The sequence below is a fragment of the Sorghum bicolor genome, chromosome 1 (genome assembly GCF_000003195.3).
Source record: "Sorghum bicolor cultivar BTx623 chromosome 1, Sorghum_bicolor_NCBIv3, whole genome shotgun sequence".
Taxonomy (NCBI): Eukaryota; Viridiplantae; Streptophyta; class Magnoliopsida; order Poales; family Poaceae; genus Sorghum; species Sorghum bicolor.
In genome coordinates, this window is record NC_012870.2 from 324,921 (window position 1) to 465,343 (window position 140,423).

At 43.4% G+C, this 140,423-nt stretch overlaps 16 protein-coding genes, 2 long non-coding RNA genes and 1 pseudogene across 23 annotated transcripts; 12 read left to right on the plus strand and 7 right to left on the minus strand.

Annotated features, from left to right (window-relative positions):
• On the plus strand, nt 3,209–5,964 carry LOC8059242 (protein DETOXIFICATION 56). Its single transcript, XM_002463427.2, has one exon. It carries the CDS (start codon nt 3,736–3,738, stop codon nt 5,188–5,190), a length of 1,455 nt encoding a protein of 484 aa, XP_002463472.1. The 5' UTR covers nt 3,209–3,735; the 3' UTR covers nt 5,191–5,964.
• Nucleotides 6,117–8,938, minus strand: LOC110430280. Of its 3 annotated transcripts, none has more exons than XR_002447596.1 (4): nt 8,411–8,938; nt 7,746–7,826; nt 6,849–6,977; nt 6,117–6,746 (listed from the first exon to the last, which is right to left on the minus strand). It is a non-coding gene; the product is annotated as an uncharacterized LOC110430280 (long non-coding RNA). The 3 variants fall into 3 exon arrangements; XR_002447593.1 differs by having other exon boundaries at nt 6,117–6,506; nt 8,411–8,926; XR_002447594.1 differs by lacking the exon at nt 8,411–8,938 and adding an exon at nt 7,986–8,404 and having other exon boundaries at nt 6,117–6,506.
• On the plus strand, nt 9,161–13,798 carry LOC8059244. Its single transcript, XM_002463429.2, has 7 exons — nt 9,161–9,344; nt 11,694–11,750; nt 12,272–12,397; nt 12,604–12,679; nt 12,783–12,875; nt 12,992–13,105; nt 13,210–13,798. The coding sequence occupies exons 1-7, from the start codon at nt 9,250–9,252 to the stop codon at nt 13,261–13,263; spliced, it is 615 nt and encodes a 204-aa protein (XP_002463474.2). The 5' UTR covers nt 9,161–9,249; the 3' UTR covers nt 13,264–13,798.
• Nucleotides 9,353–11,573, plus strand: LOC8059243 (pentatricopeptide repeat-containing protein At4g18840). The gene has a single exon (XM_002463428.2). It carries the CDS (start codon nt 9,646–9,648, stop codon nt 11,128–11,130), a length of 1,485 nt encoding a protein of 494 aa, XP_002463473.2. The 5' UTR covers nt 9,353–9,645; the 3' UTR covers nt 11,131–11,573.
• On the plus strand, nt 25,193–27,678 carry LOC8059245. The gene has a single exon (XM_021458453.1). The coding sequence runs from the start codon at nt 25,970–25,972 to the stop codon at nt 27,530–27,532; it is 1,563 nt and encodes a 520-aa protein (XP_021314128.1). The 5' UTR covers nt 25,193–25,969; the 3' UTR covers nt 27,533–27,678.
• Nucleotides 30,736–36,120, minus strand: LOC8059246 (transducin beta-like protein 2). The gene is made up of 10 exons (XM_002466014.2): nt 35,636–36,120; nt 35,298–35,403; nt 34,986–35,046; nt 34,599–34,894; nt 34,285–34,424; nt 33,910–33,984; nt 33,735–33,825; nt 32,924–33,127; nt 31,894–31,938; nt 30,736–31,270 (listed from the first exon to the last, which is right to left on the minus strand). The coding sequence occupies exons 1-10, from the start codon at nt 36,092–36,094 to the stop codon at nt 31,185–31,187; spliced, it is 1,563 nt and encodes a 520-aa protein (XP_002466059.2). The 5' UTR covers nt 36,095–36,120; the 3' UTR covers nt 30,736–31,184.
• Nucleotides 40,429–45,797, minus strand: LOC8061374 (pseudouridine-5'-phosphate glycosidase). Its single transcript, XM_021451889.1, has 12 exons — nt 45,552–45,797; nt 45,287–45,397; nt 45,091–45,173; nt 44,747–44,806; nt 44,559–44,619; nt 44,117–44,223; nt 43,225–43,302; nt 42,534–42,579; nt 41,937–42,057; nt 41,765–41,850; nt 41,414–41,497; nt 40,429–41,000 (listed from the first exon to the last, which is right to left on the minus strand). Exons 1-12 carry the CDS (start codon nt 45,637–45,639, stop codon nt 40,978–40,980), a joined length of 948 nt encoding a protein of 315 aa, XP_021307564.1. The 5' UTR covers nt 45,640–45,797; the 3' UTR covers nt 40,429–40,977.
• On the plus strand, nt 50,397–51,843 carry LOC8059247. Its single transcript, XM_002463432.2, has one exon. It carries the CDS (start codon nt 50,398–50,400, stop codon nt 50,986–50,988), a length of 591 nt encoding a protein of 196 aa, XP_002463477.2. The 5' UTR covers nt 50,397; the 3' UTR covers nt 50,989–51,843.
• Nucleotides 55,406–65,760, plus strand: LOC8059248 (protein EXPORTIN 1A). 2 transcript variants are annotated; one of them, XM_002463433.2, is made up of 32 exons: nt 55,406–55,725; nt 56,160–56,276; nt 57,084–57,176; nt 57,283–57,354; nt 57,512–57,619; nt 57,717–57,799; nt 57,979–58,117; nt 58,214–58,282; nt 58,482–58,559; nt 58,654–58,713; nt 58,835–58,879; nt 59,158–59,265; nt 59,360–59,455; nt 59,684–59,887; nt 60,004–60,063; nt 60,347–60,457; nt 60,595–60,692; nt 60,774–60,882; nt 61,175–61,240; nt 61,589–61,687; nt 61,780–61,860; nt 61,961–62,050; nt 62,601–62,686; nt 63,060–63,140; nt 63,379–63,561; nt 63,798–63,864; nt 63,959–64,069; nt 64,179–64,286; nt 64,365–64,502; nt 64,578–64,709; nt 64,782–64,886; nt 65,181–65,760. In XM_002463433.2, exons 1-32 carry the CDS (start codon nt 55,630–55,632, stop codon nt 65,301–65,303), a joined length of 3,216 nt encoding a protein of 1,071 aa, XP_002463478.1. In that variant the 5' UTR covers nt 55,406–55,629; the 3' UTR covers nt 65,304–65,760. The 2 variants fall into 2 exon arrangements, with proteins under 2 accessions (XP_002463478.1, XP_021304621.1); XM_021448946.1 differs by having other exon boundaries at nt 59,360–59,434; nt 65,181–65,683.
• LOC8059249 (probable cytokinin riboside 5'-monophosphate phosphoribohydrolase LOGL5) lies at nt 66,224–67,364 on the minus strand. The gene has a single exon (XM_002466016.2). It carries the CDS (start codon nt 67,080–67,082, stop codon nt 66,534–66,536), a length of 549 nt encoding a protein of 182 aa, XP_002466061.1. The 5' UTR covers nt 67,083–67,364; the 3' UTR covers nt 66,224–66,533.
• LOC8061376 lies at nt 73,875–78,401 on the plus strand. 2 transcript variants are annotated; one of them, XM_002463434.2, is made up of 3 exons: nt 73,875–74,555; nt 75,107–75,562; nt 76,200–78,401. In XM_002463434.2, exons 1-3 carry the CDS (start codon nt 74,040–74,042, stop codon nt 78,066–78,068), a joined length of 2,841 nt encoding a protein of 946 aa, XP_002463479.1. In that variant the 5' UTR covers nt 73,875–74,039; the 3' UTR covers nt 78,069–78,401. The 2 variants fall into 2 exon arrangements, with proteins under 2 accessions (XP_002463479.1, XP_021304632.1); XM_021448957.1 differs by having other exon boundaries at nt 75,110–75,562.
• Nucleotides 78,503–79,309, plus strand: LOC8059250. Its single transcript, XM_002463435.2, has 2 exons — nt 78,503–78,883; nt 78,953–79,309. Exons 1-2 carry the CDS (start codon nt 78,729–78,731, stop codon nt 79,080–79,082), a joined length of 285 nt encoding a protein of 94 aa, XP_002463480.1. The 5' UTR covers nt 78,503–78,728; the 3' UTR covers nt 79,083–79,309.
• LOC8059251 (probable carbohydrate esterase At4g34215) lies at nt 81,503–82,672 on the minus strand. The gene has a single exon (XM_002466017.2). The coding sequence runs from the start codon at nt 82,505–82,507 to the stop codon at nt 81,671–81,673; it is 837 nt and encodes a 278-aa protein (XP_002466062.1). The 5' UTR covers nt 82,508–82,672; the 3' UTR covers nt 81,503–81,670.
• LOC8061377 lies at nt 83,924–86,202 on the plus strand (annotated as a pseudogene).
• Nucleotides 87,985–90,222, plus strand: LOC8059252 (probable carbohydrate esterase At4g34215). Its single transcript, XM_002463437.2, has 2 exons — nt 87,985–88,815; nt 89,725–90,222. Exons 1-2 carry the CDS (start codon nt 88,210–88,212, stop codon nt 89,926–89,928), a joined length of 810 nt encoding a protein of 269 aa, XP_002463482.1. The 5' UTR covers nt 87,985–88,209; the 3' UTR covers nt 89,929–90,222.
• On the minus strand, nt 91,280–93,944 carry LOC8059253 (synaptotagmin-5). The gene is made up of 9 exons (XM_021463802.1): nt 93,638–93,944; nt 93,372–93,492; nt 93,171–93,289; nt 92,956–93,054; nt 92,777–92,857; nt 92,611–92,693; nt 92,129–92,354; nt 91,827–91,997; nt 91,280–91,706 (listed from the first exon to the last, which is right to left on the minus strand). The coding sequence occupies exons 1-9, from the start codon at nt 93,740–93,742 to the stop codon at nt 91,350–91,352; spliced, it is 1,362 nt and encodes a 453-aa protein (XP_021319477.1). The 5' UTR covers nt 93,743–93,944; the 3' UTR covers nt 91,280–91,349.
• LOC110436541 (PGR5-like protein 1B, chloroplastic) lies at nt 96,418–100,712 on the plus strand. Its single transcript, XM_021463789.1, has 11 exons — nt 96,418–96,858; nt 96,959–97,080; nt 97,197–97,293; nt 97,430–97,530; nt 97,652–97,708; nt 97,826–97,902; nt 98,073–98,121; nt 98,474–98,584; nt 98,676–98,773; nt 98,871–98,946; nt 100,400–100,712. Exons 1-10 carry the CDS (start codon nt 96,420–96,422, stop codon nt 98,938–98,940), a joined length of 1,221 nt encoding a protein of 406 aa, XP_021319464.1. The 5' UTR covers nt 96,418–96,419; the 3' UTR covers nt 98,941–98,946; nt 100,400–100,712.
• Nucleotides 111,244–112,516, minus strand: LOC110431997. 2 transcript variants are annotated; one of them, XR_002449451.1, is made up of 4 exons: nt 112,053–112,516; nt 111,795–111,958; nt 111,650–111,714; nt 111,244–111,493 (listed from the first exon to the last, which is right to left on the minus strand). It is a non-coding gene; the product is annotated as an uncharacterized LOC110431997 (long non-coding RNA). The 2 variants fall into 2 exon arrangements; XR_002449450.1 differs by having other exon boundaries at nt 111,244–111,714.
• LOC8061378 (gibberellin 20 oxidase 1-D) lies at nt 125,701–127,901 on the plus strand. The gene has a single exon (XM_002463438.2). It carries the CDS (start codon nt 126,263–126,265, stop codon nt 127,400–127,402), a length of 1,140 nt encoding a protein of 379 aa, XP_002463483.1. The 5' UTR covers nt 125,701–126,262; the 3' UTR covers nt 127,403–127,901.

Here is a 140,423-nt window from a genome sequence, read left to right on the forward strand (position 1 = left end):
AGCGGAGCTCATGAACTTTCTCCAAACCTCGGCCCCCAACCTGCCAGCATCGCTGCTAGCGGCTTTCGCTCCACCTCAACCTACCCCTGTGAGTATACTCTTGCATTCAATTGAGCTTTGCTTGTGGATTTGTAACCCGTCTTAACACATAGAACGCGCCACCTAAACCTATTCCTTTGTGCAGCCGGCTTCGGCGGGATCGAACCCAATGCCGCCACTTTCACCGGATGTGCAGCAGCAGCAGCCGGGCATGGAGCAGCCGGGCATGGAGCAGCAGCAGCAGCCGCCTCACCTTTGATGATCTAGTCGTGTGGTACTTTTTCATGGCCGTATGTTGCAACTAGACTTGTGGAACTTCTAGTACTTGTGATATATATTTGTGATGGATTGTTCGACCTTTTGGAGTGTTGGAATCTTGTGATGGATAGTTGGACAATGGATTTTATATATATTTGTGAGAAATGTGTCATATGAGTGCAATTCTGTGATGTATGTGATGCTTTGGACCATATATGTGCTGTTTTGGATCATATATGTGATATATGTGTATTGGATCATGTATTAGAATGAAGAAACAGAAATTAAAAAAAAAGAAATGGTCAGTATACCGAGAGCCACGCTCGGTGTATCTGGGGAATGGTCATTTCACCGAGCACCACCCTCGGTATACCTGGGAACATTTTACCTCGTTCCCCAGATACACCGAGGGGCAAAAGGCTCTCGGTGCAACGACCATAGGTCTACCGAGGGCTGAGTACCAAAACCCTCGGTACAATATATGTACCGAGGGTTCCATCTCGCTCTCGGTGTCTTTTAATTTAATAGTTTTCAGGCCAGCGTGCTAATATCTACCGGGGGGGAACAAAGCCCTCGGTACAATGTTGTACCGAGGGTTCTCTCTCTCTCTCGGTGAAATTTATTTAAATAGGTTTCAGATTTTAAAAACCCCGACAGCTGGGACCCATTTATAAACATCTACCGGGGGGCAACTACGCCCTCGGTAGAACATTAGCACCGAGGGTTTACTTCTCTGCTCTCGGTGTAAGTGGAGTCGACGGCAACGCTAACGAAGGGAAAGAAGGTAACGCCGTCATCTGCTAGTTTTGTACCGAGGGGCAGATTTGCCCTCGGTGGACTATTGTACCGAGGGGCTGGTATCCAGCTCTCGGTGGACTTAGTTCATCGACTAAATTTTTACCGAGCAAAACTCACCGAGCGATACGCTCGGTAGACGGTGTACCGAGCGGCTTTGTTAATCCACCGAGCGTTTGTGGCGCTCGGTGGATGTCGGCTGTGCAGTAGTGTAGGAGCGCTGTACTGTTATTCCATTTTAATCTCAATCTGCTGTGGTTGTTTAATTTGTGCTGTACTACTTACGAACCATGAGTCTCTAGTCACTTTCGTTATATGTCCTCGTGTGTTCAATCATCTATCGTCTCTGTCACACTGCACAGGCAGCATATATAATCTGATCGATCCAGGAGCTAGCTAGACTGAATTGAACACGCACATATATATGTCGGCGTTATTTACTTTTGCATCTGATGCTCGATCTGGATAAACTTGAATCGTATCTGTTAGCAACTAGCTAGGAATAAGTAAACAACTTAGGCCTAAGATAATGAGAAAAAGTAACTATATATGGCTCATGATCAGCTCCCAGCTGATTGAGGTATATATGTTGTTAATGTTACTACTACTGGCTAGCTATACCTAGCTACTACATTCTATTCCATGCAAGATAGATCCTCCTTTTGTGATTGTAGGTAGTTAGGTGGTAGTGTCATGAAGCACCGCACTAAGATCTATAGGATCTGAACAAGAGCAACATAATGCAAAAATATAATGGATGAATCAATCAGATGTGTCATCTTGATCATCCTCCACTCTGAACCAGCAATCATCATGCAGGATTGGAATGAATATAACAACCCTTAATTACCTTTAATTATATATGTAGAGTAAATTAAATTATTAGCACACCGGCCAATTAAGCTACGGCAGCTACGATCGAGATTCAGTGCGTGTGTTCATCATTCATTAAGTTGACCCCAAATCTTATCTCTACCGATCACTACGTACGTCTCTTTAAATTTGGTGTGCTGCCATCCACGTCAGAAAAACACCATGCATGTTTCCGCGCGCAGGTGGCTGCATGTACTGCACCTGCACGCAACACACACTGGATGCCTGTTTGGGAGAGGAGAAGGTCAAGCTCCCCAAATAAGATTGCTTCTTTAAGCTGACAAAAGCTCTAAAAACTATACTTTTGTACTAAAAGTAGATATATATATAGCCTCTCCTTCAAGGTGTCAGCAACAGTTTCCTCAAGTCGCTAGCTATCGTGTATGCGAGAGAAGAAATAAAAATAAAAATAAAAATAGAACCGGTCGATGCAAAGAAACAAAAGAGTCGTGTGTATGTGTGTGTGAGAGTTATTAGGGTCTAAGTGAGACTATCTAGTATCCCGTTTCTAACAAGTTATTTTTCTGGTCTCTCTTAATTTCCTCCATGTCCGTAGCAAGGTAGCTACCTTGTTTGGAGAGTTATTGGGATTTAAGCGAGACTATCTAGTATCCCGTTGCAAACGAGTTTTTTTTTTTTTTTGACCCTCTTAGCAAGCTAGCTACCTACCTTGTTCGGAGAGTTATTGGGGGTCTAAGCAAGACTATCTAGTATCCCGATGCTAACAACAAGTTATCTTATACTCTTATAAAGCTAAACTCCACTAGAGAATTCTCTAAACATGCAAGCTATCCACATCAACAATGCACGAGAACTTGCAATTATAGCCAACTAGCACATATAATTATGATAATTATCTGTTCATCCACTAACATGCATTTAGTTGGCCAGCCAAACCATTCACTAAAATTAATTTAAGATAGTTGCATCCATATAACTATAAATATAAATAGTCTAATTTCTTTTTAAATTATCTGGAATCTCCGTAGCAACGCGCGGGGTATTCTCCTAGTATTTTCGGATCTCTCTTTCCTCAATGTCGTCCCTAGCAAGCTAGCTATGTTGTTTGGGACACCTTCAGAGCAGTTTCTCAGCTCCCCCCCCCCCCCCAAAAAAAAAAACTTCTCTTGGGGATGCTTTTTTTTGTGCAGCTCCCCCGACCAACAAAGCCATGATGCCATATGTAAGTTTCTTAATAATTGGATTGAAGCAGCAAAATTGAAAAAAAAAAAGGGTAGAACAATGAAGCAGATTAATGGTGAGCAAATAAATTAAGCGCACCAACAATAAAATATGAAAAGGCCGGGAAATGCAAACAAACTAAAGAGAGAACAAGCTGCATGCGTACGTTGTAGACAGACAGAGTGGCAGCAGGGGTGTGACAATAGGAGTGAGAATCAGCGAGAGAGGCATGCCTGGCCGGCCCCATCCTATGTCTACACAAGGTATGCATGCGACGTACGTACGTGACACTACTACTAGCTAGTAGTGTCAGCGATGGAGCGTGACACTACACAAGGTATGCATGTAGCTGTAATCCATCCATCTCTGGCATGCAGATGGAGATGGTATGTACGTAGTATCTGCGTGCGCCTGCAGCAGATAGCTAGAACCGAACCGAACCGTTGCTGGCCGTTAATTACGATCCATCATCATCGCAGCGCAGGCAGCATGCACCATATGTATACTAGTCGTATTATTGTGTAGGTGCTGTAACCCCAACAAACTCTGCGCTCACGCGCATCTGCTTTGCTTCGTCATCCATCGGCCATGACGACACCACCGCCACCCAAGCATGAGCCGCATGGCCTCGCCGCTGTTGCGGCCGAGGTGCGCGCGCAGCGCGGCATCGCGCTCCCGCTCATCGGCATGAACCTCACCTGGTTCGCCAAGCAGGCCGTCACCACCGCCTTCCTGGGCCGCCTCGGCGACCTCCAGCTGGCCGCCGGCACGCTCGGCTACAGCTTCGCCAACGTCACCGGCTTCGCCGTCCTCACCGGCCTCTGCGGCGCCATGGAGCCCATCTGCGGCCAGGCGCACGGCGCGGGGAACGTCGCCCTCCTGCGCGGGACGCTGCTCAGGGCCACGCTCATGCTCCTCGCCGCCTCCGTCCCCATCGCGCTCCTCTGGACGCGCGTCGACGCCGTCCTGCTGCGCTTCGGCCAGCAGCCCGACATCGCCGACACGGCCAGGACCTACGTGCTCTGCCTCCTCCCGGACCTCGCCGTCACCTCCGTGCTCAACCCGCTCAAGGCCTACCTCAGCGCGCAGGAGGTGACGCTGCCCACGCTGTTCGCCGCCGCGCTGGCGCTGGCGCTCCACATCCCGCTCACCGTCTCGCTCTCCGCCAGGATGGGCGTCAGGGGAGTGGCCGCGGCAGTCTGGCTCAGCGACCTCGCCCTCGCGCTCATGCTCGCCGCCTACGTGCTCGCCCACGAGCTCCGGCGGGGGACGACGACCAAGCCACCAACACCAACACCAACACCTGCCTCCCCGACGTCGTCGCTCCTCCGTCTCGCCGTCCCCTGCTGCCTCAACACCTGCCTCGAGTGGTGGTCCTACGAGATCCTGGTGCTCCTCACGGGCCGCCTCCCCGACGCCCGCCGCATGGTGGCCGTCGTCGCCGTCACCCTCAACTTCGACTACCTGCTGTTCGCCGCCATGCTGTCGCTGTCCGTCAGCGCGTCGGTGCGCGTCTCCAACGAGCTGGGCGCCGGGGACGCCGCCCTGGCGCGCCGCGCCGCAAGGGTGTCCGTCGCGGGCGGCTTGGCGGCGGGCCTCGCCGGCGGCCTGCTCATGCTGGCGGCGCGCCGGCCGTGGCCCCGCATATACACCCGCAGCCCGGAGGTGCGGGACGGCGTGGGCCGGGCCATGAAGGTCATGGCCATGCTGGAGGTGGTCAACTTCCCGCTCAACGTCTGCGGCGGCATCGTGCGGGGCACGGCGCGCCCGCTGCTGGGCATGTACGCCGTCGTCGGTGGCTTCTACGTGGTGGCGCTGCCGGTCGGCGTCGCGCTCGGGTTCAAGGCCCGCCTCGGACTCGAGGGACTGCTGGCCGGCTTCCTGCTGGGCGCCGCCGTCAGCCTGGCGGTGCTCGTCACGGTCATCGTGTGCATGGACTGGGCGGCAGAGGCAGACAAGGCGCGGACCAGGGCAGGGGATGCCGGTGCCGGTCGTGTCGAGCCGTCGGCGACCAAGGCGCCGGTGGAATCGGAGGCTTGCTAGCTCATGGATCGCCACCGTTTATATATACAACAAACAAACATCCTGTGCTGTCTGTCAGCGTTTGTGTAAACATATACTCCTGAACCTGAATTGTGCAGTCGAAGCAACAGAAACCAAATTGTAAGACTATTCATCCCATTCCCAAACTACTAGACTAATTTCAGATCCAGTTTTTGGTAGCCATGCCCATGCATGCATGGTGGAGCTGAGACAGCAGATTAAAGAGAGCAGCAGACATCACTACTGGACTTCCTTTTGCATCTTGCTCCATGAGTCAGATCCCTTCAAATAAAGAAGAATGCTGCCGGACCTGAGAAATTTGCAGCGCATCATCTGCTACTGTCAGTAAGAGGAAAGGACAGAACGTGGTGGTGGACACTGATGTGAGGAGGAGTTTGAGAATAATATTTATTTGTTTGTGTTTTTTTAAAAAAATGACAGGAATTCTTTGGCCTGCTCTGCTGCAGTTAACACTTGGGCACGACCTTCAGTGGTATTGATGATCGATTTGAGCAATGAAACAAACCCTGAGTACCAAGGAGAAAGATAATTAACAGAATTATTGCAAAAAAAAGAAAAAAAAAACAGGCTGATAATCTCCATGCTGCTGACGGCATAACCGTGATTCTCCCTGAGGCTTACTTTGGCAGCACAGGTAAATTAATCACGGGAAAATAGTCACGCGCGTGGAATTTTTTTGACATTTGATTCCCACTACCATCTCTGGGGAGATATACATGCGGGGGGGAGTTTTGCTGTGGCTGTTTGGCATCCCGTTGCAAAGGACTCACGAGGGATTCAGCTGTGCTGTTTGGTTTCTCTAGTGCTGCTTGCCACCATTGAACAATTGAAAACAATATCTCAAAAAATCATAAAAAATCAAGAAAAACAGAAAATATTAAATAATATAAGACATTCACCAGCAGTGTTAGAACCACAAACCAGGAAAAACTCAGGACTAAGTCTCTATACAAATACATAATTCAAGTCTAAAATCATGTCAACCAGGTTATAGTATCAGTAATAGCTAGCATGGATACAGATGGTTTCCATGCTTTACATCCAATACACAGACATAAACTAGGTTATATGAACTGAAAGCTAAAATCTGCACCAATATTTAAATTAGCCCTCCAGCTCACACCAATATATTACATAGACAACAGCAGCATAAAAAATGGACAAATAGTAGGTGCATGTATATAAAAAATGATAGACATGAAGAGCAAAATCTATCTATGATCTTGAACGTTTCTCAGATGCTAATTATGAAGGCCACTTCACTTTTCTCTGATCATGTGTTGCTTCCACTGGTCCTGTATAAGTAACACAAAAGAAATGGTGAGTTCCAAGAATATGCAGCAGAACAACGTGAAGTGTCATGCTTGATACACATTTCATATCATGAACTGGTGAGTTGCATGCATATCTCCCTTATCTTTGTACAAATAAAATGGTCAAAACAAGGGGCTCACTCACCTCTCTATCACAAGATATAGAAGGCTAAGACATACTACACATATATCATTCTGTTCTAGAGAGAGCTATTAGCAAACCTGATTATAGACATTTTAGAGAGAGCTATTAGCAAATGTAGTATATTTATTAATTATAAGCATTAAAACTGAACCAAACTGAACTCTAGTGCAGCAAAATACCTCTATAGGGGCTAGCAAGAGCTGACCGAAATGGTTCAAACTCTGCTGCGGCAAAATACCTCTACAGATGTCAATTGTCAGCTAGATGTCTTCAGCGACAAAGTTGCAGTGAGCAGAATTCCGGTGACCCTATAGCAGAAGGCGATTAAAAAAACAAGTGTTAAAAATACAGCACCCTTTTTGAAGCTGAAAACTAAAACACAAAATGTGCGGTAGTACTGGTCATACTAGTAGTTAGCTAGAACACATAAATTTAGACATAGTTTTGTATCTGCCACACAAACCAATCTAATTCTAGAGTACTGGTCATACTAGAAGTAGCAAGCAGCTAGCAGAACCAGAGCATCTACTAAACTCAAACAACAGCTCCTTTTCATAACTGTCCCTACACAAGATGTAAAGAATTTATTGCTTCCTCTAAAAAAAGAAATTATTGTTGGACAGCCCATCAACATTATTTGGGAGAACGAGGAACAATCACTGAAATTCCAGGGACAATCTACAGACTACAGTAAAATAATAATTAAAGTTGCATTTCCTAAAATGATTAAAACTGCATTTCCTTTTTGAAAAAAGGAAGCTCATCATATACTCCAATGTTTGTTCTCATACTCTGCTACGAGCAATCAGAATCAGTACTCAAATTCCAGGGACAATCTACAGACTACAGTACCTGAACCTGAACCTAATTGTTAATATTGGTCTGTGCAACTAAATAGACTTAAAAAGATAACTGAACCTGAACCTGATTGCTAAATTGAACCTGAACCTTTACCAATTAGAGTGTACTAAGACTACTAAATTGAACTAAACCTGAACTTGATCCTAATTGCTGCAACTAAATTTAACTAAACCTGAACCTGAAACTAAAACTGAAATTTTAACTCAATGTATCACCTGCTCCTTCATCTTCAGCAACGGCATTTGTTGATGCACCTGAAGACACATGCACGCCATCTCCAGCATCAATTACTGGCACTGCATTTGTATGATTCACTTTTAGACTAATCACACTGCTAGAACAGTAGTATGATTCACTTAAAATTAGAAAATTAAAAATATTAACATGTCATCACAGGACCTATGCAAATGCAGTGAAGCACAACAAGCAATCTCCTATATATATATCAAACTCACCATGTTGCACTATCTCATAGCACTGGCTAATTGGGATCCTTCCAGCTTGGGTCTCATGAAGTGTCAACTTCTTGGACTGTTATGTTATGAAGTGCAGTATTTCTATTTCACTGTATATTGGTTACTGAAACTTTTAGCTGATCAAGAAATCTATGTAAAGGTATTTTTTCTTAAATTTACGATAGAACATAAACTAATTGCTCGCTAAATCGTCTAGACACAATAATCACAAATTTTGCAATACCCAACCTGCATACTTATGAGCATGAATAAAATTACCAGGGAAATCTTTCTAATCGGGTAGACATGAATCAAATATTTAGCAAAAATTACCGAACAATATCACAAAAATACAAAGCCATGAGGTACCAGATACCCCACTCCTTTTCACAGCCACCAACAAGAATGATAGAGTGCATGCTCACCACGCTTCGGCTGAGTGAGGTATGGAGATAGGCTCGGTGGCACGACGCTTCTCCATGGATGCTGGAGTATGGAGGAGGATACGGCAGCTCGGTCACCCCAAGATCTACGAGATTTTTCCCTGCTAGGAGGACGGGGCTGAGGTGGAGGTGGAGGTGCTGCTCCGAGATGTGGATCTTGCGGCGGTGGCGGCACGATCGCGATTCGCGAGAGATGCATCGCCGGGAACCAGGAGATGCACACCAGTTGCCGGCCACCGGGAGATGCACGACAAGAGCGATGCGTCGACCATGAGCCGCCGGGGTGATGGCGACGGTGGCGGCGGCGGCCGCCCCCTCGTGAGTCGTCGAGCGAGCGACGGGGTCAGGGAAGAGGAAACGCTCCCGGCCGCATGACTCCTGGATTTCTTCCGCGTGGAAAATGAAGGGAAACGGGCTGCTGTCCCCGCGTGGGTGTGCTTCCAAAGAGCGCGACAGATTGTGGCAGGGAAAATCGTCGCGTGGTTTCTCGGCGCGGGGAAATCACGGGGAACCCTCCGGAATCCCGTGCTGCCAAAGGAGCCCTGAGCAGGATGACAGGGCCGGAGAGGAGAGGGGGCAAGGGGCCAGAGGCGGTGGTGGGCCAAGCCCAAGTGCATGGACACCGTGATCCGACGGAAGCGACATAGGATGGGCCGGCAGCGGCACAACACCATTCGGCTTGATTTGATTTGATTTGGCCCATGAATGAATGAAGATGCGAATCCAATCCAATCCAATCCTCCTCCTCCTCCTCCATATCATCCTCCTCCTCTGCTCTCCTCCTCCTCCCCAGCAAGGCGAAGGCTGAAGAGCTCGGGCAGATGGTGACGCCCCTGCAGGTGTGCTGCTGCCTCCCGCCACCGCCACCGCCACCGCCCGACGCCAAGAGCAGGGGCCACACAAGAGTCGCCCGAAGGTACGGTAACTTGTATGCATGTACTCCTGTACAATCCATTTCCAAATCTTCGCCCTCCACATTTTTTTTATTATTCTATTCTATCTACTACTCACATATACTCCTCCTGGCCACGTCAGTAATACAAGCTTTTATTTTGGCCATCCGATGCGAGATCAACAGCCCACCCGACCGTTTCTCCACCAAAACAAAATAACTATCCCCTCTTTCTTCCCTCGTGCCGGTCGACAGCGCCCGCGTGCGGTGCGGCGGCGCTCCGTCGCCTAAACACACACAACACCGCCCACGCCACGCGAAAACCATGGGGAGAGGGGCCGGGCCTTCCTCCTGGCTCGCCGCCGTGGCCACTGCCGCAACACCAAGCTTCCGCGCCGCCCACGCCCTCCTCCTCACCTCCGGCCACCTCTCCTCCCGCGCCTCCGCCAACTCCCTCCTCCGCGCCGCCCCATCCCCCTCCGCCTGCGCGCTCATCCTACGCCTCCTTCTCCTCCACCGCTTCCGACCCGACCACATCTCCCTCTCCTTCTCCCTCCACTCCTGCGCCCGCGCCGTCACCACCACCCGCAACCCGCTCACCGCCCTCTTCCACTCGCTCGCCCTCAGGCTCGGCCACGCCCGCGACGTCTACGTCGCCAACGCCGCCATCTCTTCCTACTTCGCCGCCTCCGACGTCGCCTCTGCCGACCGCCTCTTCGCCGAGCTCTCCGCTGACGACGTCGCCGACGTCGTCACCTGGACCACCATGGTCACCGGCCATGCCAACGCCACCAATCTCCAGCGGGCGAGGCACTTCTTCGACGCCATGCCCGACCGCAACGTCGTTTCCTGGAACGCCATGCTGGGCGCCTACGCCAGCGCCGGAATGCTGTCCCAGGCGCGGGACCTGTTCGACGCGATGCCTCAAAGGAACGCCGCCACGTGGAGCTCTATGCTCACTGGGCTCGTCCTGTCGGGACGCTGCGGGGAGGCGCTCAGGGTGTTCCATGACATGGTCCGAAGCGGTGCCGTGCCCAATGAGCCCGCACTGGTTAGTGTGGTCTCCGCGTGCGCGCAGCTGCGGTCTCTTGAGTACGGCGCGTGGGTGCACGGATACGCCGAGCAGGAGCTGCAGGGGGCGATGAGTGTCATCCTCGCCTCCGCCATCATCGACATGTACGGGAAATGTGGGGGTATCCACAGTGCCGTCAGGGTATTCGCCGCGATGCCCGTGAGAAACGTCTACTCCTGGAACGCAATGATCGCTGGGCTCGCGATGAATGGTGGCGAGAGACAGGCCCTGTCGCTCTTATGGAAGATGCAGATGGCTGGTGTTCGACCGAATGACATAACTTTCATCGGGTTGCTCAGCGCTTGCTCCCACTCTGGACTTGTGAATGAGGGCCGCCGGTTGTTTGACAGTATGATCGAGGACTTTGGGATACAGCCAGTCCAACATCATTACGGTCTTATGGTTGATTTGATTGGCCGCTCTGGTCGTGTTAAGGAGGCCCTATTTTTCGTCAAGAGCATGCCTGTGGAACCTCACCCTGGCTTATGGGGCGCACTAGCTAGCGCCTGCAAGATGCATGGTGAGGTTGAGCTTGGTGAGGAGGTTGCCAAGAAGCTCATTGAGCTGGAGCCTCGGCATGGCAGCCGATACATCCTCCTGTCAAACTTGTATGGCTCTGCAAATCGATGGGATGACATGGCCTTTGTGCGCAAGATCCTCAAAAGGCGCAAGGTGCCCAAGGGCACTGGCAATGCAGTGGTTGGAATGACATTGACATCCAGTATGTCGAATGATTGAGTGCACTCTCGATAAGGATGTATAAAAATTTAAGGGCATTAGGATTTTTGCACCGGTTGGACCGGCTACCGAGGAGCAACATGAGATCGAGGAGCCTAGATGATGATAGGGCTGAAATAGAAATGTTCAGTTGATATGTCATCCTATGCCTAATTGTTTAAACAGCACTCAGTAATTGCACATACAGGGAGTGGAAGTGCAAAGAACTAGCAAGAAGTGCAGACTGGTGCTTGAATACTGACCAAAGGTGGCTGGAACTCAAAGAACTGAGTGTTGTCTAGTATGATTAGTTCAGAGTTAGGCGATTCAGTTAATGCAAGGATGTTTCAGAATAGTTACTTGACCTCTTTTTTATTGCATATTGAGATCTAGGATGATATCGATCCAACTCACTTTGAATGGTAACTTTATCAAAAGTATCGTTGTATGCTTAATTTCACCAACATTTTCTACCTTCTACCATTACATGTATTTATTCGAATTTGTGACCTCTTTCTAGTTTATAATATGGTGACTGACATGACTGTTTGCCTCTTTGCTTGCTTGGTTCCTTAAAAAAAAAGAGACTTTGTGCTCAGGAGCAGTGAGCTCGCCACGCTCGCCGCCATCTTCCACTTCAGGTACCCTGCTCGTTTCTTTTCCTTCAGTCATGTCATGTTGTCACTTCAGCTGTTATGTTTCTTTTCTATTCTATTCTACCTGTGGTGTGTGTGGTGACCACCCTGCCTATCGATGCATATTAAATTACTCTGCTAACTTTGGTTCCATTCCATTGCATTCCTGAAACCCTAGTCAGACCTTGATCCAGTTAAACTGTTTTGACCCTCTTTGAAACAGACTCCACACCCACCTGGTTCACTTCATTTCATGGTAGAGCCAGGCAGAGCATAAATTTGGAACCCACATCACTAGTCAATGCAATGCACTAGTTCTATGATTTTGGGGACTTAGCCACTGTTATATGCATCTTCATCTCACCTGCCATCATGTCTTTCGCTTAATTGGTCCAAGTGACACCAGTAGCTACCTAGAGACATCAGGAATGCAATGCAAATGCAGATGATGAATATCTGTTGTTTTCCTCTACTCTCCACTTCCCTGACAAGTGCTTATTGTTTCGCTTCACTCCTCTTGGATCCAGTGGCACCAAACCAAGCTACCTTGGCGTTCAGAAGAGTCATCCATCCCTTGCTCTGTGCCCTGCAACCAATAACTGTGTTTCGACATCAGAGGAAATAAGTGATTTGAATCACTATGCTCCCCCGTGGTAAGCCCATTACTATCGTGAGTTCCCTTCTCCAAAAGGAAGGCTTACTTTCGGATGTTCCTTTGAATTTTTGCGGCACCTAATGCATTTACATCGGTTTTCATTAAAAAGGAAAGAAAGAAATGTAACGTGGGTGTTGTAACAACTGTCAGATGTGCAGTCATATTGTGTTGCAGTGTACGTACATTAACATTACTTCTGTCCAGGAACTACAATCCCAAGGATGGCCAGAGGGGTAAACCCATAACCAAAGAGGAGGCCATGAAAGAACTAATTGAAGTCGTAAGTAAATATATGCATGATGGCACACATAAAAGCATTGTACGGGTACTGCCTTCGGATCATATGTTTTCTGCAGCATTATCTTATATTTTGTTGGAACCAGGTGGCGAAGACAAAGCCAGACAGCTTCACTCCTCGCATTGTAGATAAAACAGATGATTACATCCGAGTTGAATACGAGAGCCCTATATTTGGGGTAAGGCGGGTAGCACCTTGTTGGTTTCCCTTTTTGTAAGCTAATACAAGTTGTTACATGTGTGCAAATCGCATGGCTATTTGATAGTTTCTTTTTATCATTTGTCCATGCTGCAGTTTGTAGATGATGTGGAGTTCTGGTTCCCTCCTGGCAACAAACCACTCGTTCAGTATCGTTCGGCGTCTCGATCAGGATTTATCGACTTCAATGCCAATAAGAAGAGAGTAAAGGTATGTGTGCTTCTTCTATCTGGTTGGGTCGAATACATACCGAGCCCCTGCTAGTTGATGAGATGGTGACTCGATGATATATACTCTCTGATTCATGTGATCAGGAGCTGAGATTGGCATTGGAAAAGAAGGGCTGGGCTTCAGAAAGCAACTTTTGAATTGAAGGAAGAAGAAGGATGGAAGAGGTGCAGGTGCATGCTACTCAGACTCAGTGCAGGTGCAGGCGTGCAGCTGCTCGTCTCATCCCATTCAGAATCAGACCAGAGACCATCAGAGTCTTTGGTTGTAGCAGCACACCTGGAAGTGGGTGGGATAGTATCCCCTTTGGGTACTGCCCACGCAAAGGCAAAAGTTTATCTTTATTGTGATGGTCCTCAGCCCTCGTCCTCACTCAGGTCAGCGCTTGGTCCTCGAGCTACCTGCTCTGATTTCCGTCGGGGTCACTGTTGACTTCTTTTTGCTTATTGTTAGTCCACTAGTAGAATGCCTGATTTAGCAGCACAACTGGAACTGGGATAGTGTATGTTTTAGAACGGAGGGAGCGTGTGCTTGTCATCCACATTCGTGCCCTATTTCACGCATTCGTGTCATCAATATCAATATATGTTATTTCTTTGAAATCTTAATTTATGCACCGTTTGAGGTTCAAATCATTGTAATAATCAGCATAAAGTTAGGAGTATATATTACCAAGTTTGTGAACATGGTAGTACTAGGTTAAGGGACCGACGGTGTATTTTGTACCGACCAGTTTGGCAATATATATAGGTGTACAGTAAGTGCTGCTGGGATGGATTGATTCGGTGGGTGGGCATCTCCATCCATTGATATTGCATTCGCAGTGGTGGCCATCATGCATCATGAGGAATTGAGGATCCATCATCACCATCACCCATGGGTGCCGGTGGCGCACTAAGGAAGGAGAAGGAGTACTCTTTATTTTTATAGGAAATGGGTCAAAAGGCTACATGGACAGCAACGACCTGGCTAGTCAAAACCAAGAAATCATATACTACCATGGTATTGCCATGCATTTTGGAATGCATGCTATTGCTGCTACGGTTGACAAATACTCCTACATGCATCGGATCGGATCTATTCTTGTGTTAATAACGATAAGATATAGTATTGGTTCGATATGATAGTTGACCCAGCTGAGTTTGTTATATAGTTTCTGGCATCAGCTGGATGCATGACCCACATACATAAAGTTTGATCATGGATTATATTATAGCACACATATATAAAAGATAACAACAAGAATAAATATACGACGAACCCAGTCGCTAATCGACCCATCTCATCACGGTACAGTTAGGTAACCGTGTACCCCTGATCTGATGGATGTCAATGCCTTGACTGAAAACGACGACAAGAAAAATCCCCGATGGATTCAGGTGCTTTCTATCTATAGTATATTCTATTCTTTTCAGATTGGATTGCAGGCACAGATAGATAGATGACGACAGGTAGGAGTAGTGGGGTGGAGCTGACCATCATCCTCCAGCTCTTCATCATCCATCCATATATGGGATGTGTGGTGTATACCTACGTCTGGCCTTTTCCTTTTGGATTTGGAGGTAGTGCGCAAGCTAGAGCAAATTGAAAAGGGTACATTTAGTTTGTGTGTACATAGACATTTTCCATGGAGGTGTATATATGATAAAATTTTAGATCTAATTACTGTTTTTATAATTTTTTTAGAGTGCATTTGAACCCCTAATTAACATGTGGCTTCGCCACTGGGTGCGCATGCATGCATGTCCATCCATAGGCAGGCAGGCAGGCAGGCGATGGATTGAAGACCGGCCGGTTGAGGTCAAATCCAAAGATGACGATGATGCACAAAGGTCAGTCGCCACCTTCCCTTGTTTACCACCCACGCCAAAATACGAGCGGCTACTCTCACTCTCACTACCTATGAAATGATGCACTACCTCGTCACCGTACCGCACCTAGCTTGCCTTCTCTCTCTCTCTCTCCATTCAAAAAAAAAACCCTTCTCTCTAGTCTCAACTCAACGACCATATCATAATGCAAAAGTTCGAAAACCATTTCTCAAACTACCGCAATAGTTCAACTTTCTACACAATAAACTAAGTAAAAAAAACAGACACTACAAAACAGTTTTGTGCTAGTTTTCATCCCACATGGCGTTTGCATGTAACGGTTTTGACACGTCAGCTAATAGTATCAAAACTGAAGATTGAAGATTGATCCTTTTTGCAGGATGTGGTAGTTGGAAATTGAAATCTAGACTTGTCAAAACCGCCTATTAATCGATGAAATCTAGTTGGCGGTTGAAAACTAAACTTGGTTTAAATATAAATGGACTTACAAATACATTAGAAAAAATAATATTTAGATATAACACAATTCTGTTAAGCTAGTGACTAGATTTCAAACTCAACTATTGTGGAAAGTTTAGTTTTCAACCTCCAATTTTAAAATCAATAGCTCACGTGACAAAATCATCTTACATGAAACAAACATTAGATAAAAACAACACTGCCAACTAATCCTAATATATGGATGATTATCACAAATTCAAAGCTTGGAATATTTAAGGTATACCTTCAACGTGTGCCTAAAATTTCAGAGACAACCACTCAATAGTGAATAGTAGAGGATTAGCAACGAAGCAATCAAGGCTTTACGATTTTGACTAAGAGATGGAGAGGGGTGGAGACTTTGTGCCCGTTGGTTTATAAGGGGACTTTTGGTTTGACGGAACCGCCGGAGTGCCGAGGCATGAGTGGCGGAGAATGTAACACCCTAAATTTTGTTCTTTTAGAAATAGATGAAAAAAATGATTTAATTTTGTATTTCGTGCTCATGAAAACATAGGAAAATAATATTTTTCATTTAATTAAAATTTATCATAGGGTGTAGCAACTTGTTGAGCATTCATATTGGAGCATTTATTCTCTTTGTGCTGTGTGATTTTGGGGAAAGTCAAAATATTTTCAAACTGATCTTTAGAATTGTTTTGAAAAGGCTTTAAAAGAAAAAAAAACAAAAGAAGGAACAAATCCTTTTCCTCTCTCCGGTTTCGGCCTGGAAGGCCCAGCAGCAATGCGCCCCGTCCCCTCTCCCTTCCCCCCCCCCCCGGCCCAAACGCGCAACCGGCCCATTCTTTCCCCCCAGCCCAGCCCCGCGCCTCTCCCTTCTCTTTTTCTCTCTGTCACTGATCAATCGGGCCCGCACGTCAGCGACCCACCGTCCCTTCCTTCTTCTACCTTGAGCCGGCAGCAAACCGGACTCCATCCCGGTTGCCAAATCCCGACCTTCCCGGGATTTACTTGCTCTGGAGCCAAACCGTGCACCCTATAAGACCTGCGCAACCTCCTCTACATATTTCCTTCGCTTGAACGCGTACTCGAGAAGCCCTAGTGACCTCTATCACCAATTTTCGGATCTCGCCGAAGCCCTCTCTTGCCGCCGCCGTGAAGCTTCTTGACCGCCGCAGTGTTGACAAATTCAAGCCCTTGTCGAGCTTCGCGTCGGGGTAACGAAGTTTCGGAGCCGCTTATCTTCTTTTTCTTCTGCTTGGGGTGCTCGCTAACTCGGCCATGGCTTGCAGGAACACCGCCGCCCGCCACCCTGCGTGGTCTCATCTCTCCGGACTGTCCCCGCCCTCTATCTTGGTCTTGGTGAGTTCGCAACGCTCTTCTCTTGCTCCCAGCGTTTTTCCCATTGAAAACCGTGGCTCCTAGCGCTTTCTCACCCGACTCCGGCGATGTTCCGGCCGAAATCCGGCCATGGCGCCACCGGCCAGAGCTCTGTAGCCGGCCAGCATCTCCTCTTCCCTCCGTGGATTGATCCTGAGCCGTTCGATCTAAAACCAAGGCACCAGATTAGAACATACCCCTTCGCGGCTATTTTGCTAAAGAGTCCCTGGACTTTTCCAGGAATCAACCCGCGGTCCATGACGTAATCTCAGCTTTACGCTTTTCAGTTTGGAAAACATATTTTCGTCGATTTGAATCAAATTACGCCTTCCTGTATTTACAAGTTTGCCACTGAAACAGTTTTAGCCATAAAATCTTTGTTTTAAATCCGTTTTGACCCATTCAAATCGCGTTAGGTTCATATTAATGAGCTCTATGTGTTAGGAAAATTATATACTCAGTTTGAAACCTTTTAGTTTCGTAACCCTAATTAATTAATTAATTATTTCTCTATATAAAATCTTAGAAAATTCATATCTTCTCCGTTTCAACCCCGATTTTCGCGATCTTTACGTCCATGAAATCGTAGCGATGCGTAGAATCTTTTTATAAACTTTTCATACTGTTTTTTATATGTTTGGTGTACTGTTCTAATTGTAGCTTTGTTTGCTCGTGTATGTTTTCTCCGATTGTTTGTGTGATCGATGATCGAGTTTAGACGGGGAGCCGTTTCGGTGATCAAGATCAAAGCTTTGGCAACAAGTGAGACCAGCAGAACCAAAAGGATTAGCAAGATCATTGGATCGAGGCAAGTATAGCATTTGGATTCTATTTCTGTGACCATGATCCTGTGGCTAGATTAATGATAAAGTAATAAACGATGAAAAAATGACTTATTAGCAACTTGATGATTTATCTGTACGTGATCACCCGGGACAACAGTGCAACCATGAGGGCTATAATGGCTCTGGCTTTAGTTAAGTATGAGTAACTTTTCTAGCTCGTTAGCGGTTACCCGTAGTGGCGCAATTGGGGAATAGCAGACCGTGGATTCCTGCGGGTGAATCACACGGACTGACTAATGAAACCAAGCGGCCCTAACTTGTTAGACGAACCTTTGAAAGACTTCATAGTGATCCCTGCCGACCTCCCTAGGAAGGGGGTTAAGAGACTAGCTACCTCGGGCGAAAGGGTAAATCATGACTCATGGGTAAAGATGTGCAACCTCTGCAGAGGGTTAAAAACTAGTATACTAGCCGAGCTCACGGTCAGGAGCGGCCTTGGGGACATCTACATTAAGGGTGATGATTCTTGTGTGTTAAATATGCTCATTGTTTATTGTTTAATTCTTTACATTATTTATGTCACATTGATCATGAGATTGTGGGAGCTATACAATCTAGTTGCTATACTTGTGGAGTTCGACATGGACTCACTCTTGCTATTTCCCCCAAACCTCAGGAGAAGTTTAGGCTTGTGATCAACCAGTCAGTTGGATCCTGTAGAGTGGAGTTAATACCCGAAGTTGGAGTTATCTATCCGCTGTTTGCTTTTAAAGGTTATCTCTTTTATACTAAGTACGTTATATATTTATGCATTGTCTTTTGATATTACCCCTTATTTGTAGCTATATGTGAGATTTGACTTCTAAGACTCACATATGGTGCATATCTGGTTTTGTCCTTAAAATCGGGTATTACAAAGTGGTATCAAAGCAATGCTGACTGTAGGACGCAAGCCTAGTTAGAACTGGACGTTTTGGCATGCTTCTATCTTTGCTTACTTCTTGCTTTTCGCCTTGACCTTGATAGTTGCTAAAAGTTATGCTTACCTCTTGCCTAGTTCTTTTATAAAATCTTGTCTCTATTCTAAATCCTCTCTCTTTGTCTCTTTAGATGGATCATAACGAGGAGACCTTTGACAAGAAGGAACGAAAGCACCTAGATTTTCCAACCGTAAAAGCATTCGACATGGAGAAGCTTCTAGCCATGCAAACACAAGTAGTGGAAGGAATAACTCAGAATAAGAACTCTCAACAACGTATCTCAGGACCCGTGAGGAGACAAGTAGCAGAAGCTTGGAAAAATATGAGAAATCATGGAAGCGTTGGGAGTAATACATCAGGATATCAGGATCAATGCCACTGTTGTGAGCATTATGGTCTTCCTTGTCTTCGGAATATGTCATCTAAGAAGGAAGTTAAGACAAAACCAACCTGTGTGACTAATGAGGATAAGAAGAGGAAGGCAAAAGCACTAGAGCCGAGATTGGGAAGTGATCAACACCCAAATCCCAAGATGTCACATGTAGCTTCAAATTCTCGTCAGGAAAACTCAAACCTTGGAGATGAACAAATTCCCCAAGCTAATCCCACTGCTCATGAGGTATGCATAGATGGGTGGACAATTACTTATAGAGAGTTTCAACCTCGGAGGATCAAGCAATGTAGAAAGAAATCTAACCAGGCAAAGATAAACCATCAGAGTATGCAAGTTGATAACACACCGAACAACACTTCAGTGGAAAATAACATCACAGAGGAACCAGCAAAGAGAAGGTGTTATCACTGCCAACAAGAAGGACATTATATAAGCTCTTGTCCACAAAAGAAGCAACAGATGCATCGTGAAGATAACCACACTAAGTCTAAGATATAGGTGTCCGTGTCCCCTGGTGTAATAAAAACGCTAGTAGCGAAAGTTGAGTTTGTGTGCCTTGTGAACCTTTAATGCTTAATTGCTTGTTATTATGTTTATGTTTGATTTGGATCTTTGTAATGAGTGTAATGATTTTGTGAAGTTCTTCACAATTTCATTTAGTTTATAGAACTAAGGCATAAGGAGTAATGACATAAGTAGTTGGGTTTGGTTATATCCTGTTTCTATCCCTTGCTGTTTTCTAGAGCAGTCTGCAATAATTCTGGTGTATCTAAAGGTCCGATCGTGCAAAGTTTCTCAAATTTTTCTGGGAACAAATAGACTCCAAGATCTTTCTCTGACCACAAGAATCACCCTCATAGCTATTATGGTTTAGAAGTTACAAAAATCACAAGATGATACAACTGTGCTGCCAAGAATCTGGATCAGTTTTGGTTGCTTACTGTTTGAGACAAACATGGCTATAGAATTTGGAACAGTGTTCTATAGAAAAGTTTTAGACAATTTTCTAAGATTTCCAACAGTATAAGCTGGAACTTATTTGGATAAGTAGAACCCGAGATATAATATTTACAATTGGATGTTTCTGTTCTGTTTCGAAATCTGGACAGATCTGGTATTTCCTATTTTCAGCCACGTTAAAGACAGAATCTGGGAAAACATGTTATACGAAAGTTGTAGAGGATTTCATAAGCTTTCCAACAATATAAGGATCATCTCCAGATGTGTTAAGTAGCTCGAGATATAATTTCTGGAAGTTACTGCACCTTTGGTGAGATATTATCAGGAAGGATATTATGTTTGGTTGTTTTACCTAAGCTTAAAGACAGAATCTAAGGAGGTCTTCTACATGAAAGTGGTAGAGAATTTCATAAGTTTTCTAACGGTATAAGCTATAACTCGGTTGGATTAACAGAATAAGAGTTATGTCCATTTTACTACGCTGGTGTTTTTCATATCGCGAGGAAATTTCAGGATATCATCCCATTCAGGGAATATTAAAGGAGATATATGTTATTGCTGATACTCATGGATTGAGGGTTATGGTTATGAGGATCAGATGACACCAAAGATTACGAAGTTATATGTACAGTATGAGAGTGAAACAACTTAACCATGACTAAGGTACCGATAATTGGAACTTAGTGATGAAACTAACCTTGGATCAAGAGACTCAGTACAGCGAATTTAAAAGACTATATGATGTGTAGCATTTAAAAAGGTTATGAGGACTAGTCCCTAATGTCTCCCCAATCAATCTAATTTTAAGGGGGGTAGTACCTTGATATCACGGGTGATGCATTTTAAGACTAGCTTGGAGTGATAATTGTCTTTTAAGATATTCTATGGTTATGATCATCTATCCTTGCCGTGTTACTGACGTTGGTCACTTGATGACAGGGAGTGTAGTGTCCCATGAATTCGAAGCACAATATGATACCTCTTATGGATAGGTGGGAAGAATATGATCATTTTGCCTTTGAAGAAAGATGCTATGAGTATGACAAAGCTGAGTGTTATCAAAATAATAATATTGAGGAGCAAGTTGACAATGAATCAAATCAAAATCCACAACGACGGAAGCGTAAAAGGAAAGCTCGTAAGAAGCCCGCCCCTGGAAATAAAGTACAACAAAATTATATCAATGGAAGACTGAACAATGTGGATAGGCATAACATTCAAGGAGCCACCAAAGTGGTGGGAGGCTATATTCAAGTGGACTCAGTGCTAGTTTTTGCTCTGTTTGACCGAAGTGCTTCGCATTCTTTTATTTCCGCTGACTTGGTAAAGACAATCGAACGGGTGAAGTGTCCGACGAGAAAGCCTTTGTTAGTTCAAACCCCAATGGGAGAAATACAGGCAGATCAGGTTTGCTCAAATATCAATCTTGTCATAAAGAAGGAAAACTTCACTGTAAACCTCATTGTGCTAGAGTCACTCAATATTCCTTTGGTTCTTGGCAATGGATGGTTATGTGCACACAAGGCAGTGATCTATGCTACCCAGTGGAAAATATTCTTAACTGCACCATCAGGGAAAAGAATTGAGTATCAAGGTGGTCCACTCCTACCTGAGGAGGCATATCCATGCCGAGATATCATGTCTTTGAGTTGTATAAGTTGAAAAGTTGGTAGTCAAGATGGACAGTGAGCAATTACGAATAATAGACATCTTATGGAAGTTTTGTTTACAAGTTGTAATCCCGAAACATAAGTGCTTGCATTTGGAATACAAGTTGTCAAGTTGAAATAATGATCAAGATCTTTTTCCTGTTTCTCTTTTGGAATCCGTGTCTCTTCCGAATCTCGAGAACGAGATTCATTTTAAGGGGGGTAGATTTGTAACACCCTAAATTTTGTTCTTTTAGAAATAGATGAAAAAAATGATTTAATTTTGTATTTCGTGCTCATGAAAACATAGGAAAATAATATTTTTCATTTAATTAAAATTTATCATAGGGTGTAGCAACTTGTTGAGCATTCATATTGGAGCATTTATTCTCTTTGTGCTGTGTGATTTTGGGGAAAGTCAAAATATTTTCAAACTGATCTTTAGAATTGTTTTGAAAAGGCTTTAAAAGAAAAAAAAACAAAAGAAGGAACAAATCCTTTTCCTCTCTCCGGTTTCGGCCTGGAAGGCCCAGCAGCAATGCGCCCCGTCCCCTCTCCCTTCCCCCCCCCCCCCCCGGCCCAAACGCGCAACCGGCCCATTCTTTCCCCCCAGCCCAGCCCCGCGCCTCTCCCTTCTCTTTTTCTCTCTGTCACTGATCAATCGGGCCCGCACGTCAGCGACCCACCGTCCCTTCCTTCTTCTACCTTGAGCCGGCAGCAAACCGGACTCCATCCCGGTTGCCAAATCCCGACCTTCCCGGGATTTACTTGCTCTGGAGCCAAACCGTGCACCCTATAAGACCTGCGCAACCTCCTCTACATATTTCCTTCGCTTGAACGCGTACTCGAGAAGCCCTAGTGACCTCTATCACCAATTTTCGGATCTCGCCGAAGCCCTCTCTTGCCGCCGCCGTGAAGCTTCTTGACCGCCGCAGTGTTGACAAATTCAAGCCCTTGTCGAGCTTCGCGTCGGGGTAACGAAGTTTCGGAGCCGCTTATCTTCTTTTTCTTCTGCTTGGGGTGCTCGCTAACTCGGCCATGGCTTGCAGGAACACCGCCGCCCGCCACCCTGCGTGGTCTCATCTCTCCGGACTGTCCCCGCCCTCTATCTTGGTCTTGGTGAGTTCGCAACGCTCTTCTCTTGCTCCCAGCGTTTTTCCCATTGAAAACCGTGGCTCCTAGCGCTTTCTCACCCGACTCCGGCGATGTTCCGGCCGAAATCCGGCCATGGCGCCACCGGCCAGAGCTCTGTAGCCGGCCAGCATCTCCTCTTCCCTCCGTGGATTGATCCTGAGCCGTTCGATCTAAAACCAAGGCACCAGATTAGAACATACCCCTTCGCGGCTATTTTGCTAAAGAGTCCCTGGACTTTTCCAGGAATCAACCCGCGGTCCATGACGTAATCTCAGCTTTACGCTTTTCAGTTTGGAAAACATATTTTCGTCGATTTGAATCAAATTACGCCTTCCTGTATTTACAAGTTTGCCACTGAAACAGTTTTAGCCATAAAATCTTTGTTTTAAATCCGTTTTGACCCATTCAAATCGCGTTAGGTTCATATTAATGAGCTCTATGTGTTAGGAAAATTATATACTCAGTTTGAAACCTTTTAGTTTCGTAACCCTAATTAATTAATTAATTATTTCTCTATATAAAATCTTAGAAAATTCATATCTTCTCCGTTTCAACCCCGATTTTCGCGATCTTTACGTCCATGAAATCGTAGCGATGCGTAGAATCTTTTTATAAACTTTTCATACTGTTTTTTATATGTTTGGTGTACTGTTCTAATTGTAGCTTTGTTTGCTCGTGTATGTTTTCTCCGATTGTTTGTGTGATCGATGATCGAGTTTAGACGGGGAGCCGTTTCGGTGATCAAGATCAAAGCTTTGGCAACAAGTGAGACCAGCAGAACCAAAAGGATTAGCAAGATCATTGGATCGAGGCAAGTATAGCATTTGGATTCTATTTCTGTGACCATGATCCTGTGGCTAGATTAATGATAAAGTAATAAACGATGAAAAAATGACTTATTAGCAACTTGATGATTTATCTGTACGTGATCACCCGGGACAACAGTGCAACCATGAGGGCTATAATGGCTCTGGCTTTAGTTAAGTATGAGTAACTTTTCTAGCTCGTTAGCGGTTACCCGTAGTGGCGCAATTGGGGAATAGCAGACCGTGGATTCCTGCGGGTGAATCACACGGACTGACTAATGAAACCAAGCGGCCCTAACTTGTTAGACGAACCTTTGAAAGACTTCATAGTGATCCCTGCCGACCTCCCTAGGAAGGGGGTTAAGAGACTAGCTACCTCGGGCGAAAGGGTAAATCATGACTCATGGGTAAAGATGTGCAACCTCTGCAGAGGGTTAAAAACTAGTATACTAGCCGAGCTCACGGTCAGGAGCGGCCTTGGGGACATCTACATTAAGGGTGATGATTCTTGTGTGTTAAATATGCTCATTGTTTATTGTTTAATTCTTTACATTATTTATGTCACATTGATCATGAGATTGTGGGAGCTATACAATCTAGTTGCTATACTTGTGGAGTTCGACATGGACTCACTCTTGCTATTTCCCCCAAACCTCAGGAGAAGTTTAGGCTTGTGATCAACCAGTCAGTTGGATCCTGTAGAGTGGAGTTAATACCCGAAGTTGGAGTTATCTATCCGCTGTTTGCTTTTAAAGGTTATCTCTTTTATACTAAGTACGTTATATATTTATGCATTGTCTTTTGATATTACCCCTTATTTGTAGCTATATGTGAGATTTGACTTCTAAGACTCACATATGGTGCATATCTGGTTTTGTCCTTAAAATCGGGTATTACAGAGAACTATGGTGAAAGTTTTTTATCTAAACTCTTATAAAATCCTCGCCTCAATCGCTAGATATGAGCATGCATTCTAAGCTTATTATCGATCTTTCTCTCCTAGCACTTGGTTTTTCTCTCTCTTAGTGTCTGGTTATCCTAACCTGGCACTCGGTTTTCGGTTTTTAGTAAGCAATTATTGAGAAAATATTAGAGAGAGACAAAAATAGTGCTCCTACTCTATTTCTTCACTTTGAATAATTAACGATTTACCAAGTGATTGTGTATTAGCTCTTGGTGGGCAGGTGAGTCAAGGTGTCATTCTCGGTGAATAGTTTCATAGTGTTGTCTGAATGAATGTAGAATGCAACGAAACATGGATGAAATAATCATGATAAATGTATAGTTTCATTCTTTTTGTTTCATAGATATATTCTATGACTCATTTAGAGTTGGAATTCTCTCCCTTCTTAGAAGCATTGTCATGTTATAAAAAATGCTTTTGTAATTAAACTCTCATTGAAATTCATTTAAAGTTGGAAACCGAGAGGTTCATCTGCATGAAACTCACATCTTCTCTCCTTTCTTAGAAGCGTTGTCATGTCATAAAAAAATGCTTTTGCAATGAGAGTCTGATTAAAATTTGCCAACTCTCATAGGCACAAGGAACAAGCAGAAGGGAGTATTGCCCGATGGGGGTTGCTTATAAACTTGATTCCAGTTATTGATTGAAGTAAAGATTGATTTGCAAATTAGCAAATGTTTAGTTTTTTGGGACAGTCTAACTAAAGTGGAGTTTATTCCTCGATCATTAGTAACCGACACTCGGCTTTAAGAAAAAGATTAAGAAGATATTTGCTTGTTTTTTCTTGATTGAGAGAAGGTGTCGACCCTGGACAGCAAAAGGAGCTAGGACGACGGTCCCATTCTCCACTTCACCCTCTAGCTAGCCGGTGGTAGCCGCTGCTGCATCCATCTATCACTGTCGCCACCTTCTGTCCTTCGTCCTTATTGTACATACAAGTCTACAACTACAACTTTCTTCTTCCTTTTTTGAACTAAAACTACATCTTTTTTTCACGGTCATATAATAAGAACAGTTTTGCTATATCTTTTTTCAAAGACCGTACCCTATAGCTAGCTGAACCTTCATCTATCTTCATCTCACCACACCACCAGCAGTCCAGTAGGCAACAGCCATGAGAGAACTCATATGTATTCCCCTTATTTTTTTTTTAGGAGACCAAACAATCTTAATTTATCTGCAGCTAAATTGGTGTTTCACACTTGCATTACATATGGGTATATATGTGATATGTCTCTCATTTCTATAGATGGACAATTATTATTTATCTCGAACACTCTCCAGGCATTCCAAGTGTTTAGTAGTAGTACTGTCTTAGTAGCTCTTGCTAGCTAGCTCAGAGCTTAATTAGTTAATTAGCAGTTGTGCACTGGACACTGGAGTAATATAAAATCGTTGCAACTAGTTGCCCCTTGCTTTCTTCTCCTTCTTCTTCCCCTTCCTCTTCCTGTCCCTCGTGGGGGCGGTGCTGCTGCTGCTGCTGCTTGCTTCCATCCATACTAGCAGCACACGGAGTCGAAGATGCACATGGCTCCCCTAGAGTCATGGCTCACCAAGGTCCGTTCGGCCATGTCCTCTGCCAGGTCGTCGTCCTCTGGAGGTTCGGGGGCGCCACCGGCCGGGCCCAGGACGAAGCAGACCACCGTCGGCATCCTCGCCTTCGAGGTCGCCAGCCTCATGTCCAAGCTCCTCCACCTGTGGCGGGCCGTCGGTGACGCCGCCGTCGCACGCCTCCGCCACGAGACCATCCACCTCCACGGCGTCCGCAAGGTGGTCTCCGACGACGATGAGTACCTGCTCGGCCTCGCCTGCGCCGAGCTCGTGGACACGCTCAGGGCCGCCTCCGACTCCGTGGCCGCGCTCGCCGCCCGCTGCGCAGACCCCAGCCTCCGCGACTTCAGGGACGCCTTCCTAGAGCTGGCCGACTCCGGCCGCGACCGCTACCGGTGGGCAGCGCCCAGCTGGAAGGAGATGAACGCGAGGGCGAGCAAAATGGACAAGCAGGTGGCCAGCACCGCCGCGCTCCGGAGGGCCATGGAGGAGCTGGCCGAGGCCGAGCACGGCCTCCGGAAGCTCCTCGTCCTCCAGTGCAACGGCAACGGCAACGGGGGCGGCCATCGGCGCAGCCTGTCGGCGAGCAAGATCTCGGTGGCGGCGGAGCAGCAGCAGCTGGTGTTCTCCAAGAAGCAGGAGGTGAAGCACCTGAAGCAGACGTCCCTCTGGGGCTGCACCTTCGACGCCGCCGTCGCGTCGCTGGCCCGGGCGGTCTTCACCACCCTGACGCGCATCAAGGCCGTCTTCGGCGCCGGTCAGGAGCAGCGCCACCCGCCGCTGTACCGCAGCCTGACGCTCTCCTCGGCGGTGCACCCGTCAGCCGACGCACGGTCGGAATCAGATACGCCGCCGGTGTCGCGCAAGTCCATGTCAATGGAGGAGCTGCTGCTGTTCGACCTGGACCAGCCATCGTCGTTCGCTTCGAAACCGAAGCGGCAGTGCGGAGGGTTCCTGGAGGACAGCTCGGCGGCGCTGACGCCCCCGGCGGGGACTCTAGGCGCGGCGGCACTGGCGCCGCGGTACGCGGGGCTGGTGATCTCGATCGAGCGGATGGCGCGATCACCGCGGCTGGTGGGCCCCGAGGAGCGGGACGAGCTGTACGGGATGCTGACGGCGAGCGTGCGCGCGCAGCTCCGGGCGCGGCTGCGCGGCGCGGTGCCCGCGGCGGACCCGGTGCTGGCGGGGCAGTGGCGTGCGGCGCTGGCTGGGATCCTCGAGTGGCTGGCGCCGATGGCGCACGCGACGGTGCGGTGGCAGGCGGAGCGCAGCCTGGAGCAGAGGGGCCCGGCGGTGGCGGCGCGGGGTGGGAACGGCAGCGTTGTGCTGCTGCAGACGCTGCAGTTTGCGGAGCGCGATAGGGTGGACGCGGCGGTGGTGGAGCTCCTGGTTGGGCTCAACTACGTGTGGCGGTTCGAGAAGGAGATGAGCTGCCGCGCTCTGTTCGCCGTCCACCACCGGCAGCAGGCGATGATGGAGGGCGGCGGCGTGGAGGACACCGGCAATGGAACAGTAGTAAGCTCCTGCGCGTAGGCCGTCCGATCGGAAGTTTTTGCATCCATGGATTTTGGTGTATAAGAAGACGTATACTACATTACAAATTACATAGTACTAGTAAGGAAATGAAACAAGGCAAGAAGAATCAAATCCATGGAATTTGTTGTTGCTTGCTTTTCAAATTGCAACTGCGATTGGGAGTGTATGGGTGTGGTGTGGCAGCCGAAAGCAATTTGCACTCTCTGCATTGTGGTCGTAGAGCTCTTTCTTCAGTTTCTCTGCTGGCGAGTGGCGACCTGGCGTCTGAGTTGAAAGTAGCCCTGGCCATGGATGATAGATTGCTTTGCTTGTACCGACGGCAACTAACCGGAGTGGTTTTGCATGGGCAGGGATCAGCTGCAGCCTGCAGGTGGTGGTGGTGGTGGTGGTGACACGAATGATGCAGCAGGCACACCATCTGCATTCCCCAAAACATGTGCGGGGCCGGCCGGGGTAGAAAGTAGAAACCAGCTAGTGGTATATGAAAGATGAGATGCATGCATCATATCTGTCCACTCCACAGGAGGCACCTAGCTACGTACCTGCACCGGCTGTAAACTGCTGCTCATGCACTCAACCATTCATTCATTCTTCACCCTTTTAGCTTACTGCTGTATTCTGCAATCTCACCGGCTTGCAACTCAGCAACTGGCTGCTGCTGCTACCTAGTAATTCAATCCATCTGTGTCTGTGTTGTGCATATATATGTGTAAATAAGAAAGAATTGGCGACGAGTGATGGATCTGTACATTGAGGAATAAGCTAAGGCAGTAGCTAGCTAGGGACACATGGGAAGGAGGCTTGGTAGTTGACTCAATCATCATCATCATCTCAACGATTCCATCATCACATGCATTCCATCAGATGATGCATGCGGCCCTCAGATCCGATCCTCCTGCGAGTGCATTGCCTGCCTGCTTCTTGCTCAGCTACCTGCCTACCTCTGCAACGCATGATTTCGATGAAATATGATTCCTGGCCGTGTTCACACAGATTAATTGAGATCAATAGTCTTAATAAGACACTGTCTTACTGTTCAATCTTCAGTACCAGCCAAACTTGCAGCTAGCTGGCTCTTTCAACAACTACATGCATACCATTCATCATCTCAATCATCTATCTCGTCGGAATTCCCAACTTTATTGTTTGCCCATCAGAATCTTTCTATTACACCAACTGCATACGTACTATCGAACTGCACTGCAGGTACGGTAATCCCATCTCTCTCTATCTCCCCTCTCTGAAACAACTCTGAATATTCTGAATTGCACATGTGTGGCGGCATCGTATCTATTCAGACCTCAACAGTCAACAGGAACCTTTCCCTCTTAACGCCATGTCGTCACTGAAAACGCTACCTTATCTTACTAAAAGTGCATCATTATATCCAGGCACACGCATACATATATACATATACATATGAGAGAGAGAGAGAGAGAGAGAGAGAGAAAGCTCACCTCTTTCAAAAAGCAAAGTAGAAGAAGAAAAAAAAAACTTTGTTATGCAGAAAATGAAAAGAAAACGATCGATGCATGCCATGCTGCTTTAATCATATTCATGATAAGGAGCAAACAATGCAAGCATGGCATCGGTGGTTACCCTTACCCCCTCAACATCACTAATAAGACTCGCTAACCCGTACACTAGCTCTGTATAAATGGAACACGACCAAAATACAGGTGGTTAGCTAATATATACTAGCAGGTCCCAACAGTATATATAGAGGACATGAAACTTGAGCCGGGGTATAAAGAATAATTGTTTCTTATATCATTTCGCATTATCACAACTGTTCAGCACCAAATTAACTGTCCCTCTCTATACCAGATTGCGCAAATGTGATTCGATCTATATTGTACTAGTTAATAATGAAGGAAAGCTAGCTCTGCAACAAGTAGCAATAGATCAAAACAAACAAAATGCAAACGATCATTATTGGTCAGAGGAACCTTTGACTTGAAAACACTCAACACATCATGAGCTCCAACGCATAATATATATAGCACAGCATAGGAGGGACCTCCAAAAAGAGAATTCCAAAAGCAAGCTAGTCTACTTCTTTCTCAAAAGAGAAGCATATATAGAGTAGATTTGATTTTTTTTTTTTGGGCAAAAGATTTGAATCCGCTTGGAGTGTTTTTAAAAATTTATCTTTTGTGAAAAAAGGAAACATCTGAGACATAACAGAGTCTAGGAAGATACGTTATTATTCTACTTAGACCTACTACTAGGCCATACCTGAATATGTAAAGAACTAAAGAGACTCCTGATAAAATAAGTAAACTTTCACCCCCAAAAAAATCATGTAACCAAATTAAGCTAGTAGCCGGGTGCATATATGAATAATCAATTAATATATAGCTCAGCCTCAATTCATGGATGTACTGATGGAGCACCGAGCAACGTTATTTTCAAGCAGCTAGCAGGGTTAGCTGCTAGAATAGCTAGCTAATATGAAAGGTTGGCAGCATCAGATGTGGAGGGGGCAGATGACTGTGCATGACAATAACATGACCACAAGCATGTTGGTTCCAAATGTTCCTATACATCCAGCACCAGCAGCTGGTAAATCTAAATCAGTGTCTGCCAAGTACGGATTGGTCGTCTCTATACTAGGTCGATTGCATGATTTATCAGAACTTTCCCCCCGCCGCTATGTTAATTAATTTAATTACTATAAACAAAAAGAAAGAAAGAAACAACTTGTGCTGTGAGCTTCGTCTTAATTAATCTGTCAAGGACAAGTGAACGCATATCAGAGAGGACACTATCAGTATCAGCTGCTACTTATTTCGTAGATACGCTAGATAAAGAAAGAATGGTGGCCTCATCGCGTACGTGCACACTTCTTGCTTTGGCACTTCATACTAAAAAAAATTATAGTGAAGCATACGGCGTTCACTTTATTCGACACTCTCAAAACATTCCATGTATCTACAAGAACATTGTGCCATCTTTTACAATACAATGTGGGGCTAAACTAAATCTGTGTGCCACATACCCATACGATGATGCATATATAGGATAATCAATTAATCAAACTTCGCATACTTTAATTCCTGCTCAAGAGATAATTCTCAAAAAAAAAAATCAAACAATGCGCAAAGTAGCACATTTGCTGCCGGGGTCTTGTCCACTCGACCCCAGCAGAAATGGTCATCACATCATAGGACAAACATTACAAAACCATTGGATCGGGGTAGAGTAGATAAACAAAAACACGGCGTGTATTCGAAGCAGCAGCAGCACAAATTATTTGGATCACACAGCCAGATCATTCCCAGTAGAAGGAACGAAAGAAAAATGCAGACAACATTCAGTTTATTTTATAAAGAGTTGGCAGGCTATATGCCTATATAGCACAACTACAACCCCAAGGATGGTGCCTTCCTGTTGCATTGGGGCGTGCTCGCCATGTTTCACACTCATCAGTAATAAGCCTCCCTCGGTACTATCCCTCAAACTCAATGGAACAAAAATATGCCTCAGTTCAGTGCGATATCAACAGAGGAGCACCAAGCAAGGCCTTCCCTGTTCTGGGCTAGTTAGCTTGCATCCTTCTTTTGTTTCCTCTTTCTTCCATTATGTGCCCTTGGCAAAGCTGTCTTATGCAGTTAGGGGATGGCCCCAGGATTCAGTCCTTATCCGCTCATGTTGAACCAACCTCTGGCGCTGACCAAAGTTTCACCTTTTTGTCCACACCAGCAGTCCCCAAAATAAACACAGGCACGCCACCTAAAGAAAACAACAGCAGCATGATTAAGACATCATAAAACGCATGATCCCTCAGAAGAATGGTATTATTCCAAATAAGGGATACATGATATTAAAGTTCCATCGACTCCAAATAGAAAATTCATTAGCTACTTATCTGGCCTTGTTTACTTCCACCCAAAAACCCAAAATTTTTCAAGATTCCCTGTCACATCGAATCTTTAGACGCATGCATGGAGTATTAAATTTAGACGAAAATAAAAACTAATTGTACAGTTTGGTCGGAATTTATGAGACGAATCTTTTGAGCCTAGTTAGTCCATGGTTGGACAATAATTACCACAAACAAACGAAAGTGCTACGGTGTCGCACAATTTTTCCCACAAGGAACTAAACACGGCCTCGGTACAACAGAACCACCATGAGTACGATTAGCATGGCATACTCTGCAGTCAAGTCATCCCGGATAAACCAAACATCTTTTTTTAAAAAAATCAAATGCTAGCCTAAATAAATGTGTTTGCAAAATGGTGCGTTAATAGTAAATGTAGGCTGCAAAGATTCAGATCATTGGTAGTTTCTAACAAGGACTGTAAGTCTGTAATAGACATTTTGTGTGACAGGATTTGCAGAGATCTCCTTACCATTGGGAATTTTTCGTGGAGCCCAAGCAATGCCAGTTATATCACCTGAGTACATGTCAACAGCATGTCATTCAAAGCTAGAAATCAGTATGCCCATGCAATCTGTCATACACTATCAACATCAAACACCAGGGTCAATCGAAAAGCAGGCCAAAACACTTCAGAGCCAGGAAGGGTGCTAGTAGGAGGGTCTGACAGGGGCCATGGCCCCCTCGTGCTCCAAATCTGTTTCTATTGGAGCCCTTTAAGATTAAGAAGAAATTTAGTACATATACTATACTAGTATTTGGTCGTTGATATTACAGAAGTCTAAACCGTACCTCCGTCATTGTGCAGACGAAATAAGATGGATATAGTCTAGACATGTATAGTAGCAAGTTTTGGTTGCAATCTCAATGTCTCATAGCCATGTTCCATAGGAGATAGGACTACGTCTAGGCTGCAGGGCTCAGAAAATATACTTTGACTTGTACAGTTGGGTGTATTGGCAATAGCCACAGGAAAAGGGGACGAAGGGGACGAAGCCACATTCCTCGTCCCCAGAACGTGGGAACATTCTCACCCCCAACTTGTAAAAAACTTTCCTGGGTAGCATACCATGTTCCTCAACCCCCATTGACCTGGGAACTCACAGGTTAGTGCCCAACAATAAGTACTAATACAAGTCTTTGGTAACTCGCTACTCAAACACAAAAGATTCCACAATTTCAAAGATTCTAAGAACTAATTCAAGTTCTTCAAGCACCTAACACGTAAAGCTCACAATCTGCCTAAACTATCACCTGCCTCCCACTTTGCTGATAATTTATTTAGCACAACGAAAATATTGCCTAAAGTCAACCAATAGGTGCTTGCGCTTCTCAATATTTAGAACAAGCAATGCATCATGGATTAGGAAATGAGGCTCCGAGTATATCAATTGAAAAGACTAATCATGAAAGGTATACACACTTCCCACACAGGTTTGGAGGCACCATTACTTCCAAAATAATATGGATGATTCACCCAAGCAGTTAGGGACATTACAAACCTTCATGTGCTTTCTCAGCTGTATCCAAAACTGTACCAGTTTCCACACATAACCATTGCAACGTTGATCCACTTGTTACAGCCAGAATTTTACCATCAGGAGAGACGTTCATATGGTCATATTGGCAAACAGAACCTTTTGAGTCATGAAGTGGAATTGGCATAACTCTCAAGGTCTTTGGGTCCTCATCGAGGTGGTACCTTACTGAAAACAGTAAGAAGCATGTGTATCAGATCACAAAAACCACAAAAAAAGAAGGAAAAAAAACAGCAAAGCACTATGCTTGAAAGGACTACAAGATGGGCAGAACTACTTCCACAATAGCAACATCAACAGAACATGTGTTATTGTTACAGACAATTATATACAGGAAATTTGCATCTGAAGTGTCAACTAATGCAACTAACATGAAAACAAAAAAAGGTTGAAGAGACCAAAATTTAGATAAGGCTGATAAAAAACAGGGAAGTGACAACTCTGGTCGCTACTATAATCCACCTACACACTGGATGTTTCTATTGGGAGATTCGACTAATAGATAAGTGAATAGAAGGCTTGTATTGAAAGAAAGGAATGATCTTCCAAAGTGGCAAGTTTGTGAAGAAAAGCACAAAAAAAAGACCATGTGTTCATGATCCTTTCATGCAAATATAGAATTCAGCACATTGAAGAGAGGATATATATAAGGTGTCAGGTGTATATTAGAAAAAGTATAGAATGGTGACTTCCAGTGAACATGCCAAGTTTAATTTGCTAGATGCTATGAACTCAAGAAGCAACGAAGATGTGTTGTTAACTGGATATAGCATACCATTAATGTTCCATACTCGAATGGAACCATCTTTGGATGCAGTAATCACTTCCTCAGAATTTGGAGCGAAGCACAAGCAAGTAACAGCACTCTGAATTAGAAGAATTCATCAGTTTCTCACAAGATTAGGTCCAATCAAATGGAACTCGTCGCAAAGAAGGTTGGGGGTCATTACCTTATGACCCTTGAGTTGCATAACTTTATTAACCTCCTTCGCTGAACCATCCTTCGAGTAAACTATCTCCCACACCTAAAGCATCAGTAAATATTACAATAATTAGGGAACCCATAAACACTGCAACTATGAAGCAGTAACTGTGGCACAGAAGTGTCTGGCAATTTATTTATTTATTTTAATTTTCAATAAACTCTGCAACTAATGTCACAATCCAAAGACAGCCTTTCAGTGGAGACCAATTCCAGTGCATTGACAACTCATATACAGCAGAAAAGTTAACCAAAGAAAATAGCCATCTAATGGTCTTTGATACTGTAAAAAATTATTCCAGAAAAAAAAAGGAAGGAGAAGAAGGCTAGCGACACAACTAACCTTGACATCGGCAGTAAAAGCGGCAGCAGCTATGAAGCGACCATTTGGGGATATGTCAGCCATATTATTTTTTAATTGATTGGTGTCAACTGTACCCAACTCCTTTCCACTCTTCCCGTGCCAAACTTTGATATCAGTTGCTGCAAATAGCTTAGGATAACTAGCCTTAGCAAGAAATAAGAAAGTTTGTCTTTACTATTTACAGAAAAACATCTAAATTTGAATTCAAATAGAATAAAACATCTACCAATTACAATCTTGAATCCACTAGCATAACTATTAAGCATTGTGAATAGCAATAGGATAGGTCACACCTTCTGAGCATGAGATAATTATAGTGCTCCCATCACCGGACCCATGAGTTGCACGGGCTGCTGCAACATTGAGCACAGACTCCTTGCCATGGATCTTGGGGTGACTCCACTTGATCTCAGGTGGAGAAAGCTTTCCCTGCTGTTTGTTTTCCGCGGTTGGAGGAGCGCTAACATCTGCATACATATAGAGAGATGACCCCAGAAGCGCCTGTGCTGCCACAACAACAGATGATGACCCCTCTGAGAAAGCAACAGCGGTAGGGTGTGCTCCAGCAGGCAAGTTTATCCTCAGAATTCTGCAAACATCCCCACACCATTATAGTTCCATGGTGCTACACATGCTTCTTCGGATAGAATTATTAATTTTTGTTGAATGTGACATCTTACTTAAAGCTCTTGCTAGAGGTATCATCGATCCTGAATACCCTGATGGCTCCATCGGCGCATACTGCAACAGTAATCAGGAAAGATTCAGTGTCCAATGGATCGTGGGGGGAAACTGTTACACTTGATTGGCGATGCATGTAAGATTTCGTAAAATGAAGTGGATTTGCAATGCCATGGCAAAAATAGCCAACAACTAGAAGTGGAATGGGAGCAGCAGGGAATACAAAGATATCCACATTCCACAAAAGAAGTAGCATGAAACTACACTAGAAAACACATCACATGAAACAATGAGAAGGGCAATAGGCTGACCTGTTGCTAGGTTGCCAGCGTCATTGGAGAAGGCAAGTGCAGTGACGGAGTCAGTATGCCCCCTCAAGGTGTTGACATCGAGATGGTGGTGCTTCTTGGCCGCGTCCTAGAAGAAAGGATTATGGAGATCAGTGATGTGCTCATGCCATCTGTCATATCCATGGTGCTAGGAACGATTCGGATGGATGAAGATACAGAAACGCTCTGCATCTCAAGGGTGTTTAGCAAGCAGAAAGAATAATTGTTCGGAAAATGAATCCCCGTGGGGCGGATTTGTTTTCCCTGGCAGGGCGGAAGTAGTGTGTATTGCACCGAGAGACGTGGGAGATTGAGATCACCTTGTCGGCCGCGTGGTGATGCGCGCGGAGGTGGCCCTTCTTGTTCTGGGCCTGGTTGGAGGGGCGGACATGCTTAGGCTGGTCCGGGGCGGCGGCGGTCGCCGTGGGAGGGATGTGAGCGATGGCGGCGCGCTTGCGGCTGAGGTAGCCGGCGAGGAAGACGAGGGCGATGGCGGCACCGAGGACGGCGGAGACGAGGGGCACAGTGAGCGAGGACACGAGTGAGGCCGCCATCTGGCCTTGGCTTGGCTTCCTGCGGCGGGCGGTGGCGGATCGAGGTCGGGTCGACGACGGGAGGGGGGCGGGGGGAGGCGAGGGATTCTCGTGCTGTGCTGCCGCTTCCTTCCCTTTCCAGTCCTCAGGGGTCGTCGTCGTCTCTACTCCTTGTTTGGGCTTTATTTCGCGGTGGAGGCCCAATAAACCCAGATGCCGGCCCAGCCTGTCGCACGTTTTTTCCATTAGGCTAGTATAAGTTTCATTCACGGCATTGTTTTCGAAATAAAATATGGATGAAACATCTATTTTTAATAGAGTTTCATTTTATGATTTTATAGGTATTTAATTTTCATAACTCAGAGAGATAGTAATCATGTGATGAGGACATGACATATATGGATACGCCCATGAAAGTTAAAGACAAAGTTAGCTCATTCTTATGTTTGCATAATGATAAAACTAAGAATTGATTGTTATCTAATAGTCATATTAACACTCTTAAGAATAATAGTGATGGTGATAGAGATTAGATATGCCATGAACAAGGCTGAGCTCAAAGTGCAAGTCCATCAAAGTTGAACATTCAGTTTGCCGACACCACGACACTACCTCATTAGGAAGGCCATAACTTCTTCACCCAAAGTCAGTTTGAGATCTATGATCACTTGATGGAAAGCTTGTATTTTATAAGTTGTCAAATGAATCTAATTTGACCTCAAGTTCAAGTTGGCAAGGCCTCCAAACCATCCTAACAAGTTATCACTGTTTTTCTTGACAGCTGCATTATTGTCGTGGGCTTGGTATTCCCCTTGGGACTCTGGCCCAAGTTGATGTATGTCTTAAGAAGATGGAGACTACCTCAAAGATACCCAACGATGTCCTCCTCCTTGGCCACCTTCTTAGAAGGCAAGCAAGGGCGTCTAAGCCAAGTTGCAGACCTAATCCATATAAGAGTCATAAAATGGATGTTGAGGTCACATACGGATTCTATTTTTGATTATCCATATTGTTTGGAAAGATAATTTGATGAGGTAACCAATGGAAGTGGTCCCGCATCAAGTTTTTTCAGAATTAATGGAAATCATCAAAACAAGTTGACATCAAGAAACTGTCATGGCACTACGTCGTTATCTTTTGGGTTGTTTCGGCCTTGTAACATGTCAGGACTCCTTAGGGACACCAATAGGGTCCTTGGATGCCCCTTAGGATATATATAATTAGTAGTTGTCCATCTATGTTAGGGTTTAGGTTTTGTTTTAGATCAATCTGCCTTTGAACAGTTACTGTAATTGGTTTGTGAAATCCTACATTTGAGACTTAATCATATATCTACAATTTTCACTATACTTAAGTTGTATGCTATCATGTTCTTGGTTGTCTTCTTCGATTCTCAGTAGGGATTATCCTTCTTGGTGAGGTCAATTGAATTATGACATGATTGATAACTAGAGGAGACATGATGCTAAGGTTGCAGGGTTCAGGCTTTTGTGATCTAAAGCTAGATTGTTGTGTCGCTAGCCGTCCACCAAAAGAGTGTCAAAAGAGTTTTATCCCTATAAAAGTCAGTTCTTCTCTTGTTTTTTAAATGTTGTCATATCATAAAATTGCTTATGTTGCAGCTGATTAAATGCAGATGAAGCTCTAACAAAACTCCATTGGCTGTTTTGGGACTTAATAGGTTGCTTTGCATGTACAAACACACAACACATATCAAACTAGTAAAGTTTGTCTCCATATCTTATTATTAATGTATTGAATTCACCAACTAAACCTAACACCAATAGGCATACCTAGTATAATCAGCTTGAATTTCCAAAGTACACAATTAATAAGCAAACCACTCCATGGTATGAAAGAGAATCTATCATCAGCCCACAACAATGTTTTTTATTTACAACATCAAAGTTGAAACCATATTATGTCCTTTGTGTAGCAATTATAATAGCCAAAACATCTTATTATCCTATTAAAAAAATTTAGAGCATTCTCCTTCGAGAAAGATCAAAGATATTGATATAAAATCATCAATGAACCTGATTAATAAACTTTTAGGTGTTGAAATGTCCTTTTCTGAATCAAACTTACTATCATCTTCATTTTTACTATGTCTTTATAATTTGTTTCATTGCAATATGTACGATCGTATAGTTATTTGCCTTACTAAAAAGTTGGCATGTCATCTAAACTTTATACACAGGATTGACGATCGTGAAAGATAGAATATGTCACACTAAATTGTAGGTTTTCTTAAATATCTAATTCTTAGAAAAATCATTGCAATCCAATACAAATATGAAAGAGCATGTTGGTTGTTGTAGCACCAGATATTAGTTCTCAATTGTTATCTTTCTTAATAAATCAAAGCAAATTGTTCAACTTAGTGTGCAGTATTCTACATTGAGTTGTTATAGTATTTAACATATGCATATATGTTAGTCAAAGTGATAATAAACATGTATAATGACAAACTAAATGATTGAAGTAATATTTTTAACAATGTGTAGTTGATGTTGCCAAAAATCATAATAGTAAGACACAAATTTTAATTTGAGAAAACTACTGTAATCAATCTTATGTTCAGTTGGAGGCTTACAACACACATCAACAAGTAGTTTCCTTCATTTGGGGTAAACTCTTGTAGCGAGATATCTTTAAGGATACACATTTGGAAGTTTATAAAGTTGTGTAGGTTTAAAATATTTTGCTTAAACGATTGTATTATTGAGCTGAAAGTATTATATTATTCTTCGATATCAAATATTGAATTATCTTATTGCTTTTCTCTACTCAATAGAGAAAGAAATTTGTTTATCAAATGGACATGAGGAGAAACTTCAAATGTTTTACATTGTTGGATTAGTTGAATGTTTTCTGGTATTGTGACACTATTAGATATACTTTTATGTTACAAAAAAAGAATCAAGGCGATATGAATTTTTTTAGTATTTTGAAGAAACTTAACTACTATTGCTTCCCTAAATAGACAAAACTTTAAGATTATGCGTAGTAGATATAGGAAAGAAGTAAGGCAGTCATGTTGTTCTTCGATGGTTAGTGTTCTAGATGTCTATGCAGCATGATACATATTATGCGAGTATTACTCCAGCGTTTAGAGTTTCTTTTACTATGGTGTATTACTACGCTGTTAGCACACTTAGTAGAATGATGCTAAGATGACTCTACCTATAAGTTGACTATATAGTGATCCTATGACACCTTTCATGTTATGATTATGTCTTTGTTTGAAAATTTGTTCACTAAAAATAATTTGAGATGTATAATCAATTGTCAATTAGCAAATAACATTTTCTCTATCAAAAATTAGGAAAATTTTGGAAAGATATAGAAGAAAGAGATTTCATGTTTCCTTTCAAAGCAAGTGAAGTGCAATGTTTTGAAGATTGGGTAAAACTTCTACTCACAACTAGCAAGTTATCTCCCAAACTTTGTTCCATGTACTTTAATTTGGTCACCTTAAAAATTATGGTGTTGTAAACAAGTATTGGCACGAGAAATAATAAATTGAGTATTGAGGGTGATGGATTACATATTTATAGGCAAGGAAGACCTAGAATTTGGCTTATGGAAACAAAAACTATCGATAGTAATCTTGGCCTAAAATATCTCAGTGATATCTATCCTAATCATGTGTGAGCGCAGAGCGAAATGAAGGCTGGGAAGAGTAGCCCAACAGGCCTACACACCCTACTATCTAACAAGTGCTTCTTATATAAAATGAAAAGAATTTTCACTCAAACAAACATAAATGAAAACATTTCAATATGTTCATCTGTTCATATGTATCTTGAAATTGACAGAACAATGCTTCAGAAGTAGTTTCTATAGAATTTCTAATGAGCTTATTCATAAGTTTAGGTAGCGAAAGGCACATGACAACAAAAACCTTAGAAATTTACATTAATAAAGTCAATAAGAAAAAACATTAGAGAGAAAGAGTGTTGAGTAAACATGGATGTGTCGCTACATATGATCCTTAATTGAGAGAGAAAAGGGTGAGTAAACATGGATGTATAGCCTATAAACACCAGCAGCTTCTAGGGTTCTAGTAGAAGCTTTCTAGTAGGTACGTCAACATGCATTACTAGCAGAAACCCTGCGTGTTGCTGTGAGCACGACGGAGTAGGCTGCAAGAAGGCAAGTTATGGCGCAATTTGAAATGAGAACACTTATGAACTAATCAATGACAAATTGATCTAAATCTAAATAAAACATAGTAACATGAGTCACAAATGTTCTTCTAGCTACCTCTTATTAATAATTTCATTTAGCAAAAGGTAGCATGGACAAATAAGTTTTAGATTCATACAATTAGGAGACATGTAATAATTTGGATTGGGTAAAAGGCATTAAGATATGAAACTATTCAAGGAATGACTCTATATCATCAGGTTGATGTTTCCTAAGTGAATCAAGACCATGCATGGAAGATCTGTATTTATATTAGAAAATTAGATGTTTCTATACCATTCGGTGGATGTTTCTAAAGCGAACCAAGATCATGCATGGAAGATCATAAGAAAACCACACAAAAAATTAATACTGTTGTACACAGCTAATTCCCTTAAATTACGGAAGCTAGATGAGTCTGTTATTGTATTGTAGCTACATATATGACAGACATGTAACAAGTCTGTTTTAATAAAGCGGGAAAGCAATATCTATCTTGGGATAGGAATATTACTCGACACATCAAACATTTGAGGGCATTCTAAACATTCACACACACATCCTATGTTTGAGGGCATTCTAAACATTCACACACACATCCTATGCTAAAGCAGAGTTAATTTTAGGTTGGAGAAAGGATTTGGTCCAATCGTTGATGACCAAAAGAGAAAAATGACCAAAAGAGTTAAAATGGTCCTGAACCCTTTACAACGTCGCAGGTGTCTTGCATTGTGCCGTTGTTGGAGATAAGTATAGTACTATTGTACATGGATAGTGTACAGCTTATTACAGTGCCAAAGTGGCAGGCATCCTATTCTTGTCAGACACGTCGCGGTCACATCTAGTTTCCATCCTGCAGGTAGCTTCCATCCTCGGAAATGGTTTGCCACTTTGCCATTGCTTATTTGGCTGTAATACTTCCATCCTTGAGCGTGGCTCTACAATGCGGATCTTCCCATTCCTGTTATTCAAACACTCACATTTCATCAAGCCATAACCACACAAACCAAGATTGATTTGCATTATTGGAGACAAAAGACTAGCTTAACGCCACATCTAATACTCGATGTTTTGGCTTTTCTAGATACATTGCTTTCACTAGGCATCTAAAAATAGTGTATATATAAGTGCGTAGCAAAAGTCATGAATCTAGAAAAGCCAAAAAGTCCTATAATTTGGAACGGATTGAGTACAAGTTACTAAGTTACTAGTACAAACCATACCTCTTTTTAATTTATTTTCTTTGTATAAACAAGAGAAAGAAAGAGATGTTAGAGAAATACTAGTAAATTAAGAAGCACGGTGCATGTGTGATATCATAAGCACTACATATGGCAAAATGTAAACTTAGTGATAAAAGTGGTAGCAACTTACTATTTATTTTTCTCTGCTGAAGATTAGAAAGGGCAACAGCAATGTTCGCACCAATAAGAGCATTGTTCTTAACAAGTGCAATATCTGAACATTACTAAGGAGAACTGCCTTTGGATAAATGGAACTAAAAGGGCACACAACCAGGGTTTTTTATGGTAATTATACCCAGTAAACCTTTGTTTCCCACAAAATCCAATATGGTATTGCGTGATAAGAATTTGGAAATGCATTGGATTTCATATCTGTGGAATACAGCAACTAGGCTTAAAATTCTTGGTGCACGTTATGCAACCTCCTAATAATATGCCGTCAAATGGAACTGTTATACAGATAAATAATGTTATAGGATACTAGCTTCCAAGGAAGATCCTCCAGTTAGTTCTTTTACTCTTTCAAGCATGAAGGGAGTGATCGCATTTCCTATTATCCTTTTATCCCTGAGAAAAAAGAGAGAAAGAGAGAGGGCAAAGTTCATCAGCTATCATTTTTATATCATTACCAGAAGTGGAGATGTCGACTGTACTCTGCCTCCTTTAGAGCTGTCTGTATTGCAGACTCTATAATTTTCCCTGAAGCTGCATGATGCTTGGGGATAGGTACTGCAATAAGAATCCCAGAACCAAGATGCAGGTTCTTGTTTGCATCTGCGTGAAATGAGAAATCTTACAAACAAAAAACTCTAGAACCACTGACAAGTCACAGCCAAGATTCGAATCAGCGCAGAAGCTAGCAAGCACAAAGAGATACTACACAACATCAAAATTTTAAACAACTCGATATGTGGGTTGCCAATTAGACTTTGTAATGTGATTGAGTTTTGCACATTAGAAGAATCCAAGCATTCTACGTGATGCCTTTTGATTTTGGATTTATAGCGCATAAATTTGGAGCTACCTTATTAATCCAGCAGTCTAGCTGTAGATTTTAAAACTGGGTACTATGTATCGAAACAATTCTATCTACATACCAGTTAATATCTCTGTAAAATCAAGAAATAAGATAAATCAGGGATTAGAAGGTCATCGGTGGATCAGGTCACTACCAGAACTTCATGTGAGATTAATAGTCTAATGAAAAATGCGAGTAAGGATAAGCAAAAATGTTGTAATTTACTACTTACATATTATTTTGGCACACTCTTCTGGAGAGTCAACACGACATGGCACCTGTGTTGGGTTAAAAAGTATATGTCAATATATATCCAGACAGCAGTTACTTACTAGAGTCTGCTTGGATGCAAAAGAAATTGCAGGAATATTGCAAGGAATGTTTCAACTCCAAAGTCCATAAGAATCGAGAAAAGCACCGCTTGCAACAGGGCCTTAGACAGTGCCAAATTACTGCAAGACCAGCACTATGCACTCTACTAGGTTGTTTGCAAAAGGTCATATTGCATAGTTGTCAAACACTGAGATGAGGAAAATATCTATTAGACTCGCATAGGCACAAAAGTGGTACAAAATCCTGTTAAGCTAAAATCAAATACAAAATATCCATAATTGCCTAGTTGCCTTAACACTTAGCTGATAGACAGTGGCACGTGAAGTTGGAGGAGAAAAAACAGATATGACAAAGAATATGTCTTGAAATCTTCAAGCTAGCTGTTTTCAATGATTCTGCTCTAGCAAACTGTTTGACATATAAAGCAGGTTACCAAACCTTCTCTTTGGAACCTCACTACACTCCATGTCCAATTGAATCATGCTAAGTCATCGTTGGTTCAGATGAAAGCATTTGGCTCTTTCAACACTATGGCAATTCCATTCCAAGTATCAACAAGACAAATATCTTACAGAAGAAAAGGTATTTACCTGGCATCCACTAATTTCTGTGAAGAACGCAGGAAATTCATTGGTTCTGTAAGCAGCAACAGTTACCCCTTGAGTTTCCTGTCATGCAATAGACTAATAAGATCGCATGACTAAACATGAGCAAAACATTGTACCTTGCACAGTATCTTGCTGAAACATAAACAAAATTCTACAATATTTCTCTCATACTAAGCACCACATATTGACTCGATTGTCAAGCAACACAAGAGCTTTTGTGTGAGCTTCTATTGAAAGGATGATCCCAGGTCATTCAGGATAAATATGAACAAAAGGGTCCCTTTAAAATAGCAGACACCAATAAGTTGACGTTTTGGTTCCCTTTCAATTGAGTTAAGCACTAATCAAAGAAAAGTGAGTTCCAAAGCAATGATGCTTCATTTTTTTAGTGGTGACAAAATTAGATTAATTCATATTCATTCGATACCAATATCTTACAACAAAAGGCCTTTCTGTACTGGTGACAGAAGTTGCATATGAATGGATTAATCTAATTTTGCATCAACTTATTTCCAACCGACATTTTCCTACTTTCATATCTAGTATGCAAAGAGAAGTGACAAGACATTTAGGCAACACCTTCATTTCACTATTCAATAACTCTTTTTTTTAGCATCACTATTCAATAACTCTTGCGCAGACAGACATGCGCAGGTGTGCCTTCTTGACCCATATATGCGCACATAACCATAACAAAACCTGAACATATTCCTCAAGTACAGCCTATCATATTGCACATAACCATAACAAAACCTGAACATATTCCTCAAGTGCAGCTTATCATATTTTACATCTCGACAGCTAAAGATGAAAAGAATCTATAATTCTACATAAAGTTCATTCTAATAAAGATAGCAAATAGGAAGTATACTACCAAGTATTCAAGTGTTCGTGGTATGTCCAAAATAGACTTCACACCTGCCGATACAACAGCTACAGGAGTCTTTCCAAGTTCAGTTAAATCTGAGGAGACATCCATAGCTGCATCGAAATGGTGATTTCATCAATCATTGTACAACTGTTTGTTGCTTGACCACGCTCAAATGCTAGTTTAGTTAAACTGTGTGCTCTGAATGTTGTGCTTCAGAAATCAGAAAAGGAGAACAAATTTTATTCATGAACTTTCAGCTTCAGATTTTAAATCCATCAATCGACAGTTGACAGGAGATCATCAATATAATAAATTAACAAGAGGGTCACAAAGAGCTGTGTGAGACACGAGATTGAAATAGCTAAATCATAAGCAGCCAAGATACAATGACTTCCTGCCAGTGTCAACACATAGCAAAATAAGTGCGCAACAAGAAGATGCTTACTATGTTCACCATGTCTATGCACACCTCCTATGCCCCCTGTAACAAAAATTGGTATGCCAACCTGAATTTGGAAAGAGCTTAGTTTATTTATAATGGTTGGTACTGACACGGAATGCTATCAGATCAAGCCAAGATAAACAAGACAGGTATGTATAATGATTTTAGAAAAAAAAAAGATATTTCGGCACCTTGTAAGCAAAGAACATAGTGGCTGAAACTGTTGTTGCACCATTGCCACCAGATGCGACCTGTCAAACAAATAGAGAGGAAAAAAAAAGGAAAGATATAAAAAGACATTTAAACACAAAGGGAGTACAAATGTATGCATGCATGAGTCGCCAGATTTGGTTACAATTATTCAGATGTCTCGCACTAACAGTCACCATTGCTGCCGTGTCAACAAGGAGGCAGAATGTTGAGGCGCAAATCATGTCAAGTGTCCTTTTCTTCTTGCGTTAATAACAGGAGAACAGCAGATATCGTGGAACCTGAGAATGAATAGTTTCTACTTTCTAGTGTGCAGGTCACTCACGACATGGGCAATATCCCTTCTAGCCGTCTTCTGAAATTGCCTTCCACTTATAGCCAATCTCTTCAATTGTTCGCTGTTAAGGCCTATTATTATCAGAGAAGAATAGTGTCAACGGTAGAATCTAACATTGACAGTTGAAATTTGGATTGTCACTGCGAATATGGTTTAGCAGCACGTGGAGAAGCAGAGAACTGACCGACATGGGGGACTCCGTCTAGGATGGCTACGGTGGCAGGGATAGCCCCGTTGTCCCTGACGATGGCTTCCACCTCCATGGCGGTCTGGAGATTCTTCGGGTACGGCATACCTACACGGGACCCGTGAAGCATGTTGCGAGCCAAGGGACATCCATCAAATGGTGCACGCCATGGAATCGAATCGAATCGAGCTTTGATGCGCCAGAAGAGGGCGGCACGGCGAATGAAAAGGGAAGCGGAAGGAAAAGGCAGGAGCAAGCTGACCGTGGCAGATGATGGTGGACTCGAGGGCGACGACCGCGCCGCAGCTCGCGAGAGCGGCCGCGACCTCCGGCGCCACCACGACGGACATCTTCGGCGGCTGCGCCGGTTCTCTCTGCAACCGTACGCCGGCGGCGGCGGCGGAGGTAAGATCAGTAGAGTAGTAGACAGCAATTAGCGACCGGGCCGGCCCAAAGAAGCCTGAAAACTTTTCAGATCAGATCAGATGGTTGTGCGGCGGTTCCTTCCGCCGAGGGCGATTGTACATAAAAAATTTTTTAGATGTATATGTCGGAAGAATGTCGTTTTTAGAAACTAATAAAAAAACAAATTACATAACTCGTCAGGAAACTGCAAGACAAATCTATTAAACATAATTAATATGTCATTAGCACATGTGGGTTACTGTAGCACTTAAGGCTAATCATGAAGTGATTAGGTTTAAAAGATTCGTCTCGCAATTTTCAACTAAACTGTGTAATTAGTTTATTTTTTTATCTACATTTAATGTTCCATGCATATGTCCAAAGATTCGATGGGATGGATAAAAATTTTTTGGACGGGGAACTAAACAGGGCCTAAGGTGTGTTTTGGTAAAACCTACCAGATAAATTCTGCAAAGTGTCGACATTATTTCTCACTAAGAGCATCCCCAACCATTTTGCAAATAAGCTTTGCATTCATGTATTTATAAAAAAGTCTTAAAAACACTTATCCAACGGTTTGGCATTTAGACTTTGCAATTTTGTTAACTTGGCAAAAAGAGAGGAAAGATTGGTATATATGCCAAACCTGTTCACACTTGGCATTGGAAAATTGGCGCGAAGTGATTAATGCCAAACCATTGGAGATTGCCTCTTTTCACCTTTACCATAATTTTTTGAGACTTGGCAGACTCTCTCATTTGCCAAACCAATTATGCAAAACGGTTGGGGATGCTCTAAGAGCATCTCCAAGGGCTTTGCAAACAAACTTTGCATTGCCCTATTTACAAAAAAAGAGTATAAATTACCCCTCCAATGGTTTTGCAAATAAGGTTTGCAATTTGGTTAACTTTGCAAATAGAGGTTGAGGCTTTGTATATATGCAAACCTTCCCACCACTTTGCATCTACAATTTCGGCCTTCTACGTCGGACTCCGTCCCCCCGGCTCCCCACCCCGCGCGATTTCTCTACGTCCGTCCGCCCTCCCTGCCGCGCGCGCCCACCCTCCCTACCGCGCGCGCCCACGGAGACTCGCACGCGTCCACGAACGACGACGTACGCGGCCACGTCTGGAGGACATACGCGGCCACGGCGTGGGAACGGAAGTGGACCTTCCCTCGAAGGAGGACGGAGGTGGACGGAGCCGAACTGACGCGAACGACGACGGCGACAAACGACGAACGCGGCCTGGGCTGGGCGGCGACTAGCGCGAAGACCTGGGCTGGGCGGCAACTGGCGGCGACCTGGCCTGGCCGGTGACTGGCACGCACGACGTACGTCAAAATGGCGCGAAGGGAAAAAACGCGGGGGTGCGATCGGTGAAAAAAAATTCGAGGGTGGGGTCCACACTTTGGGTTTGCCAAGTCTAAACGCAAAGTCTCTTAGAGTAGGACTATTTTTAGACTTTGCAAATGAGTTTGTGACTTTGCAAACAACGCCAAATGCAAAATTCATTTGCAAAGTCCCTTCGAGATGCTCTAAGAGTATCTCCAAGAGCCTTTCTAAATCTTGCTCTCTAAGAGCATCTCCAAGAGCTTTTCTAAATCTCACTCTCTAAATCGTTATTTGAAGAGTCATTTGCATAAAAATCGCTTTCTATATTTTTTTACTTTCTAACAGTTTTGCTAAATCTCATGCGCACTCTAGAGAGTCATTTTTGTCTTCTATATTTGGCTAGCGAAAAACCCGAAATAGACAACGGCTATATTTGGATGACCATTTAGAGAAGCTGTTGGAGGGTAGTTTTTCACCAAAATTAATATTCCTAGCATTTAGGAAGAATATACAAAGTCTCTTGGAGATGCTCTAAATTATCATTTGGAGAGTCATTTGTATAAAAATCGCTTTCTATATTTTTTACTTTCCAACAGTTTTGCTTAATCTTATGAGCACTCTAGAGAGTCATTCTCGTCTTCTATATTTGACTAGCGAAAAACTCAGAACAGACAATATCTATATTTGGATGACCATTTAGAGAAGCTGTTGGAGGTTAGTTTTTCACCAAAATTACTATTCCTAGCATTTAGGAAGAATATACAAAGTCTCTTGGAGATGCTCTAAGTGAACCACTAAATATTCTATCTCTTCATGCAAGGTCGTCGGGGTCGGAGACGCTGAGGCAGAGGCCGCGACCAGGGAAGACGGTGACCTGCACGGCGTCATGGACGGAGAGCTCGAGCAAGGACGGAGGACGAGCAAGAGGATGAGGCGAAGGCCGAAGAGGAGAAGGATGAGTAAGAGGAGGCAGAGACCCATACCAGAACGAAACGTTCGCAACCAATGCTCGAAAGAAAACCCATCAATGGCGGCTCAGATCCTGCGTCGCCTGACCATGCCCTCAACCAGAACCCGATGTGAACCCCACCCCCACGGTCCCCAACCCCAGCCCCCGCTGTAGCAACACTGTCGCCCGCACAAGCGTCTGCAATCCGACGCGGCGCGGCGCGGTGGGGCGGGGAGAGGGGTGGCCCTAAGGAGGCGCGGATCTGAGGACGGCCGCCGCTCGGGAGCCGGTCCGACGCCAACTGCGGCGCCCTTCCTCATCGTCGTCGTCTTTGTTCCTATGGTTGTGGGTTTCAGTGGTGTGGTCACCGGCACCGACACAGAGCTCGAGCGAGGACGGAGGCAGTAGATGCGAGCAGAGGTGAGGGGAGGGATGTCGTACGGGGCCGTCGGGGCCGTTGTTGGAGGCGGCGAGGGCGCCTGGTCAAGTGCGAGTCGGGAAGTGGAGGTGAGGGAAGCGAGGTGCGCGAGGCATCCAGAGGTGAGGGGAGCGGGGTACGACACGAGACGGAGCCAGGCTTGCAGAGAATGGCCAATTCGGCCATTTCGAGGAAGCCACCCAAACCGCTTGATTTGGGCTTGCTGAAAGCCTAGCTAACAGGTCATCCAGTCATCCAACACAGGCCCAAGTTGCATTCCATAAGCCTAGCTACTAGCTAGGCACTGATACAGGCAACCAAACATACTCTAAATAAAAATACTAGAAAGAAGGACAAGGCGGCAGACCGACGGCACAACGAAAACATAATGACCTTTGCATGGAGGCCTGAGCAATAGTAGAATGGGCCATGTCCGTCCGTACCAAGGCATCATGATCTTTATATGGGACCAAATAATCCACACGCTTATAATATTCTTTTCCAGTTTTTTTTTCATGAAAATGCAATGACACCATTTTTAGTAGGTGAATAGTAGCGATATTTTCCGAGAAACGTGAAATTTATAATGATACGGTTCTAGTTAACTCAATATTCCATCGTTCATGAGGGAGAGGGACGAGATCTTAGCAGCCGGGTACGAGAACGTCAAACGTCACTCATGTTTCTGTTCTAGGAACTTTATTCCAATTTGCGGAATAGGGACATTGGCGAGACACATGTCCCAGCGAAAGGTGGAGCGAACACACCTCAGGTTCCGGTCATGTCGGCTTGAGGTCATGGGCTGCTCTCGGCGGCTGCTCAGATCTCTGAATGTTAGCTTTCGGACGCCAACTGGCGACGGCAAACCCCGCTATCCCACCCACTATGCAGTGCAGCGCTGCAACTTCTCAACACATAGGAAGCGCCCGAGGCCACCGGAAGCCATAAGCCGCCGCATCGATTCGATGTCGTTCTCGCGTGGTGCGTGTGCGTGGGCGGGCGACAAAAACTGAAGATGGCGATTGGTTCATCGTCTTGGAGTCCTTTAGGGTTCGAGTTGAACGGCTCAATAAAAACAAAAAGAAAAAGGCAAAGTTCATGTACCACGTTAAAAAAAAACATTGAACCTCTAGATGCTAAGGGTGAGATTTAAGAGGCAATAAGGGTGGGAAGGAGGCAATAGCGAGTGTGGGATAGGCGTTTGGGAGACATATGCGGTGGGGCAACGTCATGGATATTGTCTGAGTCCACTCGTCCTAAAGGGGTGTTTGGTTTTCTTCGGTAAACTTTACTGTCCGTCACATTGAATATTTGAACACATGCATAGAGTACTAAATATAGACTATTTACGAAACTAAAAACACGACTAGAGAGTAATTTGCGAGATGAATCTTTTAAGCCTAATTAGTCTATGATTGGACAATAAATTTCAAATAAGACGAAAATGCTACAGTACATGTTAAACTTTACCAACCCTACCAAACATCCCTAGTAGGTGTCATCACAATATGTTAACAGGTGACCGGTGTCTGTTTGTTTGGGTGGCTAGCACAAATAGACCTACACAAAAATAAATGACCAAGGCATGGAATCTATATTTATTTTTGTAGTATGTTTTGTTAATTATATAATTTTTTTTAAAAAAAATATATGGTCGAGCTAGAATAGAAATATTTGATTTAAGACAAAACCAAATATGACCTGTAAAAAAAAAAGAAGGAAGTAGTATTGACCGGTGATCTGGCAGTGGCAGGCTGGAGAGCAGTGGCTGTGTGTGAGTGCGAGTGCGATGCATGGATTCTCCTCTCAGTCTCAGAGGCCGGCCGGTGCCGCGGAGCCCGCCCGCCGTGCGAAGAATACCTAGCAAAGCAAAGCAAGCATATATTCCTCCTGGTCTTATTTGCAAGCATCTCGCTTTCGATCGCTTCCATCCATCCTAATTAATTCGATTCGATGCACACCATCACCATTCACCAATATATATATATAATTAAAAGGGAACGATGCTTCATTATATTCCACTACCACCGAGATCGATTCTCTTTCTTCTTCTCTCCGCGCGCGTTAAGTATGGAACCGCGCGCGCGCCGGATCGGATGCTCGCTCGATCACTCACACTCCAGCTAGCTAGCATCATGTCGTCGTGGCTGCACTCCTCCGACCAGCGGCGATCCTGGAAGCGCAGCTGGGCGGCGCGCGCCCTGTCGTCGTGCTCGCTGCCGCCGCTCGGCCTGCTAGCCTTCTTCGCCATCGTCGTCTTCTTCCTCGCCGTCTCCGGGTACGTGGACTACAAGGCCATCGAGCGCCGCGCCGAGATCGGCGCCCGCGTCTTCGCCGTGCCGCTCGCCCTCGCCGCCGCCTTCCTCCTCTTCGCCGGGCTCAGCTGGCGCCGCAGGTACTGGACCACCAGGAGGATGAGGCAAAGGGCGGCGAACCAATACACATGGTCGTCGCACGACGCGTCGTCCTCGTCGGCGGCGCCGTGGGGCGTGGCGGTGGCGGTGGCCATACTGCTGCTCATGATGACGTTCCAGGAGTCCGTTCACTCCATGTGGTTCAGGCCGCTCTGGGACTCCGACTACTACGACCCCTAATTAAGCTCTACGAATTGAATCCACCACAAATCCAGTACTCCTCCTCTAGTCTAGTTATTAATTACCTTCCTCTTCTTCCACTCAGTTGCATGCGCGTGTATGTATGTTAATTTGATGTATTGCCTGACTGCAACGTACGTATAATACATACTACAGTAGTATATATGCATATATACGTACTACCATATGTTTATATATAACTCTTGTGTTTCTGTATAATAATCATGCTTTTTTTTTACCTTGATCATGTGCGTAGCCAAAGTCATAAGTCATCAGAGAGCTTAATAATACTTCTGCTTTTGTTCCTGAAGAACGGCCACAAGTGACCGGTTCACAAATCAAGCACATGCCAATCAACATTAATTTGTGCCTGCTTAGCAAGCAGACTCCTTTTAGACATCTCATTGAGCACCTCAAGGGACACGTAATGGCAAGGACAGAGGAAACAACAGAAGGTGAAAGCAGGGAAGAGACGATCACAAAGCAGGCCGTCGGAGGTCAAGAGGAAAACCAACCCACCAACACTCACGGAGCCACCGGAGACAAGAGGAAGATCAACCCACAAACATGCATGACAGGTGGCGGTGCCGATCAACGCACCCGAGATAGGACGCCGGTAACAAAGCACATGAATGGACAGGGCGGCAGTGGATATACATAGGCGATGGGCGGATGGCAGTGTGGATAGCTATGGGCGTGTGAGTAGGCGGTGTAACACAGGAACGATGGCGGCGCACTCTCAAGCATGAAGGAGAACATGAGATTTTTAGGCCATACACAACTTTCTTTAATGAATTGACTCTGCTTCTTTGGAAGTAACCACGAGCAATGACAGGATGCATGATTTTTCTATCACATGGCACATTGTAGATCCAAGAGTTATAGATGAGTGGTGGCGTGGCTGCACGAGGGAGTGAGTTTGGTATACTACATAAACAAAGATTCAAAGAATGGACCTTGTTCAAAGCCAAAGCAGAGATGGCAGCAACCCAGTTAACTTTGTTAAACAAAATTGTGATGGAACATTCTACCACTTGAAATCGGTTGGGTGGGGGACAGGGATTGGTGATGCTTTGGTTGAGACGAAGTTGGCTCTACGACCAATTCTAGATGCGACCACTTGGAGAAAGTGTTGGAGGCGTTTCATGCTAAGGCAACCTTTCTCCCACTCCTCGTCCCTCGTCTCGGGGTTGTCTTTCTCCCATCCTCGTCCCCAATTGGAGTTGCGGGGCCCTGACGAGTGTCACGCACCCAGTAAGTCCATGGCAGCTCCAACTTGCTCCCGTCTAGCCTCACTCATCCCACATGGACATGAAAACGATAGCAAGGAATGGGACAATGGAGGTGACCAAGGCTCTTAGGGAAGAGAGCGAATCGAGCAGAGCAGACCTTGGTCACTCTTACGGAAGAGTAGCAAAGGCGGGGAAGCAGAATTGTCAAGCGGTAGAGGAAGCAGTCAACGCTCGAGGGGGTTGTGGTCTCACCGAAGAGGAACAAAGGCGAGGCAAGGTTGCATGACTATAGACGAGGACGACTGAGCGTCGGAGTGAGGGATTGGTAGAAACCTAGGTTAAAAATTACTTTATATGAGTGCATTGGGCTTGGGCAATTCAGGTGTATTGGGCCTTCTTGCATAACGGGCCTCGATGGGTGATGGGGGTAGGGAGGCAGGGAACGTTTCCTCCCTCGTTAACCTCAACGAGAATGGCATTTAGCTCGTGAAGTCCCCATGGGGATAAAATAACATCCCATTTTTGTCTCCTAGTGGATGAAATCCCCTGTTGGGGATCGAGGCCGTTGCCATCTTGAAAGGCTATAACATGTCTGCTAGACCTACAATAACAAGTGACTAGCTAACTCAAGATCGTGAAGGTCAATGTGGGGACATAAGTCGTGATGACCAAATAAGCAAAAAAACATCATCAACCTTCGATCGGAGCTCGACAAGTGGGCTAATATGGAAGCTAAAGGAGTTGTTAGCAAACATTTTTCAAAATGCTTTGGTTGTTCATGTTCCTTGAGTATGAATGTCGTAGCCCATGAATTAATTGTCTGGGAATCTCATATGTGCTAGTGTACTATTATGGTCTTACCGTCTTAGACAATATTTCATATTGTATTTTGAGTCCTTTGTAGCCAAAGACTTGACATGAGTCCATGAGTAGCGGATGTCTTCCATGTTAGAAAAATGTGTGCTACTATGCAAAGCAACAACCTTGCATGTGGCAAAGCTGTTATCATTGTGTTCTCATCACACAAATATGCATAGAAACTTATATTACCAAATTAGTCAGCTAGTCTAGCATAATTTTTGTTGTCACGTTATCATGGTAAGATAGTTGCAAGCGAGTAGAAGGAATGACATGAACACCAGTTACTTTTTATTATTGCCCTCTAATTTGCTAACGCACCTCTAAACACATGTTGGGCCTTAAGATAGGTTGCTACCTTTCCTTCAATTATAATATCATTATAACATATAGTGAGCATAATATTTTTCATATGTGTGCCTTCTATAGAAATTTTAATCTTTTTAGTTATAGTATCATTACAAGTAGTGAGAAACAGGACATCACATACATGGCCTTTATATCTAACATAGTAACTAAACATATCATCACTATTGTAGAAAAGTGGAGCCATGTAATGCATTGTTAACAAGCCCATTACAAGGGTCAAGTAGCCATCATTTTTTTTTCTGAACTAAGCTCACGTGCTGACACAAAATCCAATTTCATATGATAGCCCCTTTTCTAAATATATTAGACCGCAGAGTGTCTTTCCACCTACCAATTAATTGAGATTTTGTTTGGGTTGCATATGTTTTTTATGATATTTATCATAGCATTAGCTAACATGCATGCTACCGTAACGAAGTGTAACCCTTGTTGCACGGTTACATCAATGACTTGTGTTCAAAGATCTACATAATAGCCACATCATTTGTTTCTACATATATTGAAAGTGGACTCTGTACAAATAGTTGCACAATTCTGACTCAAATGACCACGAGTTAAATACGAATCAAGAGAGATGTAAGACACTTTGGAAAGTAAAATAACGGACGAAAGATTCTCTTTGCCTTTTTTAATACTTTTATTATGTATATAGATTAGTCTACCACAAGTTTAGCATACATTTATTGGAGTTAACACTATGATTAGTCTCAGATGATATATACTTTTTGTCACCTGTCATCGTATTTCTTATATCGAGAGAAGAACGAGAGTTTTATTCAACTGTTATAAACTTTTTCCTTAGAAAGTGTCACCGACCTTGGCACTGTCTTCCTGCAGTGTAGGGGTTAGAACCTCCACCGGTTGCTTCCCATCCTTGGAAGCTTGTCACTAGCTAGGCCACCGACCCGTCCTCAACTGTTATAAACTCAACAAGTTTTTTTCAAAGCAATGCTGCTCTTAATCGAATCGATCATGTTACACCATGGGCATGGAGCCTTGCTGTCAAAGGAACAATTTAATATTGTATCCAATTTAAACCATGTTAGATGAAATAGAATCTACTTGATCGTATATAGAAGAGAAATGAGCGAGGGCGAGAGTTTCAATTATTCTTCTTCTCTAGAGTTTATATGTGCTCCTGCTAAAACGTCCTATATGTCTATGCCAAATTGATTGTCGTTTTCTATTCACGCAAACACTCTGGTTGATGACTCTTATAAGCATGCACAATATGGTTCTTTCCGTGGCACAACATAATGGTAATCAAAGTCAATGCTGTTTATTTTGTTCAAATTTTCAAGATAGGTGTTGATATTGCACCCACCATGATTTTTGTTTTCATTTTCCTGGTTTAAAGGATACCTTAACCACAAGCTTTTTTATTGGAGTGTGTGTCTCTCTCTATATAATATAGTTTATTAAAGATGAGAGTAACTACACGTACGTGTAGAGAGAAATTTCCGTGTATGGCCTTGTTTAGTTCTCAAAAAATTTTGCAAAATTTTTCAGATTCCCCGTCACATCGAATCTTTAATTGCATGCATGGAGTATTAAATATAGACGAAAATAAAAACTAATTGCATAGTTTGGTCGGAATTGATGAGATGAATCTTTTGAACCTAGTTAGTCCATGATTGGACAATATTTGTCACAAACAAACGAAAGTGCTACAGTACCTGTTTTGCAAAATTTTTTGGAACTAAACAAGGCCTATATATATCAGCTATAAGCCCCTAAGCAGAAGTCCAGATCCGCAGAAGCTGAAGCCAGAGTTAGAAGCTGAAGCAGGGGCCTAGACGTAATTTATACAAGCGACGGTGGAGCTGCGTGCATTTGGCGCTGAACCATACATACCATACCATACCATACCATACCAGTATTATACCTTGGCTTGGCGTAGCGTAGTTTGGCAGCAACTCCCCGCGTCCCAGCTCTCTTAAACCCCCAAAAACCAAAAATAAAAAATCCCCCTTTCTTCTCCCCCCGACTCCCTCTTCCTTCTCTCTCGCCCGATAAGAACCCCTCCCCCCAGCCGCCGCCGCCGCAGCCGCCGCCAGCGTCGCCGCGGTCGCTGCTTCTAGGGTTGCGCCTTCTCGCGCCGCCTCCGGAGCCTTCCCTGCTCCCCACGATCCCCGCTGCCTCCCCAAGCTTCCTTCACCTTCTCACTCCAACCGCTGCCGCTATGGCGGAGAAGCTCAGGGATCTGAGCCAGCCGATAGACGTGACGCTCCTCGACGCCACGGTCGCCGCCTTCTACGGCACCGGATCTAAGGAGGAGGTAATCTCTTCCGCCCGCCTACCCGCCCGCCACCTCGCGGATTACTTGCCCCGGAACGACTTTAGGGTTTACTTCGGTTGCTCTAGCTTCGACTCTATCTCAGCTCCACTTACTAAATGCTAATGCTACCTGTTTTGCTAAACTAGGATACTTTAGTGTTTAGGTTTTTTCTTCTGCTGGCGATAAGGTTTACCGTGCCATATGTTGTCCGTCTCTGAGATAAGTCTTCTCCGTTCACACTTACGCTGTCTAGGCCTTCAGAATGACTACATGTTAGTGCAAACGTGAACAGTTGGGGTTTCCCCACTTTGAGCTGACTGGTCTTTTCTCATCACCAGAGGCCTAGCATTGTTAGTTTTCTGTATTTGTTTCTAGGCTTTGTGGCTTTGGCATTGTTGAACACTGATAACTGTATCTGCTACCTTTCGTTTCAGAGGAGCGCCGCTGATCAGATACTACGTGATCTACAAAATAACCCAGACATGTGGCTACAAGTTGTGCACATTCTGCAGAATTCCCAGAATCTCAACACCAAGTTCTTTGCACTGCAAGTAAGTTCGTCCACTCTGCTGGCTGTTGTTGTACATGGGGGTAGATTGTGTCTCAAGGGGAGGATGGATGCTATGTTTATGCCCTGTTCGATTGGTTTAAAGTAATACATGCAATTCAGATTTTCAGTTTAGCCTTCAACTTAAAAGGTTTGCTTGCATAGTCATATCTACAAACTCATGTAACATCACCTTAGAATGCATGACTGACCAAAAACGACGCAAGGTTCAAAAGTATCCATGTCTGACATATTTTGGAGCATATAGTAAGGTTGACATTATTTAGGTGGAAAAGTCTTAAGATCATACATACCATTGTGTGCCCTGTACATATGAAACTGCCTTTTTACCATAACGGTCAGCCCCTCTTTTCGTTACTTCCATAATATGATTGCAACTATGTCAAGCTGCATATGGAAATGCCTAATCAAGGTTATATATATCAAGATAAGTGCAGTTTTCTATATCTTCAGGATTAGTTATAACTGTATTCCAAGAAACGGATTAGTTATAACTGTATTCCAAGAAACGACAAAGTCCTACTTTCAGTTATGGCTTGATTTTTTTTTGCATCTTTTTTGTCTGTGGTCATAAGTAACGTCTGGCAATAATTTGGCACGTGAGGCATGCAACGAGGCTAAACAATCATAGCATACAGAGCCTTTTAAGTATAGGAATACAGGCGAGAATTATAGAGTATCAATGATGTAAATGGAAGCCAGTTTGTGAGTGGGCTAATCGCTAATGACTGCATGTGCAGTCCAAGTGTTTAATCTTTAGCACGTGATTTTGTTATCAACATTCATGTAGGTACTTGAAAGTGTTATCAAGTACAGGTGGAATGCATTGCCTGTTGAACAACGTGATGGCATAAAGAATTACATATCCGATGTTATTGTGCAGGCAAGGACTGCATTTTTTTATTAAAGTTTGATTACACTTTTTAATTAATAAATATGACCCATTTAATCTTTTTTTGCACTACTGCCCTTTTTTGTACTATTGACAGCTTTCCAGCAATGAAGTTACCTTTCGTCAGGAGAGGCTTTACGTCAATAAACTCAATATTATTTTGGTGCAGGTAAGCACATTTAGCTCTTCTTTTTCTTCACCTTGGCAGCCAGTAAACCAGGTCAACTAAACCATGTACTGAAATTTGATGTTCTTGTTCCCAGCATTGATATGAGCTTTGTGTTTTGATATATTTGTTCTCATGGTGCTTCCTTGCAATGTAATAGGTCCTGAAACATGAGTGGCCTTCTAGATGGTCATCCTTCATACCTGATCTTGTTGCAGCTGCAAAGAGTAGTGAAACTATATGTGAAAATTGCATGGCTATATTGAAGGCAAGTTATTTTCTCAGTTTTTTCAATTTTGACATTTTCCTCGATTCTTTAATTTACATATTGGATTGGTTATGCTTATCCTATTTTTAACATGCAGCTTCTAAGCGAAGAAATTTTTGACTTCTCAAGAGGTGAAATGACACAACAAAAGATCAAAGAACTGAAGTCTTCACTTAATAGGTTGGGCTTGTTGTCAATTTCTATATTTTCTTGGCTACCTTGGAGGTTCCGTTTGATAGTTTATTCATGAATCTCTTTTTTAACAAAAAAAATGTTACTTCCCGTTTTGTATGCTTTAGGCAGGAATACTTCTGTTTTAAGTTTTAACTTATATCTTATATCTTATTTTCTTTGTTCAGTGAATTCCGGCTCATTCATGAGCTATGTTTGTATGTCCTATCTGCAACGCAAAGGCCAGAGCTCATCCGTGCTACATTGGCGACACTCCATGCTTTCTTATCATGGATCCCCGTTGGATTCATCTTCGAGTCACCATTGGTATGTTGACGACTGATTTTTTTGAGTGACTGAATGCCAACTGTGCCTACAAAAATGCTGGGCCTTACCTTTTCTTTTCTTATTTTTTTTATTTAGCTGGAGACATTACTGAAGTTCTTCCCTATGGCTGCTTATCGGAATCTTACACTTCAATGCCTGACAGAGGTAAGGGGCACCTAGGTTCTCTGTGTCTAATTTAGCCAGAGTTCGTAATTTCAACAGACAAATGGGAAAATAATTTCTTGTATACAGTGTTTGGGAGCTCCGTGTGATATGTTACACTAGCCTGATGCTTCTGTTTGGGACCAATTGGAGAAATTATTGTTTTTGAATTATCTCTCTGATATATCTAGCTACCTTGCAGGTCGCAGCTCTTCAATTTGGTGATTTTTATAATGTGCAGTATGTGAAGATGTATACATTTTTCATGATTCAGTTGCAGGTAATATCAAAGACATTTACTATTTTTCTTCTGTGCAAATAATTCATTTCTCCACAGATTTAATTTATTGAAGTTTTTGTTCCTTTTGCAATAGGCTATTCTCCCTCCTGAAAAAATCCCAGACGCATATGCTAATGGTTCCACTGAAGAGCAGGTACACCTGAAACCATATTATCTGGTGTAGTGGTATATTCTAGGAGTCAATGATTCATGCTCCCCCTAATTTTGTATCACTCTATGTTATATTAATAAACACACTTTGTTCATTTGTGCAGGCGTTTATACAAAATCTCGCACTCTTCTTCACATCCTTCTTTAAGGTAAGGTCCTTCTCCTCTGAATACTAGTACTTGTCTAGTATAAGATCAACTTATAGTAATAGACAATTGTTCGAATGGATTTGTAGATTGTTCTATAAGTTCTGTGACTAATATGCAATATTCCATACTTCATATTGTACTTTATCAGCTTTTGTTGCTTGTCATTTTAAGCACTAGGAAAAGAACAAATAGAGAAATGATGATGTATACGAAGATACTCCATAAAAACAAGTGAGTTTCCAATTGGTCTAATCCCTTCCCTTTCGTGCTAAATGCAGAATCACATGCGTATACTGGAAATAACTCAAGAAAATGCTGCTGCTTTGCTTATGGGTCTCGAGTACCTTATTGGAATTTCATATGTTGATGATACAGAGGTTTTTAAGGTAGGAAAGCTGAAATATATTTGTCACAGAAATGTGGTGTGAGACCACCTTACAACACTGGATAATTTACAGGCCTCCTTATAAAACTTTACAGGTCTGCTTGGATTACTGGAATGTGTTTGTCTTAGAGTTATTTGAAGCACACAACCAAATGGAACCTGCAGCAACTGTAAGCATGATGGGGCTTCAGGTGCTTTTATTTGACTTTTTGTTTATCTTTTGGAACATTACCTGAAATAAAATGAATAATGACTTTCTACTTTTTTTTATATCATACACTGTTGTGACATTTCTTTAGCGTCCTTTTCCCTCTTTGTTCCTTTATTAGTTGCTCCTATAGACTTACTTTCTTGGGATCTTTTTTCTTTCTTATATTGTTTTGTTCTGAATTCTGAATCTCATTAAAACTACACTATAGGCACAGATGGTTCCTGGAATGGTAGATGGGACCGGCACTGCTGTTCAACAGAGGAGACAGCTTTACTCTGGTCCACTCTCAAAACTACGGATGCTGATGATTTGTCGAATGGCAAAGCCTGAGGAAGTACTTATTGTTGAAGACGAAAATGGCAATATTGTACGTGAGACAATGAAGGACAACGATGTTCTTGTTCAGTACAAGGTTAGTAAAAGGATTGCCTAATATCCTACCACCCTGCCATTCATATGTTCTGTGCTTTATAAGCTTTGTGACCTTCTGGCTGACGTGGAAATTACCATTATTTTGAATATTATCAGATCATGAGGGAAACATTGATCTATTTATCTCATCTTGATCATGAGGATACAGAGCAACAGGTATGCTCAAAGATACTTATATTTAAAAACAGTAATTATACTACACTATGCTTACCTTGCTCAGAAAATAATACTACATGAATGAAGTTTGTAACAGTTAGTTAATTTCAAAAGTGGCTTGTGGTGCTTACAATTGTAGTTAGTACTTTCATGGTTAGAACTTAGAAGTCTTGATTCACTGTAGCTGTGATGAAGGCCATGGTGAATAACAGTTCTTGTTCTATTCTTGCTGTTTGTGAATTTAGTCCAGCACTTAGGGTAATTTATTATTCTGGAATTTCAGATGTTGAAGAAACTAAGCAAGCAATTAAATGGAGAAGACTGGAGTTGGAATAATCTTAATACTCTCTGTTGGGCCATTGGATCAATATCAGGCTCTATGGTAGAGGAGCAGGTTTGTATGTTGTTCTGTCCCTTTCCTTGCATCTAAGTTTTCTTGCTTCTAAGGAACACTTTTGGAAGTATCAATCCTTAACTAATGTTAGATGTGGTGTGATGGAATTCTAAAGTTTTCTCACGTGTCTGTTGCAGGAGAATAGATTTCTGGTTATGGTTATCCGTGATTTGCTAAACCTCTGTGAAATCACAAAGGGAAAAGACAATAAAGCTGTGATTGCAAGTAACATCATGTAATAAAGCCTTTCTCTGCCATTTATCACATGTATATGATTAGTAGCTATTGTTTGGCTGATTTATGATGTAATTGTTAGGTATGTTGTTGGTCAGTATCCAAGATTTCTCAGAGCTCATTGGAAGTTTTTGAAAACCGTGGTCAACAAATTGTTTGAGTTCATGCATGAGATGCATCCTGGAGTTCAGGTCAGTGTTACCTTTGCCTTCTTTGAGTTGGCAAAGGGGCATCTTTTCATTGTGGATGTAGTTTGGTCATGTTTCTATTTTTCTTGAATGCATGGTCATCATTTCTTGTTTGAGTAACAATTCATTATTTCATTTATCATCCTTCCGTTTGTATCTTGAGCTTATTTGGTAGTTGATGCCTCTCCTGTCTTTTTGTATTTGGGCCTCCATTTGCATATGCACTTAAGTTGTATTTTTGGTAATGTCTTCAATGAATACCATGTGTGATATGTGCTGCTGTGGCTTGTGGCAGGATATGGCATGTGATACCTTCTTGAAAATTGTTCAAAAATGCAAGCGCAAATTTGTGACGCAACAGGTATGTTCAAGAATTTTCCCAAAGTATGCTTGTACTTGATGTTTCTTCTTTTATTATTATTGTCTTAAAAGTGAACCCTTGTGGCTTGTGAGGTTGGTTCAATCTACACAGCATGACCTACAAATGCTATTCATTCTATTTTCATGTTGTTTCACTATCACTAATCTTAAATTCATGCATATGAGAATATCAATATCATCCATAGATCTTTGCCAGGTGCTGATTTTCACATTTGCACATTTTTCATTCAATTTTCATGTTGTTTCACTAGTCTTAAATTCATGCATATCAATATCATCCGTAGATCTTCGCCAGGTGCTGATTTTCACATTTGCACATTTTCTCCAGGTGGGCGAGAATGAACCATTTGTTTCTGAACTTCTGTCCAACCTTGCTACAACAATTGCTGATCTTGAGCCACATCAGATTCACACGTTTTACGAATCAGTATGTTGAACACAAACGAGAAAAATTTGGTCCAATAAAATAATCCATCATTACTTACTTTTTAAAAAACATTTTCTGTGCTTACTGCTCAGGTTGGCCATATGATTCAAGCTGAATCTGACAACACTAAGAGGGATGAATACCTCAAGAGATTGATGAGCCTTCCTAATCAGGTTTCTTGTTTTGTATTCTATCATGCACTTTGGTTTTAGCTATTGTGTTTGTTCTTGAATATGATTTTAACTTGGTTACTTTGGTTTTATGATTTTACAGAAGTGGGCAGAAATAATTGGACAGGCAAGCCAAAGCATTGATATCCTGAAGAACCAAGATGTTATCAGATCAGTTCTCAACATCCTACAGGTAACAAAATGGAGTCTGAAAAAAAAACTTATTTTACTCCTTTTGCCTTATTTCTGTAATTTTCATCATTGCTGGTTAGAGATTGTTTTAAGTTGCACATGATGTCCTACAAGTGTCAGGCATCTGAACTGCCCATGAAGTGTTTATTGTAGTCTAATACAGAGATTGGTGTTATTTGTGGGTGCAGCTAGGCCAGAAAATGCATTTGCTCTTGCTAAGTTTTTTTTGTCTTGTTAAGCCCCAACTTTTGACTGCTAATGGCTAATTTGATTGCCTCACCATGTTTTGATTGATTTTTTTTTTGATGCATTGGTGTGGCAGCTGATCTTTGCTGCAAAGTTGTGTTGTGGCTATTTAAAAAGTGTTTAAATAGCGGTTTAACGACATTTTCACCAAACACTAGTTAGACTGTCAACAACTTTCCAATGTTTGTTGCATTCTCTCTTTAATTTGTGCTAACTGGAAACATTGGCCTTTGGTTCTTTGGTTTCCTTTTACCCTTTGCATCTCTACTGGGGTACTGACATTATACTGTTATATGTGCTTGCAGACAAACACAAGTGTTGCGAGTTCCCTTGGGCCACACTTCTTCCCACAGATTTCGCTAATTTTCTTGGACATGCTTACAGTCTACAGGTATCTGTGCTGCATCCTTTGTTATTAGTGTTTTAGCTTGCATATCCTAAGGTTAGATAACCAGGTCCGAAGAGCACTTGTATGTACCCTTTACCTAGAACAGTTGTGTGGCTAAAATCACATCGTGTAGTTATGTGATTGCTCTGCTCTGGGCAAGGCCCCGATAGTTATAGTGCTGGCGGCTAGCTTTATTGATTACATTCTACTAGGCTTAGTTTGCTGAAAGATCATAGTTCCCCATACATCTTACTCGCTGCACCTCCCTTTTTGTTGTGATAGCACTGGTGCCGTTGTCTCCTTATTTCTTCAAAGCTAACAGTTTTCACTAGCTAATGGTCCCTCTCCTTTCTGCCATGCATTTTCTTCATATCAGAATGTACAGCGAGCTTGTATCAAGCACGATTGCTGAAGGAGGACCCTTTGCCTCAAGGACATCATTTGTAAAACTCTTGAGGTATGAACTATTGATTTTTGTACTTGGTCTGCTGTGATTACATTGGTTACCTTTCCTATATAGAATGACATAAGGAAGTTAGAGATATGTGAATTAGTAACCCATTTTTTCAATGCATCAGTAGTATTAGAAATAACCTTTTTGCTGTCACTTTGTTTTTTAATTTTACATAGATGTACCTGAAATGAAAACATGATTCAAATATCTCATTGACTAAGTTAATTTGTATTTGTGACAGATCTGTCAAGAGGGAAACCCTAAAGTTGATCGAGACTTTTGTGGATAAGGCAGAAGATTTACCACATATAGGAAAGCAGTTTGTTCCACCAATGATGGATCCCGTACTTGGTGATTATGCTAGAAATGTACCTGATGCAAGGGAGTCTGAAGTTCTGTCGTTGTTTGCAACAATCATTAACAAGTATGCCTGCTCTTTGTTCATTCTGTGTCATGGTCACATTTTTTTTTAACTAATGTCATGGTCACATGTCATATTTTTTATTCAAACTAAGCTGTACCTGACTGTTAAAATTGATTCCTCTAAAAAGTTATGTTGCATGTCTAGAGCCACAATCTAATTCATGTATTTCTATTCTTGGCTATACCATCTTTGCATTAATTCTAAGATTTATTCCCCCCCCCCCCCCCCCCCTGCAGGTACAAAGGGGAAATGCTTGAGGATGTACCTCGTATATTTGAGGCTGTTTTCCAGTGCACTCTTGAGGTAGGAATACTATTACTAAGTTGCTTTTGTTAATGCTTTTGTTTTCAAGTACATCTTTACGTAGCATTTAGTTGTTTATTCTCTCTCTTACCAGATGATTACTAAGAACTTTGAAGATTATCCTGAGCACCGCCTCAAATTTTTTTCTTTGCTTCGCGCAATTGGTACTCATTGCTTCCAAGCATTAATCCAGCTTTCAAGTCCGGTTAGTAGTAACCCCTTTTGTTTTGAGGTCTTGATGTGAATTTATGATGTGAGATATTGTCAACTTAAACTCATGTTATTTCTGGTTATCATTTGACTTTCTGTTTCAGCAATTGAAGCTCGTGATTGATTCGATTAATTGGGCATTCAGACATACAGAGAGAAATATTGCAGAGACTGGCCTTAGTCTATTGTTGGAAATTTTGAAAAATTTTCAGGTGGGAAAACATATTCCATCCAATGCTGTCATCATATAGCTATATGGAAGCTAACTATCCCATGTGATCTGTTCGCAGGCTTCAGGATTCCAAAATCAATTCTACAAAACTTACTTTTTAACAATTGAGCAAGAGATTTTTGCAGTTCTCACAGACACATTCCACAAACCTGGTTTCAAGCTCCATGTTTTGGTGCTGCAACACTTATTTTGTGTGGTATGCTTATATTCATCCTCCCTGTAACTAATCATTTTATTTGTTCATCTAATTATTGGATTTGCTAATATGTAGGTTGATGGTCTAACGGAGCCTCTATGGGATGCTTCTTCAGTACCATATCAATATACAGACAATGCCATGTTTGTTCGAGATTACACCATAAAACTCTTAGGAACATCATTCCCTAACATGACAGTAACCGAGGTACGATTGCAGCCACAATGTGCTTGGGTTGTGCCATGAGTCGCCACAAACCTAACGAGATTCCTTGGACAGGTGACCAAGTTTGTAGATGGCCTTCTTAGTTCAAAACATGATCTTCCAAGTTTCAAAAACCATATTAGAGACTTCCTGGTGCAGTCGAAGGAGTTCTCAGCTCAGGTAACCTCCTCAGTTTCTTTTGCCGTAACCTTTATCCTGATTATATGCATTTGAGGCAAACCAAAAGAGATAAATAGGGACGTGACAGACTACCACAACTAGGTTCTAGGAATAAGGATGCATCTCTTGCTTACCATAAACTATGGTTTGTATGTGCTTGTGGAGTGGATGGGCCCTTAGTGCCACCAGCAGATTAGCGATGAATTTTGTTCCTGCCGCCTTTTGTTTACAAGTGATTTTGCGCAAATTGTCTTGTGATATGGACATTTGGGGTGGCTTGTCTTGTGGTTTCAGGATAACAAGGATCTATACGCGGAAGAGGCTGCTGCCCAAAGAGAAAGGGAGCGCCAACGAATGCTTGCCATTCCAGGGCTCATTGCCCCTAGCGAATTGCAAGACGAGATGGTAGATTCATAGTGTTTCTTGTCGATTCAGCTTTCGCTAATGTAGCTTCCTGTTTGTTGGTCTGGCCTCGGAATGCCTCTGGAGCCCTCGACTTCCAAGTGCCCGAGTTTTCTTACAGGGTGGTGAAAGAAGGTGCCTGCTGTAATTTTATTTTTGGTTACCTCCACATGACGCTGATTCCAAGATTTGTGGTAGTAGACTTGGGAACGGACTAGTCAGTTTTGCCGCAGGAGGTGTCTGGGACTGTTGCTGGGTCTCAGCAGCTGTGCTTGACTGGATGTGTTAGCAGCGGCTCTTGTGCTCAGTGTATTTGGCTAACATTGGTGCGTGTGCTTTGCCCATGATATATCGTGGTACAGCATTGTATGCTTCTTTAGTTGAAGTTTATAGATGGATGGAGATTTCTGTATCCGGACACTATCCAAAGCTGATAGGAACCTTGTTATATCTGTAGTTTACTATTCTGTGAGATGTCTCATACACATTCCCCACACCTCTTCCCTATTTTTTGGGTGCATTTGAATGTGTAGATTTTCTGTATCTTAAAGCTTGGGTGGATCGTGTATGTGTGCCTCAGCCAGTTGTCTGAAGCACATCTGAAAAAGGTATTACTGAAGGAATGTATGCTTTTTTTTTTTTGAGGAGTGAATAGATAGCTACTGTTTCTTGTTTTGTTAGCACCCTGGTGCGGTTATTATGGTGATCTTGTTTGTGATAACATAGTCCTTGTTTAGATCCATTTGTTTTTGGATTTGGACACTAGCACATTCGTTTGTATTTGGTAATTATTGCTCAACCATGAACTGATTTGTTTCGTAAATTATAAGCAAATTGTGTAATTAATTATTTTTTTATCTATATTTAATGCTCTATGTTTGTGCCGTAAGATTCAATCTGATGGAGAATTTTGAAAAGTTATTGGATTTTGGAGGTGAAGTAAACAAGACCATAATAATATACATGTAATCGATCATGTATACGAGGAATCAGCAGTTGTAGTTGATGGGGTCCTGTCCTTGCACTTGCTGTCATAATTCCAATGCTGGGGTTGGAGAGCAAAAAAGCAATGGGTTGGGGGACTCGCAACGACTGGTGCTGCTGGAGCGATGAAGTAGCCAATATTAAGCAAGCAATAACTAAACGTGTGTATGCTGCTGGTACACATAGTTTTTTGGGTGTATACACGTGAGTATGTATGAGGATGTTGGAGTTGTTGGGTTGGTGATGGATGGATGAATATAGCTAGGCGTCGGCGTCGGCGTCGGCGTTGATGTTGGTCGTGGAGCTGGAGCTGGAGCTTGTCGAGGAGTTGGTGTTGGCGTGGACGATGATTGTGCGTTCGAGGGGGGTGACGAATCCTTCTTGGACGGCCTTGTCGACGAAGGCGAGCAGCGGGTCGTAGTAGCCGTCGACGTTGAGGAGGCCCACGGGCTTGGTGTGGATGCCGTAACCACCTGGGAGCGCGTCGGCCTTGCGCTGGTGCATCCCGGCCACCGGCTTGAGCTCCCCTGGCGTCTCCCCGATGAGCTCCAGCGGCAGCACCGCCTTGGGCACCACGCCGAGCACGTGCCCTCCGCCGTCGTGGACGGCGCGGGACACCAGACCCATCAGAGCTGCACAGCCGCCGCCGTACACTAGGTCCATGCCCCGCTCCACCCCGGGGCTGCTCCCGCAGAACACGCACACCTTATTATTCCTCTTCGCCGTCTTCTTATTGTCTTTCTCCACCGCTGCTTCCGCCGCCACCGGCACCGGCACCGGCTGCTGCTGCTCGTGCTCCTCATCCATCATCTTCGATTCGATTCGATTCGATTCAGTTCTTACGTACTGATGCTGCTTCGATCTTCCCCTCACTGCACGCAAGGGCAAGCGACGACGCCTATATATACAGAGTCAGAGACACACACGTGCGACACACTCGCTATATACTCCTCCTGCTGCTTCCTTTCCTTCGTTCTTGGAGCTAGCTAGCTAGCTACTGACTGGCATGGCAAGCAGCGAAAGGATTGCATTGATAAGGAATTCAGGATAAGGGGATAGAGAGGATGGGATGGGACCAACTTATGAACGCTCAGGACCGGACGTCCATTTCCCCATTCTATTCCATTGCATCAATCATCCATCCACGGCATGGCACTGGTACTCGCAATCCCGCCATGTGGGACCATCCCCCGTCCCTGTGCCTGTTGTCCCTGTACGCCCCGTCATTTCTTTTTTGTCTGTCTTCCAACCTCTACGCAACGCGGAAATTTGTTTATTTATCATGTTTTCTTTACTTACATAATACGATGCAAACATTCAAAACGCAAAACTTTATGAACGCACATCTACCAGCATCTTCCAACATCTCTAGATTAATGAAGTCATCATAAACACCTTATTGTCACCGTCAATGGTAACGTCGTCTGCATCTTCCAAGACTAGGCCAAAAATTTTTCGAGGTTGACAAACTCATCATAGACGACTCGTTGTTGAAGAGAACGCCATCTACATCTTTCGAAGAATGAGATGGCAATCTATAAACATATCTAAGGAGACTGAGATGCAAATATTGATTGACAAAGTCACCACATACATCTTGCTATTGAGGGGCACAAGCACTCGCGTTAAGTCAACGATCACAAATTCCTTAGTATCAAGGGGTACTCGTCTATCACCTTACAAAAAACGCTGCTAAATTCTAAGAAAAATACAAAGCATCCATGTTAAATTGAATCACCGTGCATGTCCTTGTGTGTGTGTGTACTCGGATCCTACTCCATATATTAATTTGGACCACAAGGGATGATGGAGAGCCTAGGGGGTCAACAAACACCAAATGGCACAGCGCTTATCGTACCTACGTAAGGGATGACCTCAGTCCTCAGCTAGCACCAGAGCAATAATATATCCTAGCTATATGTACTGCCTCTTCTTCCTACAAAGGATGCTATGCCTTACTAGAGTGTTCATAATTTCCACAACGAATTAATCAAAACAAAGTACGTACTACTTGTTTGGAACTCCTAATAATTGAGAAAAATAAGAATAAGATATAGAAATATAATAATACGATCGAAACACCTAGCTAGATTCTAGAATGAGACGGTAGAATCCAACTGTATATCTGGAGATTATTACCACTCTACAAAGACAATAATCTAATATCCAGACACTCGTATTTTTTTTAAAAAAAACGTTAGAAACCAAATTCCACATCACTATAGCCTGCCTGTCTGCCTGCTTCTTGCATTGTTTGAGATATATATAGATCGCAACAAGTTGCTCCAAGGCGAGCAGGCAGGCTAAGGCACTACTGGAAACGGGGTCTATGCCGAGAGTTGGGTGCTTTGCCGACGGCTCTTTGCCGAGAGCTACTCTCGGCAAAGGCTTGCTGACGGTTTAGCCAGCTTTGCCGAGAGGTCGGGACCGTCGGCAAAGAACCCGGATCCAGTAGTGAGGCGGGACTCACATTGATTGTCACATAAACACAAGGCCCTTTTCTTGTTGTTTTTGGTTCTACTACTCTGGCTTAATTATTTAACAGTACAAAAATACTATTCAAAAATACTATATATATTCATCTTGGAAAGATGCAATTTTAAGTTTGATTAGAGTCAAACTAACTTTAGTTTGACTGAGTTTGTAAAAAAATGATATCAACATTTAAGATAAGCACTATTTTAGAATTGCTTTTCTTTTGGGAATGACATATTAAACTTTATATAGTCTCCTCTCTGCTTATTAAAGAGAACGTTTTAATTACTACGTTGCACCTGCACCACGCCGATGGACAACTACTTGTAGACCTTCAAACAGGCCTTAGCTGCACGGTAATTGGTTGGTAGGGTGTAAATCACCCCGAATATTGTACGTACTAGCATAAGAACAGATAATAACCATAGGGTGATACACTTGCGGCCACAATTTTACAAGCAATGAATATTAGTGACTGTCACTTCTTATCGGATTGCCAGCAACTTGTTTACTTTCTCAACAGGGAAGACATCACCAACCCACCTGACTGGCGCATCAAACCTTTCACACAGATCTTTGCTAACTGTGTGACTAATAGGCAGTCATATTTACACAAGATCCACAGAAGTTTAAATAGCACAGCTGACTCTCTAGCTAGGCAGGCTTATTCTTCGGATACCTTGCAGTTTGAAAGCCATTGCTCTTCTGTGCATTGTGGTACAATCTGCTCTGTTTTGCAAGCTCTATTTAATGTAGACTTGCCTCATGTAAACATTATCGTAGTTTCCTGGTGCTAATTAATATAGCCTTGTTTCTTGTAAAAAAAACCACGTACTATGTAGGAATATATAGAGGGAGCCCGCCCGCCCTTACCAGCTTGTGCGCCGTACCCGGCCCGTAGTAGAGCAGAGCAGAGAGGTAGAGGATCCAAGCAGAAGCAGAAGCAGCCGCTGGCCACGCGGGATGAAAAACCTGAACGACGGACCACCGCGAAGAAGCACCTTCGCCGGTGGGCCAAGAGAGTTCCTACACGAGCACAGCCCACCAAGGCAACGAAACACGCGCCTAGCTGCAGCCAACCTGCGCTGCGTGCTCCATCTCGTATTTCCAGATGCTGACTAATTTCAGGTTTAAATATAGTCAGTTATAAAAAGATAGTACTAACATTTCTATATCTAAATAGACTTATTATAAAAATATATATGGTGTGACGAGAAATGCACTTATTTTAGAACGAAAGAATTATACTTACCATGTGCATAATGATTCCTAGCAGGAAGCGAGGGCCACTTTGGCTAAACTCCTCTTAGCTTCAGCTTCGTGCTATAATAGCCAAGTAGCTAGAGTTAGAGGAGTAGAAAAAAAAACTAACTTCTTCATTTATTAAACAACTGGGAGAAAGAAGATGAAAGAAACTAGAGAAGTTGAAACCCTCGAGAGCTCTTTGAATCGGGCCTAAGAGCAATTCTAGTATAAACCTTCAAATCAAAGTCTCTACTTTAAATTTAAGGGCTCATTTTTCCATATATTTTAGCTGCAGCCGTCCAATTCGTTATAACATGTGAATCCACTCGTCATTCTCATCATTCCAAACAACTCAGCTATGAACTACCCACGGGCAGGAGGTCATCGAAAATGAGTCGACCGACGTCAGGATCGTCCTAGATCTCAATGAACCTCCCGAGAGATCCTGGGTTCGGGGACAAGGATGACAACTAGAACGGTTCAGGTCGGCCCCCCCTTGGGTTTCAACCCTAGCAGGGGCGGGGTGGATGTAGATTTTGCCCTGCGGGTTTGTGGGTTCGGGGACCTGAATTAGGTTGGGTTCGATGCGGGTTTTAACTGAATTAGTGTTACATGTTTCTCTTATCTAGTTGGGTTTCAGGGGACTTGTCTAGTTTTGGGTCCCCGACGGGTTCAGGTTCACGTGTTGTCAGTGGCATAGGGTGATGGGATGGAAGAGGGGTGTCGAGGCTTGGGGCGCAGTAGGGAGGGCATCCTCGTCGAGGGCATGACAAGGAATGAAGAAAAAAAGCAGGTTGAACTGGGACTCTTTAGGAAGAGAAGAATAGACATTAAAGTAAAAAAGAATAAAAAAGCAGCCAGCCACTCGATATAGACGGGCGGGAAAAAAATATGATTTGAGAACTCCTCTAGTTTAAGGGCTTGAACATGGACATATTAACTGAAACTTTGAGGTTAGTCTCAATGGTAGTTTTATAGAAGTTCCATTGTCAGTAAATAATAATATGCCATATAGACAAAAAAAATGATGATGTGGCACTCTATTTACGAACAAAGAGAAGAAATTCATGAGCGCGACTTGGTTACCAACGTCTTGAAAACAGAATGACACCAAATCATGATTTGTTATAGATCTTTGCATTTTAGGTACGGAATAACATCCGAGATCACGAATTTGATTAGCACAGGGGAAAGAAAAAAGAGAAACAGATTCATGGAATAGGGAGCACTGCTATCGACTTTGTATATGTTTGGGGCTTTTATAATAATAATGCATCGGTGTGATAAATCAATCTTATACTCATCACATTTCTTGGAACAGTGGCAGAGATGTTAGTTAAATTTAGTCGTCATCAGTTTATTCTGTCGTTCTGAGCATTACTGTTTGTGTTCATTGTTTTTTTATGAAAGTCTGATTGTGTTCATTGTGATCGAGTTCAGAGTTTTTTTTTTTTTTTTGACAAGGGTCGAGTTCAGAGTTGAACCCAATAAGTGAGGATACCAGCCTACCAGGCGGTGTTTGATCTACGTAATTTCTCTGTAAGACCTTGTTCAGTTCGTAAAATTTTTTAGATTTTGACACTGTAGCACTTTATTTTTATAATAAATATTGTCCAATTATAAAGTAACTAGGCTTAAAAGATTCTCGCCATTTACAGATAAACTGTGCAATTAGTTTTTGTTTTCATTTATATTTAATGCACCATGTAAGTGCCGTAAGATTCAATGTGATGAAAAATCTTAAAATTTTTTGGGAACTAAACAATATCTAAAAAAACAGAGGTGCGGCGTTTTGAAGGTTGTCAGACTTCCAACAGTAAGGTCAGGTCTCAATACATAGTTTCGTGGCACAGTTACTAAGACTATAAACTAGGTAACCGAGCCACATGAGTTTCATGTCCTCTCTCATATGATGAAACTCCTTCATTTAATGACTCTGCTAAGTCAGCAATTTTGTTTATGTGGCACCCTATTTAATGTGCATGACACTCTCATGAAACATGCATTGAGACTGGCCTTCTGTGCTCACGGATCAAGCGCTAGTTTCAATACATGTTTCATGAGAGTGTCATGCATATTAAATAGGGTGACACATAAGTAAAATTACTGATTTAACAGAGTTATTAAATAAAAAGAAGTTTTATAAGATAAGAGAGGAATTTCATTCCCATAAAACTTATATGGCTCGGTTATCTAATTTATAGTTTTAATAACTGTACCATAAAACTATATATTGAGGCTGAGCTAAGTGGCTACTGGGTACATCTTATCGTCACAATACTTTAATGCTATAGTAAGTCTATGAAACTGCGTTGTTTAGTTCACTAAAAATCTAAAAACTTTTCAAGATTTTCTGTTATATCGAATCTTATGACATATGTATAGAGCATTAAATATAGATAAAAAATATTCTCTCCATTTTAGTATATAAGGTATAATTACATTTGGTTCAAAGATCAAAAATACATTTAATTCTTTCTCACAGCATCTATACTAATATATTATATTTGTGAGAGAGTACATCTTATTATATAATAAGACATGAATAAAAAATAGTTACGCGTTATATAGATAGGGCCTTGTTTAGTTCACCCCGAAATCCAAAAAGTTTTCAAGATTCCCCGTCACATCGAATCTTACGGCACATGCATGAAGCATTAAATATAGACGAAAACAACAACTAATTACACAGTTTGTCTGTAAATCACGAGACGAATCTTTTGATCCTAGTTAGTTCATGATTAGACAATATTTGTCAAATAAAAACGAAAATGCTACAGTAGCGAAATCCGAAATTTTTTCGGAACTAAACAAGGCCCAGGACAAGCAGCTCTCAAAACCCACGCTGCTGGTACTCGATTAGAGGGTGTTTTTTTTTTCGACTAAGGCCTTGTTTAGTTGTAAAAAATTTGATAAAATGAATACAATAGCACTTTCATTTGTATTTAATAAATATCGTCTAACTATATATTAACTAGTCTCAAACGATTTGTCTTACAAATTACAGTTAAACTATATAATTAGTTATTTTCTTTTATATATATTTAATATTTTATACATGTACCGCAAGATTTGATGTGATAGGAAATCTAAAAATTTTGACACAACATTTTGGGAACTAAACAAGGCCTAATGCAGAGACACATTTTCGGGCCTTGTTTAGTTCCCAAAAAATTTTACAAAATTTTTCAGATTCTCCGTCACATCAAATCTTTAGACGTATGCATAGAGTATTAAATATAGACGAAAATAAAAACTAATTGCACAGTTTGGTCGAAGTTGACGAGACGAATCTTTTGAGCCTAATTAGTTCATGATTGGATAATATTTGTCAAATACAAACGAAACTACTGCTATTCCTATTTTGCAAAATTTTTTGGAACTAAACCAGTCCGTCTTCTGTTGCCTATCTAGAGATAGTCTTGGGCCTTTTCTTGCCGAATTTTTTTCGGAATACCGTAGCAGTTTCGTTTGTTTGCGGTAATTATTGTCCAATTATAGACTAACTAGGTTCAAAAAAATTCGTCTCGTAAATTTCGACCAAACTGTGTAATTAGTTTTATTTATATTTAATACTTTATACATGTGTCTAAAGATTCGATGTGACGGAGTTTTTGGGTGGAAGTAAACGAGGAGGCCTTGATGATTGCTCGGATGCATTAATGCTTCTGGCTGGTTGTCCCCGTGTGTTGCCCAAGCGTGGTTTCTTCTTCCCCGTTTCCCGATGTGCCCTGTCCAGCGGTGACTGGCAGTGGCACTGGCTGGCGAGAAGGAACCGTCGTGGCACCCTGCATCCAGTCCACGTCACATCGCCACCCACCCCGCTCAGGACGGGTATCCCGCGACGCGATCAGCATCAGGGTCTCGCCGCGTGCCCCCATCCGGGCCGTCCGCTCCGGCCACCGCCTCGGGAGCCGCGCCGGCCCCCTTCCCTGTTCTGTTGCCACCACCACCACCGCACCAGCAAAGGCAAAACCAAAACCCCCAGCCCGAGACGGACCTCCTCCTCCATCGTTGCCTCCGCCGTCTCCCCCTTCTCAACATTCAATGGGGCGCGGCCGGCCCAGGAAAAAGCGACTGCGGTCCCGCGGGGCCGACGACGACCCCGCCCTCTTCCCCGTTGGCGCCGAGGTGGAGGTGCGCAGCGACGACCCCGGCTTCGTCGCCTCCTACTACGAGGCCACCGTCGAGGGCTACCAGCACAGCGACCTCAGCTACGTCGTCGCCTACTCCACGCTCAACCGCAGGGACGGCGGGGACTCGCCGCTGCGGGAGGTCGCGGCCGCCACCAACGTGCGCCCGCGCCCGCCACACAGGCCGCCGCCGCGCCGGGGGTTCGCCATGCACGACATGGTCGACGCGTTCCACAACGGCGGCTGGTGGGCCGGCGTCGTCGTCTGTGCCGTGCCGCCACCGGAGGACGACACCGCGCACCGCCCATGTAGGGTGTACAGGGTCTGCTTCCCGACGTCGCGGGAGCTGCTGGACTTGGAGGAGACGGCGCTGCGGCCGAGCCGCGTCTTCCTGGACGACTGCTGGCTCCCTGCCGCTGCTGCAAAGGCGGTAATAACTAATAAGCGATCTGCCTATTCCATCCCTGCATGTTTCCATTGGATTGGAGGGCTACCTACATATATAGTAATTATTTTTTTTAATAATACTATAATCTCTCTCTCTTTTTCCCCCCTAACGACAACGACTATAAATGCCCAAACTTTTACGCAAATATTATATTTTTAATGTTATTTTATACTTAAATAAAGTGGTTAAAATTTGGGGTCCTGGAACTGGACATGTGTTTTCTCAGCATTTTTGTATATGAACTGGGGTTGTATTTTTTTTATATATAATAAGTGCTGCTAGATGTGAATTTCAGAATGCACTCCAGAGAATAAAATGAAATGGACTTGTTTACAATATATATGAAATGTTATACACATACTGAACCACTTGTTTACAATATATATGAAATGGACTTGTTAATTGAATGCTTGATGAAATGGATGTATCAAAGAGATGAATTGAAGTTAATGGATGCTGGGTTGTAATCATTGAGTGGAAGCTGAAGTAACTAAATGCCCAACTGTGCATTCTAATGATCTTGCTTTGTGCAGAAGAATGGAACGCTATTCAGAGAGGGAAGCCAAGTTGAAGTGAGTCGCTCCACGAAAACGTTCGGCAAATACTGGAGTCCAGCTACTGTTCTCAAAGTAATTGGCTCGTCGAGTTTCTTGGTACAATACCGAGATGTCAAAGAGGATGGTGAACTTGTTACTGAGATTCTAGATTCTCAGTATATCCGGCCAACAAGAGACATGGTTCACATGGACTCAAAGTATAGATTTGCCCCATCTTCTCACGCGGAAGTGCTCCGTGAAGGTAGCTGGTGGCCTGGTGTTATTTTGGAGGTTCTGGATATTGAATCAACCAAGAAGTATGTTGTGAAAATCAAGAGCCACGAGGCAGACAATGATGATGCTCAATGTACTGATTTGTTGACTGTTGACCATACACAGCTGAGGCCACGGTATGACTGGTACCACGGAAAGTGGGTGCCCTGCTTGTTAGAGGTATACACAATTTATATTTTCTGTTTTTCGAGTGTTTGTAAGCTCTGGTTTAAATTCTTCTGCACATGTATGGCGTCCTTTCTGTATGTAACTACTGGAATGTTTGTAACCACATTATTTCGCTTTTAACAACACTCTCTTTTACAAAAAAGGGTCTGTTGTTGAATGTGGTTAGGAATTAGGATTTGCCAAAGCCCATACTTTCATTATGTGACTATCTCAATATTAGATTCATTGGAACATTATTTGTTTTCTCAAAATTTGTTCATCTTCGTGCACTGTTTTTGAAATGATCGATGCCATATTGATTATTCTCATTAATCTGTTCAGTTTAGCAATGAGCATGCTATTAGTATTCCAGGTCTTCATGGTTACAAGAATAAAAAAAGATCTCTTTAACGCAATTGTTAGAATAATTTATTCTTTTAGTCATGGTTATTTTACTTTATTATTTTCTTCATTCATTTATAAAGACCACATAAATTCGTTATAGTCAAACAAACATATATAAATTATGGACGTTCAGATTCTTAAAGCTATTCTGTACTGGTGTTTTTGTAATCTTTTGGCTGGTATCGACATTTTGATCAAGATTATAATTTATCGCCGTAGTGATGTGTTGTCTTTCGCATTTCAGAAACCAGTTAGTAAGGGGCTTCAATCAACATCTCAAAAAAGGCGAGCTTCTGTTGTCTTGGCAATGGCATCATGTAACGATAGTGTTGATATTGCTAGCTTGGCACCATGTATTGACAATGACAGCATCAGCTATGAATCTGGCTCACATCTTATGGAAAAGGTAAATAAAGATGTAGTATCGGAACCGTTTTGGCCTGACTTGGTGTCCAATGAAAATGATCCTAACAAGCATAAGGCAAGCACTTGTCCTGAAAAAGTGGTGAAGCAACAAGGTACATTATTGTCATTTAAGCCCCACTTGCCTACCAAGCGTAAGAAAAGCAGTTATCCTGAAAAAGTGGTGAAGCAGCAAGGTACAGTGTTGTCATTCGAGTCGCACTTGACACTTCCTTCACGACCATCAGTGACTGGGTTTGGCAATTTAAACTATGGTCCTAAACTTTATCTGAGTGATCAACTTGAACGATCCTCTTCTCAGATGGTGGCCAAGCCCTCTGCACCACAGACTGGACAGCTGCAAGCTTCCTTGTTTGGATCATTCGGGACATTAAGGCCTCTTCCTCACCCACATACCCCGTCTTTTATACTACCATCACATACCATAGAAATTGGCAGCATTGTAGGATCAAACATAGCATTAGCTTATCAGGAAAAGCAATCAACTGATGGATGTTGTGATGGTATGGCTAGCGTTAACCAGAACACCAATTTTGGGTTATTTACTGCATTCAAGAAATTTTCAGCTCATGAGGAACATGGAATGTCGAAACAGGATCATACATCAGTCACGGCAAGGGATGCAGCTGAAGGTATCCAATCCATCAAGAATTCAGAAATAGTACAACTGTCTTCTATTGGTACAAGCAACTCTACTGAAGCACGACCTGATGATACATTGATTGCACCAGAAGGTGCCATGGTGAGGTATGCAGCTGAAGGTAGCAAATCCATCGAGAATTCAGAAATAATACAGTTTTCTGCTGGTACGAGTAACTCTACTGAAGCACGACCTGATGATACATTGGTTGCACTTGCACCAAAAGGTGCCATGGTGAGGTATGCACCTGAAGGTAGCCAGTCCATCGAGAATTCAGAAATAACACAGCTGTCTTCTATTGGTACAAGCAACTCTACTGAAGCACGACCTGGTGATACATTGATTGCACCAAAAGGTTCTGAGGTTACTCCAACGTCCAAGTTTGTTCCAAGCAGAACACACTGCTCTGGCGACTCCTTGCTGCAGAGATCTCGTAATGTCCAGGAGAGCATCATGGCTGAACAGCCTTCAGGATCCTCGGACATTGAGGAAATTCCATTCGTGAAGACCTCCCCGTTGTGGGCACATATTGAGGCGATGGAAGTGTTCCGTAAAGTGTCGCAACGACCAAACTTTCACAAGTGTCAGCAGCAGGTTCCAGAGCTCCGTGAAGGGATGGCATTGGGTCTGATGCTCTGTTTCGCCAACCTGGCCGAGAGCGTAAAGAGGCTATGCATTGAGGATGATGATGCAGTGTTCGAAGAGAAGATGAAGGGCGTTTCTTTGCTGGAAGCTGATGGGTTCGACGTGGAGCACCTGCGATCACGCCTGGAAACATTGCTGCGCATAAAGAAGGGGCGTGCCAAACTGCAGGGCACAATTAAAGATATGGAACAGAAGTTTTCTCACGAAGAGACTGAGAGGCGCACCCAGATGGGTGTGCTAAATATGACTGTCCGTCAGCTTGAACTGCAGGCTTGTCTCTTCCGCTGCATGATGCATTCTGCTATTTCACAGGAGCTAAGTGATGCCTCGGAGATCTCGAGGCTGAAAGCAGAAGTTAGCAAGCTGGAGCACCGCTTCAGCAGCACCACCGCATCACCGTGGTGAGGCGCACCACCTGCAGACTGCAGTGTGGTGAACCAGTTGGCCGCGCACAGCACATGGTTAGTGCTAACTAGGGCTGCCTTCTGGTGTATTTTGCCGAAACTGGCGAACCTTATGCTGGTTATGATTCTGGGTGTTTACTGCACCTGCGTGGCTGCTGCTATGTTTCTGGGATATCACTGAACCTGTGCTTTATTTATGTGAAGTATCATATCATCATGTATGTTATTCTAGGTTCGTCTTGTTTTGCTTGTTTGGCGCCTGAACAATGTGGGAAGGTTGCAGGGCTCGTGCTGTTAACTGAATGATCTTCAATGACATGTGCTGTTAACTGAATGATCTTGAGTGATCCTTGTGGTGTTGCTTTAAGCTTGATGACTCCATCTCCACCTTCTAGTACAAGGTTTATATATGCATACAGTATAACAAGTAGTGTCGTAAAACGATTCGTGCATCATCATTGCGATTCCCAGTCGCGTTTTATTTTAGAGACACAAGAAAAGACGACAGCAGCCCACAGGCACAGTCAGGGAGACAAAGCTGCGGCTTGCGGTAACAAGTTGAGGCAAGTTTCAACGGCCCGACCCGGCCCACCAGCAGAGGAAAGACTCGATTCCTCCTCCCATCTCCGCCGAGCCCGAATTCGCACTCACGGCCGCGGCCATGGATTCCGGCGTGCCTGCCCCTGCCCTTTCCGCTGCCAAAGTCAAGCTGTGCCGGCGGTGCAAGGCGAGCTACGACCCCTCGGCCAACACGCGCCTCTCCTGCAGGTTCCACCCTTCCTTCTTCGTCTGCCGCCGACACGACGACCAGAAGAGGTGCCTCTCCTACCCTACCCTACCCTACCCTACACCCTGCTTATCTGATTCATCTAGTTAGTAGTACAGGTACTACGAGCTCCGCGACGGCGACCCTCCGTACGCCGCCAAGTTCTACGACTGCTGCGGCGCCGAGGACCCCGACGCTCCCGGATGCACCACAGACCTGCACCGTTCCTACGACGACGCCCAGGACTAGCAAGCAACCCTCCCTCCCTCTTCCACTTCCACACCCACCACAGGCCTCATCTTAATCTCCCTCTTTAGTCTCATCTACCGTTTGCTTTTGCCTCCCCTCCCATCCTATCCTCTCTAGTCTGTAGAGGAGGAGATAAGGAGAGCAGCTGTCCTGCTGCAGCCATCAAATTAAACCATCTATGTACAATAAATAAAGTTGCAAAATAACCCGTGCTTGCTTTGAATTCATCCATATAATCTAATCTAATCTAATCTAATCTAATCTAATTAACCATAAATTCCATTGAATCGAATCCATCTGTTTGATTTGGGACTTGCCCACTTCGTGGTATCTGGCGCCATCACCATCAGCTCTTGTGTGCAGTGCACATATATATGCCATGCCTTAAGTAAGAAACCTGGTTAGTTGCATTCAGAGCATATATATAGGAGAATACATATAGCATGCCATTTCTGAATCCTGAATTCCTGCATCATAACATGCCATTGTTTGCCCACAACAAATTTGGGCACTTGTATACTGCATACTTACTCTGGATCAAGAGGAAGCATCCAATTTTCATGAGTACATGAACCTCTAGATGCCCCAAATCTGTTCAGCTTGCATGAGCAGACCTAATTTTATAAACCCTCTTATCTTACAAATGTTTGCAGAGTGCTAGTGCCTTGTAAAAAGGGTTGCAAATTTCTTCTCTTCATGGTCATGAGGTCAGATTGTAGTAAAATATGTTCAAGCTTAGCGTGCCACTAAGCCCTAGCAATGAAATGATGCATAATGAGCTCATCAAGCACGCTCCGTAGCAATTAAATGATGCATAATTAGCTCATCAGGCACGCTCCATAGCAATGACATGATGCATAATGAGCTTATCAGGCACGCTCCATTTGTGCCTCCATAGCTGGGCGACGAAAATATGATTGTGGTATGCACAAACATCATGCCCTTGCTGTCTGATATCATTGAACCCCCTGTTTCCTTATCACTTGTAAATTAGCTTTAGCAGTGAACATTACTAGCCAGGGAACGGTTCAGCTAAGCCATGTATGACTGTATCTCATGTGGTGTTTGCAAAGGGAAAATTTTTTCCTCTTTTAGTTAGTGGATTGGTACTTATATATTTTTTAGATAAAAATAATGGAAAAATTCCGACTTGAGCCTTCTAAGATCCAAACTTATCACAACAAAACACCCAGGATTGGTGTTATTGCCAGCATTGACAATAGGGCAACATGTGATTTTGTATTTTGTTTTTGGAACTTGGGCTATTTTCAGATGCTTGGCATGGACAGACTTTGCAGGTAGCATTGGTTTTAAGGAAAGCTGTTCCCTTGATCCACGATGTGATTTTCCAGCTTGGGCTGACTTCCCTAGACGGATAGTATATACAGTATGTAGGTAGAGAATATGGTAGCACAGATGTGGCCCCCTGAAACTCTATTATCTAGGAGTAACTCATTAGAAATGTCAGTTTCAGAAGTCCAACAAAGTTGAATGGTGCTAGTTTACTGGAAGTGAAAGCTGGCAAGGAGACATAGCACACAAGAGAATCATTACTACAGTACTACATATTGACAGCAACCAGAACAGTCCACCTCGGGTATGAAAAGAAGTCATCAGTTGCCTGAAAGTTGCAGCCCATCTTCTTTTGAGGCAAGGCAACCGCCATATGGTAGCGCATGTTGTGAGCAATCTCCCAGACATTCTGATGGCGCACAAGGTGTTGCCGTCTCAGGTACATCACAGGCTAGAGATAATACTGGGTACTATGTTCAGTTGAGAGCTTTCTCATCTCTAGTCACCATCTGTTGCATCTCTTCAGGAGGGCCTTATTTAGTTCTAAAATATTTTGCAAAATCGACACTGTAGCTCTTTCGTTTGTATTTGACAAATATTGTCCAATCATGGACTAGCTAGACTCAAAAGATTCGTCTCGTCAATTTCGACCAAACTGTGCAATTAGTTTTTATTTTTGTCTATATTTAATACTTCATGCATGTGTCTAAAGATTTGATGTGATAGGAAATCTAAAAAATTTTGCAAAATTTTTTGGGAACTAAACAAGGCCCTCGGTGAACCTTCTTTCGTAGAGCTCTCTCTTTGGACCTAAAGCAAGAATACATGCTGTGAAAACTGAATTGCCGACTTGGCTGAAAACTGAATTGCTGACTTCGCTGAAATTGAGCATATACTGAAGAAGAAAACATTGTTTCTTCGTTGAAAAGTAGTGCTAAATTATTGCTGCCATTAGTGGGCAGTTACTTAGGCGCTGAACAGCATGACGTCTGACATGTTCCGTACAAGTTTAACTTGTTGTTAGCATGGTTGTAGACTTAGCTTGTTCGCTTGAGTTTATCAATCAAATCATTCAACAGTAACCAACGGGGAGGAGCATATAAAAGTGCGAATAGTAGCAGCAGTAAAACATGAACGAAGAGCATCGATTGGGCAGAAATGAACAGTTAATACTGGGTTGATTAATAATCCCGTACGTACACAGTACAACGCGGTTAATGGGTACTGCGCTGTAACAAAAACATTTGTGTTACGGAATCGCAATTGTAGAATGAGAATGAAGAAGCAGAAGTGAGTCAGAGCGTGGGTGCCAGGTAGGAGGCGGCGAGCATCTTGCCGAGCTGCACCTGTGCCGGCGTGGTAAGGTGCGTGTAGTCGCTGGCGACGGGCAGGCCCTTGGCGTCCACGTATTTGACGTTGTGGAGGCTGACCCTCCTCTGCGCTTCCCTGACGATGTCGACGAACTTGCCCTGGCCCGTGGCGAGGCCGACCTGGATGACGAGCAGGTCGGGCATGCCGAGGTCCCGGCGGACGTCGCGGACGAAGGCCTCCATGCGGGACGTGTAGACGTCGGCGTCCTGGCGCCTGATGGTGTCGGCCTCGCCCTGGTACCACAGAAGCGCGGCGAGCCTGGAAGATCCAGCATTGTTGTTGTTGTTGTTGTTGTTGTTGTTGTTGTTGGCGAGGGCGGCCCTTGCGCGCTTGAGCATGCGGTCGTACAGCGGCGTGCCGCGGGACCAGCTGGCGATGGGCGTGGCGCCCTGCGCGCAGGGGACGAGCCCCACGACGGCGTGCGGCGGGACGCGGCCGTGGCGGCGCAGGAGCGCGTGCGCGAAGGGCATCCCGGGTCCGACCCCGAGGACGTTGTGCAGGTCGATGCCGGCGTGCAGCGGCTCCCGGGCCTCCTCCCAGCGCAGAGACGGGGAGAGGCGGAGGATGCGCGGGGACGGGGCGCAGTCGGGCGGCACGACGCCGTCCCAGGTGCCGTTGGTGGCGCCGCCGCGGCCGCCCATGTTGGACTGCCCCGCCAGGAGGAACACCAGCGTGGGGCTGCTGGAGGCCGTGGCGGCTGGTGCGGAGGCCAGGAGGATGAGGAGGAAGAGGGAGATGAATTCAGGCACCAGTTGCGCCATATTGGCGCTAGCTAGCTAGCTGTCACTCTGCACTCTCCACTCACGTGAAGGGAGATGTACCAGTCGGTCGGTGCGGTATGCTCTGGATCGAGTGAAGTGCGCTTTAAGTAGAGAAGCGGGAAGGACAGACAGGAAGGGCAGCTACTACCCGCTGTAACTACTCCTACGGTGGTGGTGGTGGTGGTGGCGGTGGCGGTGGTGGTAGCGAAGGGAAGGGAGGCGCGGAGCGGAGCGGCAGTGGGGCAGCACCGGCAACGCGCGTGGCGTGGGTCACGGATTTCCTTTGTCTGCCATGTATGGATGGATCCCCACCACCCCTGTCGCATCGGCGGCCGCCGCATCCATCCATCCATCCATCGTGGCATAAAAGCTGGCCTGCTGTGCCCTTTTCCGTTTGTCTGCCTCTGCTCCATTGCGTACGTATACGATCCTACCTCTATCCATCTAGCAGGCTGTCACGTACAGTAGGTCGGCCACACACAACACAACACAAAATGGGGAGACGACACAAATCCCGGCATCGTCACCCGCAACGCGTTTTGTATACTTCTTCTTCTTCTCGTTGTCTTCCATCTCCTTGACTCGTTCTCTTATAGGGACGATTAACTAGACTGTAGATTCGTTAGAGGGCTTTTCTGTAAAATAGGCAAACCGAGAATCCACCAATGCTCCAAATGTTGTGGTTCAAACGGATCCAAGTGGATTTTAATGGACTCCAATGTCTACATCATGCCACACAAATTCACTAATTCGCAATTCTCATAGCAAAGCACGAGCTATGTTTTTAGTTATGTAAAAAAGACAAACAAACAAACAACTTATCAAACTAAAATAAATAGATGAATCGCTACTACGGATTCCGGTTTGTTAGTTATCACTTTCTAATGTTAATCGTAATTAACCAACATTCTAACAACCCTCTAGCTAGGTCGATGAGTTGCAAAATGTTTCGATCATACCCTAGACAAGGACATAAGATTAGGAAAAAATGGTGGATATCGTATCTATCCAGACTTTGTGTATACCATGGCTCATTGGTTGACACATGTGCATTCAGACTCCATGTGTCCTCCATCGAGCGACGGTATGCATGGAGTCTAGATGGATACTGTATTCACCGTTTTTTATTAAGATTAGGCTACTCTCTTCTCAAAGCACCCTCTAGCCAAGTTCGTGGCCGTTTCTTCCAAGCTCAAGTTCTGACATAAGTCAACACGGGCGCCGCATATCACTGGAAAATAGTTATTTTTAAATGGTAGAATAAATATATAAAAAAAATAAGCACCCATGTTAAACTGAGATATTAAATCTGAGTGGGTCTAGTTAAAGTCTTAAAAATGCGAGTATCTACGTCGAATAAAAAACTTCATATATAAACATTTTGTCAGGTGCCGGAACTAAAGTTCTTTTTTTAGGATGGATCTTAGAGCATCAGTTTATGCTGAAAATAGGTGGACAGGTAATGTTGCCCATGGCTAAAAATGTCAACGACATGCGATGTGGCGATGTTGTCCTAGTGCGGCCACAGCACGCGGTGCCAGCTATCCGTATCCAATCCAGGGCAGTCTCACTGTGTGTGTGGGCCATGCTCTTTCCAGATCACATCCACGACCACGATCCTTCCATCTGTAGATCATCGGAATCGGACCACAGGAGTAATTGCGAAGCTGATGTAACAAAGGGCGAAAAAAAGAGAGAGAAAAAAAAGGAACAAAGAGAACAGAGGCGGGCCAATTCTATAAAGCCCATCTAAGGAATACACTTTGTTGTATGCCAGCCCCGTAAATGGGCCGGTCTAGAGAACCAATACGGGCCCGATAAAATGATTTCATATTCTTTTGAAAAATAAAGATCTCTTTTACCAATGGAACATCTTACCCTCTTAGAGCAACTCCAGCCCAGCATGCAAATTGGGCTTCTATTTTTTCTATTTGCATGCTGGTCTGCAAAAAACAGGGATCCAAAATCAATTACAACTCCAGCCCAACACCCAAAATCAACTTAACAGCTCCTCTCCTGCCACGCAAATCCACAGCCACGGCAAGCCGCCGGCCACAGGAATCCACAACGGCAAGCCGAAGCTTTGAAGCCGGAGCCTCCAAAGCGGCGCAGATTTCAATGCACGACGACCTCAGCGCTGGATCCCTCCGATTTGATCGGTGAGCTACCATTTCAGGGACGTACGGAGCACTCGAGCTCCATCCTGCGCTCCGGCCGTCCACACAGGCACCCACGGCGCCCCCGACGAGGCGGCCGCGTCAGCTGCCGGCCACACGAACGCGTCGCCCACCACGCAGCTCACCCCTGGCGTCGCCCGCCGCGACGCGGGCCGGCCTTCACCCCGCCGGCCTCCGCGGCCGCCATGAACTGTCGCAGCCGCCGACGCAAACGCAGGCAGGCCGGCGGGCGTCCCTGGCCGGAGGACCAGCAGCAGGCGAGCTCGGCGCGCTGGAGAAGGTGGCGAAGACGGTGGACGACGTGGCGGCGGAGATGGCGACGGAGGAGTCGCTGGCTATCTCCAAGTTCGTGGGCGTGGCGGGCGCGGTGCCCAAGGACGCGCGGGCGTCGCACGACTGCCTGTACCGCCGTGGACATCTACCTGAAGACGCACCCGGGGCTGGACGAGATCGAGAGGGAGAAGGTGTGCAGCGTCATGGACCCGCTCAGGCTGTCGTACCAGGCGCGCCTGCACGCACCGCAGAACAAGCGGCTGCCGCTGCAGGCCTTGCTCGACGCGCTCTACTACGACCAACTCAAGCTCCGCAGCGCCGACGGCGGCGACGGTGCGGAGGGAGGAGGGTGGGAGTCGCAGTCGGCTGCCGGGAAGGCTCGCGCGCAGGCGCGGGCGGACGCGTCACTGGCGAGGGAGAACGAGGCGCTGAGGTCAGAGCTGGCAAGGATGCGGGCGTACGTGTCGGGGATGCAGCAGCACAGCAATGGGAGCGGGTCGAGGTCGTCGTTGGCGTCGGCGTCGCTGGTGCCGGCGTCGGCGGCGGGGAAGAAGGCGAGCTTCTTGGGGTCGGTGTCCCAGACGTTGAGCCAGTTGAACCCGTTCAAGGGCGGGTGGGCCAAGGACATGGCCAGCATCGCCGACGGACGTGACAGGAGCGCCATGCATGTGGTCAAGCCCAAGAGGAGAAGGTTCTCCATAGGCTAATCTGCCGTGGCACCGACACGGTTTTCCCAGCCGACGCGGGCGCCCCGTCGGGGACCTTGACGAAGCGCAGGTTCATTGGGAGCCCGTTCCCGGCGGCGCCGCGCTGGCCTTACGGAGCTGCGCGAGGGAGGACGCAGTGGACAGGAACGAGAGCGTGGCCCCAAACGGCGCCGCGGCAGCGGCCAGGGCGCGCGCGAAGGAGAGAATCACCGACGCGTGGGAGCTGAAGGGGAAGGCAACCACTGCCACGTGCGGCGGCGGGGATGACGCGGCGGGGGGCCATCGTCTTTCGTTCGGCGAGGCTTGGCGTGGCGTCGGCTGCACGCGCAATGCGATGCGATGCCGCCGGCGATAGGGGGCGCGTGCGGACGGGAGAGAGAGAGAGAGAGAGGGGGATAGGGGGCTGCTGGATCTGAGGACTTGAAATTATAATTTGAGAGGGCATGGAAAATGGGGGCCTAAATAGGAGGTGGACTGGAGTTGATTTTTTTAATCAAGTCTCTAGATTTGGAATAGGAGCTTGTTTAGGAGGTGGTCTGGAGTTGCTCCTAGCTCTCTCAAAATCATTTGAATTATCTATCTTAACTTATATTGAAAAATATGATAAATACCTAATAAGGGTTTGAGGCCAATAAAAATCATAGAGATGGAATGAGACATAAAGATCCCAAATAAAGTTTTTTATAGGCCATGAAAATATATCTAAAAATTCATAAAATTAGATTTGCCTCTAGGATGTTCATATGTGTTTGGAAAACAATCTACAACAAAAATATAACATGCAACCAGCAAGAACACAACATAAGTTTAAGACTATGCTGGTCCATTAGGGTACTCACAATGCAGACTCTATCATAGAGTCTAAAGTTATTTATTATCTAGAACAATATGGACTTAGAGTCTAAATAAGACTTGGAGTCTTATTTTTTCTACCTCTTTCTTCAATAAATATGTTGCCACATCAGCAAAATACCATAAATAATATATGATTAATTGTCTTAAACTCTGTGATAGAGACTTGCATTGTGAGTGCCCTTATTTGTTACAAAGAAGTTTTCGAAACGTATCTAGACATTGAGTGGATTGTTTTGGGGATTTTTTTAATTTTTTTTTCATTTTCATAGCGCTAAATATAATTCTTGAAAGCTTTCAAAGACAGTTCCATGATCTCTGTATTTCAACTTTTTTTAATTTTACAATTTACTCGTATTTTGTTTTGTATAGGTTTGATCAAACGTAAAATTTGTTGTAAATCGAGAATTTCATTTTGTTTTAAGCCCTGTTTAGTTTCCCGCCCAAAAACTTTCATCCATCCCATTGAATCTTTGGACACATACATGGAACATTAAATATAGATTAAAAAATAAACTAATTACACAGTTTGATTGAAAGATCGTGAGAAAAATCTTTTAAGCCTAGCTAGTCCATAATTACCCTTAAGTGCTACAGTAATCCACACGTGCTAATGACAGATTAATTATGCTTAATAGATTTGTCTTGCAGTTTCCAGATGAGCAATGTAATTTGTTTTTTTTATTAGTTTCTAATACTCTTCCCAACATCCTTCCGATATATTCGATGTGACTCCAAAAAAAATTTTATGTCCAATCTAAACAGACCTTAATGGCTTAATATAGAGCGAGTAGATGAGGCGCCTGGCGATTAGGGCTGAATATCGAGCCAGCTCGGCTCGTTATAGCTCGTTATACTAACGAGCTAGAAGGCTGGCTCGGCTCGGCTCGTTAGTGAGCTCGAGCAGCTCGTTTGGCTCGCGAGCCAAATCATAAAAACATAGTACAAAGAGACTATAAATTTGTAAAAGTAATTGAGCAACAAATACATTACATGCATACTTAAAATGAACTAAATAAAGTACTTATAGCTTTAACAATTCAATAAACAAACTAGAGTTTTGTCCAGCCAACGCACTACGACCACGACTGTGACTACATGATAGTCATACTCATACAGTTTAAGCATCATCTATTGACGGATAAAATTAGGGATTCATGAATGTGCTAGGTCGAGCTACTAAGAAATATTTGGGTATATAGCTGAGTCAATTTTAGGTGCTAGCATAATAATTGACTGGCTCATTATGGCTCGCGAGCAGCTCACGAGCTGGCTCGTTATAAAACGAGCTAGCTCATTGTAAAACGAGCTGACTCATTATAAAACGAGTAGAGCCGGAGCCGAGCTATTAACGAGCGATTCGAGCGAGCTACGAATTTTTTATCAAGCCCTTACTGGCGATTGTGACTATAAAGTAATGGAAGGAAGGACGTGTTCACATGAAGGATCTTTGTTAAAGTCTGAACTGGCGGAAGGAGCACGTGAGTGTAGATCGGCGGACAGGGGCGTCCATCCCTCTGAGAATGTCAGTGAGTGGCCGTGGGACCCGCCTCGCCGGGTGCTGCTTTGTTTGACCTCGGTCGCTCGGCCGCTTGCCTTCCTTGCAAACCAAAGTGCTCCGAATTCAAAATCTCTGTCGGCCAGCCAGACCCTCTGACCCAGAAGATCACCAGACGAGGGGGTTACCAAAACAATGGTGCTCCTCCTCCTCCTGCTCCTCGTCGCCGTCGCCTCCTCCTCCCTATCCCATGATGGCGTCGTCGTCGCCGACGTGCCGCCGTCCAACAAGCTGATCTTCATCCTGGCGGGGCAATCCAACATGGCCGGCCGCGGCGGGGTGGTGGCGAACCGCTGGGACGGCGTGGTGCCGGGCGACTGCGCGCCGTCCCCCGCGGTGCTCCGCCTCTCGCCCGACCTGCGCTGGGAGGAGGCGCGGGAGCCGCTGCACGCGGGAATCGACGCCGACCACCACGCCGTCGGGGTCGGGCCCGGGATGGCGTTCGCCAACGCGCTGCTGCGGTCGGGCCACGCGGGGAGCCCCGTGGTGGGGCTCGTCCCCTGCGCCGTCGGGGGCACGCGGATGGCCCAGTGGGGCAAGGGCACCGACCTCTACGCCGAGATGCTGCGCCGCGCCAGGGTCGCCGTCGAGACCGGGGGACGCATCGGGGCGCTGCTGTGGTACCAAGGGGAGAGCGACACCGTCAGGTGGTCTGACGCCACCGAGTACGGCCGACGGATGGCCATGCTCGTCCGCGATCTCCGCGCTGATCTCGGCATCCCGCACCTCCTCGTCATCCAGGTAATTAAGGATGCTTCTTTTTGTTTTTGTTTGTTTTTGCCTCGGTTGGTAGGAGTAACTAGCAAGGAACGACCTAGCTAGCTTGCTTGCTTGCTGCTGCTGCTACCTATTACTACCTGCTCTGGTATCCTACTAGTCCGTTACTATCATTTGGTTATGGTTGGTGACGATTGCATTGCAACAAAACAATTCCATTCGTCTCACAAAGGCAACCCTCTTCTGTTCGTGCCTGCCTTGCCCGCAGAGTACTCTATCTCATTCCCGTTCTCACAAGCAAGCAAATTATTCTCAGTACTCGCCGGAGCCAGCGACTTTCCATTCCATCACCGGACCACCGACCACACACCACCTCAACCACATTCCGCTCCAAGCGTACATCACTGGACCAGTTTGCTTTGTCAACCCACAGTAATTGCTGTACCTGGTTCATGATCCATGCATTTATTACTGTGGCCCTTGCTCATTGCGTTCCTGCCTTGCAAAGTACACCACGAAGCCTACAAAAAGGTTGTTAGCCTACAAATGCAGCATTCCGACATCTTTCATCATTAGCCTCAAGTATTGTTGAGAGTTCATCATTTGGGGGTCGGTGTGCCATTTCTGTACAGACAAGCACACGCTCTCGTTTCTGTACTGAATTAAACATCATATGCTGAGAAAGATACCATAATCGAAGTAAAGATGGTGGGGGGCTGGGGGCTATCGTACTGAATTAAACATCATATGCGATATTGACCATTTTGCTCCATTCCATGAACCAACGATATACCTTCTTCTGATGCTTGCACTTGAACTGAATGGTCTACGGACCAACAGTAGTTTTCAATTCGTGGACCCAATGACTAATAATGAACACTAACCGCATGCCTAATGCCTTTTTTCCCCCCTCTGTCTTTCCACATGTTTCAGGTAGGGTTAGCATCAGGCCTAGGACAGTATACTCAAGTCGTAAGGGATGCTCAGAAAGGGATCAAACTTCGCAACGTCAGATTCGTTGATGCAATGGGATTGCCATTGCAAGACGGCCATCTGCATCTAAGCACCCAAGCTCAAGTCCAGCTTGGACATATGCTGGCTCAGTCCTATTTGAATTATGGTACATCCCAGCTCTAGTTCTCTATCTACTTCTTTCTTCGCAAAATAAGATAGAAGCTCTGAAACTTTTGCTCCCACCTCTAATCAATTAATTCCTATTTGGACGATTCATTGAGTACCCATTCTTATAATATTATTGTATCAAATCAAATTGTTATAGACTTACAGAGCTAGCTCAGTGCAATATCTTCATCATCACAACTCAGAACCATCATTGTCTTACACTTTTAGTTCTTGGTAATGATACCATGATAATCATTACGCTCTGGAAAACCTGGAGGTATGCAATGGAAAATAATCTAGTTCATGGAACTGAATTGGGATCTGTATATTAGGATTATTGTACAAGTACAGTGTATACAATACGCTAGCTATAAATAGAAAATACACTAGCTGTATTAATAATCCTAGTGTATTTTCTCTTTATAGCTAGCGACTAGCGTATTGTATACACTGGCTGTACAATAATCCTAATAGTATCATTGAAGTTTTTTTGACCGAATTGTATCATTGAAGTTGAGTGCTGGATTAGATAAGGGTGGTATTACTTCTAGAGTGATATTAGCTGAGGGAGGGTACTGGAATGGCCTGGTAAAACGGTGTAAAACAAGACTACAAAGCCAATCAAATGGTTATAATTGGAATAGTTGAGAAATTATGCCTTGAGCTTTAATTTGAATATGAGGAACGAGTACTCTGTCCTCAGTGTACCGGAAACACCTTTTGATATGTGGCGACAAAGCTGTAGGAAGTTTCGGACCATTGTAGCTTGCCTTTCTGAATTTGCTGCGAGAATGGGGGTCCTTTGCCTTGTCTCTGATGTACTGCTATCGAGAACACTGCCATGTTCTAGTTAAAGTATCTTTTAGAGAAGGCCACGGACATTATGTCTGTTAAGCTTTATTCTATGGTCAATCAAATTTAGCATCATATTTATTTGCCCTTTTTCCTTTTTTTCTTGTGGGGTGATAGGACATGCGAATTCTCGAACCCCTAAACCATGGTGGCTGCAAATCGTTTTGGTAATTTGCTTCATTTTTATTTGAACGGAGCACGCACATCGGCGCATGTACCCTGTTCGTGCAAGAAGGTGAGATGAAGAAGAAACCCAAAGGCTTTTGTGCACATAACATAGTTTTATGTCAAACACACAGGCATGTGAATTGTGATGCCGCGACAAGACTTATGCTCAGTATCAGGCAGGTGGTTTATACATACAAGAAACGGTATACATACAAGATTTTTTTTTTTATAAAAAAATCCAATTGTCTGACTAGTTATTAGTATACTGTAAAGGAACAGAGAGAGAGAGAGAGAGAGAGAGAGAGAGAGAGAGAGAGAGAGAGAGAGAGAGAGCAGTCGACAGTCTTGATAAACTTATTAAATTTGGCGGACTGCCTAACGTTGGAGTTGGTTGGGTCTGTCGATTAGCTTCAGCTTCAGGTTATTATCTGTGAATGTGAGCGTGACGTGACCTGCTGCAAGCGGTCGCGCTTCCGTGGCATGCTGAAACTGCCAGTGACGGTTCGGCCCATGAAGTGTCCCGCTTTGCCAAGCCCACTTCCCACGGCGCCGATTCCGGAGCCCACCAGGCCCACTCCGGCGCCGATTCCGGAGCCGACGAGGCCGACGCCGCCAACGACGCCGGAGCCCACCAGCGAGGCGGCGCCGCCCAGCGCGTCCATGGTGCTGCCGATTAGCCCGGCCTCCTTGAGCCGCTTCTTCTCCTCCATGGCTTTCTTCTCCAGCTCCATGGCCTCCATTTGCTCCTCCCTCGTCAATGGGTGGTACAGGACCTGATGAAGTGATGAGCACAGCAGGTCTGGATCAGAATCAGATGCAGCTTGCGGCTTGAGCTTGTTATTATGTCAGGAATCAGGAGAACACCAACAACAGAGAGCTGAGAGAGAGCTGACCTTGAGGTGCAGTGTCCCTCTACCCTTGTTGTCCTTCACTTTCAGTGAATCTAGTGACTGCAGCACATTCAGGGTGATGTCCGTTGGGCTCTCAGCAGGTTCAAGGCTGTTCACTGCCAGTTTAGCCACACCCATCTTCTTGTCTTGCTGAAGAGTGTCCTCATCGTAAATCTGAAAAAAAAGCTCACCACCGGCGTCAGGGGGGCATTCTTTTGTTTCTGTTTTGTTTTGTTGCTAAACAAATACTACTACAAAGCTGCAAACTCTTGAATGAAGTTGAAGCAAAAGAAGAAGATGAAGACCTCAAATATAACTTCCTGTGTTTCCTTGTCTTCCACAATCAGATGAAATGTCTCGTTCCATTCAGGATTAAGGTTATGATCGACGACCTTCGTTTTCACCTTCAGCATGGGACGGATGTACAATACCACGTAAGGATCTGATTTTCCAATCATCTCCATATTAACCAAACAAGTTGCTTTCACTACTGTCACTGCAAGTCTGCCCTGAGGTTTCAGCTCCATCTCACTGAAGAAAATGCAAACAAATACTCCACTGAGATCAGAATCCATCAGTATTGACATCTAAGAATAAATTCTTCATTGCTACTTTTATGTTATCAAATCCTGAATTCAGTAAACCCTCAGGGTGTGGCCTGTTTGGATGAAGGGCAATGTTCTAGGAGTTTATAGGACTCAGTTCACATTTCTACTAATAATAAATCCTAAGGATTTACTTCCTAAAATCCCATTTTCCAAACAGGAGCTTAGGGTTACAAACTAACCTTGTATCAACATTGACTCCAAGTGGAACCACGATCCTATGTGGCCACTGAAGCATGTCAGTAACAATTGAATTCACAGTATCCTGCATTTGGAGATACAAAATCTATGGTCAATTCACAACACCAACCAATAAAATCTTTAAATCTTATAGCCCATTTTTTTTACATCAATCATATCAGAAAGCCCTGGAATAGCAGTAAGGCTTCCTCCCACAGCCTTGAGGGTGTACTGTATCTTCGGCTTTGGCTGAAGCAATATAAAGGCCACAAAATAAATACATCAGAGACCACAATATGATGATTCCATAGGGTAAAAATGCCAGGAATCCATAAGAGATTACATGCCTCTGCAAGGAGAGCCACCACAACGGTGGAGATGCAGGGGACCTCTTCAGAAAGCTGAAATATAGTACGTACGACCGTGAATACCTGGAGATCCTTGAGCTGAAAATATGTAGGTTCATCTAAAAGTTAACATTACTCAATAGTACGTACATCCGAACGGTCATGTTGCTCCTAACAATGTATGTATGGCTGAACAAATTAATATCATCTGAAACCTGAATGGGCAATGAAGCAAAAATGGAATCAACAGCTAGGATTATGCTTGGATCTCCACCCCACCGAAAATCAATGTCCATGATGATCTGGCCTGGCTGGAGGTTTTGGATACGAATACCTTCATAATTAAAAGATAAAAGTAAATTTAAACTCCTCCAATTCTATACTGCCTCATATGTTTAGGTTAGATAGAGAGCAACCTTCTATCTTTGGTGGCACATTTCCAAGGAAAAATCTGCTAAACTTCAGCGATTTTATTCCTGGAGGGCGGTAATCATCGAGTAGTGGTTCAACAGATTCCTTGACAACCAACGTTGCAGCCTAATACAAAGTAGAAAAGAGAAATTGCCATAAAGATAGATTCAACAGTCCCAAGTGCAAAATGAATTGGAAATTTGGCTGTTGGTGAATCGATGTAAGTAAAATAAATGAAATTATTTTGTATCGAGTTCCTTTTTTTTTATACCTGTGCTATAAAAGGCCAGAGTTTGCTTAGGTGTTTGTTCAGCCACTTTACCTGTAGAGCAACAAATTTCATGTCCAATAAGTTATGAAACATAGTAGCACGCATTATATTTCAGGCTCTGACCTTTGTGCATATGAACAGTAGGTTTATAATTGCAGTTATAGCAAAAGACAAGATTTTTAAAACTGTTTTAATTCAAAGAGAATTGCATTGCCCCCCAAAAATTTTTGTCCATACTCCACAGACAAAACCTCTTTGATGAGTCAACATGAAAATAGCAACAAATTAGTCAAACAGTTTGAATGGAGGGACCGATGACAGATAGACAGAGATCATCCAAATAGAGGCGTATTTTTAAAATAAAGTAGCCATGAAGGATGCAAAGGATTGAAACAAACTCTTCTCTTTCAGAACATAAGGTTTAAATATTATTTTTCATAAGAAAGAACATATATAGGTGCAGTTGCTTCGTTCACCTGCTCAAACTGTTGAAACGACACCCATTCAGGAAAATTGTCACCACATAGTTTTTTTAGATCGTCTCTTGAGAGTGAGCCAAGGATGTTGATGTCAGCTGCCTGTTGAGGAGAAATATGAACATATACCGGGCTATATACATCCGCTAAATTTTCAAAGCATAAAATTAGCGCTACATAAAAAAAGTTTGGTTTGACGACCAAGGGGTATTATTCATTCATCAGGCACCTAAACCTAAAGAGCAAATAAATAACCGGCATTTTATTTGAAGCATGTGTACTACAGATATATAGACTAGTGGGTTGGGTACGGTATGAAATTAATCAAATGAATGAATACTTATATACTGCTTCAATTCCTAGATAGATAGATAGATAGATAGATAGATTGCCAACAAATATATAGTAATAAACAACCAACCGGCGTGCAGTGCCAGTAGCCAGTAGGTTACCTTGGCGACGCGCTTGGCGGTGCGGCGGCGCATCATCCTGCTCCAGGCGGCCATGAGCGCCACGCCCAGAAGCAGCCCCGCCACCATCCCGGAGACGAGCCCCATCGTCGTCGTCTCCGCGCGGGCTGCCTGCTGCAGGTGCAGAGAGAGGGTGCCGGCCGGCACCGATCAAGCGAGAGAGGTGAAGCAAGGGCGGAGGGTGCAATGCGTCTCGACAGCGAGAGTAGTATAGTAGTCGTGGAGGTGAGGCGATCGAGGGAATTGAAGGAGACGATTCATGAGGTGAAGTAGTTGTCGTCTTCGAAACCACAAGATATTGCAATCGCGCGCATTATTATATTGCTTTAATTACTTATATTAGTACAGTATAAGCTAGTATTGCTTGCTAGCGTTAGTATATATCCCGCATATATATATATATATGTCTCGTAACCTCCTAATAATATATGCGTAACTGCTTTGCCGCATGGTGAACTACTCCAGTATAAGTACAGTGCACTTGATCGAATTTCTTTCAAAACAAATTTGCTGTTGCCCCGGCCTCTGGTTGCTACGATCGAGTCCCTACGACGTCCAAAATCTAATGTTAATCAACTGCGCTCCATTTCTGTCTTTTTTGCCTCTTTACTGACGATATGATCCTCATCTAATGGAGATCCCCATGCAGAGACCCTAGACTAGTCGACTATTATGCAGCCCAGACCCCAGAGGCTGTATTCAAGAAGGTCAGTGACATTTGTTTCTTTCCCTTTCCTGACCGCAAATGACATGTACGTACTTCCCTGGGTGTTTTTGACATATCAAGGCATCAGGAAGAATACATAGGATATGAAGGCTACTTCCATCCTTTTGGCTCGCTCAAGCATGCCTGACATGAATTTGTAAGCACACATGGACCTCAAGGAGTTTTGAGGCGTACGTGTGATATACTTGTTGGGTTAATTTCACATTCCGTGAGCTATATATAGCTCATGAATTTCTAGCAATTTTGGGAGTACTGATAACCACTAGCTAGGTAACTCAGATAGATGTACCATTCAGTACTCAAATCCTAGATATCTAGTGCCTAACTGAATGTTTCTTTGAGCTAGCTAGTTTCGAGATCCAGATGATGCATTGCTTTGGTGTTATAGACGATGGATTGGTCACTTTGCATGTTTGAGTCCATGGTGTGAAGTTTAAGTCACTAGAGGAATGTGTTTGTAGCACCATGGTGGTCGCGAGTGATATGTGCTCAGGTGTTTTTATTTTGGTACTAGGGCACGCATCAGGAGGCAAACTAATGATCAAAAAGGTACGATTGTATGCTTACACCTTTTGGTTATTCCAACATGTTTGGTATGACTTTCAAGATATTCTGAGGCCTTTGGACTTCGGGGTCTAGAGGCTGGTTTTCATGTTTTTGGTACATTTCGTGAACAGAGCACCAAACGACTGAAACTACACTAAAGCCATGCTAATTAAATGCTTCAGAACAAACAATAAAAAAAACATAAAAATAGCCACAAGAAGCACCAGGATATTAATTCGAGAGGCCCGAGAGGGACAGAGAGAATCCAAATAACCCGTCATATCATTGGTGACTAAAACTTGGAAGAGAAATATTACGTCAGCTACACACACTACATATATGTTGGCAGCTAGCTAGCCGCAACCGGTCTAAACTACACTACACTACACGAACACACGAGGAGGCGCGCTGGCACTCCAAATATTATCGCTCTCAATTGGTGCCAAATTTCTGAAAAAGGAAAAAAAATCCATAGGATCAGCAGTGAGCTCCCACCACACGACAAGCGATCGAGCGTCGAGAAATCTCATGACGAAGCAGCAGCAGCAGCAGCAGCAGCGGGGATGGATCTTCTTCTTGTTCCCTCCTCCTCCTCCTCCACACATCCCATTCGCAGTCGCAGTCGCAGGAGTGAGCTCCTTCCCACCAATCATACTCTCTCATTATCCCGCCGTTCCGCCCATCCACACACCACACCTCACCTCACCTCACCTCACCTCACCTCACCACACACACATTCTCTCTCCCCTCCAGCTAGCTCGCTCGCCTGCTCATCACTGTCGCTTGCTTGCCTCGATCGCAACGCGCTTGGCATGGCGTCCGAGGTGTGGCTATCGCCGGCGTCTCGCCTCCCATCTCTCTCCACCAACGCACCACCTCGCTTCCGCTCCAACCCACCTGCCACCACAACCGCCTCTTTCTTCTCTCCCCGCCCCCGCCCTGCTCGCGGCGCCCTGCCTCTGCTGCGCGTCCGCCGCCGTCTTCGCGCCACCGACCAGCAAGGTATCCTTCAACGGGTGCACTCCACATGTTCGACTTAATCACGCACTCCATCTCATGATAACTGCTTTGCTTGCTGTGGCTGTGGCTTTGCTTCGGCCAGGCCAGGTTCAGGAACAAGACGACGAGGTGGTGGACAGCAACATCCTCCCCTACTGCAACATCGACAGGAAGCAGAAGAAGACGCTCGGAGAGATGGAGCAGGAGTTCCTGCAAGCCTGTCAGGTTTCATTTATTACTCTGTCCATACCTACTGTCAACAAGGACATACATACATACATACAGGATTTTCACCTTAACTCTTTGTGATCATTGAGCGTCCGTTCCCTCCAACGAAACAGGCCTTTTACTTTGACCAGAAGGCCATCATGTCCAGCGAGGAGTTTGACAACCTCAAGGAGGAGCTCATGTGGGAGGGGAGCAGCGTCGTCATGCTAAGTAACCATCTTTATTTTATTTGCTCCACTACTAATATATAGCCTGTGTGCTCAAGTCTTTAATTTGCAACAAAAGTTAATGCTAACCAAGGTGTGGCGTCGATACAAATTACTACTTTCCTGTGTGCTGTTTCCAGGCGAAGATGAGCAAAAGCTTCTGGAAGCTTCCATGGCCTATGCCGCTGGCAGCCCCATCATGTCTGATGCTGAATTCGACCAACTCAAACTCAAATTAAAGGTTGGGCCTCTCCTTCCATCCTGTGTATGTACTTGCAAGGATGATGTATATATATACACACACTTCATATCCATGTTCGCTGATCAAGTTCTCTGCTATGCTGTTCCATCACCTTCGTTAGACAGACGGCAGTGTCATTGTGATGGAGGGTCCCAGGTGCAGTCTAAGGAGTCATAAGGTAAATAATTGGTTTATATCTATTACAACAGAATCGGAGTTATGGATGTATTCCAATGGCAGGCTGATTACCTTTTACTCTGTGCAAGTATTCTAATACGCGTCCTATATGGTACAGGTGTACAGCGACTTGAATGTTGACTACCTAAAGATGTTCCTGCTAAATGTTCCAGCCACCACTGTAGCTCTGGGACTGTGAGTTCATCCTCATTCTTGGATCCTTCATCCTTATACTTAAATCTTCTTTTATTATATATCTATGACTGTTCCACTTATTCTTTTACTTACTTAAGCTAGTAGGCTTTAATTTGTTGTGTTTGTTCACCATCTTGATGAATATCTAACATTACTTTCCTTGCATTTAGGTTCTTTTTCATTGATGAATTGACTGGTTTTGAGATCAATGTGTTCCAGGTCAGTGTCCACCTGATTCAAGTACCTTATTTCTTATCCAATCTCTTACTAATCTATGACCAAATATGAGATACATCCTGACCATTGCCCCTCTGACACACCCCCTCTCTAAAGCTCCACTACTTAGTCCAAGAAATGTTGAAAGAATAAATATTTCTTGGTATTTATATTTTTCTGGATAATAAAGCTGTACATATCAAATTATAGTTTTGAAGAATGACCACAATTTGCTTATTAATATGCATTCTTTGCTCTCTGCCGGTTGGAGGATAAAAATTTATCCATGCTTAAGTCATTGGTCAACGTCCAAATCCTTCTTTTGTTAACTCTGTATTCTTCTTGAATAATGCAGCTGCCAGAGCCTTTCGGATTCATTTTCACATGGTTTGCTGCTTTGCCCCTAATATTGTTCCTAGCACAGTTATTGACTAAGGCTATAGTCCAGGACTTTATAATCCTCAAGGTATTTGTCCATCGCGCTATCCATTGTTCTTTATGGCAGAGTATATATATTGAAGTACTAAACTGATGATTTTTTTTTTCTCGGGATCTAGGGGCCATGTCCAAATTGTGGTACTGAGAACCTTTCTTTCTTTGGGACTATACTGTCAGTCTCTAGTGGCGGTACAACAAACAAAGTGAAATGTGCAAAGTATGTCCCTTTATCATAGATTATGTTATCTAGATTCATGTCTACACTCTTGATGTGCTTATTTCTAAGAAGCATCGTTGCAATGTTCTAATTCCAGTTGCAGTACTGAGCTGGAATATGACTCAAAGTCTCGGGTGATCACACTTCCAGAAGCATCAAGTGCATAAACAAAGGTACGGGTCTACACTCTGCAGCATATTTTGCAGATAAATAAGTGAAACATTTTTGTACTGCCTGCCTTGCAAATTTGTATGAACACCCCTCAAAAGGATTTGGCCCACACTTTCTGTGAGACAACTCTGGCCTCTGTTCGCAGCCGGGTATTGAAAAAAATGCAGCTGTTGCTTTGTAGTCAATCCAGTAAGGGGGCCTGTAGAGGAGCTAGAGCCGTTTTGAAGAAGCCACAATTTGTGGCTTCACAAAACGGCTCCAGCTCCTCTGTTTTTAACTTAAAAACGGATTCTAAAAAAAAAAACGTTTTGCAGGGCTTGTCAGGTGTCATAACCCGGGGTACCCAAAGTAAAGGGCTAAGAACCTCATTCTATTCTTTTAAAATAATAAACCAGAAAGGCTTAACAATCATCCCCTGTCTCGTCCGAGACCCAAATAGACCTACCAATTCTGCCTCGCCCGAGCCCTAACCCTTGGGTCTCGGACGAGACCAAAACCATCTCCGACTCGTCCAAGGCCCGACACCGCAGCCTCGGAGGATGCCAAGTGATTTCCACCTCGCTCGACCCCGGGGCTCGGGCGCCCTTTCCCCCATTGGAGCGCTTGAGACCTCCTATGACGTCACCTACTGCAGGACTGTGGTATGACAGGATGGGACACGAGTCACGTCCCCACGCTTGCACCCACACCGCGTAGAGCAGGGCATGACAGGCACTGTGCAATCCACTCCCGTCGATGTGTGTACGGCCAAACCTAGAGACAACGCCTGGATGTCAGGCCAGGCTCCTATAGCCACGTATCCATCAGAACTCCAGAGCATGGACCATGGGGAAGAGGCCTCGGGAGTCAACGCAGAACAGTAAACAATGTCCGTACTTGTAGCAGCTGTGCTCATGGGAGAGCGAGAGCACACTGCCACCCGTGTTCACTTTCTACTCACGGTGTCGAGACCTGGGGCTCATTCCCTCTCTCACACCCAGCTTGTAACCTCTACTATAAGCACCTCGATACAGGATAATACAAGATCTCCACCTCTCACTGAACGTAGTGCATTCTCGGTTTGAACCAATATAAATTTTCTGTGTTCTTCCTACATCACCATCCGATTTTAGGACACACAGACACAAATTCACTAGTTAGTGTCAGGACCACAGGTCCAAACACCGACCGGAGGAGTCAGAGCCGGAGCCAGAGAGGAGTCTGTTTATTTGTTGTTCCTAAAATGTATGATACATAGACTGCATTTTAATGGGGACATATAACATCAAAGTAATTACCATGAAGTGCCTGTCATATATGGTGCTTAAGAGCTCACCTATGTTGAAACAAACGAATTTCTGATCTAATGATATAAAATCAAAATGTGGTCAAGCGCATGCAAGATATACTGTGTGCAGCCTCAAAAGTGACAGTTCCGACGATGTAAAATCTGGCATTTTAATTTCTTTTTTTCAGGAACAGGGAGCTACAGAGCTTGTGAATCCTATAGAATAAAGGTGGCTGTCCGGACAGCATAGCAAACTGCGAAGCCTGCAACTACTAGAATTGGTTTGTAGCAGTCTCAGCTGGGAATCTGTTGCAGAGTACTGTGTGTGTATAGGAAGGAAAAGCTTAGGTACAGCTGCCGCCTGCCGATTGTACAATCACTATTAACAGTCCAGTACGTTGGTATCACGTATGCGATCATCTCAAGTCTGGGCTTTGATTTCAAGCACTGATTTTGACAATGAATGAACAAGCTATATATACGATTTGCACTGCTTTTGCACAGGTATGTTTGCAAGGCCCAGGTCTATTGACAGGCTATTCCCAGGCTGACTGATGAGCCCAACCAAGCCCAGCACACGGCCCACGTTCCGAACTCCCAACTCAGTGCACATACAGTGAGAGAATTCCCAAATGTACGAATGTGCCTTTTTTTCCCCTCAACCAAACGTTATTTCGAAACAATATGATGATGTTTAAAAGTAAGGCAACAAAGGGAGATCCAATATATAAATAGATATTTCTAGAAAGAGTTTCAATAATATAGTACGAAGTTTGTTTAAATAGTCCAACTAACTAAGGATGCCAACAGGGCGGGTTCAGATCGCCTGGAGTGTCTGGGCACCCAAAACTGAAACCCAAACCTAAAATCCGAATCCGCCCCGGAACACCAATTCAGGTGAAAACCCGACGGATTATCTGAAATCCGAGAATATTGCAATAAATCAGAAAGAACAACAATACAAAACATGATAAATTATTAGCAAGGTAGATTGCTGATGAATATAGTATATAGATAGATAAAATTATTCGAATTAAAGATGTATACAGAACATGCAATGGATTCCCCCGTGTGCTCGCCTCCCCAGTCCCCACAGGCTGCATGAGCGTTGTGCCTGCCATTAGAGAGAGGGACCGCCGAGAGTTGCCTCGTCGTGGATCCGCCGTAGAAAGTCACGGAGACTGCATGGTGCGGCGGAGGCCGAGGCCGTCAGGGTCAGGGAGGAGATGAGAGAGTGGAGGGATTTCTGCGTTAGTATATAGCTAGAGTTATTAGTTGGGCCACTAGTGGGCTGCATCCTTCGGGGGGCCCAAAACCATGGTATTTTGGGTATCTGGACCCACAAAACCGTGGACGAAAAACAGGCACCAAAACCGAAATCCAAGGATGCAAAACCCACAAATATCCGCTCTGAACTTGATCCGCTACAATCTTTAATAAATAAATTAACATATGTAATGCATTGTTTAAGAAAATCTTGCAAAAAAAGTAATGGACTAGTCTTTAGACTTCATAAAATGTCGAATGAATAAAGCATCTAACAATGTTAATTAAGTGCATATGGAGAAATGATTGAACGACTTATACTTTTTTGGAAAGTTAAAATGTTAAAATGAATTATTATTGAAGTTTTTTTAGTACATAAAGCAAAAAAAAAAAACGAAAAAAAAAACGGTCTGCATCTTCCTTCTCTAGCTTGCTATATACTCGGCCTCTTTCATGTTTGATGAATAACTTTAATTTGTTCCTCAAGCAAGCTGCAATCAGAGAATTAATACCATTCCGGATGGATGAACAGAGTTACCAAGCATGCATGCATATTTTGCATTGCTCCACCAAACAAAAATTCGGTCGCCTAAATATGTTCCTTGTTTAGTTCCAAAATATTTTGGGCAAAATGCAAATTTTTTTTTGCTATTTTACATTTTTTTTTGCAAATGGACACTGTAGCACATATCATCCAATAATGAAATAATTAGGCTTAAAAGATTCGTCTTGCAAATTACATATATATAAACTATGTAATTAGTTATTTTTTTTATCTATATTTAATGCTCTATACATGTGCCGCAAGATTCGATGTGATAGAGAATATGAAAATTTTTGCAATTTTTTTGGGAAGTAAACACCGAAACCAAAAAAAATTTAGTATTAGAATCAAGATTTTGTGTTTTTGGGTTTTTGCAAAATACTTGAGGAACTAAATAAGGCCTTAGTTACGTAGGTTATATACATGAGGATGAGGTGCATGCACACAGCTTTTGCTAACTTTTGCATCCCTGCAGCAGCATGTGCTTCAAACAAAACAGCCTAACTTTTGCATCCATATATGCCGCCGCGCGCATGCATGTGCTTCAAACAAAACGTACAGGTACGTTGAACTTTTGCATTTGTAATCCGGAAAATAGGGAGCCGTCATATCACTGCCAATGACGATAAGCTAGAGGCAAGTAAACCTCGATCTACTCCGTAGTTAGCTGCAGGTGTCTTCAACTTTTAGGCTCTGTTTGGAGTGGAGATGAAAATTTTTTGAGTGTCATATCGGATGTGTTGGAAGGATATCGGGAGGAGTTTTTAGAAACTAATAAAAAAACAAATTACATAGCTCATCAGGAAACCGCAAGACAAAATCTATTAAGCATAATTAATCCGTCATTAGCACATATGGGTTACTATAACACTTAAGGCTAATCATGGAGTAACTAGGCTTAAAAGATTCGTCTCGCGATTTTCAACCAAACTGTGTAATTAGTTTATTTTTTTATCTACATTTAATGTTCCATGCATGTGTCTAAAGATTCGATAGGATGGATGAAAAATTTTTAGGTGGGGAACTAAACAGGGCCTTAAGCAAAACACACATGAGGGCACTCACAATGCAGACTCTATCATAGAGTCTAAAGTTATTTATTACCTCGAACAATGTAGACTTAGAGTCTAAATAAGACTTGGAGTCTTATTTTTTCTATCTCTTTCTTCAATAAATATGCTGCCACATCAGCAAAATACCATAAATAATATGTAATTAATTGTCTTTGACTTTGAAATAGAGTCTGCATTGTGAGTGCCCTGATGCGTGCAGATATAAACCAGTCGCCGACCTGCTGCATGCGTTTGTTTCCCCTTTTAATTTCTCTGCACGCATGCCATGTGTGGCTATTTTGATATATATATTCTGCCATTTTTTTTCATCACAACACCAATCCCCCTACAAAAAAATAGTCGACATCGAGATATTTATCGTAACTTTATCAATTTTGAGATTTTCTGGTCTGCCTGAGTTCTTATGTGCTTATAGGGGTAGGATGTGTATGCCTGTGTTCGCAGGGTGAGTGTCCTGTATGTGCAAGAACATGTGACCAGTGGCGAAGCTAGGTAGTATTTAGGGGGTGCAAATGCACCCCTCGAATTTTGTGAAAACAGTGGATTTCTTTAGATTTTCACCATATATGCACCCCTAATAACACAAGTCAATGCATCCATGAACCAAATGCACCCCCTTAATTTTGCTCTAGCTTCGCCACTGCATGTGACTCCCTATCCCCACGTATGCTTCCTTATGGCTGACTGCAGGTAGAGCCCATTTGACCGTGTGTCAACTTGTGATTGGCGCCAGTGAGCTAGCTAGGGAAAGCTGATCAATGGACCCATTGCTCTCGTGTGCATAATTTTCTCTCCCCGTGGAGGGGGTCGCTCTGCCGCCGGCCGGCATGGCACCTCGACGTAGACAACACCTGAGACATGGCGGTGTGAGCAACACTTGACATGGCGCTCCTCCCTAACCTTTTTGTTTTGAAAAACTAGCTATTACCACCGCCGCTGGTGATAATTAACACCCGCCGAGGAACGAAACTGGCAATGAAAATGTTTATGTAGTAGTGAATCCGCACACCACTTCAATAACATATACTCGAGAAAATAAATATTCTGAGTCAGCGCGTGCGTATATAGAGTGCAAGCATAAACAATGAAATGATCATGCTATATATGGATTTAGGCCGGTCGTTTCTAACATATATTTATATTAGCAAATATGTATGTGAGTTGTAATAGAAATATATAACTTATTGTGCGGTCACTTGGATGATCTGTTGATCAAAGATTTATTCAACGATCGTCATAGGTTTCAGTACGTTTTGGAGTTGAACTTCAATGAGAGAATCAGACTTTCATACCATTACTGGTCGATCGTGAATTGTTCTGACTTAGACATGAGTCTAGGTCACGTGAGAGAGAGAGAGAGAGATGTGTTTAGCTAGGGCATCAATAATGTGGAAAGTTTTTTAAAAAAAAAAGACAGAGGAATTATTCTCCTTTATTGTACTCCTTGTGTGTTTTCTGCAGGCTAGGCTAGGTCGTTATTATGTAGCACAGTGTACGTATGTTGCACCGTACAGCCGGGACCTTTTGCAATTTGCAGGTGGTTGAGGTATGCAGATCTTAGGTAGGTAGAGCTAGCTGCTGGGTGCATATATATACCACGTGAGCCCCAGTGCCATTTTATTTGGCTGGTACCATCCTGGAAACCTGCAAGATATTATGCATGCTTGCATTTACCGCATGAATGCCGTTCTGTTTTCTGATCCTGACGAAAATTTTCCTTTGCTTACCACAGTTGATTCGACCGGTTGTTTTTGATGCCGTAACGTAACTAGTACTAGATGATTCTTCCATGGATGGATATATATAATATATATAGTAGACGTACGGTTGTTGCCTGCCGACAACCAGGTGTCTACCGTACCGGTCTTGCATTGGCTATTTGGCTTCCGCGGGCCGGCCAATCGTCACAAATTGTAAGCAAGGAATAAGCATATTATATATGAGCCATAGCTTGATGATGACACGTCCAAGATTGTGGTTGCACGTCACATTTTGTCATCGTGTCTTGTTTATTTGATTCGCTGGTAACTCTAAATTAACTCATATATATGTTGCTTATTGGTAACTCATGCATGCATCCACCACACACGCATCATATACATATATATATTCGCAGTAGTTTGCGGCGCAAAGAAACAAAAAAACTCATCAAATATCGAGATCACGACTACTACCTACCCAATCTCAATGCAAGGGCCGGGTGAGGAGGCAACACATGCATGCAAGAGGGGAGAAGGCCGGGGTGCCTCTCTCCAACAATCCAAGTCCCCATCAAGTTATTAGTTGTTTTTATTTATTTTAAAGGGAGAGGGAAGACGAGAGAGCCGCCGGAGGAGAGGGATCGGAGGCTAGCTAGCTAGGTATATATATATATATATATATATATATATATATATATATATGCAGGATGCATGCCAGGTACGTAGGCACATGGATGGCCAAGCAAACAAAAATGTCCTATATATATATATGCATGCCTGCCCTACGTACGCGTCATGTGCTCCTAACATAAGATGGATGCATCTCATGCATCCCGGCCAATGCATCTGTTTGTTTGTCCCATCCTTCCTCTCCTTGCAATTATTAGCAGGGGAAGAAGATCCAACAGAGTCCAGTATGTAGAAGATGAGATAATGGAACTCTATATGCATCAAAACAAAAAGTCCATTATATTGCTGCAGGAATAATAACACACACACACACACACATATATATATATATATATATATATATATATATATATATATATATATATATATATATAGGCCTCATATGCTTGCTAAGCTAAACAACTGGTACTGGATCCTTCGAGTATCCCTTGTCTTATTCGTTGTTGTCTTGCATGCATGGCTATACATCACTACCTAGGGATCGGAGTGTGTGTGTGTGTAGAGAAAGATAGTAAAGAAGATCAAATAAAGGGTCTCTCCCATCAAGAGATCGAAGAGCCACACCCACGCATATACAAATATATGCATGCACATATATGGACAAATCCTGGTATATAGCAGCAAGTAGCTGGTGTGTATTACTGGCTAGCTTAGTTTGCATCATCAAGTGGAGGCCAGTGTGGAACATGCATGCATAAGATGTGACCAGGTGCCTTGCATGCATGCATATGTAGTACTGATCAGTAGTATTAATGTACATAGCTATATATATGGACAGCGCCTGCTGCTTAGGATCGTAACAATGCAAATTAAACTCAAAGTTGTTCAGATTTAAGCAAATCGGCCAGTTTGCTTGGTTTGCTAATTGGGGTATATATATATATGTATTGCCTGCTAGGCGAGTACCTACTAAATGTGGTAACCTTGGTCCTTGGGGCGCCGCCGCCTCTTATTTCAAATTGCATGCTGTGATCTGTCGGAAGCTAATAAGCCAGCCAGCCTCCAATTGGGTCTTAAACTAGCTAGGTTAGCTACCTCATCTGCTGGTCCATCATCGTCAGTGCCTTTGAATTAATATATATGTGTATACATACATATATAGGACAAACTATAATGGTGAGCTGATACATGCGGTCTCCCCCCTCCTAGAGATTGTTCATTTGATTGATCAACAACTCTGCTTAACAATGAACAAAAGACTGCAGCTAGCTAGCTAGCTACACCTAGCTATGTACAACCCACCCAAGTACTCCTTTTCATATATATACAACCCACACTTTTAAACTCGATCCTAGCTACTAGCTTCTAGTGTTAAAAGGAATCCAAAGAACAACAACGCAAATTAGTGCTTCTAGTGTGTAAAAACTATATATGCATCTGAGAATTATTCTTGATGATGATTATTGTTAACTCAATTAGCTTCTTGATGATTACCAGCACAAAACACCACAGAGAGAGCTAAGCTAGAAGCAGCTCCGATCCATTCATGTTGATCTGTCATGCACAGAGAACTTGTTTTAGCAACATCTGTCGTGTCATGCATAACTCATCATGGCGTTAGTTTAATTTGTCATCTACTTCAACCTTTAATTTAATACGATATCGTCAGAAGAACTACACATTACGCAGAGCACCCAAATAAAAAAAAAAGAAACTCGATCACAACAGCTAGCTAGCCCAACAGATATATATACGCTCTTTGACGTTATGTGGCTCTCAATAGCATGCATCGAGAAAGGACGGGTTATGCTAGGGTTTTTGTAATCACGCGCGCAAGCTAAGAATGCTTGTCGCGTGACAGCAAATGATTTGGATTTTAATGCTGTCGAATGTTAGGTCAGAATCTAGCAAGAACGAACAAATGATGCAAGCGACGAATTGTTTTATTTGTTGCCTCTCATCGATCAGTGTAATTAAGCCACACTTTTCTCTTTCCTCTTTGGCTTGTTAATGATCATATCACAAGTTCGTTCACAACTCTGTTAAGATTAAACCAACAAGAGGTCATAGAGAAGTATATTTGTTCCATGGTCAAATCTATACCAGTGTACCACTCTAGTTTTTTTTAATAAAAAGTACCACTCAGTTGAGCAATTCACAGGGTAATGCATGCATAGAAGTAGTAGTCCACTACAGAATTATGTATCTGCATTTAAAATTACCAATGTACAGAATTCTATATTGCTTATCTATACATTGCCTCGATCCACTGCCCGTATGACCACCACAAAAAAAAAGAACAAAGTTAGTTATTGAATGTTAAGGATTTTATAATGATATTTTCGCAATACCAATTTTTTCTTCCGTTTGTTTGAAAAATATGCAAGGTAGGTGTATATTTGATTCTAGGAAAAAAGGATTCAAAATTTGTGTTTTGATTAATCATTAGTCATAGTGTATCGATCATTGCTCTTGCATGGTAATTAAAGGTCATGCCAAAATAGAACATGCCTTGTGTTCTTTAACGGAGGCAGTATTCTTTTTACTTCTCGTCGCGGATCTCAAAAATCTAAACCAAACCATGCATGGTTCAGTTGCATTGGTCTGTTGAAGGGGAGCAATATATATACTAGTAGATGGATAAACAACGCAAGGCGTGCTTCGCGTGTCAACAACCGTATATATTTTGGTCAGTAGGGCAATCTTTATATGAGCCTTTAGCGTCAGCGCGCTAACACGTATCATGCATGCATGTTCATCGTCCTTAAGAAAATGTACAGCAAATCCTACTATATATATATATATATATATATATATATATATATATATATATATATATATATATATATGTTATCGTCTAGCTACCTAGCATCGATGATCAATCCAAATTAATTAATCATCGTATATACTACTGTAGCATGTCTGTATATTTAAGTTTGAGCACGGCTTAATTGATTAGTTGTGGCAAAACACGTTGTTGCTAATTTTATTTTTCAGAGAACAATCTTTAATTTTCATCTTTATTAGAGAACGATAATATAGGAGCGTGAGTATTGCACGCATATCTTGGCTGAGCCCTACGGATCATCTTGATCCGAATAAAGCCGGCCGGGGGCTCATCAGCTTGCCGTGGTGGCAGCTAATTAAGCTAGTAGGATCCTGCATACCCACAAGATCTATATAATCCAACTCCATCGAGTACGTACATGCATGCGGAACGTGTATACTGACCGGCCGCATGATCGATGATGATCAAGCCTGTTGTCGTATTTTTGTTGTTCCCATCTTTTGCGTACATACATTATATACACATATACCTATAAAAGCAAGAAGAACAGATCAATAAATTCATGTAGTATACCTAGCTATTTTTTGGAACAGTCGACAAAAGCTTTACCGAAAATATATTAATTAATAGAGGAGAGACAAGAGCTAAAGTACAAGAAAAAACAAAAGGCCTAATTGAGAATTTTAATTAGGCCCTCGAAGCAAAAGAGGCAAGCCATCTAACCGTAGGCAAATTTCTCTTAGTCGTTTAGCTCCCGCACTACACTATAGTGTAGCATCGGTCTTTCCTTGATCTTTGCAATCAGTATCGTTAGAGAAATATAAAGGCTAGTAATAAATCAACTGAGCATGCGATTTATTAGGTGGTACTAGCTGCTAGTGGTTGATATGCACTGCTGGTTGGTAGCTATCAATTGCAATGGTTTCTTGTCGTGTTCCTTGTGCTCTAGTGTACAAACCGACCGAATGTTATCCGTACGTGCTGCCTCTTTTCTTTATTTCATACATATAAATTACTACAAGAGTGATTGTTGCTGCTAGTATTGTAGATTTAGACGTTTGTGACAGAGGATGATCAGGTAGTTAATTTTCTTTAATTTATATGGAGAAGATGAGATAGCAACTGGAGATGAGGCAGGTGCGTGCTTTGCTTGCGCGGAAGACCAAAATCTACTCTCTATGTTTTTTAAATTATAAGTCATTCTGTCTTTTTAGATACGTAACCGGGTCCATCTTATCCGTCGAGTACACATGTACACGTTGTCGGACAAGAAGGAAGGAACACATCGTCGCAATCGCTTTGCTGTATTATTAGACTATTCTATATATTAATTAACAAAAATAACGCAACAGCAGCAGTAATATATGTGTGCCGTCACAAGTAGTGACAGCTGACATGCATTGGAACTCCAGTCCAATATATATGGCTAGCTAGCTATATATATATATATATATATATGGCCTTATTTAGTTCATTTTTTTTTGCAAAATGAAAACTGTAGCTTTTTTGTTTGTATTTAATAAATATTATCCAACCATAGACTACTTAGGCTCAAAAGATTCGTCTCGCGAATTATCGGTAAATTGTATAATTAGTTATTATTTTTATCTATATTTAATACTTCATACATGTGTTGCAAGATTGGATGTGTGACGAGAAATATAAAAATTTTTGGATTTTTTTTTGAAAATAAACAAGACCCATTTAGATCGATCATGTGCATGGCGCCATCGATGGCATCTCCATGCATCGATCCCCCCTGTCTCCTATAGGCTCGACACTTTCTGCACGTACAGACGTGTTTGCGTGTAACCCAAGGACGACGAACGACCCAGGGGAAGGGCGGCGCCGCCGGCGATCGAATCAAATTAAAATTTAACATGCATATATATATGAAACGGAAAATCATTGACATATATATATATTGGTCTTGCTATTCTCATTATCATGTGCAGCAGTACACAGTGCAAAATCTTTGGGCAAAGAGATCAGAAGATTTTGCATTTGGTCGCTTCTGCTGTAGCGATATTAAACTAAGTAATCACGTATGCAATGCAGAATGCACCACGCACATGGATCCATTTTGATCCTGGGCTTACCCCTGCCGTGCATATGCATCTGGGAGCACTAATATTCGTCCCGTCCATGCATCATGGCAGCTGCAGTGTATATATATATATATATATATATATATATATATATATATATATATATATATATATATATAGCATTTTTTTTACTCGTGCGAGTAGTTACTCGCATCTGCGAGTATAGGCACGCGAGGGAAGCCAGTCCGGAGCTATGTTAACGGGCCGTTGCTGAAGCTAAACGGGTTTGGGAAGAGTGTGGATCCTCTATGTATATACTGAAATAAAAAAAATGAGGCGTTCACGTGATTCTTTCTCGGCTGTACTTCCTCTTTTTAATATGTATACGTATGTGTATATACCTAGCTTTTTAAAGTATTTATGGATACTTCTTGCGGTGATTGATATGTATTCATACTTTGTTTAATAGAGTATGGATACATATTTTTTTGAAATAGAGTATTTATACATATCTTTTGGAATGGAATATGCATACATACACCAAGATTTAGATAGTATAAGAGCATACTTAAACCATAAGATCAGATTATATTGCAAAACCGTATGTGTCCATACTAGTTTTTAAAAAGACGTATGTATTCATACTGAGTATAAATACTGAAGTATATGCATATACTTTACGTGACAAGAGAGAGTATGTGTACTAGTTTTTAAAAGGACGTATGCATTCATACTGAGTATATGCATGTATACTTTACGTGACAAGGGCCGGAGTATATGTGCATACTATTTTATTGTTTTGATAAATACATATATTGCTTAGAGAAGATGGTATGTGCATATACCAATTTTCAATAAGGGTATGCGTAGAGACCTTTTTTTTAAAAAAAAGAGAGAGTATGCTTGCATACCTTCTACAAGGGAGTATCTGTACTAATTTTTGACAGAGCATGCTTACATACCTATATACTCTGCAAGCAAAGTATATACACATACTATGTTTCAAGCTATATGGAAAATTTAATTACAAAATCCCTCCAAATGTACAGAGAGGTTGAAAACTAAAAAAAAGGAATAATATAACATACTACCAACAGTATGGCAAGTCTTTCCAGCAGGCACATTCCGACCAATAATCTAAAAGTTTTTGTGACCAATGAATGCAAAAGAAACTTCATTTATTCATACATACCACACTGTATGCAGCCAGCATCAGGCCGGTAACGATTCTTCCTGCATATGCATATTAGAAAAGTATTATTTTAATCCTAGCAAGTATCAACTAATACTCTAATCAGTGATGCGAAGTATTCACCAATACACTAATTGAAAAACGTATGCAGAGATACTACTATTTTCTGAAAAAATAACCTGAAAATACCAAAACACCTGCTGGAGCTTGTCATCTCCTAGTCATATATGAACTGTTCACTGAGCACGAACAGGCTGAGAACCTGATTGGAAATTAAAGAAAACAAATGTGACATTAAGTTGTTGATTTTGGAATGCACTCATAGTTGCCATATGCCCATACCTCTATGTCGAAATCACCATCGATACAACTTCCGTAGTAGCCAAGTGCACATGATGTCTCACATCGCAGGGCGCTAATTGTCACAAACACATTGAAGTTGCTGTCGCCTTGCATGAAGAACAGGACCTGCCCTGCAGACACAAGATTGGAGAAGAAAAATTCCCCTGAATCCAAAACCATCCGACCAAGTTTAGCAACAAATCCACTAGCTTCAATAAGGAGGAAAGCCACGCTGGCGTCGGGGTGTCGTGATCTCACCCGGAAGGGACTGTCGTCATTCACATAGCCCCGCACTCTCCACGCCGCTGATTGGGATGGGGACGCCACTACCAGGACCCAGGAGCGAGCACCGCCGGATCTGCTGTCGGGGACGATGCAAATGGAGGGACCGCCGCCATCGTTGGGGAATAGCAGGGCCGCGCCGCCGAGGGTTGGGAGAGGGGCGGCGCCACTCGCTATCAATGGTGGTGGGAGCCCGCCGCCGACGCCATCGAAGTGGAGGGGCACGGACGCGGGGAACGACGGGTGCGAGAAGGAGACGGGAGAGGGGGTGCTGTTGAAATGGATCTGGATCTTATCAGCATAAAAATTGGATGTCGAACCTTGGGGCGAGATGGGGAACTGGTCCGCAGGGAGGATGTTGGCTGTGGCGGCCGATCCGTGCTCGTCGGGGCAGAGCTCGCTCGGCGGGGGAAGATCTCGGCAGGGGGAGGAGCAGCGTCTCCGGCCTGAACTCCAGCACGAAACTCCTCAGCGGCATGGGGAAGAAGGAAGAGCGGAGGGCCTGCAGCTCGTTCACGGAAGACGGAAGGACTTCCACACTAGTTAACGGGTTATGGACTGTACACCCGATAGCCTAAATCATGTACGTGAACGCCGTCATCGGCCGTTTTGCCGCGGGACTGACTTACCGGTACGTGTAACTACACGTAGGTGTAAAATGGAGTTTCCCTCTATATATATATATATATATATCAAAAAGGGGTTAGAGGAGTTACATTTAATTGAGAGGTTGAGATATCAGAACTTAATACTTGCTAGGCTCCTCGGTCTCAGGAGCTGGATGTCGGAAGTTCCTTTGACGGAATTTTCAATTATTGTTTAAGCAAGTTTAATAATATCCCACTTGCAGCTTGTAAGGCTTTTTTAACCTTCTTTCAGCTTACCTATACAATTAGTTAGCTATTCATTATTAATACATGACCCACTTTTCTCTGTCATAAAGTTTCTTGTTTCTGTGTCTAAGCTGGCTGTAAGCTTACAACCTGCTTCTCTTCTTTCTCATCATTTCTCTCCTCCACCTCAGCATTTAACCAGGTTACAACCTGCTTCTCTTCTCTCTCCTCATTTCTCTCCTCCACCTCAGCATTTAACCAGGTTACAGCCCACTATAATACTTGCTCTAAAACATTAGTCACCGCTTTCTTCATTGCAAAGGTGCAACATAGTAGCTACAACTTAATTCTCGGGGTGTTGGATTCATGCCAATCCGTGTGTCATCCTTTCCAGCGCATGCACCAGTTTCTCATCTGGGGTCTACGATAAAGTGGAGATTGTCCATGCAAATTTGATGATCAGCCTATGTTGCCACGACCATTGCTCCTTCGTTTGGTGATATGACCACGTCACCAAGCAAGATGTCACAAGCTCCAAGTCAAGCTACACCCACTCAAGTTTCACCTACACCGACACCAGCCCAAGTCATCGATAGACCGATTACACGTAGTCGTGCAAAGAAGCTACAACAAGAGGTCCACGCGTTACTTTGTGATATTCATTTTAATATTAGTGGGAATTATATACTACCTATATGTTGTACCTTGATTGTACTCAGGTATATAGAAGAAGAGAAGGATGAATCGGACCCTGAAGAACGGACCAGTGCAAGTTTCAGAAGAAGTCAAAAACGGACCAGTGAAAGTCAAAAACGGACCAGTGCAAGAAATCTTCATAACTTTTTACTCACAAAAGCTATGAAGGTCCATGAGCACTTGTTGGAAAGCTTGACGAGTCTACTTTTCAATGAATCTAGTAGCGACCAGTTTGGATACACCATATTGCCTGCAGAACAGAATTAGTATAGACTGCTCAGAAGGTCAACAGTCTATCGTGACAGAATGTTGGTACAACTTGCCAAGTAAAACTGTACCAAGCTACAGAGTTTCGTGGTGCATGGCATACATTGATGGAAAGCTCTTGGAGTCTAGTTTCACACCCAAGAAACGGTTCATCATTTGGACTTCCCAATAAAAAGTTATAGTCAGTTTATTGGAAACTGCTCTGGAGGCCAACAGTCACGCGAAGCCACCTCGGGAATCCATTTCGAGGGGACCTTTCACATTGCCTTCCCTCAGAAACTCTATTTCGTTTTCATACCTATCTAGCAGGGCTATTGCTAGTATAAATACCCCCTAAGACTCATTGTAATGTCAGACTTTTGATAATTGAAATACAGAACCCCTTTGTTCAGCTGTGTGCTAACAAATTCAGAGAGTGATCTCTACCCCTTTGCTCTTGTGATTTCCTCGCGGGATTACATAGGCGGCGGCTTCATCCGCTCCCAATTGGTGCTCCTACTCCCTTCAAGATATTCCTTGATTGATTGTAGGTTGTGTTGGTTGGTTCTTTGAGAGTGTGGTTGGGCGAATCCTCGATTCAGATTGCCGGTTAAAGACGGTGGTTGGCTTCGAGTTTTATTTGCCAGGTTGCACTAGTTATCGCTGCTTGCAGCAAGTTATCCGGCTGTTCTTCAGCTAGTTATCGGTGTTCATCCTACGTCGTGAAGATCGGGACAACGTGTCGCATCATCTGGTATCAAAGCTTTCGCTACAACGGTAGGAATTTTATCCCTAGCTACATATATATTTTTGCTTCGTCCTATCCACCAAAAAGGCAGAAAAATATATTGCTTAGACCTTTCTTTCAATCTGTTATTTTAGTGAGTTCGGTTAAGTCGCAGTCCATTAGAGTCTTTGTTTTAGTTGCTGATCATTTATCCTTCGCATGTTCTTTGTGCCTCTTTTATATCTAAAAGTCCCCACAAAAAAATCTCTATAGCCTATATCATCCTTTGTGTTAACTTTGGTCCTATCTAGCTACTGGTTGTTGTTTCATTTCTGTCTTAGTTGTGCAAGTATCATAATCTGATCCCTGTTTTTAGTTCTATATATATATATATATATATATATATAAAAGTGTGTCAAAAAAAAGAAAGAAAAGAAAGTGCAAAAAAAAGTGAAGTGAAAAAAAAAGTTGAGAAAGGTTCAGAGAGAAAGTCTGAAAGATTAGTTGGTTTATGTGCACAAGTGCTGAAAGTTTCATATCAAGTTCTACAACCAGTTTGCTATCTTTGTTTGGTGCAAAACTTTGGTTGGGTCTGATTGCAACACTTGCATCCCAATCATACTCTTTGTTTGCATCAATTGTGAAATTTTTTTACGTGTGTGTGATCTATTTATACACTTCGAATCTTTTGATCAGCACTAGGCAGAGAACTTCTAGTTTGGATCGTTACTTAACTTTACAACAACTAGAATTCAGATTGCATTCCTTGTGTATTACTTCCCGCCAAGCTCCACATAAAAATCATCGTAATCGGTACTCTCTGTTCTTGTATTCACCTCGCCATCACTTTCAGTTGCCACCAGACATTTGTTTTCCTAGTAATCTGCAGCAGAGGAATTCATAAGAGCCTTGGTGGTTAGAGAGGTGAGTTGTGAGAGTCACCAAATTTTCATATTCACAAATACAAATTATTTGTATTCAGCTAACCTTACAGGAAGATGGGTCGAGTGGACATCAAAGATCGTGTCACCATAGCACAATTTAATAAACTCCGACAAAGCATGGAAGAAAAACAAGAGAGGTTGACACAAGATCTTCAGGATCTTTTGACTGAAATCAGAAGGCATCGTCCACCTCATGATGGTGCAAGCAACTATAGTGAAGATAGAGAAGATAGTGATGGAAGAGGAGGAGGTCAGAGGAACCGGAGGGCTGCACATGGTAGAGGAAGAAGACATAGTCAAAGAAATGATGATGAATCTGAAGATGAGGTTGATGACAACCGCTTCCAACTCAGTTTTGGTCGCCGATGTCATAGAAGAGGCAACCATGAAGAAAGTTTTGGCAAACTAAAATTTACCATGCCAAAATTTGCTGCTGAACCATCCACGAGGAATTTCTCTAGAGGAAGCAAATCAAAAACAAAGTTTGCTGCTGAATCATCTACGGTGAAAGACTCAAGTGTAGGCTCACGATCTATTTTTCAGGGTACTTTTAGTGGAAAGAACACTGCTGTCTCAAGTTCAAAGCCAGCAGCATCAACCACTACTTCAGTGGGTTCTACTTCCAAAAGTAGTGGAATTCAGAGCTTCAAGTGTGGAGGCCATGGGCATATAAGTAAGGAGTGCCTAAATAATCAGGTGACCATTGTGAATGATGATGGAGAATATGAATCAGCTAGTGAAGAGGGAGTTGAGGAGGAAGCCCATGGAGATGAGGACCTTACTAGCTACGAGTTTGAGCAAGGAGCTGCTCTTGAGGTGACTCAAATATTGAGTGTTCAGTCAAATGAAGCTGAAAATGGGCAGCAACATAAATTATTTCAAACTAGAGCAAAGGTGCATGATAAAGAGGTGAAGGTGATTATTGATGGAGAGAGCTGCCACAATCTTGCTAGTCGTGAGATGGGTGATAAACTTGGCTTGAAGCTGCTACAACACCCTCATCCATCTCATGTACAATGGCTGAATGATTCGGAAGATATCAAGATTGGATATAAAGTGAAAGTTCCATTCAAGATTGGTGAATATGTTGACACATTGGATAGTGATGTGGCACCTATATCGGTGTGTCACTTGCTGCTTGGAAGACCATGGCAATATGATCGATATAGCCAACATTGTGGGAGAACAAATCAGTTTACTATCAATCTAACGGGGAGGAAGTTTGTTCTCAAGCCTATGACACCCCAACAAATCATGGCTGAACATTTACAAAAGAAATCTGAAATTGTTGCAGTGAGTAGAGAGGAACGAGAGCAAAAGAAATTGAGTGCCATCCACAATTCGGTGAGTGAGTGCCACAAGCCAAATTTGAGGGAGAAAAAGAAAGGAGAGGGAGAGAATTTAGTCATGCTAGGCACAAAATCTGAAATGAGAGAAGTGAGGAACAACCCCGAACAAGTGCTCTTTGTACTTGTGAATAAAGATATTTTAATTTCAGCTAACGACATGACCTCTCTTCCTAGTGTTGTGTCTCATCTTTTGCAGGACTATGGAGATGTCTTTCCAGAAGAAACACCGGCGGGACTACCTCGAATTCGTGGGATTGAGCATCAAATTGATCTCATTCCAGGGGCTGCACTACCTAATCGACCACCATACCGAACCAATCCAGAAGAAACAAAGGAGATACAAAGGCAAGTGCAAGAACTTCTTGATAAAGGTTATGTTCATGAAAGTTTAAGTCCTTGTGCTGTTCCTCTAATTTTAGTACCTAAGAAAGATAGTTCTTGGAGAATGTGTGTTGATTGTAGAGCTATAAATAACATCACTGTTCGCTATCGCCACCCTATCCCACGTTTAGATGACATGCTTGATGAATTAAGTGGTTCCACCATATTCACTAAAATTGATTTGAGAAGTGGATACCATCAGATAATAATGAAAACAGGGACGAATGGAAAACTGCATTTAAAACAAAATTTGGGCTGTATGAATGGTTACTTATGCCTTTTGGTTTGACTAATGCTCCTAGTACTTTCATGAGATTAATGAACCATGTCTTGAGAGCTTTCATTGGAAAATTTGTTGTTGTCTACTTCGATGATATCTTAATTTACAACAAGTCTTTTGAGGAACATGTGAATCATATTCGGCAAGTCTTGGAAGAGCTTAGAAAGGAGAAATTATTTGCTAATCTTGAGAAGTGCAGTTTTTGCACAGACCATGTTGTGTTTCTTGGCTTTGTTGTTTCAGGAAAGGGCATAGAAGTGGACGAAAGCAAGGTGAAAGCCATCAAGGATTGGCCAACTCCAACAAATGTAAGTCAAGTAAGAAGTTTTCATGACCTTGCTGGTTTTTATAGGAGGTTTGTGAGAGATTTTAGTACCATCGCTGCTCCTTTGAATGAATTGATAAAGAAAGGTGTTGACTTTAAATGGGAAAAATCACAACAAAATACATTTCAAGAATTAAAGAAACGTTTGACTGAAGCACCTGTACTTGTTCTTCCTGATTTCACTAAAACTTTTGAAATAGAATGTGATGCTAGTGGAATTGGGATAGGAGGAGTTTTAATGCAACAAGGAAAACCTGTAGCATATTTTAGTGAAAAACTAGGAGGTGCTCAACTGAATTATTTTGTTTATGATAAAGAATTATATGCTTTGGTACGTGTGCTTGAAACATGGCAGCACTACTTATGGCCAAAAGAATTTGTTATTCACTCTGATCATGAAGCTTTGAAATACTTGAAAGGACAGGCAAAATTGAACCGTCGTCATGCCAAATGGGATGAGTTCATCGAAACATTTTCATACATTGTGAAATCTAAGAAAGTGAATCGCACATTGTCAATGTTGCTGCGAACAATGGTGAAAAAGAACCTAAAGGTTTGGGAGGAATGCTTGCCACATGTGGAGTTTGCACATAACAGGGCAGTACACTCTACCACTAATATATGTCCTTTTGAAATTGTTTATGGGTTCAAACCTATTGCTTCGATAGATTTGTTGCCCCTTCCATTGCAGGAAAGAACCAATATGGAAGCCTCCAAGCGTGCTGCATGCATCAAGAAGGTACACGAGAAAGACCAAGGAAGCAATTGAACTCAAGGCAGGACACAAGGCTGCAAGTATGAACAAACATAGGAAGAAGGTGTCATTTGAACCCTGGGACTTGGTGTGGATACACTTGCGCAAGGATCGCTTTCCTCAGCAGCGCAAATCAAAATTGCTGCAACGAGTAGATGGTCCATTTCGTGTTCTTGAGAAGATCAATGACAATGCATACAAGATTGATCTTCCTGCAAGTTATGGCGTGTGCAACTCCTTCAATGTTGCTGATCTCTGACCATTCACAAGTGAAGACACTGTAGAGTCGAGGACGACTCCTTTTCAAGAGGGGGAGGATGATATGACCACGTCACCAAGCAAGATGTCACAAGCTCCAAGTCAAGCTACTCCCACTCAAATTTCACCTACACCGACACCAGCCCAAGTCATCGATGGACCGATTACACGTAGTCGTGCAAAGAAGCTACAACAAGAGGTCCACGCGCTACTTTGTGATATTCATTTTAATATTAGTGGGAATTATATACTACCTATGTGTTGTACCTTGATTGTACTCAGGTATATAGAAGAAGAGAAGGATGAATCGGACCCTGAAGAACGGACCAGTGCAAGTTCCAGAAGAAGTCAAAAACGGATCAGTGGAAGTCAAAAACGGACCAGTGCGAGAAATCTTCATAACTTTTTACTCACAAAAGCTATGAAGGTCCAGGAGCACTTGTTGGAAAGCTTGACGAGTCTACTTTTCAATGAATCTAGTAGCGACTAGTTTGGATACCCATATTGCCTGCAGACCAGAATTAGTACAGACTGCTCAGAAGGTCAACAGTCTGTCGTGACAGAATGTTGGTACAACTTGCCAAGTAAAACTGTACCAATCTACAGAGTTTCTTGGTGCATGGCATACATTAATGGAAAGCTCTTGGAGTATAGTTTCACACCCAAGAAACGGTTCATCATTTGGACTTCCTAATAAAAAGTTATGGTCAGTTTATTGGAAACTTCTCTGGAGGCCAACAGTCACGCGAAGCCACCTCGGGAATCCATTTCGAGGGGACCTTTCACATTGCCTTCCCTCAAAAACTCTATTTCGTTTTCATACCTATCTAGCAGGGCTGTTGCTAGTATAAATACCCCCTAAGACTCATTGTAATGTCAGACTTTTGATAATTGAAATACAAAACCCCTTTGTTCAGTTGCGTGCTAACAAATTCAGAGAGTGATCTCTACCCCTTTGCTCTTGTGATTTTCTCGCGGGATTACATAGGCGGCGGCTTCATCCGCTCCCAATTGGTGCTCCTACTCCCTTCAAGGTATTCCTTGATTGATTGTAGGTTGTGTTGGTTGGTTCTTTGAGAGTGTGGTTGGGCGAATCCTCGATTCAGGTTGCCGGTTAAAGACGGTGGTTGGCTTCGAGTTTTATTTGCCAGGTTGCACTAGTTATCGCTGCTTGCAGCAAGTTATCCGGCTGTTCTTCAGCTAGTTATCGGTGTTCATCCTACGTCATGAAGATCGGGACAACGTGTCGCATCATTTGGGGTGTATGATGGTATTGCCTGCTTATATGGGTGTAACCTTTGCTGATTTTTAGCTTATTAGTGCCACTAGACAGGTATTTGTACCAGTTTCTTTGAAGCCGATTACCAATCGGCTCAATATATATATATCATCATGTAGTCATTAATGGATGCTAATTTAGTGTGGTTAAAAACATCGAGTTGAACATTGTTGGACTTCTAAGATCAATGTATATGTGAACCTACGGATGATTTTGATAGGCTTGATAAATTAAGACATGGTTTTACATTGGCTAACCCATGTGAAAAGGTTGGCAACGGCTCTATACCAAGGATGAAATTTGTAAACCAAAATGTAGAAGCCAATTATAAAGTTAAATTAATTAAGCTTCTTAAGGAATATGTTGATTGCTTTGAATGGATTATATTGAGAAGCTTGGATTAAGCTGTGAGCACTTTGAGCATCGGTTTCCGATCAAACCTGGGTTTAGGCCTCACAAGCAACATCTGTACGCTTCAACTCTACGATATAAGACCATTTTAAACAGGAGATTAATCAGTTGTTACAAGCGGCTTTATTAAGCCGTGCAGGTATGCTGAGTGGGTATCTAATATTGTTCTCATTGAAATAAAAGAACTCTAGAAAGTTGTGAGTCTAAATTGATTTTGGAGATCTTAATAAAGCCACTCCAAAAAATATGAATATGATATGCTTAATGATGCTACAGGATATTGGGTTATTAGTTTTCTTGATGGTAACACCAACTACAATATGATTTTTATGCCCGAAGAGCACATGTCCAGAACGACGTGTCTTGGTTTTGTTGGTCTCTTCAAGTGGATTGACATGACTTTTGGATTCAAAATGCAAGAGTATGGATTTGATCTCTCATGATTTGATTGGTGTTATCATGAGAGTATATATTGATGATATTGTGATCAAATCAGCCGCTCGTACATCTCTTTTGGCTAATTTGCGCCTTGCTTTTGGAAGGATGCACCTATATGGTTTGAAAATGAATCCACTCAAATATGTATCGGTTGGGAAGTTTGGACGGCTTAATTATTTATGACAAAGGCATAGAGGTTGATCCTAAAAAAATAGAGACCATAAAAAACCTTTAGGCGCCTACATGCAAAAGGGATATGCAGAAATTTCTAGGAAAATTGAACTATTTGAGGAGATTCATTACGAATTTGTCCAAAAAGGTTATTCCTTTTACTCCCATACTTCAGTTGAAGAATGAATATGAATTTTACTAGAGATGACAACAACAACAAGACTTTGATAAAATCAAGGAATATATGTCAACACCATCGATTCTTCATGCACCTAGGAGGGAAGCTCCATTTAAATTATATATTGATGCCAAAGAGAAGGCTATCGATGTTATTTTGACTCCAGAAGACAAAAAAAAAAATAATATGTCATCACCTATTTTGTTGGCATCTTCCTGATCTCTAGACAAGGTTTGCCCATATTGAAAAATTATGCTTATTGGTGTACTATATGCATGTGCTAAATTGAGATCTAATTTGCTATATAGTACATGTTTTGTTGCTTCCGAGGCCAATGTTATTAAACACATGTTACATTGGCCAATCCTTAGAGAAAAGATCAAGCAATACACCTTAAATGAATATGAATTTGGCTTTTGAACCAATAAAAACACTACAAGGTCAATTCCTTGTTGATTTCATTGTAGAGCATAGAATTAACATAGAAGATGAAATCAGTTATGTCACTTATGCTTCATGGAAGATTTATTTTGATGGATCGACTTGCGAAGAAGATCGATCAAGGTGTTCGCATAGTCATCGTCTTGTCTAATGGTGCTACTTTTGATACATCAAGCTAATTGAACAACTTTTGCACCAACAATCAAATTGAATATGAAGCCCTATTGTTCGGCTTGAAAATATTATTACAATCTATGGAGGTGAAATATGTTGAAGCCTTTGGTAATTCTTTATTGGAGGTGAAACAAGTTGCATAGGTCTAGTTGTAGTACTCCAAGAGATGTGCAACTTTGTAGTTGACTATATTTTCATATTAAATCGTATAGGGCCGAGAAATTATGTTGTAAGATCAATAATTTGAAATTCTTTTTTTTCTTGAATTTTTCAGTACCTCAGCTTAAGAAATGACATAAACCAAAACTGTAGTAAGCAAATGGTTTACAAAATTTTCTGGTTCCAACTTTTTCATTTGTATTTATTTAGAGTCTCAATATGCATTATAATATTCACTAAAGTAATATATTAGACACTTTGTCACAAAGTGACTTTGTGTTGTAGTGGTAAGGAACCAATGGCCATGGGCTGGCTTGTGGGCTTCTCCCAGGCTTAAATTTATTTTTCTATTTTTTGTCCTTATTTACAAAATCTAGAAAACAAGGCAATACGAATTCAATTTTGTCTGCATCTATAAATTGATCTCTATAGGTGGGTACAATTTGGACTGCCTCTAGAAATCAATTCCTAGAGGTGGCTGAACTTTTGCCTTTACAAATGGTTTCTAGACACCTCTAAAAGCATGCCTATAGTAGTGGATGATTGTCCACACATTCATTTTACACTCATGGAACCATCAAACGTGTGCAACTTTTACACACTTTATTGTTTTGACTATGTTTCTTTGTTAGACTTCGAGCCACTTCTTTTCTTGTATTCCTAGGATCTAGTAGAACATATTTACAAATCTTAACACATGGTAATTCTAGTAATTAGCGTTGTAATCTAAATCACCAAAACCAAATATATATGATCATAGATAAGGCACATGATCCTTATGACAACTTTACACGATGAAGAAGGGAGGCATACTATAGCCGAGGACATCTAGGTTTCTCTAGAAAAAACCATAACCTATTTTATGATTGATACGATATCTTGACATATGGAGTAGTTCAATTGAATTTAAAAGTAGGCAGATAACACGCTAGAACCATATATCTTAAAGCTTCACACCTATTATAGAGATATTTCTAAATATATTTGTTGTGATGGATTGTCAATAAGTTTATGGGAGGACCATTTTGATGATTAGCCCTTGTGCCTAAAGTTCCCATGCCTATACACTTATGCCAAAAAGAAAAACATCTCTGCTTAGAAAGCCATTTCCAAAAATGATCTACTTACGCTCTTCAGGTTCCCCATGTCTTGGCAAGTTTTCAATGAATTTTAATTATTTCAGCTTACAGTTCATTATTTTGAGGAGAACAGGCACAATGATGACATCTAGCCATGCATTTGGGTTCGAAAGTACTACAATCACTCACTTAGCTCAGTTACCCCGCCAACTCCATTTATTTGGGCATGAAAATTCAAACGTATGCATGCTTGGATGGCACACTGACAACATCAACTACAACCTCCTCCTGATGATTGTCATTCCATAGTATGATGTGCTTGGATGGCACACCATGTGCCTAGCAGGCGCCATGCTTGGCACCAGTGACCACATGATTGCCGACATAGGTGCGACGTACAACTTCTCCAATATCGACTTTGCCTGCACCCTTGGGACACCGACCCTGGCACTTACCAAGACGGGGTGTCCAATCTCCATGGATGACAACCATGTCAATGCTATGCCGACAAAAGTACCACTACATCATCCTTCCACCTTGCTTCCAACGTCGACAAGCAAACTAACGTGCCCTTCCTCAACTGTAGTAACCACCACAAGGGTTGCCCGCATTGAGCCAGACCCGGAGCTTCACACCAAGCTCTAACTCACTACTTTAGATGAGCGTCAACTCTAGATCATCTTTGCCAACATCATAGTATAGGCGGCTAAACCAGCTTGGTCCATAGACTAAGGCTTCTTCTTCTTTGACATGTGCTTCTACATACACGCTGCTTCACCACTTTTGCCTAACCTTTTTGCAAATCGTCATATGAGAAGGACCACAAGGCTGGGAGCACATAGTGTTGCGCTGCCAACCGACCCTGACATCATCCGACACAAGACAACACAATCAGGCATCCTACTGGGGCGCACATGGCCAGAGGGCATTCCACCCTCAGTCACCATGGTCTTCATCAACAACCTCAGCCGCTAGTTGCTCCGTGTCAACAACATCTTCATCGCCCTCTACCATGGCTCCAACCGACAACGCCTCTTTCTCGATGAATGCGATTCTGAGTACTTCATCTTTAGCACCATGCTTTGCCTGATGACATCAACACCACCATGTTCGACCTCGACGATTTGGTGTCGGCTTTCTACTTCCATCGTCTCCGATGATGGCCACCATGACCATGACTCTGTTACTCCACCATGAGGAACGAACACAGATGACTACCTTTACTTTGTCTTCCACTATGTCAGCGACCTCTAGTACCGCTTCAAGTTTGCACCACTTCATACAAGGAAGGACATCATCCTCACCTACCCCATCTACAGATGCACAACTTGCCACCTAGAGGCCATCTTGCTAGGAGGAACGCTTCCCAACAATGCTGCCAACAAGTGGCTCCTATTTTGGCACGAGAACACACCGAGCGGACAAGGGGGAGTCCTGTCACGTGCCCAACGTGGCCCTTAGGCAGAATAAATTGGCTAAGTATGGCCCAAGAGGAAGAGGCGTTAGGCGCCCCTAACCCCGTGCCCTAATAGGCTAGGCGCCTAGGGGAGGAGGGCGTGCGCAGGCCGCAACCGCCGCCATCGCGACGTCATGAGATTGTCATCTAGTTACCTTAGTGAGTTCTAATAGATTTGGAAAAGATTGAGTTAAGTTAGGAAAGGAGGATCCGTATTCTATAGCCCCACCGCCCCTTGCATGTGCCCTAGCACGCGCCATCGCCCTCTCCTCCATAGCCGCCGCCCCAAGGTCACCCCCCATCAAGCTTGTTACAGGCCAGCTTTTCAGATGATGGCAAGTTTTGAAGGCTCTTTATTTCTAAAATAAAAACAGAGGAGTGGGGGGGGGGAATTGAGAACCTAAACAAACTTATATTTTGATATAAATTTGAAACTCTGAATTTTTTATATTTGAAGATGGAGGAAGTATATATTTGTAGCACAGGAGAGTACATAAGGACCCAGAAAAGGAAAGGAGCTCTATATGGCTATTTGCAACAGGTGAGAAAGGTTAGAGTAGTTGGATAATGTTTCTACCTTAGGTGAGCGAAGCTAGATGACTGGTGTGCTATCATCATGTGGATGGGAGTCGGGTAGGCCCCAAGAAGATTAGTTGCATGCACCATCCGAACTCTTTATCTGGTCACTGTTGGTAAGCTGGATCTTGATTGTGGGGTACAGCTGCAAGCCCACCAGTTTTAGTAGTTAGGTAAGCCTAGAGCAGCACTAATTGGGTTTGGGAGCTGCATCCATCCAGATTCCAGAATAGAAGAGCAGACAGACAGTAATGAATGAGTGGAGAACTGGAGATTGTTTACTACGTGCGTACTCTCGATCCTATGTATACTCTGGCCGGCAGTGTGGGTCATTTGAAGACGAAAGGGAAACGAAGATATCGTGTTTGAGTTTGAGACGGTAGTTTTCAAGATAAAGCTCGTCACATGGGCTGGGGGTTTGTTTGTTGTGTTGCAACAAGAGTGGTGGTGGTGGTGGTGGTGGTGAAGCAGACAGAGACAAGCATGGCGGCCGTCGGGACGGGAAGGGCCTTTCACTTTCTGCATCGTCGTCCGTCCTGTGGGCTGCTATGGCTATGGGTCGGGTGGGCACTCACTGCCGAGCGGCGAGAGACCGAGTGGCGCCGCGCGCGGCGGTCTCTCTCTCTCTGTCGCGATCGTCCTGTCCTGTGGCTGTGGCCGGCCACACGGGGCTCGGGCAGCTCGCTCGATCCGCCTCCTCCTCTGGGGTCTGGGCTCTGGCTGGCTCGCTCGCTCGCTGTGGCAAACCGTCCCCCCGCCTATCTCCCCCGTATAAAAAGGCAGCCGCACCCAGCAGGATGGAGCAGCAGCACACGAGAGGAGAGGAGAGGAGAGGAGCACAGGAGAGGAGCTCAGAGAGGAGCTCTCAGCTCCAGCCTCGGAATCCTCGAAAACTCACTCGCAAGTAGCCACTCGGCATTACACTACAGTTGCAAACCTCCTTGAGTGGCAGGCACTGCCCTGCCCTGCCCCAGAGCAGAGCAGAGCAGGTGATACTCTGCTTCTAGTAGCTCTTGTAGTTAGGTAGCATCATGGTGCAGCAGGCGTCGCTTGGTGAGCCGCTGCTGCTCCAGCCGCCGCCGCCGTCCCTGGTGTTCGACGCCGCCCGTCTGAGCGGTCTGTCCGACATCCCGCAGCAATTTCTGTGGCCCGCCGACGAGAGCCCCACCCCGGACGCCGCCGAGGAGCTGGCCGTGCCGCTCATCGACCTCTCCGGGGACGCCGCCGAGGTGGTCCGCCAGGTGCGCCGCGCCTGCGACCTGCACGGCTTCTTCCAGGTGGTGAACCACGGCATCGACGACGCGCTCCTGCAGGAGGCGCACCGCTGCATGGACGCCTTCTTCACGCTCCCCATGTCCGACAAGCAGCGCGCGCAGCGCCGTCAGGGGGACAGCTGCGGATACGCCAGCAGCTTCACGGGCCGCTTCGCGTCCAAGCTGCCATGGAAGGAGACGCTGTCGTTCCGCTACTCCGACGACCAGGGCGACGGCGACGTCGTCGTGGACTACTTCGTCGACAAGCTGGGCGATGCGTACCGTCACCACGGGGAGGTGTACGGCCGCTACTGCTCCGAGATGAGCCGGCTGTCGCTGGAGCTGATGGAGGTGCTCGGGGAGAGCCTCGGCGTGGGCCGCCGCCACTTCCGCCGCTTCTTCCAGGGGAACGACTCCATCATGCGCCTCAACTACTACCCGCCGTGCCAGCGGCCCTACGACACGCTGGGCACCGGACCGCATTGCGACCCCACCTCCCTCACCATCCTCCACCAGGACGACGTCGGAGGCCTCCAGGTGTTCGACGCCGCCACCGGCCCCGGCACCGGCCGCTGGCGCTCCATCAGGCCCCACCCGGGCGCCTTCGTCGTCAACATCGGCGACACCTTCATGGCGCTCTCCAACGGACGCTACAGGAGCTGCCTGCACCGCGCCGTCGTCAACAGCCGGGTGCCCCGCCGCTCGCTCGCCTTCTTCCTGTGCCCGGAGATGGACAAGGTGGTGCGCCCGCCCGCCGAGCTGGTGGACGACGCCAACCCGAGGGCGTACCCGGACTTCACGTGGCGGACGCTGCTCGACTTCACCATGAGGCACTACAGGTCCGACATGAGGACGCTCGAGGCATTCTCCAACTGGCTCAACCATGGCGGACACCTCTCATCACCACCTCCTCCATGATGGATGGATGGATGGATGCATCGTCGTCCGTCTCCGGCGTCACCACCGTACTACTTACGTGTAGCAAGGAATTTACATTACATATATATAGTATATATATTTGTATTGGGAGTACGCGCGTATGTGTGTGTATTAGTAGGTTATTAAGCTAAGAATGAAGGTGCTGCATGGCATGGCTGATATATGATCCATCCATGGAGCCATGCATCCAACAAGTTAATTAGTACTAGAAGAAGAATGAAGATGATGAGGAGGAGGATAATTGGAGGAGGACGGATCATCGATGCATCATGCGGCTGATCCCTCCTCCACACGCTACGGCAGCCGCAGGCACAACACCATTGGAATTGAAATTAATTACTTAAGCTAGCTAGCTCCATCTATTTTACTCGCTCCTTTTGATCCATGCATTTTTCAAACCAAGTACTAGTTTATTACTGTTAATCAACAAACTAACGCAAGTAAGTAGTAGTACCTAATAAAAAGCTCTTTGCCTTTCCTTCCTCTCTTGTTGCTGATTGATTGATGGATGGATAGATGGATGGATGGGCTTCAATTTTGTCGTGTCATGTCTTCTGCGAGTTCTCTGCTTATTTTACTCCATTAATTATATTCGTTCCACCGATCCGCTTTTAAATTATGACGTTTAAGATAAGCTAATTGCTGGTTCGAAAACAGAATATTTTTTTCTCGAATACGTAAAAAAAATTACGTACCATTTATTTTAATTAGGACAAAAGTTTAATACAAACAACGCGTTGCTGATGAGCGCCCTAGGAGAGGAAAAGAGATTAAGTTTTATTAGAGATGCATGGGTGGATATAGTAGAGAAGAAGGGAATTTGTATTATTAATTGTACCATTGGGTTTGGCAACTATTAATACCATTTGTAGTCCAGCAGGCAGGTAGCCCGTATTTCTATTTTGGCGTTTGCTCTGTTTTTTTTTTTTTGACTTTTCCTTTGGATTTGGGGGACCTCAGCTCAGCTCAGATCAGCTGGGGCTGCCACTGCATGCCAATGCCACCGTACCGGCAGCTGATTCGATTCTCCCCCCTTCCTCTGGTAGCGAGAGCGAGAAGGCAGCGGCCGGGGTAGGTAGGCCACCACAACACCATGACATATATGGCCGTTTCTTGCACATCATATCATACTAGCTAGCTACTACTATGTACGTTATCATGTATATACTACACTAAAGCCTTGTTTGGATGTTGTCGAATTTACTTCAATTTATGTGTGTTGGTGTGGATTGGGGTGAAATTTACTTCAAATTCCATTCTAATCCACCTCAACACATATGGATTGATGTGAATCCGACTACATTCAAACAAGACCTAAGTACGTGTATATATATTACTCATGCATCTATCTACTCGTCCAACGTGTAGATAACCTTACATATACTATTATTACTGCCACTGGGATATACTATATACTACTAGCAGTTACCAAAATGAGATTACTAATTGAGTGGTCCTGCACATCTAGCTTTAGCAATTTACTATTTAACCACACTCATCGTACCATCTAGAGAGCATCTTTGAAAGGTGAGGACACACCCGATCTTAAGCCCCACTTGGGAATGTGGAATTTTTTTTTTCTCTCCATGCATCTTTCCTAGCTACATATATACGTTTTCTCATGTAAAAATGAAGTGATTTCTATGATAAATTCCTGGGTTCCAAAGAAGGTCTAAGACAATCCATCGCCTCGACAACGACGGATGGGAACAACCCATCAGACGACGCCACTAGCTAGCTAGAGGGAGCGACAACAGACAGGCACAACAAGGAGGAGGAGGAGGAATAAGATTTGGAGGTGTGTTCGATGAAAGTATGTAATTAAGGTACATTGCACAAATACAAGTTTGTGCAACTGTATAGACGACGACGATGATGGCCGGGTCGGGTGGGTGAGCATGCATGCATGGAGCCACCACCAGTATAGTAGCGGTAGAATAAAATGGCCAAGCTACCAAAGGGAAATAATAAGCTAGAATCGAAAGGGACAGGGGAATGGGCGCTGTTGAGAAGCGACGAAACCAAAGGAATTGAGCAAGAACAAAAGCAGCTAACATTTTGCCATCGTTTTCGTCGTCTATCCGAAATTTTATCCTGGAGATCTGACGATCATGGCCGGAGAGAGATGGCACAAACGATGGACGGATAGCAGCAGGGATCTATCGGAAGCGATGCAAGGAAATGCCAAGCAAAGGTGGCGGAGGCAGCAGGCATCGCAGACGCCAAATTCCACTTGCAACTTCCATGAGGACTTGCGTGAGAGTCCAGATGCCTGCCCTGCCACCCATTCTCTCTGCTCTGCCTGTCTGCTTCTGCCTGCCCTTTCTTTCATTTGCCTCAATGCGTACGTCGCGCGCGTCGGTCACGCCAAAATAGCTACTACCTATTTATCTATCTATCTATTTATTTATTCCCATGCATCCTCAGATCCCTGTTTATATATATACTTTTTCGCGTTTGCAAGTTTATAGACCAAAGTGGCACAGGCGGACAAGTTCAGGGGTCACTTTTTCAGGTTTGCAAGTTCATAAACCAAAGTGGCACAGACTGACAAATTAAAAGACCGCCAGTGTATTTTACTCTATAACCAAACAAAGCCGTTTGTAATGTTTTGTGTCAACAGCTTCACTTAAGGAGCCTCGTAAGATCATGCTCTTACAAAGGATATGTTTTGGGTGAAGCTGAAAATAATGATTTCACATCGGTCTAGTAGGCCCTACACGTAAGAACATGTTTTAAGAGCTTTACATGTAAAGTTGCTTTACAAAACATTTTATCAAAATAGTTTTAGCTCCACCGATATATAGAACTAAAGAAAAAAAAAAGCTACACTACAAGCGGAGTCATACCAAAAGGGACCTAAATCACTTAGAAGAAGTTAAATAATCTCATAAATTATTATAATAGTTATAGTAAGTCGTAACTCAAAGTAGTTATATAATAAATTGTTCTATGATCAGCTATAAAAAATACTTCTATATATAATTTTTCATCATCTCTGGTTCCTTCCTTTCCCCTGAGTTACGACAAAATTGGCTATAGGAATCCCCCCACAGTCTCTCTCTCTCTCGCTCGATCTCTGCCCTAAAGCTGGGACAATTTTGTCATGCATGAAGCATTTCACCGAGGACCCTTCTGCTTCCTTTTCCATGATTTTTCCTGCATAGAGCTAATGCAGGACCACAACTAGCTAAACTAAAAATTCTCTTTTACACGTGTGGGCTACGTACGGTGTGTACATGCATTGCACGCATCATTTAAGCTATTCTCTCCACCGTTTCTGCTTTTTGACCGCACTCGCAAGGACGTCCACCTAGCCTGTAGTCTCATATTTCGTCTCTGAGACCACAGAGAATCACATATTGGCTTTTGGGTCATTTTTAGCTAAACAAACTAAAAGAAGATTATGGCTAGCTGTGTCACAGTGATGTTGTGACACGTATCCTTTCATATCCAGGTTTATCTTTATCTTATCGAACTATTATTAGCGGATCAAGCATTAATTAGGTACAGTCAGTGCCAGTTCCAACATTTGGTGGACCCTGGGATAGGACAAGTGAGTTGCTAAAACACATTGTGTAGTCAAGTGAGTTGCTAAAAAACCCAATCAATATAGTAAAATTAGAATAATTATACTCTGGGACGAGACAAGTCTGAGGCACCGGGGCCAGACATCCTCACTCTAGTGAGTTGCTTAAAGTCATAGATCACATTTGATACAGAAAGATGTATATTGTGTAGTCGTTCAACAGTCGTGCAAGATGCTTGTGCTCCCCAAAAAAAATCTATTTATCCGCACACCTGAGGAGGTGTCGCAAATGGGAATTAGTTGTTCTCCAAAAATCTGATTCGCCTCCACATCCAACACTACTAGAGACTAAAATTTCCCTGTCAAGGTAGAATCGACAGTAAAATTTGAGCACGTGTCGCAAACGGGCGTTAGCTTGGCTCCTGAGAGAGATTAGAGCATATTCGATTCTGGAGGCTTGCTTTCCTCTAACCTGCTTTTCCAGGTGGCCCTGTTTAGTTATATCTGAAATTCAAAATTCTCTATTACAGTGACTCTTATAGCACGTGCAGTATGGAACATTAAATATAGATAATAAATAACAAATCACACAGTTTAGCTATAAATTATAAGACGAATTTTTTAAGTCTAGTTAGTGCATAGTTGGACAATAATTGCTAAATACAAACGAAAGTGTGACAGTACTAAAACTTTTCACCTAGGGAACTAAAGTGCTGTTTAGTTTGTGAAATTTTTTGGTTTTTTCTGTTGTAGCAATTTCGTTTGTATTTTACAATTACTGTTCAATTATGGACTAGCTAGGCTTAAAAGATTCTTCTCGCAAATTACAGACGAACTATGCAATGAGTAATTTTTATCTATATTTAATACTCCATATATATGCCATAAGATTCGATGTGATAAAATTTTTTGAAAACCCAACTCCTAAAACCTGCCAGAATCGCATCATGTTGTGCCCTGTGCACATCACGCTCATGGCACGACTCGACACGTGCGCGTGTGTGGCACATCATTCGCTTTCTCAACTTTGGCCTTGTTTAATTCACTCCAAAAACTAAAAAAAATTCAAAATTCTCTATCACATCGAATCTTACAGTACATGCATGAAGCATTAAATATAAATGAAAATAAAAACTAATTATATAGTTTATCTGTAAATTATGAGATGAATCTTTTGAATCTAGTTAGTCCATAATTGGACAATATTTGTCAAATAAAAATAAAAATACTACAGTACTAAAAACCAAAAAGTTTTTCAGAACTAAACAAGGCCTTGACAAAAGAGGTGCACACCTAGGTACTATCTATTTAAATTGAGTCAAACGTTTAGTCAAAATTTTTATTCTGGACTAAAACTTTATTGCACATTGTGTTAATATATGAGCCTTATGCTTAATTTAATTTAATTTAATTAAAAATAGGTCAACTACCCAATATATATATATATATATATATATATTGCCACAGCTCTCTCTCTTGCCACGGATCTTTTGACCGTAGCACCGGCCGCTGTCGCAGGAATATAATCTAGTGTCTAGTTACTGATGAACATAGAACATGCAGCGCACTTAACCAAAACTAGCACATATGTATCGATAGACGATTTCTCTTAGACCAAGTTGAGGTACGTAGCTAGCTAGCTAGCGTTGCTTTCATATACCCGCCGATGCACGGTGGAGTGGGGATATCTTATAGCTTGCTTGCATTGCATGCATGCCGAGAGTAAGGACCACGTACTATCTATGCATGAGTTCGCATAAATTCCTGTGGCTAGCGATATCAGTATCTCGATCGTCTTTCGTCTATATACCCTCCATATCCATATCCAGATGGTCCCCGTAATGATATGCATTGTAAGGTCAGTCTCAGTGGAGTTTTCACTAGGATCTCATACATATTTATTAGAGCGTCATATCAGTAAAACTGTACTTTTTGCATAAAACGAAAAGGAGAGAAAAGAAAGTAGTTTCACCATGGTAGAACTCCACGGGCGTTGTTTCCCACGCGGTAAAACGAGATGAAATCTCCACTGAGGACTAAATCGTTTCACCATCTTGCATGTGATCCAATTATTTTGCAGTAATTAAATGCTTTGCCCATCCTAGAAAACGTCAAGGTGAAACTCATGCATTGTGGAGGTTGTTTCATTGTTCGTTTCATTGATTCTCTGTCAGCAGATTTGTTTTGGAAATAGTGCATTGAAACGGGCCACTGAGACTGGTCTAATCTAATCTAATCTCGATCGATCATCTCTGATCTCTCTAGTTATGCACTGCAAGCTTAGATACTCCTACTCCCATCAATATGTTCTCAAACTATAACAACCAAATGCGTTCGTGCAGACACCTGGGATATCGGATATATACTCTACATATGCTACTATGACCTACGTCTTTGTTCCTATAGCCTATTGGCGAGGAACGGAAAAAGACTCGATCGAGGGAGTGGGGAGCACGCTGTTTGGTTTAGGGAACGAAGTAGTTTATCATTGGCTCACTCTATTTTTTTTTTAATTTGAGGAAAAAGAATAAGTTGATCTATCACTATCTCATTCTTCACTGAAGCTAATAATTAGTACTAGTATGAGATCGAAATATGGTCATTCATGTAATTAACAAGGATTCATGGAAAAAAAGACGTTATTGGCATCACTAATCCAAACCTTTTAAGACACCACTGAAACCCTAGACTAAAACTCTACTACCATTCTCTCTCTCTCCCTCTCTCTCTCTCAAAACACAACCATGAAACTCTAAAACAAGTTTTAAACACAAATTGAGAAGCACTAATGAAAAAAAGAGGTACGAGAGACATTAACTAACCTTCTTGAGTGACCTTCCCCAAAGAAATGAAGAGTAAAACCTTTTCTCTTGTATTTTGCAATTTTTAGACCTCCAAGTTCACCACCAATGGAAGGTCGCTCGGCTGTACTATTTTGGACGGGGGAGGAAGAAGAAGCATTTACAACATTTATATTACAAGCAATTTTTTTCTTAAAGAACCGTTACAGTAAGACAAATACATTGATCGTGCACATAAACAAACCACCGGTGTTAATTGTTTATGTTCATCGTCGGATTGCTTAAGCCCGCCAATATAAACGGCCTTCACACTGGCAGTTGCGTAATGAAAACCGTCAGTGTCAATACACCATTTCCACTTGTGGTGTACATAATGAAACTGCCAGTGTAAAGCCCATTACACTGGCAGTTCACAGTTCGGGCCTAAATGTTTTATATTAGTGGCACTTGCTCCTTATGAACTACCAGTGAACAAAACACTACCACTAGGAGAAATCACTGTTGTATTAGTGTTCTCCACTAAATTTGAAGAATAGACTCATGATACATCATTTCATCCATGGATTGATTCTCGGAAAAAAATGCCCACTGGCCATATGTGTTCTTGCAAATGCCAACTGGCCATATGTGTTCTTGATATGGCTGTGCTTAACTCATATTTTCACCTGCCAACTTTACATAAATTCCATACAAATAAACACCAAAACTTATAAATAGGGTTTTATAACTAATTAATTTCATGAGTTTTTGTGATTTATCTATTGCAGGTGGACATGTCGGAATAAACAAAATATAAACTTGAAATGAGCCAAAGGGGGGAGTAGGCCTATTACCTGACAAATCGTCAAGGCCCCGAAGAGTGGAGGACAGGCCCATAACCGAGGCAAACCACTCCAACTATGCCACATACCTCAAGGAAGTTGATTCACTAAAGATGGGAGCAGTTGGGCCCAACCATGGTGCACCCTCACTCGTATCCCCAGCAGGCCCAACGGACCCCATCTCGCATGGGCTTCCTCCAACCGACATCCCAAAGGCGGTTGATAGGGTATGGGGCAGATCCGAAGTATTTACAGGGTGGTTTGCTCTTTCCATAAGGGAATAAGGTATATTCTCTATAGGATCTATCCCCTCTCCACCTATAAAAGGAGGCACCCTCTCCTCATTTAAACAACACCTCAAGGCAAAGAGCTATACACCACAAGAGCACCACTCCAAAGGACTTAGGCCCTAACTAGCTATCAAGAGTAGATTAGTAAGGGAGAGATGTGAAGGAAAAGCTTAGGAAAGCGCTGCACTTGTCAGTGTCTTTCCATCTTGTACCTCGACGAACACCTATACCTTAATGGATCTTTCTGCAAAGTGTTGTTCGTGGTTCTTATGTTATTAAGTATTTAGTATAGTTGAACTTTACTCTTTACTTGTTTGCGGGTCTGTCATCCGTTCTCATAGCAGGTATTCTAGTAGAGGGTTACTAATAAAGACGGATCACCCTGTACAACACTAGAGTAGTAGTCGATAGTGTAGACGTGGTGTCTAGCCTAGAGGCTACCTTAGTTTGCCTCATACTCCACGGTTGTGGATAGACGACACGTGCTGATAGCTCTATCTGTCCTTTGTAATCCTCCATGGTCAGGTACAACATAGAGCTACAAGCCGGGATCGCCTGACAGACCAGGTGTGCTCTGATGCTTAAGTAAGTAAGTAGAAGTAGAGTTTAATTATGTTTATCTGTTCTTAGACATAAAGACAACCTCTACCAACTCTATCCTTGTGGTGTCCTTGGACGAACTAGCTAGAAGAGTGTTGGTGCAAAAGTGAATCTGCAAACACAAAGGGCTAATACCCAATTCAATGTTAAGGCGTGCCAGCCGATTTGACCTTACAACTGACAAAGGTGATAACTCGAATACTTTAGCCCTGACAACAGCGATACGCCTGGATGCCACGGCCAAGAGGTATTCACGCGGAACTTGAGAACTCGTCGAGTATGACTCGATGAGCTCTTAAGAACTCGTAAGTAAAAGAAAAGATGTGAGTTGACGAAGTCGTCGAAAATGTAGATGTAAAAGTTGTGTATGATATTGATTGGATTGTCCTCTTACATTGCTACTAGGCCTATATTTATACTCTGTCCTAAAGTGTTACAACCAGATACGACTAAGATTCTAATTCCAAATCAAATAGGACTTGTGCGTAAAACAAACTCTACCAATTATGGAAAATAACAATACATCCATCCTGAGTGATCGGCGCACCGCCATTGTCTTCCCGACAACTCCCACGTCTTCTTTTACCATCATCGGCATACCATCTTCCATCGGCATCGACAATCGTCAATATCAGCCATCGGCACCGATCAAAGACTGTTCCCAGACTTAACCATATCTCTCTCCAGCCGCCTTATCATCGATATCATAAGCCATCGGCAACACCCTCATCGGCCAATCATCACTTTTCTATCTGCCGATTCAGGCTTCATTAACTTTCCTAATTTGTGTCAGAATACGGTGTCAACACATGCCCCCCAATTTCGGAGTATAAAATCATTAATGCTCCAAAATTCTCTCCTCATAATGACGCCCTTTTCACAATTCTTTCCTTGTGACAACAATTAATTGCCAAATCCAAACAACCTTAATCCGGACTTCCAGCATGCACCTCGAATTTCTCAACCACCCGAACCAAATCTCCTAAACATCCGTTTATCGGTAGCTGTTCCGTTAGAGCCGACTGCCGATGAGCCAACCAGGAGATCTTGCACAGTGAAATATCTCCTAAAATTATGATTACTCGCTGTCAAATCACCTACACAATCCCATGATTATCATGTGAACAGTTACCATATCCACCTGAACACCCTCAAATTTCATGGATACGGCAAAGAGATAAGTCAAAAATACCCCTGCTCGCTTTATCCTATAAATACTTCCTTCCTCAGCACTCTTTCTTCACCTTGCCATCCTCCATCCCCAGATTCATCCTCCGGCGGTGGCCTTGACGAAGAACTCACGAACCCGTACAACAAGAACTCCCCCAAGAACCTTCAAGTCTTCGATTTCTTTGACTTCGAGAAGAAATGGCCATCAACTTCATCGTGCCTAAGGTTAATCCGTCCTACACTTTTACTGCCATTCTTTACCTTTTTGCAAGTCTACTTACTTAGCTTTTTCTTCTTCTTTTCCTCTAGTTTATCCTTTCTACCTTCAAATCTTAGGAATTGAGCGAGAAAATCATTATCCCCACCGAACAACCCCATCTCCAATGCCTTGGTCCGCTAGGTGACCTAGATCCTAGCGACTTGATTAATGCAGAAACCAATAGGATTCCTTTCAGGGCCGAAAACTTTTCTTTAGATCTGTGGAAGGATACCTTGCGATCCTGGCTAAACCCCACCAAAGGATGGAAGGATTGGTTTCTGAGGGTTAGCAACACAAATAAAGTATACTGGGGTGAACGCAAAATAGACCAGTGCATCAGGCTGTCCATTGCTGATATGGAAAGAAATGAATCAATGCTGATAGTTGCTTCATATTTTTGGTCGGACACGTTCAACGCCTTTATTTTCAGCCATGGCCCAGCTTCCCCCACGCTTGCCGATGTACTCATGCTCACCGGCTTAGATATTGCAACTGCCGATGACGGCCAGCTATTCGGCCGTAAAGCCGAACGCAAAGTAGAGACCCGCAATATCGGCGGTTGGTCAGGGTATATTCAGAAGTATCAATGAACAGGACCAGTTGGTCAGCGAGAACATGCCACTTTCTAAATATGTGGCTAGACAAATTCATCTTCTGTGGCCGATCGGTAGGACCAACCTCCGTCTACTTATCGGCAGTAGAAAGATTAGCCGATGGTGGCCGATTCCCTCTTGGCCGATACCTGTTAGGCTCTGTCTATCACCTCCTCCATCAAGTAACCGAGAAACTTCTGCTAGGTGAACCCATCGGCAATCTAGGAGGCCCATGGTGGTTCATCAACATGTGGCTCAATGTTCATATGCACAAACGCCTCCGGTTTGATTTCTTTGCACAACAATTTCCCAAAGACATCGCCGAAGATTATGAACTAGCCGATAATGAATCGACAACTCGCTCACCCCTCAATTATGGTGAAGCTGCTATAGTTCTCCCTGGCACCGCCTCCAACGAAAACTAGGTCGGCCGATTCTTCCAAACCCTGTATGATGGCCTTTCCAAGGATCAGCGAGCATGCATGCCTTATGAAGATCCAGAAACTAGGTTCTCGCTCACTTTCCACCCGTTCGACAATACTCTCAACAAGGATAATGATTTGATGATGGCAATCATCACTCTGAGAGCAATTCTAGTGAATAGCTTTGGCAGCGGGAAGAATATAAACACCACCTATGAGTTTTACAACCCATCGGCACTGGCCCGCCAACTGGCTTTTGGTCAACTGCCAATCAGACTTTGTTATGCTGATGTGGTAAAACCAAGAGAGATAATAACCAGCAGACTTGAGTAGATCAGGATACCTCAACTCCAACCAGATGCCAATACAATAGACATCGATCTATCGGCCTGGGTCCCAGCTGTCTTCGTCACTCAGTTGTACAAACATTGGTGGGAAGAATGGAAGGAACATCTCTTCAGGGTATCGGCTCATACATATCGCGACATGATCGACTCTGACTATAAAGTCCCCAATAACATTGTAAGTTCTTTACCGATACCTTAGTTCCTTTATTACCTCTAACCTTATCGGCAACTTATTTATTCTCATTTCAACAGGCCGATGACCCAGCGTCGACAATTAGCAGAAGTGGGAGGCCGATCGAACTTCTTCAATCAGTCCCAATTTCACTAATCGACCAAAATGCACCAGGTCTAGCGGCCCTGATGCATCGCAACGTACGCTTCAAAAAGACGACCACCAAACGGTCGAAAACATCTCCATCGGTCGCTACTGCCACTCTGGCATAGGCTTTTAAGGTAAACTCTTCATTTTCTTTGTTTATACCGATTCCATCTCATACTGACATTATCTTTTCAGGATACATTGGCTGCAACAGGAACTTCATCGGTAACTTTTATTCTTTAGCAAAAAACTCCACCAGTACCCTTTTTATATCTTAACTCATAGAATTTTGGTTGTTGTAACAGCAGTCTAGCAAATCGGCAAAGACCAAGAGCGCCCAAACATTAGGTGTCAATGCCCCCCAGCCCAGTCAAGCTCCAGCCAAGAGAAAGGGTCCGAAAAGCACCAAGACCCAGCCAAAGCGTCAGAAGACAACACCATCCTCTCCACCTCGTCCAGTATCCCCGATCCAAATAGCATCCTCTCCTTCTCAGTCGGAGCCCTAGATGCTAGAAGTACCTTCTCCCCCTCGACCCGTACCCTAGCCGTAAGAAGCACCAGCCGACGTATCTAAACAGATTGTCGATCCGGTTGATCTGGGCACATCATCGGTCGTCTCTCCAGAACAAACAATCACCATACCTCCTCAAGGTAAAGTACCGATCACAGAATTATTACTGATGAATTTATTTATAAATTATAATCATCGTTGTAATTTTCAGCTGAAGTCATTCCATCGGCAACCCCAGACGATCAAACTATAGTACCAGCCGTATCTCCACGTCAAAGATAGGAAATCGCCCTGAAGCAAGTAAGTGATCCAATTTTTCAGACTTAGCACTTATCAACACTTAACCTTAAGTAACTTATCTTCTTCCTTTCTAGGAGCAAGACTCCCCAGATAGCCTATTCTCCTTTGCTATCGACATCTCCGATGATGAAGGCGAAGAAGCAAGCTCTTCTCAGGCAGTTGGAATCTCATCGGCAGAGATTAAGGCTAAGTTGGAAGACTTATTAGCTCTGTTACACCAAGACACGACCCAGCTAGTGGACGATTCCGATCCAGCTAAAGTCATATTCAAGACCCTCCGTGGCCAAATTCCAGCCGACGAAGAAGAAATCCTCTTCCAAGCTGCCCACCTAGAAAGTCGCCAACTCCAATATGAGAAGGCTACCCAACGCCTCGCTGATAGGACCGCTTATGCCCGGCTCAAAGAGGAGATGCTGCAAGTAAAGCATGATGCCGATGAGAAACACAAGAGCATCAGCGTTCTGCAGTCCTCAGGGGATGAACTGAAACAAAAGATCTCCAATCTATCGGTGAAAAGAGAAGCCCTGCTAGCCGAACTTAAGCAAGTGGAAGAGGCCCTGACTCAAGCCTAGCAAGAAGAAAGCTAGCTGCCTGACGTGCTCAAGACTCTTCAGCAAGAGAGGGATGTCCAAGCCCGCAGAGCACTACAGATGAAGAAAAAGCTAAAACCAGTGGAAGGTTCTGCTGATGAAGACACTCGAGAAATAGAAGAAGCCAACCAGATTCGTGCAATATCGGCCATCCAGGCTTTGCTGAATCTGTGAACTTTTCATCGGCAACTTGTTTAGTTCTGTTTTAAAAAAACTTGAACCATTTTGGTCCAGCCGATAGGATTGTTATCGACACTAAAACTCCATGAATGGCTCTAGATACACTTCACATTTTGTCCAGCCGATAGGACTGTTATCGGCATTTAAACTTTTATGCATCAATCCAGATACTCGGGTAGTATTTCTTTAAATATTTTCCATTTAAAGCTCTAGGGAATTCAACTCCTTCGAGATTTTCTAAAATATAAGCATTGCCAGGAGCAGATCG

Coding starts and splice junctions, on each gene's coding strand:
- LOC8059248 (XM_002463433.2), top strand. CDS start 55,630: ATGGCGGAGAAGCTCAGGGATCTGAGCCAGCCGATAGACGTGACGCTC. Junction 57,177..57,282: donor TATCCGATGTTATTGTGCAG/GCAAGGACTGCA, acceptor TACTATTGACAG/CTTTCCAGCAATGAAGTTAC. Junction 64,287..64,364: donor AAATTTTGAAAAATTTTCAG/GTGGGAAAACAT, acceptor ATCTGTTCGCAG/GCTTCAGGATTCCAAAATCA.
- LOC8059245 (XM_021458453.1), top strand. CDS start 25,970: ATGCACATGGCTCCCCTAGAGTCATGGCTCACCAAGGTCCGTTCGGCC.
- LOC8059252 (XM_002463437.2), top strand. CDS start 88,210: ATGGTGCTCCTCCTCCTCCTGCTCCTCGTCGCCGTCGCCTCCTCCTCC. Junction 88,816..89,724: donor CGCACCTCCTCGTCATCCAG/GTAATTAAGGAT, acceptor CACATGTTTCAG/GTAGGGTTAGCATCAGGCCT.
- LOC8059249 (XM_002466016.2), bottom strand. CDS start 67,082: ATGATGGATGAGGAGCACGAGCAGCAGCAGCCGGTGCCGGTGCCGGTG.
- LOC8059243 (XM_002463428.2), top strand. CDS start 9,646: ATGGGGAGAGGGGCCGGGCCTTCCTCCTGGCTCGCCGCCGTGGCCACT.
- LOC8059251 (XM_002466017.2), bottom strand. CDS start 82,507: ATGGCGCAACTGGTGCCTGAATTCATCTCCCTCTTCCTCCTCATCCTC.
- LOC8059253 (XM_021463802.1), bottom strand. CDS start 93,742: ATGCGTGCTACTATGTTTCATAACTTATTGGACATGAAATTTGTTGCT. Junction 93,493..93,637: donor TCTGGCCTTTTATAGCACAG/GTATAAAAAAAA, acceptor ACTTTGTATTAG/GCTGCAACGTTGGTTGTCAA. Junction 93,055..93,170: donor TTGCTTCATTGCCCATTCAG/GTTTCAGATGAT, acceptor ACATATTTTCAG/CTCAAGGATCTCCAGGTATT.
- LOC8061376 (XM_002463434.2), top strand. CDS start 74,040: ATGGGGCGCGGCCGGCCCAGGAAAAAGCGACTGCGGTCCCGCGGGGCC. Junction 74,556..75,106: donor CTGCCGCTGCTGCAAAGGCG/GTAATAACTAAT, acceptor TGCTTTGTGCAG/AAGAATGGAACGCTATTCAG. Junction 75,563..76,199: donor GGGTGCCCTGCTTGTTAGAG/GTATACACAATT, acceptor TTCGCATTTCAG/AAACCAGTTAGTAAGGGGCT.
- LOC8059246 (XM_002466014.2), bottom strand. CDS start 36,094: ATGGAAAAAACGTGCGACAGGCTGGGCCGGCATCTGGGTTTATTGGGC. Junction 34,895..34,985: donor ACCTCTAGCAAGAGCTTTAA/GTAAGATGTCAC, acceptor GGATGTTTGCAG/AATTCTGAGGATAAACTTGC. Junction 34,425..34,598: donor AATTATCTCATGCTCAGAAG/GTGTGACCTATC, acceptor AGCTATTTGCAG/CAACTGATATCAAAGTTTGG.
- LOC8059242 (XM_002463427.2), top strand. CDS start 3,736: ATGACGACACCACCGCCACCCAAGCATGAGCCGCATGGCCTCGCCGCT.
- LOC8059244 (XM_002463429.2), top strand. CDS start 9,250: ATGGTGACGCCCCTGCAGGTGTGCTGCTGCCTCCCGCCACCGCCACCG. Junction 12,398..12,603: donor AATCACTATGCTCCCCCGTG/GTAAGCCCATTA, acceptor ACTTCTGTCCAG/GAACTACAATCCCAAGGATG. Junction 13,106..13,209: donor CCAATAAGAAGAGAGTAAAG/GTATGTGTGCTT, acceptor TCATGTGATCAG/GAGCTGAGATTGGCATTGGA.
- LOC110436541 (XM_021463789.1), top strand. CDS start 96,420: ATGGATCTTCTTCTTGTTCCCTCCTCCTCCTCCTCCACACATCCCATT. Junction 97,531..97,651: donor AACTCAAACTCAAATTAAAG/GTTGGGCCTCTC, acceptor CACCTTCGTTAG/ACAGACGGCAGTGTCATTGT. Junction 98,774..98,870: donor AACAAAGTGAAATGTGCAAA/GTATGTCCCTTT, acceptor TTCTAATTCCAG/TTGCAGTACTGAGCTGGAAT.
- LOC8061378 (XM_002463438.2), top strand. CDS start 126,263: ATGGTGCAGCAGGCGTCGCTTGGTGAGCCGCTGCTGCTCCAGCCGCCG.
- LOC8061374 (XM_021451889.1), bottom strand. CDS start 45,639: ATGTCCGTCGTGGTGGCGCCGGAGGTCGCGGCCGCTCTCGCGAGCTGC. Junction 44,224..44,558: donor GCATAGACATGGTGAACATA/GTAAGCATCTTC, acceptor ATTTCGATGCAG/CTATGGATGTCTCCTCAGAT. Junction 41,851..41,936: donor ACAGCTCTAAAGGAGGCAGA/GTACAGTCGACA, acceptor CTTTTTTCTCAG/GGATAAAAGGATAATAGGAA.
- LOC8059250 (XM_002463435.2), top strand. CDS start 78,729: ATGGATTCCGGCGTGCCTGCCCCTGCCCTTTCCGCTGCCAAAGTCAAG. Junction 78,884..78,952: donor CGACACGACGACCAGAAGAG/GTGCCTCTCCTA, acceptor TTAGTAGTACAG/GTACTACGAGCTCCGCGACG.
- LOC8059247 (XM_002463432.2), top strand. CDS start 50,398: ATGCTTCATTATATTCCACTACCACCGAGATCGATTCTCTTTCTTCTT.